General features: G+C 35.8%; 7 protein-coding genes and 1 long non-coding RNA gene across 11 annotated transcripts; 3 read left to right on the forward strand and 5 right to left on the reverse strand.

Moving 5' to 3' along the window:
* Positions 1 to 911: 911 nt before the first annotated feature.
* LOC117326137 (putative fatty acid elongation protein 3) lies at positions 912 to 1923 on the reverse strand. The gene has a single exon (XM_033882774.1). It carries the CDS (start codon positions 1871 to 1873, stop codon positions 1058 to 1060), a length of 816 nt encoding a protein of 271 aa, XP_033738665.1. The 5' UTR covers positions 1874 to 1923; the 3' UTR covers positions 912 to 1057.
* Positions 1924 to 20567: 18644 nt separating this feature from the next.
* LOC117326157 (elongation of very long chain fatty acids protein 6-like) lies at positions 20568 to 29997 on the reverse strand. Its single transcript, XM_033882796.1, has one exon. The coding sequence runs from the start codon at positions 29883 to 29885 to the stop codon at positions 29067 to 29069; it is 819 nt and encodes a 272-aa protein (XP_033738687.1). The 5' UTR covers positions 29886 to 29997; the 3' UTR covers positions 20568 to 29066.
* A 68-nt stretch (positions 29998 to 30065) lies between these two features.
* LOC117326148 lies at positions 30066 to 37881 on the forward strand. The gene is made up of 4 exons (XM_033882783.1): positions 30066 to 30145; positions 31705 to 32611; positions 33072 to 33202; positions 34286 to 37881. Exons 1-4 carry the CDS (start codon positions 30103 to 30105, stop codon positions 34495 to 34497), a joined length of 1293 nt encoding a protein of 430 aa, XP_033738674.1. The 5' UTR covers positions 30066 to 30102; the 3' UTR covers positions 34498 to 37881.
* Positions 37882 to 39855: 1974 nt separating this feature from the next.
* On the reverse strand, positions 39856 to 41889 carry LOC117326166. Of its 2 annotated transcripts, none has more exons than XR_004532437.1 (2): positions 40740 to 41889; positions 39856 to 40597 (listed from the first exon to the last, which is right to left on the reverse strand). It is a non-coding gene; the product is annotated as an uncharacterized LOC117326166 (long non-coding RNA). The 2 variants fall into 2 exon arrangements; XR_004532434.1 differs by having other exon boundaries at positions 39856 to 40669.
* Positions 41890 to 42756: 867 nt separating this feature from the next.
* Positions 42757 to 49622, reverse strand: LOC117326174 (elongation of very long chain fatty acids protein 5-like). The gene is made up of 3 exons (XM_033882817.1): positions 49416 to 49622; positions 47029 to 47184; positions 42757 to 45830 (listed from the first exon to the last, which is right to left on the reverse strand). The coding sequence occupies exons 2-3, from the start codon at positions 47170 to 47172 to the stop codon at positions 45258 to 45260; spliced, it is 717 nt and encodes a 238-aa protein (XP_033738708.1). The 5' UTR covers positions 47173 to 47184; positions 49416 to 49622; the 3' UTR covers positions 42757 to 45257.
* A 245-nt stretch (positions 49623 to 49867) lies between these two features.
* Positions 49868 to 77820, forward strand: LOC117326183 (general vesicular transport factor p115-like). Of its 2 annotated transcripts, XM_033882829.1 has the most exons (24): positions 49868 to 49991; positions 55761 to 55847; positions 56527 to 56591; positions 57166 to 57239; positions 61661 to 61767; positions 62223 to 62381; positions 62868 to 62988; positions 63282 to 63472; positions 65103 to 65178; positions 65532 to 65596; positions 66013 to 66101; positions 66747 to 66901; positions 67127 to 67332; positions 68075 to 68095; positions 69509 to 69619; positions 69958 to 70079; positions 70325 to 70506; positions 70999 to 71117; positions 71433 to 71571; positions 72124 to 72239; positions 72498 to 72719; positions 73101 to 73259; positions 73604 to 73765; positions 74749 to 77820. In XM_033882829.1, the coding sequence occupies exons 1-24, from the start codon at positions 49890 to 49892 to the stop codon at positions 74809 to 74811; spliced, it is 2913 nt and encodes a 970-aa protein (XP_033738720.1). In that variant the 5' UTR covers positions 49868 to 49889; the 3' UTR covers positions 74812 to 77820. The 2 variants fall into 2 exon arrangements, with proteins under 2 accessions (XP_033738720.1, XP_033738729.1); XM_033882838.1 differs by lacking the exon at positions 68075 to 68095 and having other exon boundaries at positions 49869 to 49991.
* A 3261-nt stretch (positions 77821 to 81081) lies between these two features.
* On the reverse strand, positions 81082 to 94069 carry LOC117326197 (double-strand break repair protein MRE11-like). The gene is made up of 8 exons (XM_033882847.1): positions 94007 to 94069; positions 89652 to 90685; positions 88072 to 88168; positions 86664 to 86761; positions 84285 to 84376; positions 84025 to 84144; positions 83241 to 83662; positions 81082 to 82742 (listed from the first exon to the last, which is right to left on the reverse strand). The coding sequence occupies exons 2-8, from the start codon at positions 90679 to 90681 to the stop codon at positions 82538 to 82540; spliced, it is 2064 nt and encodes a 687-aa protein (XP_033738738.1). The 5' UTR covers positions 90682 to 90685; positions 94007 to 94069; the 3' UTR covers positions 81082 to 82537.
* Positions 94070 to 94130: 61 nt separating this feature from the next.
* On the forward strand, positions 94131 to 106726 carry LOC117326206 (UPF0602 protein C4orf47 homolog). Of its 2 annotated transcripts, none has more exons than XM_033882869.1 (7): positions 94131 to 94495; positions 94906 to 95125; positions 95756 to 95893; positions 96178 to 96253; positions 99966 to 100151; positions 100467 to 100642; positions 105493 to 106726. In XM_033882869.1, the coding sequence occupies exons 1-7, from the start codon at positions 94399 to 94401 to the stop codon at positions 105536 to 105538; spliced, it is 939 nt and encodes a 312-aa protein (XP_033738760.1). In that variant the 5' UTR covers positions 94131 to 94398; the 3' UTR covers positions 105539 to 106726. The 2 variants fall into 2 exon arrangements, with proteins under 2 accessions (XP_033738760.1, XP_033738751.1); XM_033882860.1 differs by lacking the exon at positions 96178 to 96253 and adding an exon at positions 97748 to 97823.
* Positions 106727 to 116691: the final 9965 nt, after the last annotated feature.

Below are 116691 nucleotides of genomic sequence, written 5' to 3' on the forward strand. Positions count from 1 at the left end.
GCCCGGATGTCGTCTACTGCCTGGATGTCGTCTACTGCCTGGATTTCGTCTACTGTCTTGATGTCGTCTACTGCCCGGATGTCGTCTACTGCCTTGATGTCGTCTACCGCCTGGATGTCATCTACTGTCTGGATGTCGTCTACCGCCTAGATGTCATCTACTGTCTGGATGTCGTCTACTGCCTGGATGTTGTCTACTGTCTGGATGTCTTCTGCCTTCTGAATGTATTCTACTGTCTTAATGTCCTCTACTGTCTTGATGTGCCTGTTGTCCTATTCCTATAATATCTTGATGCCCTCTACTGTCTTGATGCCCTCTACTGTCTTGATGCCCTCTGCTGTCTTGATGCCCTCTGCTGTCTTGTGTCCCTGTTGTCCTATTCCTATAATATCTTGATGCCCTCTACTGTCTTGATGCCCTCTGCTGTCTTGATGCCCTCTGCTGTCTTGTGTCCCTGTTGTCCTATTCCTATTATGATTAACCCAAATTGGATACATTCCCAACAAATCATGCAACATACAAGAAGTAGTCTAAACAACTGATGACATAGTGGAATCCAGACAAGCAGTGTTTCGATTCATACATTTATCCAACTACAACGGTTTTGTGTCTAGGTACGTCTTTTGTTACCTATCGTTTGATAGAAACAATTACTTAAGAACACATGACATTAAAGTGTCTCTTTGTTACTAATGGTATATCAGAGGATTCCCGATATGATTTCTAACAATACAGTAACAATACAGTAACAATACAGTAACAAGGCCGTACAATACATTGTTAGTGAAAAATGTAAGTAACAGTAATACCTATGTTCACAATCACTCCTCCTACTGATTCCACTCAGTGCTGAGATTAGAAGTCTCTGATGCTTCACTATAAATAACATCGAATAAAGTAGTACAGAGACATTTCTGATTTGACTTTTATTTGTTAAAACTTCCCCTAGTCATATATATTTCTGCCATTGAGTTGAAAATGTTAATATTCCACTGTGTGATATTAAAAGTCAATATTTGTTGATCGAAGCGGAACACATGTAATACTGATAATGCTATCAATTCCTCTTCTTTCCGTTTGTTTCATTGGTACTGCTAAATCTGGGCTTTTCGGAAAGATAGTTTATATAAAAGACACGAGCGAAGAGAACGAAATATGAGGCATACATAATAAGTCCATAGATGATTGGTCCTGTAGACACCACACACACACTCCTCTGACTTAGATGGTAGGCGATACAAGTGACGGAGAACCCAACTATCATCTGGGTTAGTTGTAGAGATGTTACCATCATACTGATGTACCTGGGTATATTAATTTTCATCGCACGTAATGCATAGTAAGTATACATAAATGAATGTACAGTGTAGTTCATTCCAATAAACCATCTTCCCATTCCTTCATCTGCTCGGGACATATACCACACGTAAATTAAAACTGTGGTATGGTGATACCAGTGTAAGAACAAGAGCTGTTGCTTTCGTAGAACGATGAAAATAGTGTCTCCAAGTTCAATTACCTTGGATATTGCAAACATGCTACTCCAGAACCCAGTCGCGCCTATATGATACGAAGGTACGCATATCGAATACTCCATTCCATAATCTCTCACGGAGGTAATCAGTTCTGGAACAGTCCTTATAGCACCAATTATACTAAATATACCCAAAATCGCACTCCAGGTAGCGAGATAGGGTCTCAGGTCGTACCGGGGACGATTCTCCATCCATTTCTTGCCACAGAACACGACAAGGACATAGACAGTGGAATAAATAAAGCTGTCTTGCCAATGCCGGTGCATGTAGTCTCGAAACCAAGAACCATCATATTGCTGTTCAAATGGTAAAGCATAAGAGTGGTTGTACACAGCCATTTCCTCCGACGTGTCGAATGCGATAATGATAGTTCGCAAATGTATGAAGGATCTGAAACCCACGCATTCTTAAAAGCCCGTGTGAAAATATTTGATTGGTTAGAAATATGAAATGAGCCCCCACCAGTAACCAATCAGAGAAGTTCACACAAACATCGAAGATATGTCTACATTAAATGGAAGTCCGGTAGTGTAAATGGCTTGAACAAGGCTAATGTAATATATGCCTGCAGATTTTGTTTAATGCTATTTTCTGTGCGTGCCATCTTTTGAAAATGTTCGTCTTGGCGACCGGATATATGCCTGAAGGCGATATACTTACATATAAATTGAAATGTTAATTGTCCTTTAGTTTATCTTATGTTATATTGTTTTGTGATTAAATTGAAGTGTAATTGTCCTTTAGTTTATCTTATATAATATTATTTTGTGATTAGCGACACAAAGTCAAACTGCTCTTTCATACGGTTCCATAAAATGTGATTAATTTGTAATTTTCATAACGATGTAGTTAGCCTTAAAATGACAAATTCCTAATTTATTTCATCTGAATTGAAATTATATAATCATATGAATTGTTACTCTGCAGTTTTGTCATTCATCTGAGATTTTTCGATTCATTGGTTTATATCTGCAAGCTGTGTGATGTCCCTAGTATCACTGAAGAGTCCTAGAAGGACAAAACAGCTGTATGATGTCCCTATCATCACTGACGAGTCCTAGAAGGACAAAACAGCTGTATGATGTCCCTAACATCACTGACGAGTCCTAGAAGGACAAAACAGCTGTATGATGTCCCTAACATCACTGACGAGTCCTAGAAGGACAAAACAGCTGTATGATGTCCCTAACATCACTGACGAGTCCTAGAAGGACAAAACAGCTGTTCAATGTTCCTGACATCACTGAGGAGTTCTAGAAGGACAAAACAGCTGTATGATGTCCCTAATTTTAGTGATGAAACCTAAAAGGAGGATACAGCTGAATGGTGTTCCTGACATCACTGACGTGTCCTAGAAGACCGTAACAGCTATATGATACCGTTTTGTATTCGTTAACAATGTATCAGATTCTTAATTTCATATCTTTATGAACACTGTATGTACCCGTAATGTATATTGTATGTACCCGTTATGTATATTGTATGTACCCGTTATGTATACTGTACATTGATGGTATGGGGTAGTTTGTATGTACCCGTTATGTACACTGTACATTGATGGTATGGGGTAGTTTGTATGTACCCGTTATGTATACTGTACATGATGGTATGGGGTAGTTTGTATGTACCCCGGTTATGTATACTGTACATTGATGGTATGGGGTAGTTTGTATGTACCCGTATGTATACTGTACATTGATGGTATGGGGTAGTTTTGTATGTAACCCGTTATGTATACTGTACATTGATGGTATGGGGTAGTTTGTATGTACCCGTTATGTCTACTGTACATGTGGTATAGGGTAAGTTTTGTATATACCGTTACGTGTTTGATACCCGTTATTGTTATACTGTAATTGATGGTATAGGGTAGTTTGTATGTACCCGTATATGTATATTGTACATTGATGGTATGGTGTAGTTTGTATGTACCCGTTATGTATACTGTACATTGATGGTATAGGGTAGTTTGTATGTACCCGTTATGTATACTGTACATTGATGGTATGGGGTAGTTTGTATGTACCCGTTATGTATACTGTACATTGATGGTATCGGGTAGTTTGTATTACCCGTTATGTATACTGTACATTGATGGTATAGGGTAGTTTGTATGTACCCGTTATGTATACTGTACATTGATGGTATAGGGGTAGTTTGTATGTACCCGTTATGTATACTGTACATTGATGGTATAGGGGTAGTTTGTATGTACCCGTTATGTATACTGTACATTGATGGTATACGGTAGTTTGTATGTACCCGTTATGTATACTGTACATTGATGGTATACAGTAGTTTGTATGTACCCGTTATGTATACTGTACATTGATGGTATAGGGGTAGTTTGTATGTACCCGTTATGTATACTGTACATTGATGGTATAGGGTAGTTTGTATGTACCCGTTATGTATACTGTACATTGATGGTATAGGGTAGTTTGTATGTACCCGTTATGTATACTGTACATTGATGGTATAGGGTAGTTTGTATGTACCCGTTATGTATACTGTACATTGATGGTATAGGGTAGTTTGTATATACCCGTTATGTATACTGTACATTGATGGTATAGGGTAGTTTGTATGTACCCGTTATGTATACTGTACATTGATGGTATAGGGGTAGTTTGTATAGTACCCGTTATGTATACTGTACATTGATGGTATAGGGTAGTTTGTATGTACCCGTTATGTATACTGTACATTGATGGTATACGGGTAGTTTGTATGTACCCGTTATGTATACTGTACATTGATGGTATACGGTAGTTTGTATGTACCCGTTATGTATACTGTACATTGATGGTATACGGGTAGTTTGTATGTACCCGTTATGTATACTGTACATTGATGGTATAGGGGTAGTTTGTATGTACCCGTTATGTATACTGTACATTGATGGTATACGGTAGTTTGTATATACCCGTTATGTATACTGTACATTGATGGTATACGGTAGTTTGTATGTACCCGTTATGTATACTGTACATTGATGGTATACGGTAGTTTGTATGTACCCGTTATGTATACTGTACATTGATGGTATACGGTAGTTTGTATGTACCCGTTATGTATACTGTACATTGATGGTATACGGGTAGTTTGTATGTACCCGTTATGTATACTGTACATTGATGGTATGGGGTAGTTTGTATGTACCCGTTATGTATACTGTACATTGATGGTATAGGGTAGTTTGTATATACCCGTTATGTATACTGTACATTGATGGTATACGGTAGTTTGTATGTACCCGTTATGTATACTGTACATTGATGGTATAGGGTAGTTTGTATGTACCCGTTATGTATACTGTACATTGATGGTATACGGGTAGTTTGTATGTACCCGTTATGTATACTGTACATTGATGGTATAGGGTAGTTTGTATATACCCGTTATGTATACTGTACATTGATGGTATAGGGTAGTTTGTATGTACCCGTTATGTATACTGTACATTGATGGTATAGGGTAGTTTGTATATACCCGTTATGTATACTGTACATTGATGGTATACGGTAGTTTGTATGTACCCGTTATGTATACTGTACATTGATGGTATAGGGTAGTTTGTATGTACCCGTTATGTATACTGTACATAGATGGTATACGGTAGTTTGTATGTACCCGTTATGTATACTGTACATTGATGGTATACGGTAGTTTGTATGTACCCGTTATGTATACTGTACATTGATGGTATAGGGTAGTTTGTATGTACCCGTTATGTATACTGTACATTAGATGGTATACGGTAGTTTGTATGTACCCGTTATGTATACTGTACATTGATGGTATGGGGTAGTTTGTATGTACCCGTTATGTATACTGTACATTGATGGTATGGGGTAGTTTGTATGTACCCGTTATGTATACTGTACATTGATGGTATACGGTAGTTTGTATGTACCCGTTATGTATACTGTACATTGATGGTATAAGGTAGTTTGTATGTACCCGTTATGTATACTGTACATTGATGGTATACGGTAGTTTGTATGTACCCGTTATGTATACTGTACATTGATGGTATAGGGTAGTTTGTATGTACCCGTTATGTATACTGTACATTGATGGTATAGGGTAGTTTGTATGTACCCGTTATGTATACTGTACATTGATGGTATACGGTAGTTTGTATGTACCCGTTATGTATACTGTACATTGATGGTATATAGTAGTTTGTATATACCCGTTATGTATACTGTACATTGATGGTATACGGTAGTTTGTATGTACCCGTTATGTATACTGTACATTGATGGTATAGGGTAGTTTGTATGTACCCGTTATGTATACTGTACATTGATGGTATACGGTAGTTTGTATGTACCCGTTATGTATACTGTACATTGATGGTATGGGGTAGTTTGTATATACCCGTTATGTATACTGTACATTGATGGTATGGGGTAGTTTGTATGTACCCGTTATGTATACTGTACATTGATGGTATGGGGTAGTTTGTATGTACCCGTTATGTATACTGTACATTGATGGTATGGGGTAGTTTGTATGTACCCGTTATGTATACTGTACATTGATGGTATATAGTAGTTTGTATGTACCCGTTATATTTACTGTACATTGATGGTATGGGGTAGTTTGTATGTACCCGTTATGTATACTGTACATTGATGGTATGGGGTAGTTTGTATGTACCCGTTATGTATACTGTACATTGATGGTATATAGTAGTTTGTATATACCCGTTATATATACTGTACATTGATGGTATACGGTAGTTTGTATGTACCCGTTATGTATACTGTACATTGATGGTATAGGGTAGTTTGTATGTACCCGTTATGTATACTGTACATTGATGGTATACGGTAGTTTGTATATACCCGTTATGTATACTGTACATTGATGGTATAGGGTAGTTTGTATGTACCCGTTATGTATACTGTACATTGATGGTATACGGTAGTTTGTATGTACCCGTTATGTATACTGTACATTGATGGTATAGGGTAGTTTGTATGTACCCGTTATGTATACTGTACATTGATGGTATGGGGTAGTTTGTATGTACCCGTTATGTATACTGTACATTGATGGTATATAGTAGTTTGTATGTACCCGTTATATATACTGTACATTGATGGTATGGGGTAGTTTGTATGTACCCGTTATGTATACTGTACATTGATGGTATACGGTAGTTTGTATGTACCCGTTATGTATACTGTACATTGATGGTATAGGGTAGTTTGTATGTACCCGTTATGTATACTGTACATTGATGGTATACGGTAGTTTGTATGTACCCGTTATGTATACTGTACATTGATGGTATGGGGTAGTTTGTATGTACCCGTTATGTATACTGTACATTGATGGTATACGGTAGTTTGTATGTACCCGTTATGTATACTGTACATTGATGGTATAAGGTAGTTTGTATGTACCCGTTATGTATACTGTACATTGATGGTATACGGTAGTTTGTATGTACCCGTTATGTATACTGTACATTGATGGTATACGGTAGTTTGTATGTACCCGTTATGTATACTGTACATTGATGGTATACAGTAGTTTGTATGTACCCGTTATGTATACTGTACATTGATGGTATAGGGTAGTTTGTATGTACCCGTTATGTATACTGTACATTGATGGTATATAGTAGTTTGTATGTACCCGTTATGTATACTGTACATTGATGGTATGGGGTAGTTTGTATGTACCCGTTATGTATACTGTACATTGATGGTATGGGGTGGTTTGTATGTACCCGTTATGTACACTGTACATTGATGGTATAAGGTAGTTTGTATGTACCCGTTATGTATACTGTACATTGATGGTATACGGTAGTTTGTATGTACCCGTTATGTATACTGTACATTGGTGGTATAGGGTAGTTTGTATGTACCCGTTATGTACACTGTATGTACCCGTTATGTATACTGTACATTGGTGGTATAGGGTAGTTTGTATGTACCCGTTATGTACACTGTATGTACCCGTTATGTATACTGTACATTGATGGTATACGGTAGTTTGTATGTACCCGTTATGTACACTGCACATTGATGGTATACGGTAGTTTGTATATACCCGTTATGTATACTGTACATTGATGGTATATAGTAGTTTGTATATACCCGTTATGTATACTGTACATTGATGGTATAGGGTAGTTTGTATGTACCCGTTATGTACACTGTACATTGATGGTATATAGTAGTTTGTATATACCCGTTATGTATACTGTACATTGATGGTATATAGTAGTTTGTATGTAACCGTTATGTATACTGTACATTGATGGTATAGGGTAGTTTGTATATACCCGTAATGTATACTGTACATTGATGGTATACGTTAGTTTGTATGTACCCGTTATGTATACTGTACATTGATGGTATAGGGTAGTTTGTATGTACCCGTTATGTATACTGTACATTGATGGTATAGGGTAGTTTGTATGTACCCGTTATGTATACTGTACATTGATGGTATATAGTAGTTTGTATGTACCCGTTATGTATACTGTACATTGATGGTATAGGGTAGTTTGTATATACCCGTAATGTATACTGTACATTGATGGTATACGTTAGTTTGTATGTACCCGTTATGTATACTGTACATTGATGGTATAGGGTAGTTTGTATGTACCCGTTATGTATACTGTACATTGATGGTATACGGTAGTTTGTATGTACCCGTTATGTATACTGTACATTGATGGTATGGGGTAGTTTGTATGTACCCGTTATGTACACTGTACATTGATTGTATAGGGTAGTTTGTATATACCCGTTATGTATACTGTACATTGATGGTATACGGTAATTTGTATGTACCCGTTATGTATACTGTACATTGATGGTATGGGGTAGTTTGTATATACCCGTTATGTATACTGTACATTGATGGTATACGGTAGTTTGTATGTACCCGTTATGTTTATTGTACATTGATGGTATAGGGTAGTTTGTATGTACCCGTTATGTATACTGTACATTGATGGTATAGGGTAGTTTGTATGTACCCGTTATGTATACTGTACATTGATGGTATAGGGTAGTTTGTATGTACCCGTTATGTACACTGTACATTGATGGTATAGGGTAGTTTGTATGTACCCGTTATGTATACTGTACATTGATGGTATGGGGTAGTTTGTATGTACCCGTTATGTATACTGTACATTGATGGTATGGGGTAGTTTGTATATACCCGTAATGTATACTGTACATTGATGGTATAAGGTAGTTTGTATGTACCCGTTATGTATACTGTACATTGGTGGTATAGGGTAGTTTGTATGTACCCGTTTTGTACACTGTATGTACCCGTTATGCATACTGTACATTGGTGGTATAGGGTAGTTTGTATGTACCCGTTATGTACACTGTATGTACCCGTTATGTATACTGTACATTGATGGTATACGGTAGTTTGTATATCCCGTTATGTATTTTGTACATTGATGGTATAGGGTAGTTTGTATGTACCCGTTATGTATACTGTACATTGATGGTATAGGGTAGTTTGTATGTACCCGTTATGTATACTGTACATTGATGGTATACGGTAGTTTGTATGTACCCGTTATGTATATTGTACATTGATGGTATGGAGTAGTTTGTATATACCCGTTATGTATACTGTACATTGATGGTATACGGTAGTTTGTATGTACCCGTTATGTATATTGTACATTGATGGTATGGAGTAGTTTGTATATACCCGTTATGTATACTGTATATTGATGGTATATAGTAGTTTGTATATACCCGTTATGTATACTGTACATTGATGGTATACGGTAGTTTGTATGTACCCGTTATGTATACTGTACATTGATGGTATGGGGTAGTTTGTATGTACCCGTTATGTATACTGTACATTGATGGTATACGGTAGTTTGTATATACCCGTTATGTATACTGTACATTGATGGTATGGGGTAGTTTGTATGTACCCGTTATGTACACTGTACATTGATGGTATGGGGTAGTTTGTATGTACCCGTTATGTATACTGTACATTGATGGTATGGGGTAGTTTGTATGTACCCGTTATGTATACTGTACATTGATGGTATAGGGTAGTTTGTATATACCCGTTATGTATACTGTACATTGATGGTATACGGTAGTTTGTATGTACCCGTTATGTATACTGTACATTGATGGTATACGGTAGTTTGTATGTACCCGTTATGTACACTGTACATTGATGGTATGGGGTAGTTTGTATGTACCCGTTATGTATACTGTACATTGATGGTATGGGGTAGTTTGTATGTGCCCGTTATGTATACTGTACATTGATGGTATACGGTAGTTTGTATATACCCGTTATGTACACTGTACATTGATGGTATATAGTAGTTTGTATGTACCCGTTATGTACACTGTACATTGATGGTATGGGGTAGTTTGTATGTACCCGTTATGTATACTGTACATTGATGGTATAGGGTAGTTTGTATATACCCGTTATGTATACTGTACATTGATGGTATACGGTAGTTTGTATGTACCCGTTATGTATACTGTACATTGATGGTATACGGTAGTTTGTATGTACCCGTTATGTACACTGTACATTGATGGTATGGGGTAGTTTGTATGTACCCGTTATGTATACTGTACATTGATGGTATAGGGTAGTTTGTATATACCCGTTATGTATACTGTACATTGATGGTATGGGGTAGTTTGTATGTACCCGTTATGTACACTGTACATTGATGGTATGGGGTAGTTTGTATGTACCCGTTATGTATACTGTACATTGATGGTATGGGGTAGTTTGTATGTACCCGTTATGTATACTGTACATTGATGGTATGGGGTAGTTTGTATATACCCGTAATGTATAATGTACATTGATGGTATAAGGTAGTTTGTATGTACCCGTTATGTATACTGTACATTGATGGTATAAGGTAGTTTGTATGTACCCGTTATGTATACTGTACATTGATGGTATGGGGTAGTTTGTATGTACCCGTTATGTATACTGTACATTGATGGTATGGGGTAGTTTGTATATACCCGTTATGTATACTGTACATTGATGGTATGGGGTAGTTTGTATGTACCCGTTATGTATACTGTACATTGATGGTATACGGTAGTTTGTATATCCCGTTATGTATACTGTACATTGATGGTATAGGGTAGTTTGTATGTACCCGTTATGTATACTGTACATTGATGGTATAGGGTAGTTTGTATGTACCCGTTATGTATACTGTACATTGATGGTATACGGTAGTTTGTATGTACCCGTTATGTACACTGTACATTGATGGTATGGAGTAGTTTGTATATACCCGTTATGTATACTGTACATTGGTGGTATAGGGTAGTTTGTATGTACCCGTTATGTATATTGTACATTGATGGTATGGAGTAGTTTGTATATACCCGTTATGAATACTGTATATTGATGGTATATAGTAGTTTGTATATACCCGTTATGTATACTGTACATTGATGGTATACGGTAGTTTGTATGTACCCGTTATGTACACTGTACATTGATGGTATGGGGTAGTTTGTATGTACCCGTTATGTATACTGTACATTGATGGTATAGGGTAGTTTGTATGTACCCGTTATGTATACTGTACATTGATGGTATAGGGTAGTTTGTATATACCCGTTATGTATACTGTACATTGATGGTATACGGTAGTTTGTATGTACCCGTTATGTATACTGTACATTGATGGTATACGGTAGTTTGTATGTACCCGTTATGTACACTGTACATTGATGGTATGGCGTAGTTTGTATGTACCCGTTATGTATACTGTACATTGATGGTATGGGGTAGTTTGTATGTACCCGTTATGTATACTGTACATTGATGGTATACGGTAGTTTGTATGTACCCGTTATGTACACTGTACATTGATGGTATACGGTAGTTTGTATGTACCCGTTATGTACACTGTACATTGATGGTATGGGGTAGTTTGTATGTACCCGTTATGTATACTGTACATTGATGGTATAGGGTAGTTTGTATATACCCGTTATGTATACTGTACATTGATGGTATACGGTAGTTTGTATGTACCCGTTATGTATACTGTACATTGATGGTATACGGTAGTTTGTATGTACCCGTTATGTACACTGTACATTGATGGTATGGGGTAGTTTGTATGTACCCGTTATGTACACTGTACATTGATGGTATACGGTAGTTTGTATGTACCCGTTATGTACACTGTACATTGATGGTATACGGTAGTTTGTATGTACCCGTTATGTACACTGTACATTGATGGTATGGGGTAGTTTGTATGTACCCGTTATGTATACTGTACATTGATGGTATAGGGTAGTTTGTATATACCCGTTATGTATACTGTACATTGATGGTATACGGTAGTTTGTATGTACCCGTTATGTATACTGTACATTGATGGTATGGGGTAGTTTGTATATACCCGTTATGTATACAGTACATTGATGGTATGGGGTAGTTTGTATGTACCCGTTATGTATACTGTACATTGATGGTATAGGGTAGTTTGTATATACCCGTTATGTATACTGTACATTGATGGTATACGGTAGTTTGTATGTACCCGTTATGTATACTGTACATTGATGGTATACGGTAGTTTGTATATACCCGTTATGTATACTGTACATTGATGGTATAGGGTAGTTTGTATATACCCGTTATGTATACTGTACATTGATGGTATAGGGTAGTTTGTATGTACCCGTTATGTATACTGTACATTGATGGTATAGGGTAGTTTGTATATACCCGTTATGTATACTGTACATTGATGGTATACGGTAGTTTGTATGTACCCGTTATGTATACTGTACATTGATGGTATACGGTAGTTTGTATATACCCGTTATGTATACTGTACATTGATGGTATAGGGTAGTTTGTATATACCCGTTATGTATACTGTACATTGATGGTATAGGGTAGTTTGTATGTACCCGTTATGTACACTGTACATTGATGGTATAGGGTAGTTTGTATATACATGTACCCGTTATGTATACTGTACATTGATGGTATACGGTAGTTTGTATGTATCCGTAATTTACACTGTAAATAAAAAAAAATCATAAATTTATTGCTACAATTGATTCTTTTATGAATTTAGTCTATTTTTATACCGATATACGAGTCCATTTCTCGCTTGACCTACTTCCATATTGATTAAACCATAGAAGCTACATTGGCTACATTACAAGACAGCACATTATCGTTATGCTGCAAAGCTATCTTCTTCATGCAATGTTCTGTAACAGTCAATTAGGAAATAATACAAAGCGCTTGAGATACTTATGTCACAGGTCTTGAGTATAATATATAATTCAAATGCACTTTTGGTAGAGCAATTCAAAATCAGATAATGTACGTTAAGAAAATCAATCTTTCCCGGGGTGGATTAAGGTCCCCTCCATAACACACTACACTTCCCTACTACAAAATCAATCTTTCTCGGGTTGGATAAAGGCCCCGGACCAAAGCCATCGCCCCGGGTGCGATTTGAATTAATTGGATAAAATAAATAATAGTAAGCGTTTATAGTTGTACCTTTTATACCTACATTGTTACACAACACCTTATGAATGTTCCACATGTGCCCTTCCTAGATCTGTTTATATTACAATTAAACCCGGAGGGAAGTGTTCGTTTTAAGGTGTCCCGACACTTTATCACTAGCCCTCCACCTCTGGGTTGCGAGTTAGAAACCTAAGTGGGGCAGTTGCCAGGTACTGACCGTAGGCCGGTGGTTTTTCTCCGGGTACTCCGGCTTTCCTCCACCTCTAAAACCTGGCACGTCCTTAAATGACCCTGGCTGTTAATAGGACGTTAAACAAAAACAAACAAACAAAGCCCTTCCTAGATCTGTTTATATTACAATTAAATCCGGAGGGAAGTGTTCGTTCTCTCACGTAAAATTTAAGAACAGAACGTCACGAATTTTGATTGATAATAAATTATTTTAATTTACTTGTGTTGAGTTGATTAAATGGGGTCGAAAGTTCGTGAGAGATTAATAAGCATTCATGGCAGAAATAGATCCACAAGAGACTTCCCGAAATAAAGTCAGAACAAGCTTTGATGAATGCCAATACCCGAAAAATGAAAATGCGAAAGAAAACAATTTGATTTATAAAGTGATAATTATAAATTGTTTTTAAAGAAAAGTAATTAATTATTTTCCATATAATCGAGTGTACACAGATAAGATACATAGCTTGACAGCGATATAGTAATATCCAGTCTGGGGTTTACAATAATAGGTACTACTTGAGTTCAAGAACGCACTTGTTGATTTTCTTATTCAGAATTCTTCTCGACTTTGAGTTGAAATCGTTAAGCATTGTGACGGAAACATTTTTATCTTCCTCTACCTATTTCCTCATCAGGGTATTCCCCCATCTCGGGGCCCTTGAGAAGTACGGATCGCCAAATTAACATATATTCAAATAATTAAAGATAGGTTCAATTCAATTAGAGATAGGTTCAATTCAATTAAAGATAGGTTCAATTCAATTAAAGATAGGTTCAATTCAATTAAAGATAGGTTCAATTCAATTAGAGATAGGTACAATTCAATTAAAGATAGGCTCAATTCAATTGAAGATAGGTACAATTCTATTAAAGATAGGTTTAAATAAGACTAATTGAACCTATCTTCAGTTGATTTGAACCTATCTCTAATTGAATTGAACCTATTTTCAATTACGAACAAATAGGGGAAAGGGACGAACTAAAGATAGGTTCAATTGAATTAAAGATAGGTGCAATTGATTTAAAGATAGGTCCAATTGAATTGAAGATAGGTTTAATCTGACTAAGGATATGTTGTATTTGAAGAAATCTCGCCCGCGTAAAGCAGTTTATAATTGTAGTTGACATAATTGAATTTGAGTAAAGCTTTTTAATCAACAAGACCGAATATTGCATGTGAAGGAATTATGTGTTTGACTGACCGTGTCTACCATGCATGGCCAATTGATCATTTAACAACCAGTCCACCAAGAGCCCTCAAAGAAACGGTATTTTGAAATGGAGCCAGAAGAAAGAAAATTTCAGGATCAATTTATTCGACCTGTTTGACAAAGATCCGGATTGGATAGCGTCCGGTGTAGACAGAGTCCGGAAAAGTAATGTCATAGTCTTCCTTTTGTGACATTTCGATTTCGTTGCAGACAAGAAAACAAATCTCGCAGTTATACCGTATACCGTGTAGTAACGACAACATAGTAACATCACCCACACACGCACCATTTAACGACTTTTAAGGTAATAGAAACTAATATTTAATTAAAAGTTTTTGTTTCTTTGTAAATAATTAATTGGATTATCGCACTTTTTTTCTCTTATTTCTATTGGTTTTTTTTAATTATTATTATTAGTTATATTGAGGGCAAAAAAAATTAATCTTGCAACTCCGAGTACGGTAATATGGTCCGGGACAATCGTCCCGTCGACGTATCATACAATACAAATGAAACACCGTATTGAATATCCATACAAAAAGGATACAATAGTAATGTAAGATTATAAAGTATAAATAACTTTGTTACAATACAAAGGAATCAGTTATAGAATACAAATCTGATATATAGAATGTAAATGTGATATATAGAATATAAATGTGATATATAGAATGTAAATGTGATATATAGAATATAAATGTGATATATAGAATGTAAATGTGATATACAGGATATAAATGTGATATATAGAATATAAATGTGATATATAGAATGTAAATGTGATATACAGGATATAAATGTGATATATAGAATGTAAATGTGATATATAGAATGTAAATGTGATATATAGAATGTAAATGTGATATATAGAATGTAAATGTGATATACAGGATATAAATGTGATATTTATATAGAATATAAATCTGATATCTGATATATAGAGTATAAATAGAGTAGTTTATATAGAATATAAATGTGATATCTGATATATAGAGTATAAATAGAGTAGTTTATATAGAATATAAATGTGATATCTGATATATAGAATATATATGTGATATATAGAATTTAAAATGTATACAGAACGCAAATCTACTGTTTCACCATGTTGAATGTTTAACATAAACATGGAAATTCAACACAAAGCATACCTCGTCTGACCAATATATAATAAATATAGATATAAATAATATATTTAACATTTATAACTGGGGGAAAATCCACATCCGATCTCCTTTTCAAATATAGTGTTAAATTGAAATAACTGGTCTAGGCAGGGCTGTCTTACAATAGAAATCGTTAAGAAACACAATCAGACACTCTATAACAGGAAAGGCATGTGATTCTAATCACAAACTTATACCCGTGCTCCTCCATACTTTTCTAGAATGCTTATCAATTAATTTATAATACATTTCAGTATTATTTATTCACAACAGTTACTTCCCTTTTTCTACGAATAGCTAGAATTGATTCTTCTATAAGAAATTTGGTTTTAATCTGAAGTTTTGAATTAAGCTTTAAACAATATTTCCTGTAATCAGCACTGATAAAGTATGTAATTGTGATCAAATATTCTCTAATTATAAATAAATTCAATTCTTTCTTTTGCAAATTCTGAATATATACGTCTTTTGTGGAACTGATTGAATGAAAGGGACAAAATGTTCATTAACGAATACTCAAGTAAGATCTGTCATCTCATACAAGTTTGTGTGTCCAAGAACAACAGAAAGTGAGTAGCGAGCAAGAGTGGTATGAAGGAGTAAGTGGGCAATAATTATTTATGGTAAGTGGGTTTGATCAACCAAGCCAATATCTGAACTTCAAATATTTGTGCAAAGACAGCATAGTAATAGCTGCATACAACATATGCCGGGAAAGCGTTACTAATATGCCCCAAAATATCGTTGAAAGTAAAGGTGCAGATTTGGTTCCAACACATAATGTGAGACTGTGCCAATGCCAAAGGTCATCAAACGACAATTGAACCATGGCCGGTGGGTAAAGAAGGCGAACATTGCCTCTTAGCCTATTTGTAACTAATTGCCTACCGATGTCGTTGACGTCGATAAGGTGAGCATTACCTCCTATCCGACCCCAAAAATGGATTCAGGAAAAGATGTACATGTCATTCTTACTATGTGACTTACCCCGGATTTAACCTAGACCTGAAAGGCGGGTATCTTCACGGTGGAAGGAGCAGAGTACGCTTACTCCTCCGGAACCCCTGGTCGTATTATAATTGTTTTAAAGTTCTCCGTGCATATCTATTATATGTTGCTCTTGTTTCATCGATTTTGTGTTAGAATTACGGCTTATGTTCTTGTGTTGATATTCTTTATTGTTTTTGTAATTTAAACTTGATCTTATTTCTCTTCACAAACTTAGATGTACAGAGAAAAACATATGTTTTACAACAATGTACAAAGAAAATTCGATGAATATGGAGGACAAATTATGAGACTTTTTGACATTTGCTGTATTCATTATTTCTGATAATTTAATAACATTTGGCAATTCATATACATACCTATCTAAATATAATTTTCTTTCTGTATTAAGAAAAAAGACATGTTCGTGCAGAAAGATGTTCAGGGCTGGCTACTGCTTCAGTACGCCCAACAATAGAATACGTTGGTAGGCACAGCCAATGCTCTACAATCCATGACTTGATTGACTTTGGTCTAAAGCCAAAAAAAGTCTAAAACCAAAGCCTAAACTAATTGCAACGAAATCTGTTTTTCGGCATAGCCGTATAATAATCTTTCGGTCCCCGGATATGACGCGACAGGTGGCGTTACTGGTCCAGATGAAGTATGTGATTGGTCAACGTAGCGGTAAATGCAAAATACAGATATGCAGTTAAAAACCAAACAAAGTTAAGATTGAATGCAAGCTGAATATAAGTGGATGTATCTTTTCAAATGAGAGTAATAAAATATATTCCTGATTCAAATGCAGTCTTATTATCACCAAAAAAATGTTTCAAACTGATATAATGTTGTTATCCGTGCTGAAACGCATTAGTTCGTCACTAGCCCTCCACCTCTGGGTTGCGAGTTCGAAACCTACATGGGGCAGTTGCCAGGTACTGACCGTAGGCCGGTGGTTTTTCTCCAGGTACTCTGGCTTTCCTCCACCTCAAAAACCTGGGACGTCCTTAAATGACACTGGCTGTTAATAGGACGTTAAATAAAGCAAACCAAACCAAACCAAAGCATTAGTTCGTTAATTCATTTCACCAGCAGTTTTGCATTATAACCACCAGCATTAAAACTATGCCGTTTATCTTCTTTTAAAGACATTTCTTGTTTAAAATTTAATTTGACCACTTTTTTGTATTATGATTTAAATGGTATTTATCAGTATTATAACAATAAGTAAGTCGGTTAGAACACTGGCCACGTACTTCAAGGTAAAGATCCGAGGTTCGTTGCTCGATGCTCCCTACACGTGTAGGTGCGATTTTCTCGGGAAGCTGAGAAACGGGCCAGTCTCTGTTGTCGTTGTCGTGTCCCTTGGCAGAATACTTTACCCCGATTGCTCTGGACGGAGCGACGGGCCGCCCGTATATTGTGGTACTCGCCAACTATTCAAGGTGACCCCGCCTCAAAATGGCCCTCACGGAGCGTTAACACAGAAAACAATATCAGAGGGATCTTGGTGTCCATGAAAGACTGAACTTTTCTCTTCTTTCACTCTTCCTTCAAAACATTTAATAGATTTATATAACACTATATAGCAGGAGCAACGTAATTGTCAAAATCCAAGATGGCCATACTCTTTGTCATCAATTTAGTTCTTTCAATCAGATTTGCATGGAGAACTAGTTTCCAAGGGCAACCTCTACATTCAAATTTGAGAAAGATCCATAATAGCCATTTGGTACTTAAATTTGAGAACTAGCAGTAACAAACTTCATTTGTCAAAAACACAAGATGGCCGCCTGTCGGCCATGTTGTTTTCCGATCGGTCCCAAAATGCATTATGCATAACGAGGGACCAAGGGGAACTTACACATGAATTTAGAATGAGAATGATCCTTTCAGTACTTTCTGTGAAATAGTGATAACAAGAATTGTTCACAGTGGGACAGATTTGAATAGTACATGGGCTAAACACTTCTGGAATCAAACTTTGGGGAAATATTTTTGCCTTTTAGAGGATAAAAAAAAAATAAGGAAAATGACATATCTTACCACTTCTGAAATGTATAACATCTACTACATCAGTTTAGAAATCCACATTCAACCACTAACATCAGCAAAGTCCAGAGGGCATGACCATGTATACATTCAGCCATGCATACACCATCCAATAGCTGAGCAGACTACCAGACAACTTTACTTGTTCAAACTGTATGCAAGCTATCACGTGTGGTTTTGTAGGAATGTGCACTAGAAGGGATACGCATATGTCGCGTACATCATCTTCATCTCATGTGCCTGTTGTTCGCACTTGCGCAGCATCCTTCACTAATGTTGTTTTGCATTCCCCGGAAATTGAAACGAGATCCCAGAGGGATCTTGGCGCCCACTATTGAATGATCTTTATAGGTTCCATGTCAGACTGATCATCTCTCTAATTTTCCCTTCCTTTTATTAATCTGTGTAAATTGAGAAACATCCCTCCAGTACTTTTCAAACAAGGGGAACCTATATATGAAATTTGAGATTTAGTAATAATGGCTGCCTGTCGACAATGTTTTCAGATTGGTCCAAAAATGCAATACAACAGACCAAGAGGAACCTACATATGAGATTTGAGAAAGATCCCTTCAGTATACGTACCTTCTGTAAAATAGCGATAACAAACTTCAGTTGTCAAAATCCAAGATGGCTGTCTGTTGGCCATGTTGTTATCCGACTGGTCCCAAAATGAAATATGCATAACTAGGGACCAAGGGCAACCAATATATCAAATTTGAGAAAGATCCCTTCAGTTCTTCAGTTGTCAAAATCCAAGATGGCTGTCTGTAGGCCATGTTGTTATCTGACTGGTCCCGAAATGAAATATGCATAACTAGGGACCAAGGGCAATCTATATATCAAATTTCAGAAAGATCCCTTCAGTTCTTTCTGAGAAATAGCGATAACAATCTTCAGTTGTCAAAATCCAAGATGGCTGCCTGTCGGTCATGTTGTTTTCCGATTGGTCTCAAAATGCAATATGCATAACTAAGAACCAAGGGGAACCTACATATGAAATTTGAGAAAAATCCCTTCAGTACTTTCTCAGAAATAGCGATAACAAACTTCAATTGTCAAAATCCAAGATGGCTGCCTGTCGGCCATGTTGTTTTCCGATTGGTCTCAAAATGCAATATGCATAACTAAGAACCAAGGGGAACCTATATATGAAATTTGAGAAAGATCTCTTCAGTGCTTTCTAAGAAATAGCGATAACAAACTTCAATTGTCAAAATCCAAGATGGCTACCTGACGGCCATGTTGTTTTTTGATTGGTCTCAAAATGCAATATGCATAACTAGGCGCCAAGAGAAACCTGCATATGAAATTTGAGAAAGATCCCTTCATTACTTTCTCAGAAATAGCGATAACAAACTTCAATTGTCAAAATCCAAGATGGCTGCCTGTCGGCCATGTTGTTTTCCGATTGGTCTCAAAATGCAATATGCATAACTAGGAACCAAGGGGAACCTGCATATGAAATTTGAGAAAGATCCCTCTAGTGCTTTCTGAGAAATAGCGATAACAAACTTCAATTGTCAAAATCCAAGATGGCTGCCTGTCAGCCATGTTGTTTTCTGATTAGTCTCAAAATGCAATATGCATAACTAGGAACCAAGGGGAACCTATATATGAAATTTGAGAAAGATCCCTTCAGTGCTTTCTAAGAAATAGCGATAACAAACTTCAATGGTCAAAATCCAAGATGGCTGCCTGTCGGCCATGTTGTTTTCCGATTGGTCTCAAAATGCAATATGCATAACAAGGAACCAAGCGGACGGACGACGGACCACAGATGCAGGGCGATTTGAATAGCCCACCATCTGATGATGGTGGGCTAAAAACCAACAGAGATTTGGTGGTGTTGATATTACTTTATTGTGTGAGCGAGTTTGTGGTAAATACAAAACAAGCATCACTATAAGTGTACATTATATGCATACAACAAAGATGTCACATCAACTTGGGAACACCATAACCACATAGTTGTGAACAATAACATCCTCAAATCACAGAATGGTTCTCTTTTGATTATGTTAATAAAGATTTCCGGATCTTTAGGTTTAAAGGATTTCGATTATTACATTAATTACATTCAAATTTTGCAATGTAGAGTTGTAGGTATCCATTACATAACAAATCATTATTCCTTTTCTCCATCAAATGCTTCCCTTGGGTCTAATTTCGAAAAAAAAGTTTGAATAACATGTACAAGTCTATTCCATGTTTAATCTACTCATAACTGATACACTTACGTGGTAATGATTCAATAATGAATGAAGGATGATTAAATTTGCGTTGAACCCTAACAAAAACATGTTTCAACATTGGTGATGATATATTTTGACTGAAATGACCAGGACCTGTATACACTAAACAACAAGATACTCTATACCTTTATACATATATATATACAATTCTAGGTTATACGAGGATGCTATCTAAGCAGTCACACTAAACAACATATTGTAGCCGTTAAGGAATGTTCCAGACACACAGCACACCATCACTTCTTGTATGTAAATTATTGGGATTAAATATCTCAATTTAATCAACTCTCTGTTCTTAAGCAGATTAAATTGTAAAAGTGGCAGTAAATCAATCAGCTCATAATCCCTTTCCCTCAGGCTTAAAAAAGGTATGATCACATAAGGTAAAATCATTATTATTTTTTCATCTTCACAGGAGACATAATTAGCAATAATTTCATATTGATAAATTGTATCACATGACTGACTCGCTGATTTAGTACATAATATTAGGGATATTTTAGGACACACAAATAAGATAGTCCTATAATAAGCTAAAATCACCGACTCCTATTATTTCTCATGAATAAGATTCAATGTGATGTCATTCGTTATGAACTGTACATAATTCACTACATAAAAGCTCCAGATATTCAATAAGAAAAGTATTAGTTATCATAATGAACTAATTTTTGTGATAAGCTAATTTCTTTTTTTATTTTTCAACAGTATGCATGCATTAATTTTGTAACATTGAATGTTTCTCTTTGTATGGTCATTTTATCTTGTTAAATAAATCTTACATTCATTGCATTATTATTTTTAACATCCATTACTTATTTTAATTTTCCAAGAAAGAAGATAACATTTGCAATGCTTACATATATAGATTTTTAATTAAACTAAAATGGAAATATTTCTATTTAATCTCAAAATGTCATTTTAATTTTTTGTTTTTATCATCTTATTAACATATTTTAACCATTTATCTTTTCTTTAAAATTCATTATCGCTAATTTACATATATACAAATGTATGTAGCCAGAATACTAGATTACTGTGTTTGTTATTGTGCATCTCTTACTTTAAAACAGAAATAGGCTTGGACACAAAGGATGGCAAGTAAATGAAGCAGACAAATAGGTCACAGTGACTTACATATCCTGGAAAAGTTGGGATTAATATGTAAGCATAACCGATATCAGTAAAGCAAAATGATGTATCTACACAAATGGGAATTGTGCTATTGGAGAAATAGAGTTAATGGCAATGTTTTACCAATAGGTTGTAAACAGATGATAGAGACCATCATTAACATTGTAGGCAATGTAAAGCTAATGATGAACACAAGGGAAATGATAAAATAAAACATGGGCCCAGATGTAATTACTTATAACACCATTGTAACACTAACATACATAATACAATTTTTAAAATCCAACTTCAGGAAGTTTTTGTAGCAAAATTATTAAAGCACAATATTGATTTGCAAAGAAAACATACTGAAATTATTGTAATGAAAAAATGTGCCACAAAAACCATGGCTTAAAAGGATGCTTGTACCAAGAAAAAGAGCACTCCAAAAAATTAACACTTTTAAGTAAAATAAGTTGAACTTTAATACAAAAACGTTGAGATAAGTTTGAATTACTACGTCCCCACATTAGCATTAAGTCAAGTATTTGCTATAGATCTTAATTGGTTAACAGAAGATTAACGAGAACACTGGAAGGGGCTTTAGTCTCATTCTGGGAAGAACATTGATGGAATTAAGAGAATTTTAATTTAAATAATTTCAATTAGGAATCCACTTATGTTTCATATTACATAAAAATTTAATTTTAGATGTCGGTAACAAATATTTCACATGCAAATCACCGGATTCAGCTAATGCATTATGAAATGGAAAAAATGTTGAGAGAATTTTACATGTCTGGAAACTGTGTTTGATATGATATTGAAAGGAATAAGCAAGTCTCATGCGCACTTAAAGAATTGATAAATGTTAATTATAGATTATTGTATACTAGTGGGTTCTGTTGCTATGTCTCGCTTTATCAAAGACAGATTATTTAACGGCAAATGGTCCTCGGGAAGACAAACATATCTCTAGTATTCATTTCACAACTACATTAATTATTAGTAAGAAGACATAATGCTGACTTTACATAAATCCTTTCACTTCAGGTACATTTGGCAAAGATTGGTCTAATTCACAAACACTTCAGATATTCATATCAATTACTGTAAAATTTAAGTCCTGATCAATACACCAAATCACTGCTTTCATTCCCGATATATTGCATTACAAACTTGCTGTAAATTTAGGACATACAGTAATAATTTGAAAGTGTGTAGGCTAACGATCCAATAACAAATATTGCCATATTTTCCTTTAATATATTTTAATATAATGATAATGTTCTTCGTTCACACAAAGTAAATAATTATCTGACTAGTTTCACAACAGAAGTGGAAGCTTCAGGATTAAAAGAATCAAATTTAACATGACAAATTTTTTCAACAATCAATGCAGATTGTGATTACTGAATAGTAATGTTGTTAATAAGATTATAGTTCCATTTTATCTTATGTCTACCTGGATGGATGCTGTAGCAATATATCACTTACAACCCCATAAATGAAATTTTTGGAGTTCAATAACAGCTAAAACTTTTCACTACCAACACCTCTGAATTTTGTAGATCTTTGTTATACATTGCATTAATGAAATGAAATTATGAAAGAAAAATATTCCTGCATTAAAAAACAATAGGCTTACATTCATAAGAATATGTACACTCATTATAGTACAGACTCAGTGATGGACACAGGACCCAGTGATGGACACATGACCTAGTGATGGACACATGACCTAGTAATGGACACAGGACCCATTGATGGACACAGGACCCAGTGATGGACAAATGACCCAGTGATGGACACATGAACCAGTGATGGACACAGGACCCAGTGATGGACACATGACCTAGTGATGGACACAGGACCCAGTGATGGACACAGGACCTAGTGATGGACACATGACCTAGTGATGGACACAGGACCCATTGATGGACACAGGACCCAGTGATGGACACAGGACCCAGTGATGGACACATGAACCAGTGATAGTGATGGACATACGACAAAGTCATCGACATATATATACGGTACCTAAAAATATAACCTATACAGCAACAGTTAAAACAAAAGAAAATGTTACCCTGTATCCAGTATCCCCTGTTAGGTAATCGTAACAGGTACTAGAGTGTGAATGCTGGTGAATATTAAAATTGTAAATAAATTATCTGAATTCAAGTTGAGGTAATCGATAACAGCACAACAAAGATTACTAATACGACACACAGATATGAACTGATAGCTAGCAAGTTAGTGACCAGCATCTATAGTGCTCAACAGGAACGAACTTGTAAAAGTTGTTAGCTAAATATAACTAAGGTCTACTTATTCTTGACGACACAGGATTCGGTTTAGTAAGGCTACATTAAGAACATGTGCATCATACCTGTTAAATTTTCAGTTTTGAACTAGAGCCTCCAATTTCAGTAAACTTTACAAAATCCTGTGCAATTTTTTGTCTCTAACTGGACTTTTTTGAAAATGAAATATTATTAACCCTTATTTAATGTTTTATCCTTCAAACTGTGTTGGTTACAGCATATTAAGTTTTAACAAGACTTCTGATATTAAAGCAACAAACAATAGAATTATTGATTAAAAAAACAAAAATCTCCAAGTTTCTTGAAAGTTTTCAGTTGAGACCCATGACAGGTAGACTTTTCCATCTGGTTGAAAAAAATAAAGTGCAGGAGATTTACATTTAATATAATATGTAAATAAATCAAACATATCAACCTCATTATCATGTGCATTTATTGAAATATTCTAAACTCCTTTCCACCTTTTAACATCACTAATGTATTTGTTTAATATCTAGTTTATTATCACTTTAATTAGATGATTATTAAATCAATTAACTTATTTTGTACTGTATAAATGGTTATCCATACAAAATAATGAGCATATACACTAGGTACATAAACACATAACATGCACAAAGAGGTTCAAATTTTGTATATATTTGAGCAGCCACTTAAAATTTGGCATGTACACATTAGCAACACTTTCTGTAAAACAAGTAAATATTGTACCGGTATATTATTCAATAACTAATCTGATTGGTGATGCTGAGGATGGAGACACAATTTCACAACAACATTACAAGGTGGTCAGTACAGTGATGGCGGTTATTTGCTAGATATCAAATAGTGGTGATAAAGCTTAAGGTATAGATGCATATGGCAGTCCAAACTCTCTGAGGAGAGATCAGTACGAACTTATTACAAAGGGGTGGTGAACCAAACTCTGCGGAGAGGTCAGTACTTATTACAAAAGGGTAGATGGTGAACCAAACTCTCTGTGGAGAGGTCTGTACTTATTACAAAGGGGTAGATGGTAGTCCAAACTCTCTGTGGGGAGGTCAGTTCTTATTACAAAGGGGTAGATGGTAGTCCAAACTCTCTGTGGGGAGGTCAGTTCTTATTACAAAGGGGTAGATGGTGAACCAAACTCTTTGTGGAGAGGTCAGTACGTACCCAACTCTCTGTGGAGAGGTCTGTACTTATTACAAAGGGGTAGATGGTAGTCCAAACTCTCTGTGGAGAGGTCTGTACTTATTACAAAGGGGTAGATGGTAGTCCAAACTCTCTGTGGAGAGGTCTGTACTTATTACAAAGGGGTAGATGGTAGTCCAAACTCTCTGTGGAGAGGTCTGTACTTATTACAAAGGGGAAGATGGTGAACCAAACTCTCTGCGGGGAGATCAGTTCTTATTACAAAGGGGTAGATGGTAGTCCAAACTCTCTGCGGGGAGGTCAGTTCTTATTACAAAGGGGTAGATGGTGAACCAAACTCTCAGTACTGCTTTGGTAAGTTCCTATCTTAGGGGCTTCGGCTCGACACTTACCCATGACTCAAAATAAAAAATTAACCTCAAGGTCTGACTCCTTGATCAATGTTTACCATTTTCATTGTTGGTCATAAGAACGTGTCAAGCCCCCATGCTCCTCTGCTGTAATCAGTGACAATCACAAGGATGGAGACCTGTAATGTCCTTGGCAGGTTTTATCAACTTGTTCTATTAAATGATATTGGACTGATAAAATTACATCTATATTGCAGCTATAACCGGTACATACACATATCATTGTTTCGAATTGTCAATCTTTTATATCGTAAATATAATTAAATGATGATCACAATAATTGTCATTTACTTTACACAGTATTTAAATATAGCACTTTTCTGCTATCCTTGCAAGTTCACAACACGAATATATATTATACACATCACTTAAAACAACAAAAATTAAATAAAAATATGATTGACATAACAGTATGGGAAAAAGATCAAACTTAACAATCATTAGAATTTTTTAAAACAAATATGAAATAAGTACATATCAATACAAAATACACACTCTGAAAATTAGTTGATTGGAATCCTTTAGACACCTTCCAAACTTGGTATCATAAAAAAGAAAACAGTACCAACTTCATCATTAATATCCAAGGAGTTTCCAAACTACCAAATCTTCTTAATAGGACAGACAAGTCATTAGCAAATATCCACACAACCTCTAGACATATACATTTTTCACAAGACTACATATATATCTAAGTATATACCGATATTCATACAAAGAGAATTTTAGCAATTTGTTATTGGTTTTTAAAATGTTTTAATAACTTACAACTGAAATCAATCTAAAGCTAGACTGATTACTTGTTTCCTTGTTTATACACTGCATGACAGCAGTTCCTAACAACAGGTGTGTAAAAAAAGGTCAAAATTGTTATGGGTCCCTTTATAAATAGGAAAAGATCCTCATTAAATTCAGTCACCCACAATACAGTCAATTTAACCCAATAGCTTTACACCATCTGATCAATACCTGGAGTTTGTGTGGGTCAGAGTAGTGTTAAGGAAACAGAAACACAAACAGTGCTAATAATAGATCGGTCAACAAAAAGGACTCCGGTTCAGGGTATTTCATAATACCTTACCAGTAAAGCATGTACAGGCACATGGGACGAGTCCAGACAACTTTTACTTTCATTATGATTTCAATCCACTCAACCCAATATAACTGGCCATAAGACATGTAAACTGTAGTCACATAAAGTGACAGATGGAATCACATATAAGCTTTATTTAACATACGACACCAGCATATCAAGGATATGGACAATCATCATACGACACCAGCATATCAAGGATATGGACAATCATATTACTGATATTAGGTACACTTACTCTTAATTAGGTACACCAACTCTTTGTAGAATTAAGATAAATCACAATTTTAAAATATATAATCCTTGTAGTGCTTTATATCAGATGAAATAACCAATGAGTTAATTTTATGTCAAACTGTGCTCACTCTATCTACCTGTCCTGGCCTCCTGATAGTAATATAGGTCAGTTATAATGGTCATATTTCAAGGTTTCACCACATGATCCCTGATAACATGTACTACAGCTATCTGATAAACCTACTGGTACACATGTTGGGAGGTCTGTCCTAATACAGATATTTCAGACTACTCCCATTAACACATCAATTTTGATGAGGTATTACAAAATGTTACATGCCTTCAACTTCAAATCATATTGAAACCTGTGCTAACAATTAAATGATAGTGCTCCAGTGGTATTTAACCAAAAACATGAGTTTCCATATAAGGAAATATTAAATGAAACTGATGTATGTAAAAGCAGAAAATTTCACTTTTGAGGTTTTTCAGGATTTACTGTAGAACAGAATGAGTCAGAATGAATGCAAAAACAAACCAATGTAATATTTGAATCTGAAGGCAAGTAATAGCAGCTGAGTATCAAAAGAATATAATGAATGAAAAAAAAAGGTAGAGAAATATCACATATTAACTTCAATACCTCATGATCATTGTACACCATCACACAAGATCAAATATGTTTATATGGCTCAAACAAGACCATGAATGCCAGCAGTATACAGTGTTGCAGTATATTGTCTCAAAGCTAGAGCATCAGTATTGATTGCTCTCACTAGTTGCCGGTCTGTATGTGTGATGTACCTTTCAGATACATCGGTAACTCTGTACTGTCCTCCTATAATGGTGAACACAAATTGGATAGTTTCCAATCTTTCATGAAAAATGCATGCAATATACAAAGGAGTCATGTTTGACTTAACTGTATTAGAATCCATATCTTTTATCCTTTTTTACATTCGATACTGCTTACAGTGAACTTTTTAAAGAGCAGATGCCAGATGGTGACCAATAAATTATTTTTCCTTAAAGAAAGATCTCCTTGATTGATGTTAAATAGGTAAATTTACAGACAGACCTTCATTTGTTTTCCATGTCAATATATGGTATTGGTATTTAGGTATTTACACAGCATGACCTGTCATAGTATACCGGGACAGTAAACACTGTAAAAATATATGGCGATGTTACCACAATTAATTCCTGTAGAACATAGTTTAGCTGTAAAATACAGTGTACATTGAATTAAAAAAAATCACAAATGAAAGAATTTAACAATATCAGTCTACCGAATGCAAAATTCAATGAAACACGGATCGTTAACAATAACTAAAATCAGGTAAATATCAAAATAAAAATTAGCTACAATCTATGTATAATAACCACAAAATAATCAACAAATACACTAGTGTTTTCATCTCAACATGGTAGTTTTTGGATTTCACAATAATTGAATTAAGCAGATTTCACTTTGCTTTATAGGATCCAAAATGTAATTTCTTGCATGATGCTTTTGAAATCACAATAGCCAGGACAAATACTTTAAAACACATATTCACTTATAAGCAATGCTGCAAACCATGGCATGTTCTTCTTCAGTCACAGATATATATATATGATACTTGCTGCTCCAATAAAGGGTAATGTTACATTTTTCTTCAGACAAATAATTTAATTGCAAATGTTTTAAGTACTGCAAGTCTGCAATGTGATAGTAACTTAGTCTTACTGAACGCAAAAAGGAATTGGGATATGCTAAAAGTTTGCTGGACTATCAACTCTTTTTCTTTCCATCAGTTATATCAGCAGTTCTCACTTTCGGCTTTTCGAGGATATAGTTTGTATAGAAGAAGTGAGCGAAGAGAATGAAATATGTTCCATACATAATCATTCCATATTTAATTGGCTGTTCAGTCTGACTGCATTTAATACCCCTCTGATTCAGCTGGTAGGTTAAGTAGGTTACAGTGAACCCAGTTATCATTTGGGACAACTGGAGTAATGTAATGACTATGCTGATAAACTTCGGTACCTGGAATTTCATCGCTCGCAGTGCATAGTAGGTGTACATAATTGAATGTACAGCATAGTTCATTCCCATAAACCATCTTCCAAATCCTAGATTTGCTGGGTACATGTACCAGACGTAGATTAAAACAGTGATGTGATGATACCAGTGTAAGAATATGAGCTGTTGCTTTCGAAGAACAATAAAAATCGTGTCTCCAAGTTCATATACCTTCGAAACTGCGAACATGAAACACCAGAATCCGGTCACGCCCTCAAAATATGATGGGACGCATAGCGAATACTCCATTCCGTAATCTCTCACGGAGGTAATCAGTTCTGGAACAGTCCTTATAGCACCAAATATACTAAATATACCCAGAATCGCACTCCACGTAGCGAGATAGGGTCTCAGGTCGTACCGGGGACGATTCTCCATCCATTTCTTGCCACAGAACACGACAAGGACATAGACAGTGGAATAAATAAAGCTGTCTTGCCAATGCCGGTGCATGTAGTCTTGAAACCATGATTGATCATATTTCTTTTCAAATTGGAACACAAACGAGTGGTTGTACACAGCCATTTCCTCCGACTTTTCGAATAAACTGCCAACTCAGTCGCTCCGGGTGTGACCACGAGGCCTTATAGCCTAGTTGCTATGATTATGACCACGAGGGTTCGTAATGTAGGGTGCCGGTGCGCTGTCAAAAGCATGTATGAAAGCATTTGGTTGGCTAGAAATATGAACCGAACCATCACCACTAACCAATCAGAGGAGCCTGCACAGACAGGCTTAGTGAATGCGGGGGAAAATGGCCGCTCCACTGTGGATAACACTATCAGGTTGTCTTTTGTACTATTTTTACTTTGACAACATAATGTAGATGTTAACTTGAAGTTTAATGGTATATGGTATGAAGAGGGCCATTTTGTTGATATAATGAGATTATTTCTACCACATACCACGACAGAAGCTATTACTGCTAACGATATGGGTATTGAGATGAGTTGTACTATGAGTTACCTCCCTTCCACTAAGATGTATCAGTGGGGTCCGTATAATATACCGTCCGATAACGGTGTCGCTTATTCACGTATACATTGTGTGCTATTGCTTTTCGATAACTGTCTGTATAAATAGGATGAGGCCCTGGAAAGGATTCGAAAGCTATTGACAAATGTCCTTTAAGCCAGAGCATTCCAGTTCAACTCTGCTGACAAAGTTCTTTTCCAAATTTTTCATGTTTTACATTACAATTTACAGTACAGCTTTGGTTAGCCATTTTTTGCCCATTTAATTAAGATACCTTTATCTTAATTAGATATATATCTATTTATTGACAAAATACAAATATAGGTATTTAAATACAGCTGTATAAATACACAAATTAATTTAAATTAGAGATATATGTATTCAGATTGAGTTATCCTTATTTAGAATAGAAAAACATATAGAAATCTAGGCCTATCTGAATTAAATTTGTATAAAAAACCAAAATGGCTTGCCATATGCAGCACAATATACGAAGAAATTTGTTTTAATTTGCATAGTTACCACTTGGAAATATAAAAAATAGAAGAGAAACAGAAAATATCCTGAATGAGCTTGGGTTGTTAGCAAACACGAATCTGAAAAATGTGTCAAAAATTTAGACATATGATGTTTATAGAACTTTTTCACTAGAATTTTAATAAATTACCTGTTTGACAACCATTTTGAAAATTTGAATTTCTTGTCATTCATGAAAAAGCCCAAATTTTACCAAGTCAAATAGTTATGCTATTCCGCCTATTTGGCAACTTGGATGACTGGGACGAAGAGGGAGACCGTCTCTCCCAATGTTATCTGCAATATCATCCCCCTCATCTTTCCATAAAGTAGTGCCCTATAAATTTTCTTTTGATCTTGGTTACCTTATTCCTGTGTTTTTTCATTAAGATGCTAGTTTGCGTCAGTTTTATATTGTTAGAATTTCTCCACATAATTTTTTTGTGGTTAATGGCTTACCTAAGTTCTGAATTCATGAATGGAGCTTTTGTCAATCTTTTCTGTTAGCTGTTATGCCATTGTTTTTCATCAAATCATTGTCTCCATGTCTTTACTTAGATTTTTTTTCTAAATATTGCTTCATGAATGACAACAGATTTTGCTAAAATTTAAATTTCGTCCAAATTTCAGAACCCAAAAATAGCTAGGACATATAGGAAAGGGTTTGAAATCCTACTTTTGTCTAGATGAAGGTATTTTGACCAAAATTTGTTCGTAGCATCCTTTATATAGGGTAAGGGAAGAGGAACCAATTATTTATAAAAAAAATATGGGTGTGGGCTTCCTCCCCCTGTAATAGATTCCTCACATGTATTTCATTTATAAAAATGTAATTTTTGTCTTTAATCTCTAGGAATCTTGTTATACCTATTGACACATGTCGTGGTCAATGGAGATGTGGATAACAAAGACATGAAGAAATCTGAGGAGTATATCAAATACCAGAATACATTGACTGAATCTCAGATAACGCATGAAATCCCTAGTACAGCTTCAATAGATGACACAAGCATTGGCTCAGATACCAATAAAGATGGAAAAATAGACTCTACCTACCCAGAGGATGGTCATATTGTTGTTAATATTAACAAAGTATCAGATTCTGAAGATATAGAGAAGGCTTTTCCATCAGAACATAATGCTGAAAAGAAAGAATCCATCCAAGATCAAGAGGAATCAGATGCAGATAGGAGAGAAGATGAACAGAACAAGATTATTCAGGATCAAAAGGAGGTTCCAAATGATAGAACAGAGAATGGAGAAGAGATTAAAGAAGTGGATATAAATGCTGACACTACAAACCAAAGTTATCATTATTTGTCCTTTGGAAACATTCTAAAAAGTATTGTAGACCCTGTGTTGGAAAGTAGTACTGAAGTCTTGGCTGATATGCCACCCTTTGATAATAATGACTCCTCTCTGAATTTCACTAAAATTGTGGAAAATGGCACGTTAGACAAATCTTTAGGGGAAGATGATGAACTTACAAACAAAACAGACAAGAAAGTAAGGTTTCAGTGTAATGGTAAGAACTTCACAGATGCAAATGTAACAGCTCACACTGTAAAAATTGTTAACAACACAGGACTTTTAAATGCACTGAACTTTGACAAGAATGAAAGTGTGTCAGACTGTGTCCTTGTATTATTTTTTGCCCCTTGGTGTCCATTTTGTGCTAAAATGGCACCAAATTACAATGCTTTGGCCAGGGCGTTCCCTCAGCTGGAGGTGCTGGCAGTGGATGCTGCACAATTCAGCAAGTAAGTATATACGTGTATATATAAACTCTGGTTTCTAATTGTATGATGGCAAATGATGCCAAGGTGTACTACATTGTGTATATTGAAGATGACTTGGGTATATTTTGTATTTCATTCATTGTAATTGGGTTTATAATGTGAGGACAGTTTGATGGTATACAAATAAGTTTGATTTGATTTCAAATTGTTGTTAATGTCAAGGCAAATCTGCTAAAATTAATACATATGTACTATTTGTAAATAGAAAATTAGGGTCCAAATTCAAATGTGCAGCTCTTTAACTTTGATATTTTGCAATAGTTTATATTTATACTGCACATTATTTTGTCTGTTTTTCTGAATTTGGGTCAAAGTTTGGGGTCAAACTTATATCTTTGTTTATAAACCACACAAATTAATTGATTTATTATGTGCTTGATTTCATTCAGTCCATATTTATTAGTTGCTTGTTTACTTTCAGTCTCAATGCCAGATTTGGAACTGTATTGGTACCAAACATCCTACTTTTTCATCAGTCCAGAGCGTTGGTCAGGTTTAACCAGACTGATAAAAGTTTTGACAACTTGGCATCTTTTCTCAGAAATATTACAGGTTTGTAAAATTCTTTCATGTTTTCATCATCATCAGTACATGTGTCACAATTATGAGTGACAGATTTGATTTGATTTACCATATATATAGCATTGGTTAGCATCCTATCAACAGCTATGGTCATTGAAGGATGGCGTCATGATCACCTGTGTCAGTGTGAGATGCATGTGTGTGTTGTACATGTGTATGTGTGTGTGTTTTCAGAGACTGTGTTATTATCTGGTGTCAACTTCGTCAAAATAACTTCTCATAAACGAAAATGTTCCTCGAAAGATTCCCAACAAAATTTGCAAAAAGAAATTACCTTGATCCGATATTTAAGGTAACAGTGGTCAAATTTGTTAAAAACATTCAAACAACTGATGATGATTAACTGAAAGCCTAGAATCAAGATATTTGTCTGGAAGGTTCCTTGGATTACACCAACAAAGTTTATGAAAAGAAATGACCTTGACACTTATTCAACATATTAAAGTCATAATTCTTAAATGTATGTGTTTATATTGTTTTATTGCCTTATGCACATCAGAAACATTCCATTATAATGCCACTAGCTGAAATTGATAGGAAACAGCATGATGAAGTAAGAGAAAATATGTTTTTCTGCAGACATGTACAGAACATCAAGCAATTTTCAAGATTGTGTCAATGTATTTATAAAAAAAACTAAGGTTTAGGAACAAAATGTCTTATGGTGCTGAAAGCTAAAGCCCATATGTTGTTACGGTCATGCACTTGTTAAATGTTTTCTAACACTAGTATTTGTATACATCAATTATTTATGTACTATTTTTTTCACGACTAGGTCGTCATAATAGCTGGTATACCACATGACAGCACCTACTGCTGGCATGAATTTGAATTAAACGTACAAAAAAGGAAAGGAAGACAAATATCAAACAGAAGAAATTAAGATTATTACCACTGTAGATGCCAGGACTCATTTAGGATTACTAGTTAATATTTCAGTTGTGTATGTTTGTGTATGTGTGCAAGGTTTAAAACAATTTCTTTCCAAAGGACAAATTAAGCGATATATACTGAAATAAACAATGCAGACTAATACTCTTCTTTTGTTGGCAGGTTTGGAGCCGAACAGCTCTGTGAATGTGACACAGGAGGACTATGAAGGGCCCCTGTCAAGTATACCAACAGAGGAGTCAGACTATCTGTTATGGGTGGCATGGATTTTTGTCCTTATTTTCACCAGTATTGTCTTTGTTCAGTCTGCATATGGTCAGCAGTGTATCACTAAGGTACGCATACTCTGGCAGGAACACCAGCATATAGACTGACCATGCCAGTGGTCAAGGGATTCAACTATGGTAGAAACACAGTACATCATTCTATATACTGTGTCAGGAAGTGAAGTCCATACACTGACCATGCCAGTGGTCAAGAGATTCAAATGGCAGAAACACAGTACTCACTAGTATGGTGGTAGGAACTACAGCACACAGACTGACCATGCCAGTGATCAAGGAATTTTAAATATGACAGAACAAGGTACTAGGAACTGCAGCACACAAATTAAACTGACCAGTGGTCAATATGCAAAAATGGTTTATGGTTTAAACGCTATCAATTAGCCAGTGGTCAAAGAATATCAGAGACAGCTATACAATAAACAGTACATCAATTAACCATGCATCACAAAAAAAGACCAGTGACCAGACTAGTACCAGGGTACGATGGTCAATGAACTTTATTGAAGACAGAAACACTAATGGAAAGTATTGGAAAAGTAATGAAGAAAGAATTTTATAGTAATGTCTTTCAACAACAGTCAATAGCATTAATTGAAGATGCATGTTGTACTATCAACCTTAGATTCATCATTGGAAACCTACGAGACTTTGCACTTTTGATTGAGTCAATTGAAGTGTAGAGTCTCGTGGGTTTTGATGATGTCTTTGAATGTAATGCTTAGTATTCCAACACAGTATTATTGTTCGCCCATCTGATAACACAGTACTTTATGAGATGATGTGGTATAGTTACAGCTTTCTGACTGTTCTCATAGTCTTAGGCTTGAGTATTTGCCATTCCCATGGCTCTTCCTAACACCACAATATCAGCCAGCTTCTTGTCCAGCTCCTGTAACACTCGATGGTGATTCAACTGCACAAAATCTCTTTGTCACAGTCAGAAGATTTTACTCAATTTACTCAATTGTTTGAGATGTACATTGTTTTACTGACTCCCCTCCTGCCTCCCCTTAATGCTGCAGAGATGTTTAAAAAAATCAGATTTGATTAAAAGAAGCATTTGATTATCAAAGCTATAACGCTGTGATTGTTGTATGGTCGTTATTGGCCCTTCACCCACGTACACATTACGATGTATGGAAGGGTTTTATTGAGTAAAAAGGGAGGGTGTTGGGGGACAATATTTATGTAGTGCCGGTCTCCATATACCCAATACAATTTGTATGTCCCCTAGTGCCGATCCTCATATACCCAATATGTCCCCTAAATGCCATCCCCAATGTACCTAGTATGTCCCAAGTACCCTCCCCATATACCCAATGTCACCAAGCACCCTCCCCCAAATACCCATTATGTCCCCTAACACTCTCTCCCATATACCCAATTTTCCCAAGCACCCTCCCACATATACCCAATATGTCACCTAACACCATCGCTATATACCCAATATACCCTCTAACATCCTCCCCTAAATACCCCCATATACCCAATATGTCCCTTAGCACCATCCCCCATATATATACCCAATATTCTCCGAGCACCATCTCCACATCTGCACAATATGTCCTGTTGCATCCCTCCCCATATACACAATAGGATCCTTCCTAACATCCTCCCCTAAATACCCAATATGTCCCCCAACACCATCCCTAAATACCCAATATACCCTCTAACATCCTCCCCTAAATACCCAATATGTCCCCCAACACCATCCCTAAATACCCAATATACCCTCTAACATCCTCCCCTAAATACCCAATATGTCCCCCCAACACCATCCCTAAATACCCAATATACCCTCTAACATCCTCCCCTAAATACCCAATATGTCCCCCCAACACCATCCCTAAATACCCAATATACCCTCTAACATCCTCCCCTAAATACCCAATATGTCCCCCCAACACCATCCCTAAATACCCAATATACCCTCTAACATCCTCCCCTAAATACCCAATATTTCCCCCAACACCATCCCCGTATACCCAATATGTCCCTTAGCACCATCCCCCATATATATACCCAATATTCTCCGAGCACCATCTCCACATCTGCACAATATGTCCTGTTGCATCCCTCCCCATATACCCAATAGGATCCTTCCATACATCATAGCATGTCTGTGCTTCACCATTCCAGTCCAGTGGTGATATATAAGTTTTTAAGAGGAAAAATGTTTTCTTTTTTTTATCATATGCATGTAAATTATCACTAATTGGCACCCCTGAGTGATGTCCTACCCGTGCTGTAAAATATTGATAATTTTCTTTGCAATAATGAACATTTTTTGGTTAATCATTGGTTCATTAGCTACTGTTGTAACAGAAAACATTTGGCACTTTTGACTGACTCTTTCAAAAGTGTAAAATGTTTTCTGCTACATGTGCAACAGTACATGTAGCTATGCGGATGGCCTATATGGCACCCCTAGTGTCAAAGAAAACAGCATATACCTATATGTAACGATATGTGTATAAATATGAATATATGTGTGCTTTTCTTTAGCTGTATTATATATTCATCTGGATATAAATGATGTTTAAAATAAATTTTATTTTATCTATGTGGGTAGGCCTGCATTTAGAAAGTGAGAGATGTCAATACCAGTATGTTTCAGTGATGGACATTAATACAAATTTGCATATTGATCCTGAAAAACATTGGATGCAAGGACAGTATAAATGGAAATACTGAAGAGTTAAATGCGCTTCATGTGCTGGGAAGAAGTGAATCAGGGTACATATATGTATATCTTTATTGAACAGAAAATGGAGGAGTACAGTAATTCAATGTAAGGAAGCTTACATGGCCATATTGTGTTCAATATATAATGTACAGTAGATCTGTACATGTCATACTAGTCCTGAAATCATCAGTGAATCTGGTTCTCAGTTTTAGATATGCAGACAATGGAATTATTCTTTATATGCACATGTTTAAGTGAGCATTTGTGTGTGTGTGTGAATGTTTTGCATAAATCAAAGATTTTCATCTCAATATTTTCCTGTAAATGTTTCACTTTAAATTATTGCTGAGTAACTAATGCTTGTGGATAAATGATACATAAATTAGTTATCTTTGGCTTCAACACCAGTCATGAGACATTTTGATGAGAAACAAGACATCTGGTGTTGGGGGCGGAGGAAACCCAGGATAAGAATATGTGTATTATGCATAAATGATGTGATTCTTATATTGTGCAAATGATAACATTATGATGCTGTATGTTTGTTATAAGTGTGATTTGTACTAAATTATTTGATTGTTATCGTCTAATATCATAGGTATGAATTTAATTTGAATGTCATACTTTTAAGGTTATTGGTTTTCTTTATAGGTCACTCATTTGTGACTTTCATTCGGACTAGTATCTTGGGGATACATATATCCTGCAATAGTGTGAGAAGATACATTGTCTGTACTAATTAAGTATGCAAATTTATGTTAATAATAAACACAATGTTACATAGATATGTTGAGGTTTGGTTTATTTTGCCATTTTTAGCTCACCTGCTAAAAAAGCAAGTAAGCTTATGATGTGGTATGGTGTCTGTTGTCAACTTCTTCCTTAATGTTCTTCTCAATAACCCAAAATCCTAGAACCAAGATATTTTAGCTCTGAAATGAACTCCAATAAAGTTTGCGAAAAGAAATGACCTATACCCATATTCAAGGTCAAAGAGGTCGAAATTGTTGAAACACTTTCTTCCCAATTAAACCAAAAAGACCTTGAATCATGTTTAACTAATTGGGATAATTAATGGAAAGAAATTACCTTGACCCACACTCAATGTTACAGGAGTAAGCTTTGCTACATTTGAAAGAAACTTTACAGGAGTAAGCTTTGCTACACTTGAAAGAAACTTTACAGGAGTAAGCTTTGCTACATTTGAAAGAAACTTTAACTGAAAGACTTTGAAAACTAGAAAATGCCTGTAAGACATAAAAGCTCCTGCTGCCACTTACAACACACATCAGAAGTATACTCAAAATCGACCTTAGTATACAGTTTGATGGAAATCTTTGATAGAATGTAGTTATGTGTAAATACTGAAATGGTTGATAATTTTCTATATTTAGCAACAGTGACCTTGGAACACTTAAACACAACAATGTCACAGAAGTATGTTCATATTTGACTTATGTTTAAAGTTTGATGGAAATATATGAATGTTGTTACTATGTGTTAAAATTTAAACAGTTGATGATATTTAACAACAGTGAATTTAGCCTTGACCTTTGAATCCTAAAAGACAATAATGTCAGAAGTGTACTCATACTTGCTAGATGTTAAAATTGAATTGTGATGGGACAGGACAATTTTATTTTGGCAACTTTATATGGCAATATGCTGATTGGAGGCTGTGGAGGCCCCCTTGGAGGCTTGCTTGGTGAAAAAAAGAGTGAGGTGAAAAATAAGACATCATACTTATTATGTATACAAAGATTGGTGAGGATCACATAGGCTGTTCCTGAGATTAGCTAGTTACATTGCATCGGGATGGAACAGGATGGAACGGACATGGGCAACACTATATGTCCCCAATTTCATGGCAGGTGCGTTATAAATGCAGTGAATAACGGGTCAGCGATGCAAGCCCATTGGCCTTTGTTAGATTATATCATTGTACATCACCATTGCTCGGATCACCTGAATATTTTAGTTTCAAATGGAAAACATTAGTAGCAATTTAAAGGAATTTTCTCCATTTCACCTCTTGGGCCCTGCCCCAGCTGGATCAGAGTCACCACTTATACAAAAATTGTTTCCCTTCTCCCAGCCTACTTCAGATCAAATGGGGTCAAAATCCATTCGCTCTTTCATGACTAGTAGTGACTTAAAGGATTAACCTTTATTTCCTCTATTGAGCCCTGCCCTTAATGCCCTTGGAGGATCAGAATAATTGTTTATACAATTTTTAGCTCCCCTGCCTAAAGGGCTAGTTGTGTATGCTGTGGTGCCACTACCGTCCATCTGTGTCTATCTTGTTCATTCATCCAGCACCAACTTCAACTTCTCTATAGCCAAGAGGATCTGCAGGCTACCAAATTTTTATCAAATGAATGACCTTGACCTACTTTCTAGGTTACAGGGGTCATATGTGCTCTAAATCTTTAAAACAACTTCTTTTCAATAACCGTGAGGTAGATACATGATACTGGGCCAATACCAGTAGTAAGCTGGGATGAAGGGATACACAATTTGTCTAAATGAATAAACCTAGCCTACTCTTATAGTTGAATAAAGTGGTAATAAATCTATCATCCACTCAAATGACTGATCAACTGCAAAATTGGATTAAAATCAGCTGAGTGATGCAGGTCCTTTGGCCTCTTGTTTATTTTGACAAATACATGGTACACATTATGCATCTTTTAGCACTTTCTGAATTAAACGACTATAAGCAAGCTGTTACTAATGACAATAAATAACAAATTAAAATCAAACTAACATCTTTTATTTTGACACATACATAGACATATACATAGAAATATACATATTACCTAATTAAATACTTGCGTCTTTCAGTGCTTTGTAAATCACTTTAAATCTAGAAGTATTTCATTTCATCATATTTTATTGTATAACATTTATACAAATGGGTTAGACAGCAGACTTGGCCTATAAATCTAGAAGTATCCTGGTATATGGAAATGTAACCTCAGACTGATAGTATTGATACTATTACTGTACCAATGTAGATGTAGATGTACATTAGTAGATGGACAATTCAGTTACACGTACAATATTTAAGTCACAGTAATCGTTCAGTTGAATATAGTTTGACTTAGTTGTCTAATGTTTTGTAAATTCTATAAATCTTTTGTCATATACATACATTGTGTAGTAAGCAGGTAACCTTACAGGTCTGGGTAAAATTTCTGTTATATCTCGAAGCCTCTTTTTTCCAGAAAAGTCAAATGCTGAACATTCTGTAACAATAATAAGTATCGCCAGCAACATATTCCATTATGAAAATTGATATAAATGAATCAGAATGTAACATTTCTAATTTTAACCTAGCAAAATGATTCAGTAACTGAAACTGATGTAATTGCACAATGTTGCCAAATCAACTGTTCAGCCTGTTACAGATTCAAGGCACTGTTTTATATAAAATCAATTAAGGGGCAAGAGTGGCTGTCTCATCTGGATATTCACAAGGGACAAGAGTGACTGTCTCACCTGGATAATCACAAGGGACAAGAGTGTCCGTCTCACCTGGACTATCACAAGGGACAAGAGTGGCTGTCTCACCTGGACTATCACAAGGGACAAGAGTGGCTGTCTCACTTGGATATTCACAAGTGCTGAGTGTCTGTCTCACCTGGATAATCACAAGGGACAAGAGTGTCTGTCTCACCTGGATAATCACAAGGGACAAGAGTGTCTGTCTCACCTGGATATTCACAAGGGACAAGAGTGGCTGTCTCACCTGGATAATCACAAGGGACAAGAGTGGCTGTCTCACCTGGATAATCACAAGGGACAAGAGTGTCTGTCTCACCTGGATATTCACAAGGGACAAGAGTGACTGTCTCACCTGGATAATCACAAGGGACAAGAGTGTCCGTCTCACCTGGACTATCACAAGGGACAAGAGTGGCTGTCTCACCTGGATAATCACAAGGGACAAGAGTGGCTGTCTCACCTGGATAATCACAAGGGACAAGAGTGTCTGTCTCACCTGGATAATCACAAGGGACAAGAGTGTCTGTCTCACCTGGACTATCACAAGGGACTAAGCCTAACTAGTTCAACTAGTCCTGTAAGCCTAACTGGCTCAACTAGTCATGTAAGCATAAAAAAGAACCTAAACCCAATCTTGTTAGAGTCTCCTTACTACATAATAAGGAATCAGACTCCAAAGATTAACAATATTTACCTCCAAACAGGGCCCCATCCTTCTTTCCCCATGGTTACTACACCCTCTGTTGATGCCTTTATGAGCCCCCTACAGCCTGGTGAGCTTCAGTAGTAACTTAAGACTAATAAGAATGTCATCAATGGTGAGATAAAAGGTTGAGCTCCATGTTTATTATAATAAGGAGTTGTTTTAAAACAACAATTTTTTACACTATAAATTGCATATTTCGTTATACATTGTATTTTGAAATAAAGGCACATGGAACAGAACATTCAGATTGCAGATAGCATGACCACAAAAAGTCAATGCAATTTTGCCTCACATTGAATATTTTTGAAGTCCCTTATCTATATAGTAACCTAAAGTTCTAAAACTGACACAAAATGGAGCAAAACATATGAGTTGCAAAAGTTTTGATTACAGGCCACCTTACCTGCTCTGTCTTGTCAGAATTTACATTTAGCTTAATGCTAGTATGAGCCCTGGCATAACTCCTTCCTATTAGTACATGTATAATCCAGAGCTCATAACTCCTCCCTGTTAGTACATGTATAATCCAGAGCTAATAACTCCTCCCTGTTAGTACATGTATAATCCAGAGCTCATAACTCCTCCCTGTTAGTACATGTATAATCCAGGGTTCATAACTCCTCCCTGTTAGTACATGTATAATCCAGGGTTCATAACTCCTCCCTATTAGTACATGTATAATCCAGGGTTCATAACTCCTCCCTGTTAGTACATGTATAATCCAGGGTTCATAACTCCTCCCTGTTAGTACATGTATAATCCAGGGTTCATAACTCCTCCCTATTAGTACATGTATAATCCAGGGTTCATAACTCCTCCCTGTTAGTACATGTATAATCCGGGGCTCATAACTTCTCCCTGTTAGTACATGTATAATCCAGGGTTCATAACTCCTCCCTATTAGTACATGTATAATCCGGGGCTCATAACTCCTCCCTATTAGTACATGTATAATCCAGGGCTCATAAATTCTCCCTATTACTACATGTATAATCCAGAGTTCATAATTCCTATTAGTACATGTATAATCCATGACTCATAACTCCTCCCTGTTAGTACATGTATAGCTATCAATGATTTCCAGTGAAAATAGGAAATTGAAGAACAATTGATTAACTGTATGGTCACAACTAACACATTTCATATCATCATGTTAGGTTTCAATTGAAAGGCAAGTTTGCATATCAACATACATTGTAGTTATCATTACTAAAATATCATATGATTTTGATGATTGTTTTAGGTTTATTAAATAATGTGGAATTCTAACGATCATAAAACATAGAATATGTCATCAATGTGGATTTTGAACATAACCACAAGCTACCTCTGTCGAGTGGGTCACACCAAACTTTAAAAGAAAATATGGACAAAACTCATTATCTCCTACATAACACATCATAAAATCTATCATTAAAATCAAAATTTTTGTAGATCTGTTTTTTTAAGTTTTTATTTCAACAGAAATGGTTTGATTGATATCCCCTTTATATAATGCACTGCTGAATTTTAAGGAAAACTTCACCACAATTCAAGCATAACTCAAATGAACGATATCAGTTTACTACTTCAGCAAACCGTCCCAAAGCCATTGTGTGAAAAGTAAAACAAGAGATTAACAAAAAAAGCTACATGTCTGAAATGTTATTTTACAAAAAGGTAAGTATCTGGCTATCATAATATTCAAATTATAGGACTTGCTAAAAATTGCCCTGAGTATTAAGCAAAAAAACATAAAGAGTGGTTTCAAAGTTCATGGAAACATTATACATGGGTATTACTGTATGTACTTGGATACTGAGACACTTAAAATTTACTTACTTAATTAGTGTAACTAAAATAATAACAATTCAATTCATCACATAACAATAACAAATATTGGTACTGAATATCACACTCACAGTAATATCTATTTGAAGATTAAATCATTCAGTTTATCCCACTGCAAATCATTTATCTTTACATTTTCCTTCAAAAACTACTTGTCAAGTAGGGCTAAAGTGATAACAAGTGATATGAGACAAAAATGAATTTGTCTGTGAACTTTATTTGGAGTCATATCAATATGATTCCAATGAAATGAAGGTATTCAATAGCATGTTGTGTTGAACACATACAAATATAGAACATATCAATGGTCCAATCATAGCTTGTATTACAAAAAATATATTTCATGTGAAAAATTGGTACTAACAGTGTTTTATATGGATTAGGCCTCTTAAGATACATAAATAAAGCAGTTCTGAGAAAGTGAAAAATGTGAAAATACATAAATATTTTATTTATATCTTGAAACAACATAATCCTGAGGTATAATACTGGGAATGAGATAATTATGCCATCACATCAAATAGATATTGACTGCTTGTAAAAGCTATGGACCTAAATAACTGACATAGTATTTCCTTGCATCTTATGGCACATGTATATCAAAAAATTGAAAAGAACAGTAATAGAAAACAAGAGGGCCTGAATCGCTCACATGGCAATTAAGTTAGGAATTACAGCAAAATTACTATTTCCAATTTTCGTGTTCACCATAATAATTATGTTAGTGATGTTAAGGAAAGTGGTATATTTTGTTTCTAACAGAAGTGATATGATCCACTGATGCATTGGTGGATCATAATGTAGGGTTTGGCATAAATACATTGTCCAAGTCAGTTAATGGTATTGAATACCAAAAATTACCTCTGTTGGGTATTTTTGTTAAATTAAACATAAACAATGAGAAACCCATTACATAAAGCCATGTGAAGTGTGATGGGAAGCATGTTGTTGATTCCATATAGTACACATAGTGTACATGGTCACATATTTCATATTTCACAATGATGACCTTGAAAATAGGCCAAGGTCATTCGCATGCTGAATCTTCATAGCACTCGATCCTTGTTGCCTGCTGGCAAAGTATTACACATATAAGAAAATTCCATATCAGTCCATAGCAGCAACCTATTGCAAAAAGATGACTGCCCAGGGTAGAACTTGAGAAGAAGATTCACAAATGGATATATCTTTTTGGCCTTTGTAACCTTGAAAACAGATCAAGGTAATTTATATGATGAACCTTTATAACAGTGTTCCCTAGGTACCTGCTGGCAAATATCAGGCCTCTGGGCCTAATGGAACTTAAGAAGATTCTTGAAGTTTTAAACATATTTGACCCCTGCGACCTTAAAAACAGGTCAAAGCTATTCTTCCACATGTACCTCTTGGCCAAATATCAGTTCTCAGTTTCTTTTAGTTTTCTAGAAGAAGTCAAAAGCTGATGGACGGACGAAAGCTGGAAAACGGATGCCCACTCTTGCACCATACCATAAGCTCACCGGTACTTTTTGCCATGTGAGCTATTGAAGTTATCCTCTATGTATAGTTAGTGAAGTTAAATCTTAAATGTATAGCCTTTCCTACAATATGCCTCAAACCCTTTTGGGCTTTACTCTGTCCTATTTACATTACTTGGCCCTAAACCTTTATACATGTACTCTATCTTCTGCGCACTAATTCCCTCAACCAAGGATACACAACATCAAATCATTTTTGGTTAAAATCACTCCACTCAAAAAGCACTCAAAATGTTAATTGGAATATTGGATTACAGCCCTCTGATCCCAGTGGGCCATGCACTTTGTGCTCTCATGTAATTAACCATCAATGTTTAATTTTAAAAGAAATTAAATTGTCAAATCCTATTGATCTGGTCTAGACTACCTTGTAATAATATTGCTTTTATTATCAAATAAAAAGTTTACAAACAAGCAACAGAGGCCATGCTTTTGAATAACTTAGAATTGATAAAAACAAAGAAATAATCTCATCTCTGATTCATAAAAAATACATGTGTAATCTTTGCTACATGTATAGGGTTTATGAGTATCTAGTTATAAACTGTTAATTTTTTTACATGAGCAGAAAAATGCTGGTACCCCAGTCTCTATAATGTGCCTAAGACTTGTGTAATTTTGTAGGATTTTTTCCCTTTATGTATGCTATATAATAAAAGTTTGAAAATAGAACTGTCATAGACACTCCGTAAAATATACCATAGATACAGAAACCATAATACAGATACCCAATAGTTGCATGAATGAATCCTATAAAAAACTGTAGAAGCTGCAATTGTGTGATATGTTTCTTCCAAGGGAAAGACTTGTCTGGGAATGAGGCACTGAGACCGTAGTAAAGGTAGAGTATGATGTGCACAAAGCAGTTGATAGCGAAGTAGAATGCTATACAAGGCCAGGGATACATGTTGTATGTGACATCGCTCAGCAGCAACATGGAGCAGTGGTGGTACACATGCAGGAAGCTGATCTGTCGTCGACGGTGGCGTAGCATCATGAAGACAGTGTCTAGGAGCTCAACAAGTTTAGTTATCCAATAAATCCTGAAGAAAGGTATCATCAACTCAGAGGGGCCTTTCTGGAATGTTGAATCACTCTGAGACAGGCCATACAGTAACCCCAGCATGGAGTACAGACTGGCAGCACTACAGGCAAAATTGTGGATAATCAGGATCTTGAAAAATAAGACAAAGAATCATGTTAGGGCTATGCAATAAATAGCAGCAGGCATATCTGTCATTCTATGTATGGTTTTACTGTTTAAATTCCTGATATAGCTGACAAAATAGAAAAGGAGGACAAGTTTGTTGTTCTGTTTGCATTTAATTGTTTGTTGGATTAATCGACATCCAGGGTCATTTTGAGGTGGAGTATTCTTGTACTAGATGGTGGCCACCTCACTGAACAGCATACAAGAGGCCCATTGCATGCTATCCAGAGGAACTAGGGTAAAATGTCTTGTTGAAGGTCATTACCACATCAGCACCAGACAGTATGTGGTCTCAGCTTCCATGAGAAACACAAACCATCCTAAATAGGATGTTGAACAACAATTGTATCTATTAAGATAGGGTTATTTGATATTATCTTAAGAATTGATAACATAACCTTGATCTGAAGTGATTTTGAAAGGACAAAAAAATCAGTCTGGGTTTTGTTCCTCAGCCCTCATGAAAGATAAGCTGTTTGATACAAAATGGACAACTTGGCGAATTACATCCCCCCCCCCCCCCTCCCCCATCGGATGTGAAACTAAAAATTATGTCCCAAGAATTTACAGATGATGAATTCAAGTAGGAAATAATTCTACATACAGCCACTGAACGTTTGACAGACACACCACATTCAACAATTGCATTTTGGTGGTATTGGAATATCATTTATATCAGTGGGTAATATCAGAAGTGGAAGGTAAGTGAACTATGCCCCATGTATGTAGGAGATACAGCCCCACAAGTTTTTGTTTGATACATGTCAAAGGTCAAAATGTACGTCAAGCGTGACACACTGCCTCGCCTTGGTGAACCCAATTAACCCTTAAAGATGAAGTTCCAGTAACAGTAAATGTAGAAGATAGAGCCTGAACAAGATAAAGTGTGGAAGGATGGATGGACACAACACAAAACTAACCCTGGTTCTCTGTGGGGGACTTAATGAATTCAATTTTTACTGGGATGTTCCACACCATATCAAAGCCAAATCTCTTAATTCAGCTGTAAAATGATTTTTTGAACTTTTACCTAATTGTCAATTAATAGGGTAAAAGACATTGGGCGTTGGAACATGGCATAGGTTATATAACCTGGACTAAAGCACATGAGGTAAGGGCACATGTTTGTAGTGTTGTACTATCCTGTATGCACTGTACTTACTGGTCTCATTTGCAGAGGGGAAGTAACTCTTTGGTACATTGGTGACAGCATAATCATGATGAGGTATGCACAGAACAATGGAAAAGACCATAGTGAGGTGGTTGTCACCAGAAATTTATGAATACTTTCAATTGTGTATCCCATTTTCAGATGAATCTGAAAGTGAAAAAATAAAATATGTCAAATCCTAATCATATTAAGAAACTGAAGATATCCAGAGTGACTTACTTTTTAGATATGTTGATAAGAAGTAAACTTAATAAGCTCAGTAATCTACAAACTTTCTAGAAATATGGCATGCTTTGGGGTCTTTTTTTACCTAATCAATTTAGATGTCTTTATTTTAAATAGAGATTTTGTTTGTTTGTTTTTTGTTTAACGTCCTATTAACAGCCAGGGTCATTTAAGGACGTGCCAGGTTTTAAAGGTGGAGGAAAGCCGGAGTACCCGGAGAAAAACCACCGGCCTACGGTCAGTACCTGGCAACTGCCCCACGTAGGTTTCGAACTCGCAACCCAGAGGTGGAGGGCTAGTGTTAAAGTGTCGAGACACCTTAACCACTCGGCCACCGCGGCCCCTCAAAGCAGATAAATAGAGATATCTTTAATTCAATGTTAATAGCATTAGTGCACATTCATTTAAAATACAGATATCATTGTTTTAAACAAGAGCCCCATGGGCCTTAACAGTCATCGGACTATATAAAGACCCTATAGTACTAATGTAATAAATGAAGTGTACATTACTCAGTAACACTCATGGATAGTGGTACAGAGAACTATTGTGTAATCATGTATGTTGATTGTCCTGAGAAATAACAACACAATTGGTTAGGACTATCTTGGGATGATTCCTTAAAGTAGGTTTCATCTTTATATAATTGTGTGTTCTTAACAATTAAAGCTGTGATTGTGCAATCATGTTATAAAAAAACTGGCAGTCATATCAACCATGTTGGAAATTGGACCAGTTAAGGAAAGATAAAAAGACTTTATCAGGACCACCCTCTGAACCATTCCTGGCAAGTTTCAACTTAATTCCACAGGTGGAACTGGAGAAATTTATAAAATGTAATTTTCAAATTTTTCATTCACCCAGAAATTAACAACACTAAGTCAGGAATTTCTCCTGGATCCTTTCAGTGACATTTTAGCTGAATACCACTGATATAACTTAAGAGGAAATTATAGAATATATGTTGTTCTGGAAAACTATGATTGTGGCAGCTATGCTGAAGTTAACATGACCCTGGCTTCATAAAAGATATCTCTATTTTTATATTAAATATGAAATAAAGATTTATCTATTGCAAATATGGCAAGACATTTATGTAAAATGTTTATCCATTTGATTAGGATTCCTGTCTTTTTTACAGATATTCTTTTTTTTTCAAATAGATATCTGAATACAGATATCTCTTATTCATTATATTGTATAAATGTATGTCAGGAATATAGAGATATCTGAAATCATCTTTTTATTTGAAATACACATATCTGAATGAAATGGGTAAAAAAACCTAGCTAACTGCAGCCAAAGAATACAAGAGTATTTTTGTTTTTATTTATTTATATATTTTTTCACAAGTTAAGAAAATAATCATTTGGATAATCTAAAATGGGAAAATATGATTTCAGAGCAGATAATACATTAACTTTTAAAAGTGCTGTTTCAATGAACTTTTTAAATTAAAATAGTTACCAGAAGAGATTGTGTTTCAGTTTGGTGTCAGGATTTTGTAATCCTATGCCAGAAAGTTGTCATAGATAAATGTCTTTAAAAATGCCATGCCTGGGAAAGTCACTGTCACTGTCTTACATGGGAAGGGAATTAACTCGTGGCAACTATATGATCAAGTGTGCTGGCATATCTTTTCCCCCCAACAATTAATATTTCCATTTCATATCATCTAAATTCCTTTTATTCGCCATTTATTGTTTTTGACAGGCAGTTAGATAGTATTATGATAATATTCACAGGCGTCTGCATCAGGCTAGACGCCTGTGTAATTAATCAACAAGTATAAGGGCATACGATCATTAACCTTTTAGGGCCTGTCTTTGGTCCAGGTAAAATATGGACACTATTGCTATTTACAGTAATTAAGAGACAAAATCAGAAACTTATAAATACTTCAAACATCGACTTGTGAAGTATGTGTGCTGCCAGCGTGCATCTGTACGAATGCGCCACTGAGCGCGTGCGGAAAGTGTTTACAAATTGCCTTGCAAATTACATAACTCGTGCGTGATCTGAGTAATTTAATTAGGGCGGTCGATTGATTGATTTTGTATTTAGAACACGCAATCAATAACACAGCAAAAGCACAGAACGTTGTTGTTTTCAGTCTTTAACAAACAAAAACAAAGAGGCATAGAAATCCTTACCTATCGTCACGCCTTCAGGAAGTGCTGTCTGCTTTATGAACGCGCACCTGTTGTGGGGATAAGTCATTGAAAAGTTTGAAGTTTTTAATGGACGAATATCTTCAGTGTATTTGTTGGTTTCATTCATATCATATATTACACAACTTATTAAGTTGAATTAAACATCGCATAAACTGCGTCTATATTCGATACAAAGCTGTTTTATTAATGCCAGTGTAAAGCAAAATAATGATGCCTCTTATACACCCTTACTAGCCAGTAAAGTATACTTAAAAGTAATGAGGATTTTCTTCCAAATTTGATATTGATAAGTTATTTTTGTGATCTGTATCTTTTACATGTGCATCTTAGTCTATGATAGTCGAAGTTATAATGTTGCCTTATTTTAAACATTTCTATATCAGATCCGGACATTAGAAAATTGGGAAAGAAAATTAGTATTGGCCCGGAAATGCCACGTCTGTAAGTTTGCGCATGCGTACGAGCCGGAAGACACGACAGACGTCTGCGATGGAGTACTTCCGAAAATATCTAGGGGCACCACAAGAAGGTGGTCAACCCACTGGAGCTGAAACGGTTGGTATTATTGCCACACATACTTAACACCAAATTAGAACATGTAGTATTCATTTAGTCGGTACAATGCGTTATGACTGCGGAAACGCATCTTAAGACCGGCCGGTAAGCCCCCCCTCTCCAGACATCAGAATATGTATACATATTTAGCCCGAGTTTCCTCCGGCCCTGACACCATGTCTGGTGTAGGGTCAGAGCGCACTACTATATGATAACGTGGAAATCTCTGACAACGTTTGCTGTCGCTAAGAAGTTGGTGCAAATACATTAAAATCGAGTGTGACACAACACCTACAAATATACCTTATTAGCTGCGATAACGTAGCTCTGGACGACGGACGGACAATTTGACAGATGGTCGTCGTCAGAGCTACGATTCCTTTCCATTGACGATAGTGTTGCAAATGCAAAACAATGAACCTCGAAAATGCTATAAATAGCGGATGCTGTGTAACTTTGGAAGTAATATTAACTTCTTAAGTAAAAATATAAGTAAAAGAGTGATATAAGTACATGTATAAGTAAACATTGTGCAACTTGTCTCCGTAATGCGCCATGCTACTTCTCGGAGAACTCACGCGCGGATGCTAATCTGAATATGGTATGCATGACCAAATATGGATGAAGCTACTACGATTTAAAAAAATAATTATCAGAGATATTTAACGATTTTTTTTGTAAGGGTTGTAAAGAAAGTGCATCTTACTTTGTAATTATTCAATTTCAGAATGTTTGACCTAGCTCACCGAGGTATATAACTCCGAATCTGTTTATCTGTTGAAATCTCACAGAAAAATCTCATTAGCATCAATTATTTTTATTTCCTTATAATGAAATTAACCTTTACACTTGAATCAAAGATGGCGGTATGTTTGAACTGATATCTCTGTGTCTTGCTCATTTTGGATTTTACCATTTATTGTCAAGGAAATGAAATAATGTGCAGGTTTGTGGATTAAATACTATTAATAGATACCAGAATCATGAATTTACATGTGTTTTTTATCTGAGAAAATTATAATAATAGCTAATTACTGCCCGATGTGAATCACATCAGGACTTGCTACACTATCACCAATGGGAGGGACTTCATACCCTGCCGGAGAGCAGAGTAGGCAGGGTATGAATATTCATTCTACTACTTATATATATGGATAAATTAGATATTTATTTATCCCAGAACACCCATCTAGGTGCATTGTATTCATATAGTAATACAGAACCTGTTTTTAGTCATGGAAGACACTTCATTCAAAAAGTAAAAGAGTAATATATAGTACATGTATATAGATTCATCATTATCTAAGATAGACTAAATCCCTCCCTGTATGAAAACCAGTGTTGGAACCCACAACATACTTCTACAGATACAGACTGTTTACAGACAATGAAATGCTTGAGAAAGATATACATTTGTATATGAACATTGTCAGTGAAATTATGTAAAAGTACTCTGCAACAATTATATTGATAGTTTACATACCAGTAAATATTCCAATGAGATGTTTATGAATCAAGATGTCTTAACACGATACAGTGCACTAAAATACCGTTGATAGTAAACTAAAAAATCAAATGGTTGAAGTGTCCTATAACACATGAGCTCTCTTTAGACAGTATCCAGGAAGCACATACTTACATTTAATTGAATATAACTGTGTCTGTTTAAAATTCACACTGTGAAAATTGTTACATGTATTACATTTATAATTTCATCACCCATATGGAATAGTTCACCACAATCTGTTGTAGAGGCAGACAGCACACTTTATGAAGAGGTATAAAAGGAACTCGTGTGTATTTGTATATATATTGTAGCCATAGTCCACCTGCCATTGTCAATAAAATGCATTAATATTTTTAAATGTTTAATTCATGAATATATCATAGGTAATTATTAAAACCATAATTTTAGCTCCATTTTTTGATAGAGAATAAAAAAAAAGGCAGACAGTTTAGTCCATCATGACCGGTCTCACTAGTTACCGACAAGAGCCGACAAGAGCCGACAAGAAACTAGATTTACCGACAAGAGCCGACAAGAAGTTAGAATTACCGACAAGAAGCCGACAAGAAAGAAAATGAGAGATAAAATAGTTTTTATTTATTAAAACAATCTATGATTTGTTGATTTTTTTATTTAGGAATATTTTGTGGTCTGAAATAATGGTTGTGACAGGTAATATTGAGCCGACAAGAAGAATAGATCTACCGACAAGAGGCTTGAATTAACGACAAGAAAGAAAATAAAAGATAAAACACATTTTATTTATCAAAACTAAGGTTATTTCTTCGTACATACTAATTTAATTATATGTACTGGAATATATTGAACAATTAACAATTTAATAATATGTATATATTTAAAAGAAAATTTATTAAATGATATGATAATGGAATAACTTCAATGTTAATTTTGTATTGATTAGAAAACTACCCATGATATATTCCAAATTTCGTACTAATTTTAAAAAGGTAAATCACAATTTATTTTTATTTTATATAAGTTCGTGTAGATTGATTATTAGAAATTGTTGCAATGAATTAATTCTGACACCAACTACCAGATAATGAAAAATAGTAATTGGCGATGTGGGCGGGCCCATATTTAGAAATTATACTATCATACCTTCACCTATGAGCCACGTGCCGATTGACCTTAGGGGACACACGCGTCCACGGGTAACTTGTATACACAAATTTCTGCCAAGAGTAATAATGACCAGCGAAATCTTACACAATGACAACATACACTTAACTGGCTGGCTTCCTATGCAGTGAAAACACATAATACCAGCACCCGAACTGAATATCTTTGAAGAACCGCGACAAAATATTAGACATGACAAAATGTTTATATACATGTTTTTCGTCTGTATGTACAAGAAAGTTTAATACATGGTGCATTATACGGCCATGGGGACTTCGAGTTAAGTCCACCAGTAAGCAGCCTCCAATGTTCTAAATCACCCTGCAAAGATTCCTAAGTCAACGGATGCTAGTCTCACAATCCCACAAACTCAATCTTTGGCACGTAAACCTGGGCAAAGAAAACGCACAATAAATGCAAAAACTCTATCGCTTAAAAAAATAAAACTTCAGTGAGTCTGGTGGGACCGTCAGTGGTGGAATATTTAACTGTTGAGACCAAAAACATTCACCAACAGAATATGTTTAACTTCGAATGCAAAACAAATACATGAAAACAAAAACAACTAAGAAATAAAGAATAATATATACATACTTTGTCTCTTATCGTCATCTTGTCGGTAATTCCAGCCTCTTGTCGGTAGATCTATTTTTCTTGTTGGCTCAATATTACCTGTTGCCAACATTGCATTAGACAACAAAACAATCCAAAATAAAAATATAAACAAATAAAACATTGTGATAATAAATAAATTAAAAAGCAACTATTTTGTATTTCATTTTCTTTCCTATCGGCTTCTTGTCGGTAATTCCAACCTCTTGTCGGTAAATCAGTTTTTCTTTTCGGCTCAATTACCTGTCGCCAACATTAGATTACATTAGACCACAAAACAATCCAAATAGATAATAAATAACTAATAAATAACCAAATCAAACATAGAATTGGTAAATAAAATGCGTTTTATATCTTTTATTTTCTTTCTTGTCGGTAATTCCATCCTCTTGTCGGTAGATCTATTTTTCTTGTCGGCTCAATTTTCCCTGTCACCACCATTGTATCAGACACCACAAAACAATCAAAAATAGAAAAGAAAGAGAGAGAAAAAAAAAAAAAGCATATCAAACATTGTATTAATAAATAAATTAAAAAAGCAACTATTTTGTATTTCATTTTCTATCTTATCGGCTTCTTATCGTTAATTCAAGCCTCTTGTCGGTAGATCTATTCTTCTTGTCGGCTCAATATTACCTGTCACAACCATTATTTCAGACCACAAAATATTCCTAAATAAAAAAATCAACAAATCTTACATTGTATTAGTAAATAAAAACTATTTTATCTCTCATTTTCTTTCTTGTCGGCTTCTTGTCGGTAATTCTAACTTCTTGTCGGCTCTTGTCGGTAAATCTAGTTTCTTGTCGGCTCTTGTCGGCTCTTGTCGGTAACTAGTGAGACCCATCATGACTAATTATAATTACCGGTAATATTAAAAACTTATTTAACTTGCAATGATTAAAGTGTATGTGTTTTTTTGATAAATTTTCGTGAAATGATCGAGATCCCTGTGATTTTACTTTCCAGTCGTGTGTCACAAGTCATGTCTTTTCTCTTCAAACATCACTTTAAAAAAATATAACTGTTTGGTCAATTACCATATTTGACCTAATAATTTTTTTATTTTTTTTTAAATTTACCTTTTTTCAAGGAAATAAATCTTTGACTGAGTGTCAAAATGGTGTTCAAGAGTAATAATTCATGTGGAAAGTTTTGCTACTTTGTGTTCAATTTTCTTCAGCAAATCAAGTAACTGGAACACAAGTTTTCACCACATTTTGTCTATTCCTACAGATGACATGTCAGTGCAAAGAGCACCCAAAACTAAACACACATACAAATAATAACTTACCATCTTTATTTGAAGATAAAGTAAAAGACTTCATTCTTGTTGATAAATAACTTTTGTTCAGAACAGAAAGCTAGTAAAAGACATTGTAAATTAATTATAAGGTCAAAGAAAACGATGTCTAATATGATCTGGGAAATCACCTGTGTCTATAAATAGAACACAAAAGAGTTCCATTTGAACATAAATGGTGGAATACAGGTTCTCTGGTCTAAAGATCAGCTGGCATGGTTTAACAAGTTTACAGGAATATTCAAGTGATGTTTAAGCTTAATATATGATAATGAATAGATATCTTGATCTGCAATATTTTTATGAATGAATATTTTACCGTTTCACAGCCTTGGGTATTCTGCTATAAGGTATAGTCTGTTTCATAAAACTTCAGAATAACTAATCTTAATAAGGGCGCCCCCACTGTCAATTACCCACGCCCTGCGTCCTTATTAGGTGGAATATGGTATATTTACTCAACTTTGAGTAGGTTAGTATATCGTTAAACAATTACCTGGTGTGAAACTACAGTCCACACACTCGGGCGTTCTTATCAGCACGTGCCAATAATTGCTTGTGAGTTGATGTGTTTGGTTTTCATGCACATCAGAAATATTCCAAGATATGCTTTTAGAGGTTGTTGGTAAATTTAGCTTGAGTTTTATTAATTGTGTTTATGCTATAGGAAATTCATATTTTGTTGAAATCAAACACATTATTTACATTTGAATTCAGTGAGTTTTGTTTTCCCAACAAGCAATAAAAAATTGTATCGCAAAAGTTTGCCTTTAAAATAATTAACCTAAGTTAACTCATTCATGTACCCACAATGTTGAAAATTTACTCTATGAACCTTTTCTGGGAGTAACTAACATTTCATGGATTTCAAGTTTTATCAATTTTGGACAATTTTCCAAAAAATCACAAATAGCGGTATCTTCAACTAAACCTAATCACACCCAAAAATTGTTATTAGATTATTCTATTGTATTTACTTCATTGGTATCTATGTCTGAATAACTTGCACATTTGTTGTTGACATTTTACAGGAAGGGCTGGTAATTGAAATTGTCAGCATGATAAGGATTGGAAATAAATAACCGTGGAATATCTGAAGATGTTTTAACTAACATTTATAATAGATATGTTAGTTATACACTTTCTTCCATGTAATTATATGGTACAGTATATAATAAATATGCTACACTTCTATAACTTTCAGGTTGAGAGACTTGTAGACAGAGTTCAGTCTTCCACATTACTAGATGACCGCAGGGATGCTGTTCGAGCACTCAAAGCCATGTCTAAGGTAAAAATCATGGATATATGATTAGTTTTTTAGGTCACCTGAGACGAAGTCTCAGTTGACCTATTGCGATTGCCTTTTGTCCGGCGGTGTCCGTCGTGCGTCGTAAACAATTTATATTTTCAACTTCTTCTCAATTACCAAGAGGCCCAGAGACCTGATATTGGGTGTGTAGCATGCTGGGATGAAGGGCTACCAAGTTTGTTCAAATGGATGACCTTGACCTTCATTCAAGGTCACAGGGGTCAAATATGCTTAAAACTTTAAACAACTTCTTCTTGTTAACCAAAAGGCCCAGAGACCCAGTATTAGGTCTGTAGCATGCAGGGATGAAGGGCTACCAAGTTTGTTCAAATTGATGACCTTGACCTTTATTCAAGGTCACATGAGTCAAATGTGCTTAAATCTTAAAATAAACAACTTCTTCTCAATTACCAAGAGGCCCAGATACCTGATATTGGGTGTGTAGCATGCTGGGATGGTGGGATACCATTTTGTTCAAATGGATGACCTTGACCTTCACTCAAGGTCACAGGGCCCAACTATGCTAAAATATATATCAAAACTCAGGTGACTGTTAAGGCCCATGGGCCTCTTGTATATTAAATTGAATCAATCTTTTAGAATTAACTTATCATTTATCACTGATTACACTTAAATTACCTGGGTTTTTTTCTCTCAGAAATTCAGACTGGAGGTTGGTACACAAGGAATGGATATCCTGACAAAGACTTTAGAAACAGACAGGTACAATTTATATCATGTATATATATATGTGTAAAACAAAAACTGTTCTTTTTTTTATTATTTTTTTTTTTTTTTCATTTTAATTTCCTTGCTGTAAATGTCAGGTTATGGTTTCTATGAGGTTACAATTAAAAATATGTTTTTAATAAATTACAGGTGTGTACAATTTGTACGCATATATATATATATGTATACTATACAGAAGAGTTTTATGGAGATATCATTTTCAGGATTAAGGTTCATTCACATTGTAAAATAATGCAAAATGCATTTTCAATTAGATGGCCCCACTGCTTACCTGTTCATATGGCATTAATGATTTCATTTAGCACTTTTACTGTATTACCTGAATTCAAAGTCATTAAGAAATCATACACCAGCATTTATCAATATGGTGAGATTGTGGTCACTTACCTATACATGTGTATGTAACTGAATTTGTAGAATGTAGTACTATTCATATTGAAAAGTTCTTTTTTTAAAGTGGTTAAGATTTCCACAATTTTAGGAAAAGTTTTAAAGCAAAAATGTTATTTTAACTTCAAATTACTTATGTTGATGTGTTGTATTCCAGAGGTGATGCTGAAATCACAGGCTATGCACTTGATGCCCTTTGCAATATTTTGTCGAATGAACCACTGGATGATGGTAAGTGATAATTAGATAAAAAGACCAGGAAAAAGATATGAGTCCAATTTTGTGTCATGTAGAATATTTAAAAAAAAAATATGGATCTTTAAATCTTGGTGTGCTGAAATGTTTAACTCCCCAGTCTTGATGCCTGAGGCCATTGCGTCGGACTAGGCCTTTTTCTGACCATTTTTGGAAAAAACAAAGTCAAGAAATAGGGAACAAATAATGCAACAAAACACATTTTGGAAAAATCATTCCAATTACAGGTTTACTTCAATTTGGGACGGAAATATTCCGATATAGCTATACTATACCTAGCAATATTTTAGTAATAATGAACCTCATTTTTTTCGAAAAGATTTAAGATATAATTCCAAGGTAAGCGATATGATAAAGTATGCAAAGTAGTTGAAAGTTCTTCTCAAAAATAAAAAGCTTATAGATATGTATACAGACAATTCATATTTTATTTTGCATCCTTTATGGTATTTTTTTATTTTGATTGCGAACAATTCTCAAAAATATGATATATATTCTTAAAATACAACATTTTCTTGATCTCATTTAAAACATAAAGAAAGTATAGATTGAGATATTTCAACATGGCTATATATTTACATTTTGGTGGCAAAGCCACGATATAAACTAAGTGAAAAGATTTGCAGTCTATGTGAGCATAATTGACACCCAAAACGTGACATCAATCCATGCCACGCGATTCACCCACCGGAACTACTTGTAACTAATGCAATCATATGGCTCTATGAGAAAAAAGCCTAGGACTACGTCGTTATTTATGTTAATTAAAAAGTATCAAAAAGAAATTCTATACAATATTGATACACAAATAATATATAGAATTGAACAGACTGTTTTTATTTTGTATTATTTCACTGCACTGTTTGCCAATCTGCACTGACAAATAAACTTTGAAAAAATAGGCTGTTCCATTTGTCAAACCCCATCGACGAAGTCGCTGAATATTGGCATTTTTTATGCTAACTCAATTTTAATTTTCAAAAATAGCAAAAATATGTCGAGAATGTAAATATAAGCATTAAACAGTCTTTTTTGGTGTCTATGGTCGATATAGATGCCAGAGCTTTGCAAACAAACGTCATATTGTGCACTATATGGTTGATATAGATGCCAGAGCTTTACAAACAAACGTGTCATATTGTGCTATTTGTTTGCAAAGCTCTGGCATCTATATCAACTATAGACACCAAAAAAAGACAGTTTAATCCTTAAATATGTTACAATAATAATAATAATAATGTGCATTTGTCTTTTATGTAGTCTTGTACAGTGGAACTTCGTTAACTCGAAGTCGACGGGACCACGAAAAAACTTCGAGTTATCCGAGTGTTCGAATTAAGCGAGTTATCGTTTTTGGTGAAAAGTTTGGTCAATATTTGTCAACATTATATAATCATTATAACTTCGCTCTGTCGCTCATCAGTTTAGTGTGAAGACTGGTCAATACATGTAAATATATATGTAATGTTTCGTTATGTCACTTGTAATTTGGTGTAGTTTTGCCGATATACAGTCACGATAAAGTTTCTTTCACTTAGTCACTTCAATAAAGTCATGTTTGCAAAAGGTAAACGATAAAACGGAATTCGACAAAATAACAAGTTATTAATGTCAAAACAAATAACCGTTTAAGTTTAACACAGATTGCATACAAAATGTAACAGAACCATTACCTTTTATTGGACATATATAAAATACTGTTTGATCGGCCTACTTGCTTTTTATTGATAACCACGCCATTTCCATGTGTATCAGCACCGGAAGTTGGGCTGCGCATGTGCGTATAAAATGTTACTGCAACTGAGTTGGCGTTTTATCCGATTTAATAGACAGCACTGACCGTTACAGTTGTACTCTGAACACCTCGGCAGTAATTACGCTATTGTTTCAGCAGTTTAAAGATTTAATAGGCGCCGGTGACTGTGTCATTTCTACACCTGTAAAAACATCAGCCGGGTAGATCTAGATCTACCGGTGAGTCAGAGATTAGTTCCGCTTGAGCGAACGGGTAGATGAGTTGTTGACTATCGTGTGTACTGATATCGGCGACCGCCTTGGGAAATTACCTGATGTAAGTAAAGCAGTACTTTTTATCACCAAGACTTGTTGCTATAAGATTCAACCGACAATTTCTTTTATGAATTTATGAAACACTTATAATAGCATGTAGGTTAGTAGTGCCGATATGTTCAGTATTACAAACGGAATTTAGCTCTTAAAAAATGTCGGCGTTTGCCACCGATCGACGAAAATTATACTTCGAGTTATTCGAACATTTCAAGTAGGATTTTTATTGTTGGGACCAAATTTTTACTTCGTATTATCCGAGTTTTTCGAGTTATCCGAATTCGAATTTTCCGAGTTTTTTTTACTAAGATAAAGAGAGAATTCGGCCGAGACCGGCGAGGTACTTAGAGTTAAGCGGGGTATTCGAGTTATCCGAGTTCGAGTTAACGAAGTTCCACTGTATGTCAACTGGTAGATTGCACTGAATATTGGACCTACATTTAAAGTTGACAAGTAACAGAAGCATTCAAATTTTATGGAAGCCAAGTAAAAAAGACTACTATTTTGAACTCTTTTTTGAAAACTATCTATTTGCTGTACTGTTATTGAACGTCACTGCAGCATTCTCATAATATCTTGACTGTACAGATTGCATTGTTGTAGTAGTAATACTGTAGTGGTGTGAAACTGTCACTATATCCCATCTCAGTTCTGGCTGGCTGAAGTAGTGTTGTATATAATTGTATTTCCTTGTTGTGAGTGATATTTCTGATATCATTCATGAGTCCATGGTCCATCATCACCCATCCGTCCATCTGCAAACAATCATTCTTATTGCTATATTTTGAAAAGTACTGGAAGAATATTCCTCTAAACTTAATTTGTACGTCCCCATTGGTCCCTAGTTGTGCCAATGTAATTTAGGTTTTTGATCAGAAAAAGAAAATGGTCTACAGACGGCTATCTTAAATTTTGAGAATCAAAGTTTGTCATAGCTATTTCTTGAAAAGTGCTGGAGGGATATTTCTCAAACGTGACGAGTAAGTTCCCCTTGTGCTAATTCAATTTAGAATTTTCATGTGGAAAAGAAAATAGTCAACCGTTGGCCGTTGTTGATTTTGAGAATTGATGTTTTGTTATCTGTATTTCTTGAATAGTACCAGAGGGACATTTCTCAAACTTCATGTGTAGATACCCCTTGGTCACTAGTTGTGCCAGTTTAATTTAGATTTTTGATCTGCAAAACAAAATGGTAGACAGGTTGAATTTTGAGTTGAAATTTGTTATTGCTATTTCTTGAAAAAAACAAACTGGAGGGACATTTCTCAAACATGATGAGTAGATTCTATTTGGTCTGTAGTTTTGTCAATTCAATTTAGGTTTTTAATCAGAAAAAATAAATATCTGACAAGCGGCCAACTTGCATTTTGAGAATTGAAGTTTGTTATCACTTTATTCTTGAAAAGAACTGAATGGATTTTTCTCAAACTTCACATGTAGGTTCCACTTGTTATTGTTATCAGATTATTAAGAGGAAAAAAAGAAAGAAGGGAAAATTAGAGAGATGATCAGTCTGACATAGAACCAACAAAGATCATTCAATAGTGGGCGCCAAGATCCCCCTTGGATCTTTTGTTATGTTTGAAATCTTTCAAGGTTATTCAATTTTTACCAATACTTTCCCCTAATCAAATCATCTTGATGTAGGCCTAATGCTTTCTTTTAGACTGCTTCTATGTTGGTGTGTAAACACCTCAAATAAAGTCAGCTAAGTGTGTGAAAATGGGAACATAAACACTAAAACATCAGAAAGATTCCGACAACGCCAAAATATGAATTTAATAATCAAGTGAAAAATCAAAAATATTGAAATGTCAGCAAGTAATTTGGAGTGTTTTGTGTTAGAGTTGGGGAAAAAAATAAGGCAATTGGGACCAAATATGCTCGTTGGACCTATAGAAAAAGCCTGCAGACCCAAAGCTGTTAGCATTTTCAGCTGGCTTATGGCATGTTGCAACATTGCAAAATGCCTTTACTCATGATAATAGGCTATTAGCATGTTTGGATGAAGGACTATTAAGTCTGTTAGAATGAATGGCCATGACCTACTTCCAGCATTAATTTAATGTAACATAAATCTATCAAACAACTTCATTTGAGTAATCATTGAAGAGGCTTAAGGCAAAATATTAATTTGGTAAGCAGTATCCCACTTGTTGACATTATTACCTCTCCTTTATGGCATTTATAAACTTTCAGTTAAAATAAAAGGTAATACTTTTGTGTGTAAGTGTCATTACAAAAATAGGATTGTAACTTCGTGTAATTTATTTTGTGACATATTTTCGAGAAATGATTCCTTTGCTATATATCAAGTATTTCTCTTTCAGATGAAGAAGAGATGCAGGAAAATGTTCCGGATGACTTAGGAAACCAATTTACAGAAATATTTATTAAGAAAACAGACAATGTGCCTGCACTATTGTCACTATTGGAGGTACATTAATCTGTGAACAATTTATGTCACTGCCAATTTAGAATGAAGATTTTTCTTTTTTTCTTTTTTGACCTTAATGAGATATACAACACAGAAGGGCCTTAGGCCATCATTAGCCATGAAATGAATAAATGGATTTTCTTAAACTTAAGGCACATATTCAGTAAGCATCCTAGTTGTACATGGCCTTTCAATTTTCATTGGATCAAGATTTCTGCCAATCTCAGGTATGCTCAGTCAAACTCTGATTTATGTAACAAAATTACATTGTAAATCTAAAGAGTATAGATCAACATTCACTTTAGAATAGATTAAGTCATGTTGTAATAAATATGTACATATTTCTCATCCCCTTCTCAATTATAGTTAATAATGACTGTAATATCAACATGAATGATAGATTTTTGTGCCCCTGTTATTATGAAGTTTCAATACATTGTTGTTTTTTTTCAAAGGAGTATGATTTCCACATCCGTTGGCCAACTGTGCGACTACTCACAATTCTATTAACGAATAAAGGCAAAGACTTGCAGGAAATTATCCTAGTCAGTCCCATGGGCGTGTCCAAACTTATGGACCTGTTGTCCGACAGCAGAGAAATCATCCGCAATGATGTAAGTTTGGTGTTTGTATGAAGTGATTGAATGTTCATGCATCCCTTGTCGCTGTTGTCACATAATTTGTGTTGTTGTTAACTAGTAAACAAAGGTATGGTGTGGAATCACTTCAGTTTTAATTGAAGGGAAAGAAGATGTAGGTCCTCATGTGTAGGATCATCTTCCTGTTTTCTTCCATATCAAAACTCTCTGATTTGATGAAACTTTAGGAAATATGTAAAATGTTCAAAGAGTAAGATTAAGATTGAATTTTAGCAATATTCATGCATGATTAATAAATATACTATACTCTTGATTGCTCGATGGCTTGCATACTCTGTTAAATGAAAAAAGATATGACTATATTGTATTGAAAATAGAATGTCCTAATTTAATATATAAACCAATACACAAAGACAAAAAATTTGAATGTTTACAATTTAACATGACTTTGAATACAAAGTAATCAAACTGTTTAAAAAGAAATGTATTGGTTACTTTTAGGCACTTCTACTACTAATTCAGCTGACCAAGAACAATGCTAACTTGCAGAAGATTGTTGCTTTTGAAAATGCATTTGAGAGACTGTTTGATGTGATTGCTGAAGAAGGTGACAGTGATGGAGGTAGGCTCACAGTTAGACAGCTAAAATTGATTTCAATCCCTACAACATATTTTGCAGAGTATACAATATGTATTGCACTGCCATGCATGTGTGCATGCTTATAACTTTTTTGCCTCAGGACCAGTGTATGGAAACCTTTCTAGGCTTATTACGAACACCTCTTCATGATAAGGTGCTGGTGGGGTAGCTTGCTACGTCGCATGCAAAAATGTGAATATTGTGACCTCTGTTTGAACTTTGACCTTGACATTGACAACAAGGCTACATATTCCAGGTTATCTGTTTCGTTACAGGTATCGTAGTAGAGGACTGTCTTATTTTGCTGTTGAATCTACTGAAGAATAATGCATCAAACCAGAATTTCTTCCGTGAGAGCAGCTTCATACAGAGATTATCACCTTTCTTCAATCTGAAATCTGACCAACAAGCATCACAGCCTGGTTGGTCAGCACAAAAAGTCACCAACATACACAAAATGTTACAGGTCAGTACCAATGTCACCAACATACACAAAATGTTACAGGTCAGTGCTCACAAAATGTTACAGGTCAGTACTCACAAAATGTTACAGGTCAGTACTCACAAAATGTTACAGGTCAGTACCAATGTCACCAACATACACAAAATGTTACAGTCCAGTACTCACAAAATGTTACAGGTCAGTACTCACAAAATGTTTCAGGTCAGTATTCACAAAATGTTACAGGTCAGTACTCACAAAATGTAACAGGTCAGTACTCACAAAATGTTACAGGTCAGTACTCACAAAATGTTACAGGTCAGTACTCACAAAATGTTACAGGTCAGTACTCACAAAATGTTACAGGTCAGTACACACAAAATGTTACAGGTCAGTACTCACAAAATGTTACAGGTCAGTACCAATGTCACCAACATACACAAAATGCTACAGGTCAGTACTCACAAAATGTTACAGGTCAGTACTCACAAAATGTTACAGGTCAGTACCAATGTCACCAACATACACAAAATGTTACAGTCCAGTACTCACAAAATGTTACAGGTCAGTACTCACAAAATGTTACAGGTCAGTACTCACAAAATGTTACAGGTCACTACTCACAAAATGTTACAGGTCAGTACTCACAAAATGTTACAGGTCAGTACTCACAAAATGTTACAGGTCAGTACACACAAAATGTTACAGGTCAGTACCAATGTCACCAACATACAAAATGCTACAGGTCAGTACTCACAAAATGTTACAGGTCAGTACCCACAAAATGTTACAGGTCAGTACTCACAAAATGTTACAGGTCAGTACCCACAAAATGTTACAGGTCAGTACCAATGTCACCAACATAAGCAAAATGTTAAATGTCTGGACAAGTATAGTTGTTAACTTACATAGGTGTTTAACTCAAGACCACACATTGTTTCTAACATGTACACAAGGTTACCACAGGTTTGGACAAAATGTAGTTGTTTACAAGATATACATGGCATTATATAATTAAAGGCTGTGCAGACCACTATGAACTGGCTATACAAATGTACATGTAATTTGTCTGGACTTTGGACATTAATATTGACATCCACATCTACATAATATAGACCCCTGAAGGCTGAAAGTAGAGGGAATTGATGTAATATCTGGTGGTAGGGAGCTCCAGTTTATGGTCATTCTTGGAAAGAAGGAAAAGCTACATGCCTGAGTTCTACATGACAGAGTTTGATATGTATTGTGGTGTGCTTGTTTTGTGAGGTGGGTTGGAGGGACTAGGTCTTTTCTAATATTGCAGCATGTCACCAACACTGGAGATGTCTCTGTGCTTGTTAGTGACAAATCTGGCTGCCCTTCTTTGAATCATTTCTATCTTGTGTCTGAGAAGACTTATCTTATGTCTGACTTTGTATAAGGGTCCCAGGCAGAACAGACATACTCTAGAGATGGTCTTGCTAGGGTTTTTCAGGCCCACTCATTAACTGAAGTAGAACTGATCTGAAGGTTTTTATGAAAAATGCCCAGGGTGGAATTTGCTATTCCAAAAATGTTCAGTCTATATCTAACATGAACACATATATCTTTTTACTGTTAAAGTTGGAGTATTTTTATAAGGGAAACATTTAAACAAGTTTAATTTACATTGTAGTTGGTCCGTACACTGGTGTCTCCTAACAGTCCACAACAGCAGATGTCAGCATGCCAAAGATCAATGTTTCAATGTGGTAAGGATTTTTATGCTCAAGTGACAATAGGACTTTTAGATATCAATCTATTTAAATGGAGATTGAAAAAGTTTAGCAATAAGTAACATTTCTGTCATTGAAACTCTTTTACATCAAAATTAAAAGAAATGGTTTGTAAATGTTTCATTAAATCACTGATTGATTTTTTGTTGATGATGTAGTTTAGTTAAAATATACTTAATAAAAAGAGTATAAATGAAAAAACTAGGTTTGTCCAATATACATAGAAGAGTATTTCCAAAAGTATGATCTTGACCTAAACAAGTCAATTAACACAAGCAGAAATATTACTGAATAAAAGTCACTACATTAAACATGTATTATTATTACAGGTTTAGTACAGCAGCTGTGTACCATACTGATGGCTAGTGGAGTGCCTGCTGATGTCCTAACTGAGGTACGTACACCAGTTTTATACATCTCCTATATAAACAGGAATAATGCAAGTCTGAGTAAACTTCAACTCTAAATTTTATATCAAATTCTACATTGATATCTACAAAATTGTTGTATTGTTGTTAATGTTTTTATTATTAAAGTGATTTTTATGACTCTTGAGATCAGATTCCTGGACTCGTGCTTTTCCTTTGGGACTCACTCAAATTTTGGGTTCCCACTATGTTTCTAATTGGTAGAACTCAAATTAGTGTTCTAAACTTGTCTGAAAACCCCCACAAAAATTACTGTTTTATCTTACTTATTAACAGAATTTCAAATGAAAATTAAGATCAAGATTTTTTTTATATTTTGAGAATATATGATTTTATTATTATGTGTCATAAAATATGTAATTATACATTTGTTTTACCAAAGACGATTAACACTGTAGCAGAGGTGATCAGAGGCAATCCTCAAAATCAAGAGTACTTTGCCTCGGTGATGGCTCCATCAAATCCTCCCAGGTTAGTATATAAGTACAGTATATGTAGATATATGCTTAGTTTTATGATGTTTTGACAGTATGATCTTGATTGTTTTGATATGTACATATATATACATGTATAAATATATTTCCACACAATTCTCTATGGAAATTTGGATAAGATTTTACAGATAGAAACATATGAGAATGGTGACTTTCTTTTTATACTCTGCGTAATTTTTGTAGCAATATTGTACTACAGAAATATTGCTTAAAAATCTAATTGCAACTATAGGGTAACAATACAATATTAGATAACAATACAATGTCTTTCATTCTGCTTAAGGTTCTGAGATGAGAATCACATTTAGGCAGTAAACTAACTTGCCATTGGAATTGTGATAAAACTTCTGCCTGTAAATTTCAGGTGATTTGTAACAAAAAGAGTGTATGGATTTAATGTTACCAATGTGGACAGCTTTCAATTTGGTCAAATGAAAAGAAATGGAAATGCTAGAAAGCTACTGGATATTTGATCTCCATCATTCATGTTAATATAATTAAATTGATTTGATATGTTGTTTACACAATATTCGGTATTATTTAATTCCCAAAGGAGGATTATAAATGTCCATACTGAACAGTAATCATGTAGTTATTGATATCTAATGCATGTATATTACAGACCTGCTATTGTGGTTCTGTTGATGTCTATGGTGAATGAGAAGCAACCTTTTACACTGAGGTGTGCTGTGCTCTACTGTTTCCAGTCCTTCCTATACAGGAATGAGATCGGCCAATCACAGATAGTCCAGACACTCCTACCTACATCCTCTGATGGTAAAATCTCTCTATTTTGAAATCATTCATTTTACCTTTCTCATATTGTTTCAATTTTTTTTTATTGAAATTTTTCTTTAATTCTTTTGCCATTCACAAATAAAGGAATTGAACTTAAATGAAGAAGATAAAACTGTACAGTAAATTTTGATAATGAGTAGATAATGCTTTGTATAACCTAATCTGTTTGCTGTTTATCCAGAATCTTATCTATTTCTGTTACAGCCAACACGATATCTGCAGGTCAGCTACTCTGTGGGGGGCTGTTTAGTGCTGATTGTCTGTCTAACTGGTTCGCTGCAGTAGCCCTGTTACATGCAATCATGGAAAACCCCACTCAGAAGGAACAACTTCTGAGGGTTCAGCTGGCTACCAGTCTGGGGAGTCCGCCTGTGTCCCTGCTACAGCAGTGCTGCAACATACTGTCTCAGGTATTAAATAAAACATACACATCACAATTATGTATTCTTAACATTAGTATTTTTGTCTGTCTTACTTTCTACCTTTCCTAACCAAAGGTTTTCTGTTTTGATTCTCTTTGAGTAGTTATTTGGAGTAAATCAATACATAGAACCTTACACAAGGGATCATAGTTCATTTTTTATTTAATTCATAGTTGATTTATCAATGAAAAGAAGAAAATGATATTCATGAACAAAATTTATTTAAAATGGATAATTCCTGTCTTATTACTGAAGTGAAATTGTTTTTCTTTATTTTTTTTTTTTTAGTCTTAAATGTAGAAAATTAAAACATTGTGTGAGGATAATTTCCTCCTGATGATATTGCAGATGTCAATAAGGACAAAGTAAATTGAGACAATGAGAAAATAGGGATTAAAAAGAAAGCTTTCTGCATATGGGAGGAAATTAAATCAGACAAAAATAGCTTTGAATTGAGTGTTTTTTGTTCCAATCTCACTAACATGGATCCTTATTAACTTGTTTAGTTTACCACAGAACATTTTAATACACTTTTATGACTACCCCCTTTTGTTATTTTCTGTTTTATCCTATATCTGAATCAAGTAAATGTTCTTTCCTTGGAATGTTCTGTTTTGTTTTGTTTGGCTTGGCATCATTTCAAAAAAGATTCTATTTTTGTTCCATAATAAAATGTATGTTAGCTAGCTAGTGTTGATAGCTTGTGACCTTGTCTGTGTAATTAACACAGGAAGATGCTATGTATGCTGATGTAAGTATCCTACTATTGTATCCCCATCTCCCATGGCTTTGGACACAATGGCATCGTGCACTAACAATTGCTTGTTGTGTTGTTTGAATTGCGTCACATTAACATTAATTGCCAACAGTCATTCTTGTTCTTTCTCAAATTTTCTAAATTAACAATGTAAATGTAGCAAATGTATGGAAAATCTAAAATCTTATAAAGATGTGAAAAAAAATACTACAGGGAAAAATAGTTATTACAGTCATCAACACATCATTTAATGTCCCCCAATATTTTGTAGTTTCTGGTCATCCCAATTGAGACAAATCCGGTCTTACCTCTTTTATGAAAGCACAGGTCAGAGTAAACCAGTGTTTTCCTGACTTATAAAAAAGGAAGAGATAATTTATTCTTTTTGAAGCTCATGAATTACCCTTTGTTTATATTAAGAAGAACAAACACTTTTCTGCATCATGTCACAATTCTACACTTCCCTTGCATTTTACTCGGTGTTTCCTCTATTTCTGACTTGATTCACTGTCTTCCTTTCCTATGGTACCTAAGCATCTTTTTACCTCTGTATGTAATTTGTGAATGTTTTGTTATTTTATTTTCAAAACAGAAATACTGCATCAGAGAATATGATAAATACAGCAGATAAAATTGTATTGATGTTGTGAATTAGTGATATTCCGTGGTGTACAAAATATGGAACAGTAAAAAGTTGAAAGATAGATGTCCCCAGGGTGGATCCTGTAATCCCTGATTAAAGGCTAGGCCTGAAAGATGGGAACGGTGTAACAGTTAGTATTAATTGAAAGAGAAACAGTGTCAACAAATATTTGATTATTTTAGTTACGGTTTCTATTTGTTTTTGAATGTCTTCAAATTTGGTATCATTATACAGGATCATATTGTGTACTGTTATATGCTTAAAAATCTAGTTTCCAAATGTAAAACTTATATCTGTGGGTTTTATTTCTTGCATGATTAAAAACTTGATAAAGATAGTGTAAGTTTTGGTTATAGATTATTGGGTATTTGTGCCTGTATTTTGTGGATGATGACTGCATAATTTAGATTATTGATTAGCTTTGTTAGTAGTTTGTTGGTAGATATTATTGGTTATTTTTGCCTGTGGTTTATTGGCAGATGATGATTACGGTCAACCTGTTTACATTATTGGTTATTTTTGCTAGTAATTTGTTGGCAGATATTATTGGTTATTTTTGCCTTTGGTCTTACTGGCAGATGATGATTATAGCCAACCTGTATACATTATTGGTTATTTTTGCTAGTAATTTGTTGGCAGATATTATTGGTTATTTTTGCCTTTAGTTTTACTAGCAGATGATGATTATAGTCAACCTGTATACATTATTGACTATTTTTGCCTGTAGTTTGTTGGCAGATGCTGAACTTTTTGCATATTTGCAGGGTGGTAAGATCCAGACTCGGGTTGGACTGCTGATGCTGATGTGTGGATGGATGTCTAGCTGTCCAATTGTTGTGGCCCATTTCCTCACGAACACAGCAAACATACCATTTGTATCCTTAGATGTCACATGCTCTGGTTCCTGTATAGGTTGCTTGGAAAAACTGAAACACAAAATTGTTGCTTTAATTTTTTTGCCATCTGAATGAGAGTGCAACACTGAGGCAAAATTGACTATTATTTTTATATTTATGTACTCTACTGATTGATTACCATTGTATTACTGTATAATTCAACTATCAGAGATTAATGTTAAATGACGTAGTTATTGGTTGATACATGTGTAATCAGAACCAGTTTATGCATATTTATATTCTATAAAAAGATACCAAAATAACACCATTTACTTCTAAAGAAACAATATTTTATGTTTTCTTAACACTATGTACAGCTGATAACCCAGGTGTCTGCCTCAGAGAGTGACGAGAATGAGACGCTTGTCCAGGGGCTGTGCTCATTTTTACTTGGAATATGTGTCCTTGATAATGATGATCAAAATGAAACATTCAACAGGTTTGATTTCTCTATTATCAGATACATGTATTAAGATATTATTGATTTTGAATGTGCTGTAATAATGGCTTAAACAAATGATTTATGTATTTGAATTATAGAAAGACCTTTGCCTTCTAGATTCTCTTACAACATGTATCATAGCAGAATAAATTGTATAAGAATATTGATCCTCTAAAGAAAATGTCACTGTAGATTACTATAAACTACATTATTGGTAAAATAATTTATTTTTTGATCTTCAGGGCATCTTTAAGACAGATAATAGAGAAGAGAATTGGTTTAGAATCCTTTTCTGACAAGTTAACACAGATACCAAAGAATGAGAGTTACACTAAGGCAGCTAAAAAACCAAATTTCACTTACAAACATCCAAGTGAGGTGGTATTTGATTTTGAATTCACAAGAATATTTAAAAGTCTAGAAGGTAAGTTTGTTTATATTTCAACAAATTGCATTGACAAACTGTTTTTAAAAAACTGCTTATATTGGGAACATTCAATTTGGTAACTTTTGATAAGGATGGCAAGTGTTTAGCTTTATATGGATCATTTGAAAACAGACTTCATGGGATGATTTTCATTATACATCGACCTATAGATAGTACCTAAATACATTTCCTGTAGTATTTATATCTCCAGTATCGCATACCCAACAATTGACAGGATTAATAAGATACAGAGATGTTGATATACCGGTAAAAGAAGTATAAAAGATGGGTATGGAATGAACCCGATGACCTGATAATGTGATGTCACTATAAGCATTCATATAACTATTTGGCCCTGGTGCTCAGTAACATTTCAAATGACAAGGTTAAAGATCAGTATAGAAATGCTGTATATTATTCTTGGTTTTGAAACTGAAGACATTTTTTTACATTGTATAAATTCAACTCAATTCAATATTTTATTTACAGTTGATATTTTAAATACGGTCTCGCCTAATGCTAATGCTGCAGAACAAAAACAGAAAATTGCCAATTTACAGGAGCATGAAAAAGTTGTTAATCAATACAAGGAACTCATACAGGAGCAGGTAAACATGTCTTATATTTATTCAGAATTGATTTCATTGAAGTCCTGATATAATCACAATTAGAAACGAAAATGTTTTTTCATGGACAATGTATATACGTAACTATATATATCAATTATGTAAACACACCTCATTTGACAGCTGTTCATTTTAGTTTGTTTGAGGATATTCCTACTCTGACATTTGAATATATGCAAATATTTTAAATGCAACAAGTTCCTTTCTTTTATGAAAAAACAAAATCGTGAAATATAAAAGTGTTTCTTAAGTATAAATCCATCTTATATTCAAAACCTTCCTGATTTCCTGCTGCAGGACACCCAATTAAAAAGTGTAACTCTGGAGTTGGAACAGATGCGTTATCAAAATACCACATCCACGGGGCAGTTGAGCGAAATACGGGAACAGGTTCAGCAACTCAAGGATCAAAATGCACTTCTTAAGGCTCAGAAAGGTACCTAACATGATCAAACTTAATGTACTTGAAATATCAATACATTATTAATCATATTTAATGGTCAACCATAGATTTAATGGTCAACCATAGTGCTGTAACGGTAAATGGCACAGTTCGGTTCACAGTATTTATTTCTTGCATTACGGTTCACCCACGGTTTATTAATCAGGCTGTTTCCGGTTTTCTGCACGATCATTAGTATCACCGAAAACCAGCATGGCACCTGCTTCATTTAAATAAAATATTTGGAAACATTTTGGGTTCAGTGTAACAAAAACAGATGGTGTTTAATATATTTCATTGATTATTTGAGAAATAAATGTACGGTGATAGGTACCGTATCGTGAGACAAGTATTGCGGTAGGTATCGTATCGTGAGGGATGCGTATGACTGCAGCACTAGTCAACCAATACAAAAATATACATTTCAAGACTAGTTTGTGTTTCTAGTTAACACAAGAAATATATAAAAAAAACATTTTTTGTATGCTTGTGTTCTGTTGTTATCAGTTATGTTTATTAATTGTAAACCTATTTGTTTTTTCAAAGGTTCTCAAGGGGCAATGTTAGATACAAAGAAAGACGATGACCTCAAAAATCTTCAGGAAGAATTAGAAAGGCTAAAGTTAAATGTAACTGAGAAAGAAACAGCAATAGAAAAATTGGTAAGGAAAGGGATTAACTTAATCATCAACACACCCCACATCAACACCACCCATATCTCCTTTTACTTGATATTGATAAAGTCAAGTTTCACTTGCTTATTTGATAGTACAAAGAGAAATACATGTAAATGCCTGTGTACCTCTGTATATTAAAACCTGATCCGAAAATGTACACCAGTTGTTTAAATGTACGGTTATCATGACTAGTCACAAATCTTTCCAATGTATTAGTGCTGAATGATTGATGTTTGTGTGTAGAAGGGAGATCTGACAGTGTCCGATGCTAAGGTGCTGGCATATCAGACAGCCGGGGAGGAGGACAAGGAGAACAACCCAAGTGAGGTGGCTGTGTTACAGGCAACAGTTAACAGAATCAAGTGTGATCTCCAGGAGGCCCAACACATGGTGACAGAGAGAGATGCAGAAGTGTCCCGACTCACAACTCTACACAGCGAAGCACAGAAACAGATAGAATGTCTGGTAAGTACTAATGACAACATAATGTACTGGTATTTGTCATAACAACATAATGTACTGGTATTTGTCATAACAACATAATGTACTGGTATTTGTCAAATGTTTTTATTCACTTGAGAGAAAGTTCCTGAAAATTATTGTCATGAAAGGTCTATGTTAACCATGTAATTAAAATGTTGTTGATTTTGTCTAATTTTGTACAATACATTCTTCCTAATTTCCCAAGACCTGTAACTAGTATTCCTACTAGCATAGTAGTCCATAGATACTATTACATAACTTACAAAAGTTAGTGATTAGTAGCTTAAATAAGTGTGAGACATGTTATATGTTAAAGGTTCATTGTGATGAGTAAAATCATTCAAAGATTTTTTTTCATTATAGAATCAAACGAAAAATGAAACTTCAAGTCAAGTAACTGGAGGAGGAGATACAGTTTTACTGAAAGAAGAAGTTCAAAAACTTTCCAATGAAAAATCAGCATTACAGGAGAGATTAACAAAGGCCAATGAGGAAAGTCTTAATCTTATAGACAAAGCTAATGTGAGTGATAGACTTTGTTTCTTACTTACTGTTAGACCAATGTTAGAGGTAATATATATGTTTCTGGTTAATAACACATGTATGTAGAATGTTACAATTTGTGTAATGGAAGTAGAGGAAAGAATACATGCCTTTCTTGGGGATTTAACATGGACCTCAAGTATTTATATAGTCAGACTGAAGTTAAGTTAAATTTCCTGTGAGTTAAGATAGAAAAAGATAGTTTGTGCTATGTTTATCCTTTACATACATGAAGAAATGTTTGGTGATAATCAAAAAGTTATCAGACCAAAGGTCAAGACAGGTCAAAGTTGAAATTATAACAATTTTAACATTTTTTTCAGAAAGCTCATGAGGAGACCAAAAAAGTTGCAAAGGAAAAGAGTGAGGTCGAAGAAGAATTGGATAACCTTAAAAAAGAACAAGAAGATTTGTTAGTTTTATTAGCAGACCAGGACACTAAAATAGATGCATACAAGACCAGGTTAAAAGAGCTAGGAGAACAGGTGAGATCTAAAGTCACACCTACTGTGGCTGTTGGTTGTTGTAGAAATGTTTTAAGTTAAGATTTAATATCTGAAAATGATTATAGATAACAGTGTGTAGAAACGTGATTTATATGCCTTAACGATTATTGCTGCATATCAGATTCTGAACCTTGTCGATAGACATGAAATAAACCTGAGGTCTGTTTTGTCTGTCAGTTAAATAGATGTAACGGCCACAAAGATTTGAAAGGTTTTTGCCAATGCTCACCAAAATGGCAAAATAGGATCACTAGATCTGTCATTTTTTCATAAACAACTTCAGTTCAACCTGTCAGTTGTTTTGACCACTAGAAATAGCCAACCTCTTAACTCTTTCCGTAATTTGTGTTCTTTCTGGATTCCATAACGGAAGTAGTTATTAGGCTCGCCCTCAGAAATTTAAACAGGGCAGACTACTGTGCATTTTTGATGTGCTGTTTTTTTTATATAGAAACATAAAGGTTATCTAGATGTTGCATTGAACACTATGAAAGTCCTAGATACAGATATCTAAATTGAAAATGTAGCAAGCAGCCATATTGTTTACATTAACAACCCATTGAGAAAATATCAGCTATTGCTCTAGTGGAAAAAATTAACCTGAACGAAATTAACATGAATTCATCAACTAAAATGTTTGTTTCAAAAGACTTATTATAATAAGCACCTTTTATATGTCATTACATTGGATATTTGTATGTGTCAGGTGCTATTTATAAAAAATCACCATTTAAATAACATCAGCTTAGCCTGTCGACTAAATTATGTTGACAACGGTACTGAAAGAGTTAAAAGATGTTTTACATAAATCACTTCTGCCACCTTTACAATACTTATCCTTAAATAATTTGGTACTCATTTTGAAAATTTAGCTCTTCTATTCACTTTGAATATTGAGGATGTCCATTTCATCTGAGATGTTTTCATGTAATGATACAGAACTAATCTTATTTCCTTTTCAGGTGGAGGAAGATGATGATGATGATGATTTAGGAGATGAAGATTTAGATGAAGATGACGACTGAAAAAAGTACATGTATATAAAATTTGAAGTTGTATTACTCAGTGCCTTGAGTACTGCAATAAAACCTGTGATACAAATGATGGAACTCTATGGATCCCCTGACATCAGGAGTAAACCTACAAATTCCCAGACTTCAGGGATAAAACCCTGTGGTACAGTTGATTGAACTCTAGATCCCCCAACATCAGGGGTAAACCTACAAATCCCTGGACATCAGGTCTAAAACCCTGTGATACAGTTGACGGAACTCTTGGATCATCAGACATCAGAAGTAATAGCAGTTGATTGAACTCTACAGATTTCCAGACATTTGGGATAACACTCTGTGATACAGTCGACAAAACTCTGGATCCCCAGACATCAGGGGTAACACCCTGTGATACAGTTAATGGAACTTTTATGGATGACCCAGTTGGTTCAGTCCTGGAAATGGAGTCTGCTTCCTTGTGTGATTTGCTTGAATGTAGACAATTCTTAGGACATGAACAATGGAGCTGATCATTTGGCAATAATCATAAACACCAATTTGTCTATTTTTTTTAAAATATGTGTTGCAGATCATAACTTGTACATGTAAATTTGAATTGCCACATTATTCTATTATAGAGAGGAACGCTCAGTATCTGTCACACTGAATAATCATGATCTAATCATGTGGTTTGTCAAGGATCAAGTTTTGGGAATAGAAGGTATAAATATAATGAGTGATTTTTGTAACGGATATTTTGTCATTCTGTACTTGGAAAGCAATGAATTCATTTAATAGTACTAGAAAATATTTAATATTTGTGCAATCTGTTGTTTTTTGTTTGAATATTGTGAATTTCTTCTTTTTTTTCTCAATTAAATCCATGAAATTTCTGCAGAAAAAGTACTCTTTCATTTAAAAATTAGTAAGTTGTTTTTGCATCAACTGAAATTGAAGTTTTGTTTTAATAGTAATTAAAATTATACTTTATAAATCATTTTTTGGTACATTGAAAAAATAGCAATCCTTGTGAAACAGACACAACTTTCATAAGAATGTGTTTACATGTGACTTTGTTTCCCAATATATGTACACCATGTACACAATAGAAAGGAGAACCCGAGGAAAAACAGACATACTGAGATTGAGATTTCAATATTATTTTTTGACATAATGTCAACTGCCACCCGGCCATATTTTTACATTTGTATTGGACCAGTGTGACCTGTGACCTTATATACTATTGCCCTACACAACGACAGGCAGCATCTTGGAGAATTGTCTCGGAGAATCATGTTGTTTATTTATTATTTACTGTATGATATATGCAGTGTTGTTGAGTTTCCGTGAGGATTGGAATAGTGAAGCTGTTTTGATATGAAGTATACTAATTGTGTGAAGATCTAGATTGGACATAGATGAGTTGTGAAACAGAAGATTATGAATACTAGCTTCAGGTGTCTTTAAATAATGTCTACTGCGTTTCCTATTTGGCAGTTTTATCTGCAAAAGATTTCTGACAATGACATTGTATTGCAAGTAGATTGATCTATAAATCAGTCAGATTATATGGTCCTGCAGGGATGTTGGATTAGACAGCATGCCCTGTGTATATTTATTTATACAAATGAGAAATTAATTTTGCATCTAGTTCGAAACTCCTTCCAAGGAATAAATCGATACCAGTATTATGAATTAAAAGGAAAATGATTGGAAACATTAAGAAAATCAAAGAAGTCTATTTAAGATATATATCTTTTTCAGATATGGTGTCATGTTTATTTTCTCTGAAGTGTGATTTTTCTTGCTTGCCTCCGAGGCAAGATTTCCCTGTTCCAAAATATGGTTAGAAAAGAACTACAAACACTGAAGAAAAACAAGTGTCCACCCCAGATGGACGAGATGTTTGTTGTAATGGTTCAATATCTAGCTTTCCAATACAGTGCATAATTGTGAATATGAAATGTGTGATGCTTACCAGTGCTATGTTATGTGTAGTTTGTTTGGCTGTGAGTAGATTGTAGTGTGCTTTAGAATCGGGGGGAAAATTGCCCTGTTGTTCTATGTAATATGTTAAATTAAATGTAGGAAACATGTCTTATATACAAGATTTCATATTCAGGCTTTATCCTTCATTGATGTAGGTAATGAATGCTATTGCCAAGAAAAAACCAATGTGTGAGCAGTATTAAGAAGCACAATATTATTAATCTGTTGCATAAAAAAATACTGGTTATGAAAAAAGATGGACATGAGGCACTTTATTATTCTAATGTCTTTAGAAGTATACTTTTAAAAAGCTTGTGTATAGGACAGTGATGGACCTCTAAACATATCAAAAGGTAATACTTAAACTTCTTTTGAATTTTAATCAATAATTAATAAATATGTTGATTAGAAACCTTAAATCAATAACTTCCACATTAAAGTGGAATACGTAAAATTTATTTCTATTACAAGACAGATGCACCTGTATGTATTTGCATCAAAATTAAAAAATATCAGAAACCTACATGATAAATTACCAGTTCTGTTCACAGATTTAGTGATTACTAGTAAAAACAGAATAGACAAAAGCAGACATAAAAAATAATTCAAAACCACTTTGTCGTCTACATAATTGACTCGACTAATGTGTAGATTTTGGTTATACAAAATGTATACCAGAAAGTGCATGGGTGTCATGAAAGATTTTATATGCAGTAACTTGGTGTTCAACCTCTGAATAGTGAAGGCAACTAGCCAACTGGAAGTTATTTTACATTATTTTTTATCCACCATGTCACCAGTGTAATCATTATAGGCATAATTGTGGGAAGATATATACATGGGAGATAATTCTAATTATGGGTATGAATGGTTGAGAGTTGTATGTGTAAGTCAGTTTGAATAGTGGTGAATTTGAGGGTTTCTTGTAAAGTTTTAATGCACAGATCATGTTGATTTTAAAATAATGCCTTGTATATATCATTAACCTATACAATGGTTGTTTAAAACTTGATATAGATAATAAAATTTATTACCTAAGGTATGTTAAACATACTACTGAGTTTTGTTGTTGATGCAGTTATATATAAAGACAAGTCTGAAATTCATGTCTAGTTCCATGGTTTGTAGGTTTAAGTTTAGTACCAAGAGTGATCAGGTCTATAGTTTGAAGACAAGAGATTGATTTTATTGTTTGTAGGCGAGAGTTTAGATCTATGGTTTGTAGGCGGGTCTGGTTCTATGGTTTGTTGGTAATAGCTTAGTTCTAAGATTTGTAGATGAGAGTTTAATTCTTTGGTTTGTTGGTATTTAGTTCTGTGATTTGTAGGTGAGAGTTTAGTTCTATGGTTTGTTGGTATTGAATAGCTTAGTTCTATGATTTGTAGGTGAGAGTTTAGCTCTATGGTTTGTTGGTATTAAATAGCTTAGTTCTAAGATTTGTAGGTGAGAGTTTAGTTCTATATTTTGTAGGCGAGTCTGGTTCTATGGTTTGTTGGTAATAGCTTAGTTCTAAGATTTGTAGATGAGAGTATAATTCTTTGGTTTGTTGGTATTTAGTTCTGTGATTTGTAGGTGAGAGTTTAGTTCTATGGTTTGTTGGTATTAAATAGCTTAGTTCTATGATTTGTAGGTGAGAGTTTAGCTCTATGGTTTGTTGGTATTAAATAGCTTAGTTCTAAGATTTGTAGGTGAGAGTTTAGTTCTATGGTTTGAAGGTAATAGCTAAGTTCTGTAATTTGTAGGCGAGGGTTTAGTTCTATGGTTTGTTGGTAATAGCTTAGTTCTAAGATTTGTAGGTGAGAGTTTAGTTCTATGGTTTGTAGGTATTTAGCTCTGTGATTTGTAGGTGAGAGTTTAGTTCTATGGTTTGTTGGTAATAGCTCAGTTCTAAGATTTGTAGGTGAAAGTTTAGTTCTATGGTTTGTAGGTGAGAGTTTAGTTCTATGGTTTGTAGGTGAGAGTTTAGTTCTATGGTTTGTAGGTGAGAGTTTAGTTCTATGGTTTGCAGGTATTTAGCTCTGGTTTGTAGGTGAGAGTTTAGTTCTATGGTTTGTTGGTAATAGCTCAGTTCTAAGATTTGTAGGTGAAAGTTTAGTTCTATGGTTTGTAGGTGAGAGTTTAGTTCTATGGTTTGTAGGTATTTAGTTCTGTGATTTGTAGGTGAGAGTTTAGTTCTATGGTTTGTTGGTAATAGCTCAGTTCTAAGATTTGTAGGTGAGAGTTTAGTTCTATGGTTTGTAGGTATTTAGTTCTGTGATTTGTAGGCGAGAGTTTAGTTCTATGGTTTGTTGGTAATAGCTCAGTTCTAAGATTTGTAGGTGAAAGTTTCGTTCTATGGTTTGTAGGTAATAGCTAAGTTCTGTAATTTGTAGGCGAGGGTTTAGTTCTATGGTTTGTTGGTAATAGCTTAGTTCTAAGATTTGTAGGTGAGAGTTTAGTTCTATGGTTTGTAGGTGAGAGTTTAGTTCTATGGTTTGTAGGTATTTAGCTCTGTGATTTGTAGGTGAGAGTTTAGTTCTATGGTTTGTTGGTAATAGCTCAGTTCTAAGATTTGTAGGTGAAAGTTTAGTTCTATGGTTTGTAGGTGAGAGTTTAGTTCTATGGTTTGTAGGTGAGAGTTTAGTTCTATGGTTTGTAGGTATTTAGTTCTGTGATTTGTAGGTGAGTTTAGTTCTATGGTTTGTAGGTGAGAGTTTAGTTCTATGGTTTGTAGGTATTTAGTTCTGTGATTTGTAGGTGAGAGTTTAGTTCTATGGTTTGTTGGTAATAGCTCAGTTCTAAGATTTGTAGGTGAGAGTTTAGTTCTATGGTTTGTAGGTATTTAGTTCTGTGATTTGTAGGCGAGAGTTTAGTTCTATGGTTTGTTGGTAATAGCTCAGTTCTAAGATTTGTAGGTGAAAGTTTAGTTCTATGGTTTGTAGGTGAGAGTTTAGTTCTATGGTTTGTAGGTATTTAGTTCTGTGATTTGTAGGTGAGAGTTTAGTTCTATGGTTTGTTGGTAATAGCTCAGTTCTAAGATTTGTAGGTGAGAGTTTAGTTCTATGGTTTGTAGGTATTTAGTTCTGTGATTTGTAGGCGAGAGTTTAGTTCTATGGTTTGTTGGTAATAGCTCAGTTCTAAGATTTGTAGGTGAAAGTTTCGTTCTATGGTTTGTAGGTAATAGCTAAGTTCTGTAATTTGTAGGCGAGGGTTTAGTTCTATGGTTTGTTGGTAATAGCTTAGTTCTAAGATTTGTAGGTGAGAGTTTAGTTCTATGGTTTGTAGGTGAGAGTTTAGTTCTATGGTTTGTAGGTATTTAGCTCTGTGATTTGTAGGTGAGAGTTTAGTTCTATGGTTTGTTGGTAATAGCTCAGTTCTAAGATTTGTAGGTGAAAGTTTAGTTCTATGGTTTGTAGGTGAGAGTTTAGTTCTATGGTTTGTAGGTGAGAGTTTAGTTCTATGGTTTGTAGGTATTTAGTTCTGTGATTTGTAGGTGAGAGTTTATTTCTTTGGTTTGTTGGTAATAGCTCAGTTCTAAGATTTGTAGGTGAGAGTTTAGTTCTATGGTTTGTAGGTATTTAGTTCTGTGATTTGTAGGCGAGAGTTTAGTTCTATGGTTTGTTGGTAATAGCTTAGTTCTAAGATTTGTAGGTGAAAGTTTAGTTCTATGGTTTGTAGGTGAGAGTTTAGTTCTATGGTTTGTAGGTATTTAGTTCTGTGATTTGTAGGTGAGAGTTTAGTTCTATGGTTTGTAGGTATTTAGTTCTGTGATTTGTAGGCGAGAGTTTAGTTCTATTGTTTGTTGGTAATAGCTCAGTTCTAAGATTTGTAGGTGAAAGTTTCGTTCTATGGTTTGTAGGTATTTAGTTCTGTGATTTGTAGGTGAGAGTTTAGTTCTATGGTTTGTTGGTAATAGCTCAGTTCTAAGATTTGTAGGTGAAAGTTTAGTTCTATGGTTTGTAGGTGAGAGTTTAGTTCTATGGTTTGTAGGTATTTAGTTCTGTGATTTGTAGGTGAGAGTTTAGTTCTATGGTTTGTAGGTATTTAGTTCTGTGATTTGTAGGCGAGAGTTTAGTTCTATTGTTTGTTGGTAATAGCTCAGTTCTAAGATTTGTAGGTGAAAGTTTCGTTCTATGGTTTGTAGGTATTTAGTACTGTGATTTGTAGGCGAGAGTTTAGTTCTATGGTTTGTTGGTAATAGCTTAGTTCTAAGATTTGTAGGTGAAAGTTTAGTTCTATGGTTTGTAGGTGAGAGTTTAGTTCTAATCATACATGGTCATTATGTAGAAAGTTATATTATAACTGAGCCACAGATATACAACCACAGCATTTTCAGTGTTATCTAGAAATTTATTCATTAATTTTCATATGAATAACAAAAATAAAATTATTCGACAATAACAGGAAAATAGTCATCACTAACAACCATCTTAAGTAATCGAGAACATTTTTCAGTTTGATAATGATTCATGAAACCAACTACATTATGTATTCTGTACAAAAAAAGGGCATCTTGTTACATAATCATATATATTGAATACAAGTACATGATGAACCTGCTAGGTGGTGTTATAATAATGTACTAGACACAAGACAAATATTAAAGGTACAGTACCAATGATGCCACCGGGAATCTGACGGTGTGGTAAATTACTCGCTGTCCAGTCATGTGTGACTAGAACCACAAGGAATCCGACAGTGTGGTTAATTACACACTGTCCAATCATGTGTGACCAGAACCCTGACTGGCATTGACCTAAAGGTTTGGTAAATTACAAACTACAGTCATGTGTGACCAGAACCCTGACCATAGCATTGACCTAAAAGTTTGGTAAATTACACACTGTCCAGTCATGTTTGACCAGAACCCTGACTATGGCACAGACCTAAAAGTTTGGTAAATGACAAACTACAGTCATGTGTGACCAGAACCCTGACCATAGCATTGACCTAAAAGTTTGGTAAATTACACACTGTCCAGTCATGTTTGACCAGAACCCTGACCATAGCATTGACCTAAAAGTTTGGTAAATTACAAACTACAGTCATGTGTGACCAGAACCCTGACCATAGCATTGACCTAAAAGTTTGGTAAATTACACACTGTCCAGTCATGTGTGACCAGAACCCTGACTATGGCACAGACCGAAGAGGTTGATAATTCACGCACTGTGTACAGTCATGTTTTGCCAAAACCATTTAGTGATTTGATCTCAATTTCCATCAAATCAAGTTACAAAGAAGTATATATTATATTGTAAGATATATCCAAACAATTTTATTAAGTAATAGACAGAATACCGCCATGAAGATATCTGTTGTAATTCTGGCATTGGTAGATTTTTTTTTATAGAAATAGCCCTTTGAATTTCATCCCAAGAATCTCAATCCTGACCCTAGACCCCCAGGATATTTCTACACTGATGATTTACACAAGAAGTATGAAATCCTGGACAGTCCAGTGTTATCAGGACTAGACAATTACTGAATTTTACTCTAGCACTAATGAATGCCACATGTATTAGATAATCCTAAGATACCCAAGACTTTTAGATACCAAACATATCACAGTAATATAACTTCTCTGTATCTGGTGATGTAAACATCTTGCATGCAACCATTTCACAATTTTTCAAAACCTGACTCCATTACCATACAATAAGAAGAATTTTCTTAATCACTGTCAATATGTTGTGTATGATGGACCACAGTTTCATTCCTGTATGTCACTAGTGTATATATGTACATACACGTTTCATCACCAGACATAATCCCTATCACACACTTAATCTCATCTTCTACGTTTACTAGTTGGAAATGGATCATCATCATCATCATCCGAGTCAAAGGCCACACCTCTTTTTTTGTTTGAACTTGTGTTATTTCTCCTGGAGGAAGTGTTGACTACGGGCTGTTTCTTCCTACTTGAGGAGGAGGGGATATTACTGAATTCGTCCTCATCGGATATATTCATAATATCATCTTCAGAGTCGGACCTGACAACAAGAACAGTAGCCATTTTAGCAGCAATTCTTAACTTCATGCCTTAAATCTTCACGGAAAAGCAGATCCATTCATTACAAAAACTTCTGAATCTATACATTTGAGTAAAGTTTAGAATGTAATTAAACGGTTATGGTTTTTTATTTAGCATGTACACAAAGCTTTTGAAAACTAATATCCCCTTAATTGAACAGTGATTTTTTTTAGAATATTTGTTCTCCTTAATTTATTGCCACATTACTTTAGTGTGAAGACCAAACCACTGCTCATTTGTATTCTCCACGCACAAAGTACAACACTTTGAAATCTTAAGAATTAGTTTTCAGACAATGTACAAAAACAAACTTACAATGCATTTGCATCAATAATAGGTAATAACACAATGTCATGATTATGAAAAGAACTTTTATGGTGACAAACTAAAACTTGTCTATCACACACTAACACAGACATTTTTTTTTATCTTGTAATACATATCAAATTTGACTTACATGTTGTACTTCCTGGAACTTGATGTTTTCTTAGACCTTTGTGACGTTGCTCCAAAGGCATCCATGATGCTTCTGTTCTGACTTTCTGCTACAACTGTTTCCTTCTTTTTTCCTCTTCCTCCTCTGGTAGATGTTCCTTCTCCTCTGCCTCTGCCACCTCTAGATCCCCTGCCCCGGCTCCTGGTACTGCCACGCCCCCGTCCCCTCCCACGAACCGTTGGAGCCTCATTGTCATCAGAGTCTAGTGGACTAACCTCCCCTTCTTCATCGCCATCTTCCTGCTGGGAGCGGTTTGCCTGAGCCCTCTTTATAGCCTCCTTCACTTCCTCATCATCCTCTTTTTTCTTCTTCCTCTCCTCCTTGTACCGAGTCACCTCAGCATCTATGATTTCTTCATTTGCATTTCTCTGTTTCAGGTAAGTCTACAAATAATACCAAAAACCCTTCCTTTAACAAGTTTTCCTATTGTGTTATCCAAGATACATAATTACTAGATTCATAAGACAAAATAATTTACATGGAATAATCAGAAGTGCTGTATACCATATCTTAAGTTTTAATAACACATACAGAAACCTGTGAAACTCCTGTGATTTAAGTGAATGCTCATACATTTAATACATCAGACTTATTGGGTCCATGAAATTTAAAAACCTGAAACTCATTTTTCAGCAAAGAACATAGTCCAAAAATTGATTCTCTTGCATGAAACAGAATCCATCACAACAGAAATTGCTTTTATTTTATAAAGATAAATTAATGATCTCAATATCAATTATCTCACCTGTGTTTTCTGTAGCTGGTACTTGACAAGCTCCGAGATGGCCTCACGCTCCTCCTTGTCTACAAATTCCTGTACGGCCTGACCCATACCCTTCTCCGTAAGTAGCTTCAGCTGCATCTTCTAATAACAAGTACATTAAATCAATAACTTACATATCTAAACATTGTATCCGTGCACTGGTTTTATGTCCTATTACATAGCATACAGATATTTGTTGTCGGTCACCCAGAGAATAAAACAATTTCCATTGTATGACTTACACAATCAGAACTGCTGAAATAGTCCTTCACCATATCTTCTACCCTAGAGGTATCCAAGGTGTCAGCTTTAATGGCTTCTAGAGCATCCTTGTCTGTAACAAATTCAGAATATTAATTAGAAAGATAATCATTCTAACATATTTGCAGTAATATACAAGGAGCCACAAAGCATGGCTGTTGGTATGAAAACTCAAATATGATACATATATAACAACCTTATAGCAAGAGTTTATGTCTTGATGTAGATCCTATGTGTGTTTCACTTAAAAGGCACAACTAGGGCACTAACCTAATATATACAGAAAGTTTTGAGGAGTCCAGTAGAATGGTCTTGAAGTTGTAGCCCAGAAAGGAAAGTAAACAGTAATTTTGTGTTTTTTACTATGGCTATATTTTAGCCTATTTGTCTCCTTTCACTCTCACAAATATCAACTCCGGGACTCTTGGTTATCGAGAAGAAGTTGTTAAAAGATTTTAGCCTATTTGACTCATGTGACCTTGAATGAAGGTCAATGTCATTCATTTGAACAAACTTGATAGCCCTTCACCCCAGCATGCTACAGACCCAATATCAACTCCCTGGGACTCTTGGTTATTGAGAAGTTGTTTAAAGATTTTTATCCTATTTGACCCATGTGACCTTGAATGTAGGTCAAGGTCATTCATATAAAGAAACTTGGTAGCCCTTTACCCCAGCATGCTACAGTCCCAATATTAGGTCTCTGTGCCTCTTGGTTATTGAGAAGAAGCTGTTTAAATGGAAAAGTTGATTGCAGACAGACGACTGGAGGACGGCTGTCGCGCCCCGTATAAGCTAACTTGGGCAGGTGAGCTAAAAACTGAAATGTCGTCAATAGCAAAAGGCACAACAAGGGCACTCACTAGTCAATAACTACCACACCCACAGGTTTCTTACTCTCGAATCCATAACTACAACACCCACAGGGTTCTTACTCTCGAGTCAATAACTACCACACCCACAGGTTTCTTACTCTCGAGCCAATAACTACCACACCCACAGGTTTCTTACTCTCAAGTCAATAACTACCACACCCACAGGGTTCTTACTCTCAAGTCAATAACTACCACACCCACAGGGTTCTTACTCTCGAATCCATAACTACCACACCCACAGGTTTCTTACTCTCGAGTCAATACCTACAACACCCACAGGGTTCTTACTCTCGAGTCAATAACTACCACACTCACAGATTTCTTACTCTCGAGTCAATAACTACCACACCCACAGGGTTCTTACTCTCGAGTCAATACCTACAACACCCACAGGTTTCTTACTCTCAAGTCAATAACTACCACACCAACAGGTTTCTTACTCTCGAGTCAAAACTACCACACCCACAGGTTTCTTACTCTCAAGTCAATAACTACCACACCCACAGGTTTCTTACTCTCGAGTCAATACCTACAACACCCACAGGTTTCTTACTCTCAAGTCAATAACTACCACACCCACAGGTTTCTTACTCTCAAGTCAATACCTACAACACCCACAGGTTTCTTACTCTCGAGTCAAAACTACCACACCCACAGGTTTCTTACTCTCGAGTCAATAACTACCACACCCACAGGTTTCTTACTCTCGAATCCATAACTACCACACCCACAGGTTTCTTACTCTCGAGTCAATAACTACCACACCCACAGGTTTCTTACTCTCGAATCCATAACTACAACACCCACAGGTTTCTTACTCTCAAGTCAATACCTACAACACCCACAGGTTTCTTACTCTCGAGTCAATAACTACCACACCCACAGGGTTCTTACTCTCGAGTCAATACCTACAACACCCACAGGTTTCTTACTCTCAAGTCAATAACTACCACACCCACAGGGTTCTTACTCTCGAGTCAATACCTACAACACCCACAGGGTTCTTACTCTCAAGTCAATAACTACCACACCCACAGGTTTCTTACTCTCGAGCCAATAACTACCACACCCACAGGGTTCTTACTCTCAAGTCAATAACTACCACACCCACAGGTTTCTTACTCTCGAGTCAATACCTACAACACCCACAGGGTTCTTACTCTCAAGTCAATAACTACCACACCCACAGGGTTCTTACTCTCAAGTCAATATCTACCACACCCACAGGGTTCTTACTCTCAAGTCAATAACTACCACACCCACAGGTTTCTTACTCTCGAGTCAATACCTACAACACCCACAGGGTTCTTACTCTCGAGTCAATACCTACAACACCCACAGGTTTCTTACTCTCAAGTCAATAACTACCACACCCACAGGGTTCTTACTCTCAAGTCAATAACTACAACACCCACAGGTTTCTTACTCTCGAGTCAATAACTACCACTCATTTTATAAGATATCACAATTTAAATAATTGTTTACCATCTTTAGAATCACTTTTTGTAGATATGACTTTCTTTCTTTGAAACTGTACCATATCTTTAGGGTTAGCAACTTTGTCGATGAATTTTTGTCCAAACCTACAACAGAACAAAATTCAATATTTAAAAACATGACTGTTTGTGCGAGCTAGCTAGCATTTCCAAAAGATGAATTAACTGCATGAGTGGCAACTGGCAAGCAAGTATAACTGGTATCCTGTGGGATCATCTTATAAGTCATGTACCTTCAATTTGACATGTATATCATTTGTTTCAACATGAACACTTTATAATACACTTAAAAAGACTTTAAACTTCTTGTGTGTAATTTACATTTTTATATTGTGTAAATATTACTAACAAGACAAGTGAGTCCAAAGCAGTGTGAGGCTATTCCAAGTACATGTACTTTAATCATTCTTGTGTATAAAACAAGAGATCCCAGATTGGCGCCCACTACTGAAAGTTCTTCACTGGTTCTTTGTAACATTGATTTTTTGCTCATATTTTTGACATATTGTATAGAAGTTACTGTGCTTTAAGCTCTTCAGTCTCAATATTGAACATGTACAACTTGAGACATAAAAGGAACCGAAAATGACATTTGAAATATTTATTGATTAATTTCTCTGAAATTGTGATGACACATTTTGTCTGTCAAATTATTTGATGGTGGTCAGGTGTTGGCCATTCAGTTTTCAAATTAGTCTGAAATTAAACATGCACAACCAGGGACAAAGGGAAGCCTACATATGAAATTTGAAAAATAGAGGTAACAAAACTACAACTGTCAAAATTCAAATTGGCTGCCTGCTGGCCGTTTTGTTTTCCAATCAGTCACAAAGTATAATGTACACAACTAGGGACCAAGGAGAACCTATATATGAAGTATTAGAAACTCGACGAAACGTCGCAATTGTCCACGTTTTCGACTTGGTGAGGCAGATGACCATAATATTATCCTTGTGTATGTGAGCTTACTCGTAAACACACAAATAGATCCCCTTTGGGAGCCCCGGCGAGCTGGCTGTGACCTTCGATGGCTGTGTAAACAAACCTTGTACAGGTAAGTCACGGGTGATTGGCGATTCGTCATGTGAGTGCTTATTTACTAAGACTAAGAGATGAAGGGACCCAAGAATTAGTTTGTTATGAACAAAAATTCTTTATATAAATTTCGCTGTACAAGTGGTTACATTACTAATATCATATAGTGCTACAGTTGGGGATTCATTTCTATTTCGTTATATGTGAAAATTTGTCCTAACCGAGTTCGTTATATTCGAGTTTTACTGTAGTGCTAACAAGGATTGTTTATAAACTAACCACAGATGAAGGGCAATTTGAACAGCTGAAAATATTAACTGATTTCCTTCCCAAAGTTCATATAATGTACACTTGCAATTTACCTATGGGCACTAAAAGGCTCGAATCCCCCACTATAGTCGATTCGTAGTCTTATCAATGGCTTGTCTGGCTGCTTGCCATTTCCTGAGTGCTCAGATTCTGAAATAATTATTAAAAAAAAAAACACATAGGTAAAATTATGTCATAAGCATAATATATAAATCTTAATTGACCACCAAAGGTAACAAATTTTTACATATACTGTGTCTGTCCTAGGGAATTATCAGGTACAATATGCCAATGACATTTTCGCTATCTGTCTTTTGTTTTGATGCGAGCTTCTTCAATATTATCAAATCCTCTGTGGTTCTTTTAATTTCAGCTAAATGTGAAAGGTACCCGCTCATCTTCCTTTTTGGCAATTTTTTCAATTTGAATAAATTAGGTCTAATATATCACCGTAGTGTAGGTCAGACTCATGGTCACTTTCGTTTTCCGTTTCAGATTCATTGTCCGAGTCTGAACGATCAACCAATCTGACACTGTCTACAAGTGCAGATTCCCAATCTGAGGAGTTATCCTAAATTTCTAATTTAATTTGTCCTCAATGTTGACGGCGATCACGAGATCTATGTTTGTGAGCCGCAGTAATCGATAATTTACCTGTGTGGCAATTACAGCTATAAGAACACCCGTCAGGAGTCCCAGAAGCCACCGCTAATATGAAACATGAAGGGGACTGACCCCGGCTTATACAGAGTAGATTTACTAGTATACAGAAGGAATGGGACCAGAATATGTATACGGCCGGATTACAGAATAGACAGAGTCCAGATGACGCAGTTTATTTACTATAATTAAAGAAGGGATTTTTGGGACCAAGATATTTGGTCGGTTTTGGTAAATATCCGGATCAAACAGATTACGGTCTGAACAGAGTGCACTGTATGTTAATTTTCTTAAAAGGTGAGCAAATGAGTAATTTTGAAAGTATTTCCATCCATCCAAGTAAGTCCAATAGCAATAATTAACAAGAGGTCAAAAGGACCTGCATTGCTCATCTGGTATTCACTTCTTGGATGATTTTCAGCTTCCTTTCAACAAATTTAAACAAATTTGACCACTTTGAATAAGGTTCAAGGTCATTGCTTTATGCAAACTTTCATGGGCTTCAACCATGGTACCTGCCAGCCAAATGTAATTTTTCTATGCCTTTTGATTTACTAATATTTAAGGTCAAAGGGGTCATATTTGTTAAAAACTTTACACGACTTCTCACAAAGAAAAGGTCTATAATCATGATAGCTGCCTGGTTGGTTTCTAGGATTGAGCCCCACATATATATAGTATATGAAAAGAAATCACATTGATCCATATTCAAGGTCACAGGGGTCATACTTTAAAATCATCCAATCAACTTCTCACGAAGCATTTGGCCTATAAACTTGATATTTTGATGGGAGTTTCCTGGGATGGATCCCCTTAAAATTGATGAAATGTGCTGACTTATATTAAAGGTCACAGGGGTCAAATTTCTTCTCACAGATGAGAAGTCATTTAAATGGAAATGTTAAAGCTGGATGTATGAACAACAGACAGACTGATGATGGGCCAGGTGAGCTAAAAATCATATGGTACCTACCTGCTTTCTCCAATAAACCTTCAACTTTTTCAGAACAGAAAGCTTCAACCTTCTTAGCAATGTTGTGGTCTTGAGGATTCAGACTAGTATCACTTAGCATGACATCCTCCATGTAAAATGGACGAACTGTCTCCAGTGGAATTTCCGTCATTTTGAAATTTTTACCTTTGATTTGCAGTAAGCCAATGTGCTTCTTAACAGTCTCCCCCTCACTAAGAGAGGTAGCAACACTGCTGCCAGGCTGACTGACATAAAAATTCTGAACACTGTTCCATTCTGGTTTAATTCTACATTCATGTTCATGACCCCAAATCACAAGGTCTAGAAAATCATCAAGAAATTGTTCTGGAATATAGTTTGTTGTGGTATGTTTTGATCGGTTTTGGTGAATCACAAACATGTTGAACCATTCATCTGGATTTTCTCTAGGCCTCAACATTGTAACCGTCTTTTTTAAAAACATCCTGTGCAATCTCTCATCTCTGATAGAACCAAGTCCATACATGGCTAATTTTGTTGAACCCTTCTGTAGAAGCAGTGGACTCATTTCAATTTTTTCTAACGAAGTGTGCTTTCCAAAGTAATTGACAAAACCTGAGGTATGCAAAACATCCAGTGTGCAAAGGTTCCCTTGGCCTGTTGGGTCATCATGGTTACCATGAATGGAGAACACAGGGATAGAAATGTTTAAATTTGGGTCTTCATAATTCAAATATGGAAACTGACAATGGTTGAAATCCTTTGATTGATCACTAAGGTATTCAAACTGAACAGGTTTATCCCCCATACAGTACTTGCGTAAGAGGGAGATACATCCATGCATTATTCTACGAGGAGGTTTGTTTTCATGAAACAGATCTCCTCCAAGAAGGATAAAGTCGACATCATGTTTTTTGGCATTTTCTAGGATTTCTTCAAAAGCTACTAAAGAATCGTTTCCTCTAATTCCATCTTTTTCTGCATAACCAAGGTGAATATCAGTGGCAACTATTATCTTTAAAACATCCTCTGAATCTTGTGTCGGTGGCATGATTCTGAAACAGAAAATGCAAAACATCTGTAAGTTTATTTCAAAATTGAATACCGTAAATATTCTTTACTGCAACTAGTGCTGTCATTTTTGGAATACACCTACCATATATTTTTACTGTATTAGACAGTGACAGAAAACAACTCATTCATGAATTCTGAGATTTACCAATGGAAATAATGTTTTTATCTCTGACTTAAATGCGTTTTACTTCAATGATTGTTGCAAGATAAATAGAATACACTGTTAGTGTCCTAAAATATAAACTGCAGTTTTAACATTTTTTCTTTTTAACTCAACTTTGACACATTTGACAATTTTTTGTACATTTTCCCTCTGGTCCAGACACTATACCTTAAATATCTGTCAAATGTCTTGTATACTCATGCATTGGCCAGAGGAAAAGTGGGCAAACTACTTAGTAAGTGTGTCAATACAAATGTAAATAATTCTTGTAGTAAATACACTGTCTGATTTACACAAAAGTTACATTCTTTCTCTTAATACATTGATCAAAACTGCTCTGAAGGATGACCGAATACAATATATATACATGTATTGTATTTGTAGTCACACACAGCCAACCATCACCTTCGGGACAAGCTGACACAAACATCTTGCTTACTGAAGTCAGCTCATCACATACAATCACAACACTTCTCTCTGTTTTAATATAAGAATGTGCTCTTATGCAAAAAGTTACAACTGAACCTGAGCTTGAAATGTAACTCAACCCCCGACCTCACGACAACATGACAAACAAAGATCCATCTTTTGCAGAAAAAACAGACTTGGCCCAGAGTCTTTGGGTAGGACTCTGCTCGCCAAAGGTCGACCCAAGCTAGTGATGTATGGGCCAATGCAGCTACCATTGTTACCAATCAAAAGTTGCCAAGACTGGTTGAGCCAAACCATCCCCAAAAGCACTATCACATCTCCCAGTGCTAGACGAGCGACCACGAACCCATGGCAGATATCACCCCCGAGCTGCTGGTACAAACCAAGATGTGGGCATATCTGTCATGCCCAAGAGCATGCAGCAAAGGCGACGCTACCCAAGGGACCATTCCAAATTGCCCACTGCATGGACGAGAAAATTTGGACAAGGATTACTCCCCAACTTCATCAAGGAACCCATCATAGATATATGAGCCATATTTAGCATGTTAAATGTTACAGGGCTGCCTCTGGTGGATGACTGACCATGGCCAACTGCCAAGAACCCTCGTTCAGCACACTCCCAACTACTTTGATGAAATGGCCACCACTCCAACAGATCAAGCAAGCCATCACCAATGCCACCGGCTCTGTACCTCAATTCTTTCATGTCTGGCACAGAAACCCTAAGGAGGACATCACCTCCAGGCAGTCAGACAACCCGGGGACATAAGGGAAGTGCAGCAGATAACCTTTCATCTTCAGTATATCGGGCATAATGTCAGCAAACCCTCCATTATAGTGAACAACACTACCATACAGATGACCCCCAACAGGTAACTAGCGGCGACATACCAAGTCCTAACCACACCCATCGACACACCAAAAGACCAACCTCCACATGCACCAGGAACAACAGATGCCCATCAGAAACAGACAACAACATTTGCAGGTCCACCTTTCATTTCCCATTAGCATTAAACAAATCTTGTTTCCCAAAGGTGGAATTGCAATAGCTTCAAACAGTATGTCCTATATCATATCCAATACGGGATCCAGACTTTCTCTCATCATCTGACCAGGTGTGAAACCACTCCTTATCCAGGACACTGTAAAAACATCTTCAGCCATGATTGAAGGCTGTCCTGCGGAATCTGTTGCCAACCACTTTAATCCTACTACGACATGAAATCCCACATCGGTTTCCATCCTGAGCAAAACTCCCAAAGTAAACAGCAACCCCAGCAACAGCATCTCCAGATGGCAACAATGGGTTGTGTAATGCTAAATGATTGGGTGCAACAAGGTCCCCAATGCTAACACATGTCTTCAATGAGCTGCTTTCAGAAGGTTAGAACCATCAGTCAGCTCATTGCCAGCGAACTCAGGGGGCATTGGATTCTCCCTACATAAGTTTGCCAGTGGATGAGACTCATAAGCCTGTAACCATCATTCAACCAATCAGCATCAGCCAACCCACAAACAACAGCATGTGTCCAAAACTCCAGACCATTGAGTTGCCCGACGAAGCACATCACCAACAATTACAGGAACTCTCTCACAAAAGGAGCCCTCTTACATATGGGTGGTAACTAAACCTCGGCAATCAAGGACAAAGGTTTACTCCCATTCCCCAGTGCCTTAGTGTATTAGGAAGGGAACCTCAGCCCAATTTCTGTATGCCAAATCACAACAAGGTGCAAAGGAATAGGGCATTTGCTGCAGAGACAGCCAATTATATAACCACATGATCTTTTAGATTTGTATGACAGTATATGTAAATGAGGAATCTGGACAAACTGGGGGAGCATTTTGCAAAATGGTGTTCTATTGAAGGATTTCAATATTTTCACAGATTAATGTGTTTTGGATGTGAAAATTTGCTGCTAGTGACACAGTAGGTTATAAGACGAATGTTTCTGGATGTCGTATATAATATAGTATGCACCCCATCAGTTTAAATAAACATGTTTTGAGTCGATTGAAGTGAGGTGGCACATCATTTCGCACAAGGCAGAGTGGCCAACCTTAAATTTCTAAAATGAACATTTTATAGGTAAATTTGGTTACTTTGGTAGCCGTGATTTCTAATGTGCTGACAGTCACCAGAGCAGTCATGCGTGAAATTCAGACCACTCTCTTCTGTAAGATGGGTTCAGTGGCAATGACGTCTGTTGGGTTTGTTGTTTCCCCATTGATGGCCCGTTAGTTTTCCCCCACGGGTTTTCCTCCAACACCCAAAACAATATTTGTTCCCTCAGCAGCGTCGTAATCAAAGCTTTTCAGAGCTTCGTTGCATGTTAACAACGATAAATAAAGGTTATTTTCCTTTTATTCTCTTCAGTACAGTCGTTGTATTAAATACGATCACTTTGTTATACAGTAATGTGTGCGACTTCTTCTCGTTACATTTATGTTCAAACATTTGATAGTCGTTTTCGCAGAAATAGCACTATGGCATAAATGTCACAGTGTAATATATATAGTGATTCCCCCACAGGTAACTTGCGATTCCATCAGTATCTACTTTCACTTCAGAAATAATTCAGTGTTCATTATATAACAAATTATCTTTTTTCGTTGTTAAACTATTGTCCAATAATCTTTGGCAAATGAAACAACTGTTTCTCTAAGATAATGTGATATTATAAATTTAAATAATGCTTACCTAAACGTAAATATCGTCTTGGTCAAGAAACTCGCATGGCGGGATATTATTTTTTTTTACCGTGGGTTACTGCCCTTGGGCAACTTCCGTTTTCCGTTTAGCGCCATCTGGTAGCAATTTCCATAGCAATTGTTCCAACAAAGTCCCATCCGGCAGGATATTGTTTACACGATTTTATCTAAACACAGAGTTTCCGACACTTTAAGATTCGATGACAGCGCGGATAATCCAGGACAAAAGTGAAATATGTTAAATATGATATTTGCATGATGTAAATGTCATTTTTTGGGGATGATTAGATGAATTGGGTAAAGTTTAGCCATAGCTTATCGAGAAAAGTGGTTTAGTGAGATTTGATTTATTTTGTTTGATCGTGAAAAAAGACAATCATCATGGCAGATAAAGGCGGAAAAAATGATATGGACAGGATTGGAGTGTTCCAGGAAATGGGATATGTCACAATCGGTGACAGATATAAGCCTCCTGGAAGTAAGTTAATATTTATATTACTAAAATTTGCGGTCATCTTGATATTAAAACACGACTTTATAATGTTTATTGAAGATAGCACTTTCAATAATACCACACAACTGCATACCTATACGATTGGGTGTGTGCTGCGTTTGTAAACAATTTATGTACGTTACTGTATCATATGAATAAGAAATTAATTTACATTAAGGAATTATTTAAATGTAGCTTTATTAAATCCCATAACTTGAATAGATGGTTGATACCTCACTTGCATTTCACCTGGGCAACATATGCTATATGAGTATAATGACATACCCCAGTGGAATTGGAAAAGTATGAGGTAACCACTTGGCCGGTTAAGTCCAGGTAGGCCTATTCCATTTTCGCAGTTTTTGTAGAGTAAATTTTGAATTCCTTAATTTCAGTCCAATTCAACGCTGCTGCCAGTAAAGGAAAACAGATGCTTCCTGGGGGCAGCAAGACCAGGTCGGCTCTACAAAGTGGTTATTTTATGGATAAATATGGGAGAGTGATGGAAGGAGAGGCATACAGTGATCCAATCAAAGTGAGACGACAGCATAGATTAAAAGAATCACAAAGAAATATTGGAAAGGCATTTTTACCTAGCAGTGGTGAAAAGAAACCGTAAGTCAGTTTTTTAATTGGCATAGCTTGCAATTATTTGAATATATTATTACTAATATTAGTAGTTATCTGTATTCCCAAATCATTATATGTCTGTCACACTGGAAAGATACATTGTGTACTAGCTGCCTCCTACCAATTCAGTTGCTTCAGGAGACTTTCATGAGCTCTGTCAGTATAAACAGGTTGTTCAGCCTTTCAGAGGACAAGTCAATCAAATTAAGAGAGTCACAGGTTCGATCTTTAGTTGGGCATAAAAATAAATACATGTACATTTATTTTTATAATTAAATTGTTTAAAAATATCTCTAAAATGAAAGTTGATCAGAAATCTCCAAAACAAGTTTATTATAAAGAGATATTCTGTTGAGAAATGAAGACAACTTAAGTGTTGACTAATTGTCTATCCTGGTGTCTGAGTAATATGACTATGATTGAAATCGGTCTATAATCAAAATATAAAGAATTAACCATGAAAATAAAACTTACCAGGGCAATGTCTAGGAATTGAAACCAACTTTTAAAAAGTCCTACATTGGTGAGGAATGATCAGGCAGTACCTATTCAATCTATCTCCTGAATTCAAGTTTTGCATTCATTATAGATTATGTGTATCTAATATTTGTACAGGTCTGGACTAGGAAGTCATTATGGTACACTGGGTGGCACTATCACAGCCTTTAGTCCAAACATGAGACCAGGAAAAGGCTACAAATCACCCGGAAAGAACTTCCTAACAAATCCTGGAAAGAAAGGAACAGGTTTTGGGTAAATGTATAAAATCATTGAACAACATCGGATGACAAGATAAAATTTTTGATATAGGTTGTAAACAGACACAAAAAACAATAATAAATTTATGCTTTATATATTTGGTTGATTGTTTCCAACATCATTTTAATTTTGATATTTGGTGTAGAATTTTAGTGTTCTGTGATTTTTGATTATTTTGAAAACTCATTTCTATTCTTTAACTATTGATTTGTTATTCGTAACAGTTTTAAGTGATAAAGCTTAATTGTATAAGGCTAACAGAAGGATGGTATTTTCAGATATGTAGCTGTTACACTTGGAAAATACCCCAATTATTTAGGGGATACTTATGATGTACATAAAGACATTGCAAAGGTTTGTCTGGCCACTGTGATGTGTCTGTGGTTACTGGCACAGAGTGATGCTCTGTATTAATAAATTAATACTGATGTCTGCACATCAGCCACAGCTGTGATTGTATCTGATGTATTCACCACTTCATTACTGTACCAACATTGTGTGATGTTTAGGGTTGTTGTGCCCAATCATTCTGTTCCAGTAAATATATTTCTTTATAGATTTTGACGAAACTTCACAGATATATTTTTTCTTGGAAATACCATGGAGAAGTTTGAATATGAACCTCACCTAGGAATGATTAAATTGACTTTCTAAGTGTATAATTTCACCTCAACATAAAATGGGTTTTATCTCTCCAGCATTCATTTTTCAAGATTCATTTTTCAAGATGGATTTTATTAAAGGTTTAAGCTGCCTTAGACAAACATTGGTCCAGTGTGGATAGGCATGATCAGTATTGTGTGCCTCAGACATAATACCTGGGACAAATTTGAGGGATATTGGTGTTGTCAGTTAAAGATACAGAGCATTCACTAAAAATAGAATTTTATCAGCTTAATTACAAATCTTGACAGATTTTGGTGAAATTTCACGTTCGTTTTTTTTTTTTGTAATTTCACTATCATTCTCCACTTGATAAGTATATTTGCCTTAGACATTACATTGAAAAAAAAATGAAATTGAGGACAGCTGGCTAAATGTCGTTATCTCTGAACTTAACCTAACATGGTTTGCCATTATAGAATTCTTGTCAACATACTAGTGGCAGTATTTCTAGAAAGCTTTTGATGAGCCTCACAATTATGTTTGTCTTGGACAAGTTGGAATATAAATATGATTGGTAAAAGGTCAAAGTCACTGAGTGATATCAAAAATAGATTTAACTGTGTATTCACTTTATAAATTTTGTGAGGTGTCACCTGGGGTGTTGTAAATGTGTCCGGTGGGCCAATGTTACTATTGGTAATGATTTTGTGTAATAATGCTGGCTTTCAGTGTCTGTGTGTGAACATTGTCAACATTTTCACTTCTACCTTCAGTCCTATCATAACTTATCATGCCACTGCTTGGCTTTCCATTTCATGCAGCATTTTTTGTGAGAAAAACAAAGATATGTTACTTATATGTGATTGGTGAAAGACCTTGCTTTGTAACTTCTGTAATTCCATGTATTCATCTACATATTCTTTCAGTTATCAATCAGTATTTGTTTTCCTATGAGCAATTTATTCTATACCATATCCTTTATATATATAACATGTTATGTAAGATCTGTTTTTATTCTATTTATCAAAAGTGGTACCTCATTCTCCAGATCTTCACATTATCACTGATTTAAGGTCGTTTTTATGAACCTTAGAATCTTTGAAACAAAATGTAATGAATAAAAAGTTATATATTGGCTACAAATAAATTGAAGACTGGTTTAATGGGGTACTCTGTATCTGTGTGTATATTGCTGTGTACTAACTTTTAACAGTTCTGTGTGGCATTGTGTGTTTTTTCTAGCTTTGTTGAGATCACGCTAGGAAGCTATCCAAAATACCAAGCGGATGCCTATGACCGAGCAAGAGAACTAACAAAGGTTTGAGTTATTTACATACCGGTAATACAATAGGTTGTCTGGGTTTTCACATTGGATTTGATCAATGTAAATACTAACTAGTTTAATACACATGCTCATTATTCTGTAAAACCATCATGTGTATATTGATAAAGGTGATAAGAACTGGTAACATGTCCTAAGATAAATATATATTTTCATATAACTCAACAAACTTTTCATCAAGATAATGCAATTACAATCTTACTGTTTTATTTCAATATATGTTCCAAATGAGACTACTGATGATACATGTCATACAATTTTCAGTCAAATTTTACTTGAAATTGGAATTCATTTTGGATGTATTAGGGAATAACTGTCACTCTCACTTATGGGTTTTAGTTATGTTTTACAGTTTATCTATAACGTGACTTGTAATAAGTTCAAATAAACTGATTGATATGCTACATGACACTTAGATTTTTAGGTCATCTGATTCGAAAGGTCAGGATTACCGATAGCCATTCTCCTCCATTCGTTGTCTGCCGTGCACCGTTTTAAATTTTTACTTTCAAAATTGCTACTCCTTCTTAATCCTAAAGCAGATTACTACCAAATTTGGTGTGAAACATTCTTGAGTGAAGGAAATCATATTTAATAGAAATGAGGCTGGTTTGACCTTTTGGGTCAGAGGGGAGGGGCGACAAGTAGGGGAACTTTGGTGAATTTTTAGGTCACCTGAGAGGAAGTCTCAGTTGACCTATTGCGATGGCCTTTTGTCCATCATCGTGCGTCATGCGTCGTAAACAATTTACATTTTCAACTTCTTCTCAATTACCAACAGGCTCAGAGACCTGATATTGGGTCTGTAGCATGCTGGGATGAAGGGCTACCAAGTTTGTTCTAATGGATGACCTCTACCAAGTTTGTTCAATTAGATGACCTTGACCTTCATTCAAGGTCACAGGGTTCAAATATGCTAAATCTTTTAAACAACTTCTTCTTGATAATCAATAGGGCCAGAGACCCAATATTAGGCCTGTAGTATGCTGGGTTGGAGGTCTACCAAGTTTGCATAAATGGATGACCTTGAAGGTCACAGGGGTCAAATATGCTAAAATCTTTAAACAACTTCTTCTTGATAACCAAAAGGCCCTGAGACCCAATATTAGGTTTGTAGCATGCTGGGATGAAGGGCTACCAAGTTTGTTCAAATGTATGACCTTGACCTTCATTCAAGATCACAGGGGCCAAATGTGCAAAGATATATCAAAACTCGGGTGACCGCTAAGGCCCATGGGCCTCTTGTTGCTTTAAAACCTTACTTCTTCTTAACCCTTGGGTGGATTCCATGCAAATTTGGTGTGAAACATCAATGGGTGAGGCGAATCATATTTTATATAAATAAGGCTGGCATGACCTCTGGGGCCAGTGGGCTGAGGTTCCAAAAGGGGAACTTCTGTGAATTTTTGCTTTAAAATCTACCCCTCATTAACCCTTGGGTGCATTACAACCAAATTTAATGTGAAATATTGGAGAAGGGCAGTCATATTTTACATAAATGAGGCTGGTGTGACCCATGGGTTCATAGTGGCAGGGCCACAAAAGAGGAACTTTGCTGTAATTATGATTTGAAACACTTCCTCCTAAACCTTTCAGTGGATTTCTACCAAATTTGGTGTGAGACATCATTGGGAAAGGGCAGTCATATTTTATATAAATGAGGCAGGTCTGACCCCTCAGAACAGAGGGACAGGGTCCCAAAAAGGGAATTTGCTGTAATTTATAGTGAGGCATCACCAACCTGGCTTTGAATTTCAAAAACAAACAAAAAGGTCTATACAAGATTGCTTATTAGACAAGCAGTATAGTTAGATAATTTCAATATCTTAATGTGTCAATATTTTACATATTGTTCAAATTTCTTGTTTACCATATTTTATATATAAAGCAAAATTGCAAACTTCGATGAAATTCAGATGACCGTTGAGGCCCTTGGGCCTCTTGTTTATCAAGTAATGAATCAGTAGAAATAATTCTGTAACTACATTTGGGTACAAACGTACTCAAACTGTACAGTCATGTTTAAGTGTTTTTAACGAAATACCAATCTAAAAGATCAATTCAATTTGTGAAAATTAATGAGTTTTCATGAATTATCTTAATTTCTTCTGTTTACAGAAAGAGTTAGCTAATCATAAAAATGCTGTAAAAGGTTCTGCATTTAGACTGAACATGCATCCAAAAGCCTACTTTGACCAGAATCCTTATGCATCAGATAAGTTAATGGGACGACGAAGTGTGTCGGCAGGTGTCTCAAAGAAAGAGGATGTTAAGCCATTCAAGCCAAGCTCACCTGGCAAAAAGGTAAGATTGTCAAAAGATTTAATCTGGAAGGAATAAGTCATTCATAAGTCTGAGTTTGACCATTTTCAAGTATAGAAAAGTAGAAATATCACAACCTATTGATTTCCGATGGATCTGCATTATTTCTGTCCAATGAGAAAAGTATCAAACCTGCATGTGCTCATCACATTCCAAGTGGTATTGGGGAAAATATACCCGTGTCTTGTTGGAAATATATATCTTTACAAACCTGTGCATTATTTGTCATTGATTTGACATGTTGATTGGTATGCATTTAAATCTTACATTAATAGTTTATATCTTTTCTCACTATAGCCTGCTGGAATGAAGGCCGGAACATTTGATCCTTATCCTTCCCACTCTGCTGACCCATACAAGATCAAAGTGTCACGTTCTGTCAATGTTGTCAACAAAACTGGAAAAATCTTTATGCCATCTCAGGGACCCAAATCTGTGCCTACTAACTCTATAGTCAACCAGAATATAATGAAGTAAGTATGAATTATTACTATAAATTACTCTGGTGACAGTTCTGGTCACCTCTCCATATTGTAAGATAGTGTAGAATGTGTCTTTAGAGGCAATCTACTGTGGTAGTATAGAACCTGTCTATAGGGGCCATTTATTTTGGAAGAATAGAATCTAACTTTGGAGGCCATCTATTTTGGTAGTGTAGATCTGTCTTTAGAGGCCATCTATAGTGATAGTGTAGAACCTGTCTTTAGAGACCATCTACTGTGGTAGTGTAGAACCTGTCTTTAGAGGCCATATACTGTGGTAGTGTAGAACCTGTCTTTAGAGACCACCTATTGTGGCAGTGTAGAACCTGTCTTTAGTGGCCTACTACTGTGGTAGTGTAGAGCCTGTCTTTAGAGACCACCTATTGTGGCAGTGTAGAACCTGTCTTTAGTGGCCATCTATTTTGGTAGTGTAGAACCTGTCTTTAATGTCCATCTACTGTGGTAGTGTAGAACCTGTCTTTAGAGACCATCTATTGTGGTAGTGTAGAACCTGTCTTTAGAGACCATCTATTGTGATAGTGTAGAACCTGTCTTTAGTGTCCATCTACTGTGGTAGTGTAGAACCTGTCTTTAGTGTCCATCTACTGTGGTAGTGTAGAACCTGTCTTTAGAGATCATCTATAGTGGTAGTGTAGAACCTGTCTTAAGAGGCCATCTACTGTGGTAGTGTAGAACCTGTCTTTGGAGACCACATATTGTGGCAGTGTAGAACCTGTCTTTAGTGGCCTACTACTGTGGCAGTGTAGAACCTGTCTTTAGTGGCCTACTACTGTGGCAGTGTAGAACCTGTCTTTAGTTGCCTACTACTGTGGTAGTGGAGAACCTGTCTTTAGAGACCACCTATTGTGGTAGTGTAGAACCTGTCTTTAGAGACCACCTATTGTGGTAGTGTAGAACCTGTCTTTAGAGACCACCTATTTTGGTAGTGTATAACCTGTCTTTAATGTCCATCTACTGTGGTAGTGTAGAACCTGTCTTTAGAGACCATCTATTGTGGTAATGTAGAACCTGTCTTTAGAGACCATCTATAGTGGTAGTGAAGAACCTGTCTTTAGTGGTCATCTATTGTGGTAGTGTAGAACCTGTCTTTAGTGTCCATCTACTGTGGTAGTGTAGAACCTGTCTTTAGAGACCACCTATTTTGGTAGTGTAGAACCTGTCTTTAGAGACCACCTATTTTGGTAGTGTAGAACCTGTCTTTAGTGTCCATCTATTGTGGTAGTGTAGAACCTGTCTTTAGAGACCATCTATTGTGGTAGTGTAGAACCTGTCTTTAGAGACCATCTATAGTGGTAGTGTAGAACCTGTCTTTAGAGACCATCTATAGTGGTAGTGTAGAACCTGTCTTTAGAGGCCATATACTGTGGTAGTGTAGAACCTGTCTTTAGAGACCACCTATTGTGGCAGTGTAGAACCTGTCTTTAGTGGCCTACTACTGTGGTAGTGTAGAGCCTGTCTTTAGAGACCACCTATTGTGGCAGTGTAGAACCTGTCTTTAGTGGCCATCTATTTTGGTAGTGTAGAACCTGTCTTTAATGTCCATCTACTGTGGTAGTGTAGAACCTGTCTTTAGTGTCCATCTACTGTGGTAGTGTAGAACCTGTCTTTAGTGTTCATCTACTGTGGTAGTGTAGAACCTGTCTTTAGAGACCATCTATAGTGGTAGTGTAGAACCTGTCTTAAGAGGCCATCTACTGTGGTAGTGTAGAACCTGTCTTTAGAGACCATCTACTGTGGAAGTGTAGAACCTGTCTTTAGTGTCCATCTACTGTGGCAGTGTAGAACCTGTCTTTAGTGGCCTACTACTGTGGCAGTGTAGAACCTGTCTTTAGTTGCCTACTACTGTGGTAGTGGAGAACCTGTCTTTAGAGACCACCTATTTTGATAGTGTATAACCTGTCTTTAATGTCCATCTACTGTGGTAGTGTAGAACCTGTCTTTAGAGACCATCTATTGTGGTAATGTATAACCTGTCTTTAGAGACCATCTATAGTGGTAGTGAAGAACCTGTCTTTAGTGGTCATCTATTGTGGTAGTGTAGAACCTGTCTTTAGTGTCCATCTACTGTGGTAGTGTAGAACCTGTCTTTAGAGACCATCTATTGTGGTAGTGTAGAACCTGTCTTTAGAGACCATCTATTGTGGTAGTGTAGAACCTGTCTTTAGAGACCATCTACTGTGGTAGTGTAGAACCTGTCTTTAGTGTCCATCTACTGTGGTAGTGTAGAACCTGTCTTTAGTGTCCATCTACTGTGGTAGTGTAGAACCTGTCTTTAGAGACCATCTACTGTGGTAGTGTAGAACCTGTCTTTAGTGTCCATCTATTGTGGTAGTGTAGAACCTGTCTTGAGAGGCCATATATTATGGTATGCAGTGTTGAACTAGTCCGTATTTACTATCTGGTAGTGGGGAACCTGTTTTGATAATTCTTTTAATTAAGTCTTGAAAACAAATAGAAGAGCAATAATTAAATGTACATAAAACAGGCCTTGAAAGACATTATGTAGTGAGTTGTGTCAGTTATAATACCCCCGCCCCCTATATCCATTACAGTTATATTTACTTCAAATTTAAGGGCTTTAGTAGTCATTTTGTCTGTGTGCGTGTATATCCATGTCTTTGTTTGTTTGTTTGTGTTTTACGGCCCATCGACAACTAGGGGCATTTAGGGTCAAACAATATACTATCGTTTTGATTTTTTACGTTAAAATCAGATAAAATTGGTCATTTTTAAAAGCATTCGTATTGTATATTTAGATCATTATGATAAAAAATGTTGGTTGAAAATGGTAAAACATATATATATATATATGTATACGAATAGATTATGTGAACTTTGTGATATGTATAGAACATCAAAGAGAGTAAAGTAACAGGTATCAAAGTCTATAGAATAGATCAATTTCTTTCAAGTAGCTAAATATTGTTTTCGAATCCACGGAACTGAAAAGGGTTTTCATATCCAGGACTTGAAAGTATTTATCACGAATGTGCTTGAAATCAGAACATTCTATTAAACAAGAGGCCCATGGGCCTTAACGGTCACCTGAGATTTGAAATATTTCAGTTAATTTAATTTACCCTTTTTGGCCCCGCCCATCAGCCCTCAGGGGTCAGTCAGGGCCAACATATGCATATTATCAAACTTTCATCCCATACTGAAAATGTTAACCAAGTTAGACTGAATTCCAATAGAAATCAAACAAATCAGTCAAAAATGTAATTTCCCTATATAAACTATAGTAAAATTTAACCCCTCCCCAGGGGCAAACTTATGACCCCCGGGTCATTAAATTAATAAATTTTAGTAGAGCACCTTAAGACCCTTCCAACTATAAAGAGTATTTGATTCCAACTTATTTCGGTCTTGAGAAGAAGATTTTTGAAATTTCAGTCAATTTGGCCCTTTTTAGCCCCGCCCATCAGCCCCTGGGGGTCAGTCAGGGCAAACATGTGCATGCCATCAAACTGTCATCCCATGCTGACAATGTTTACCAAATTAGAATGAATTCCAATAGAAATAAAACAAATAAAAGTCAAAAATGTGATTTCCCTATATAAACTATAGTAAAGTTTACCCCCTCCCCAGGGGCAAACTTGAGACCCGGGGTCATGAAATTCACAATTTTAGTAAAGCATCTTAAGACCCTTCCAACTTTAAAGAGTATTTGATTCCAACTTATTTCGCTCTTGAGAAGAAGTTTTTTGAAATTTTAGTCAATTCGGCCCTTTCTAGCCCCGCCCATCAGCCCCTTGGGGGTCAGTCAGGGCCAACATGTGCATGCCATCAAACTGTCATCCCATGCTGACAATGTTTACCAAATTAGAATGAATTCCAATAGAAATAAAATAAATAAAAGTCAAAAATGTTATATCCTATATAAACTATAGTAAAGTTTACCACCTCCCCAGGGGCAAACTTGAGACCCCGGGGTCATGAAATTCACAATTTTGGTAAAGCACCTTCAGACCCTGCCACCTATGGAGTGTATTTGATTCCATATTATCCGAGAGTAGAGGAGAAGATTTTTGAAATTTCAGTCAATTTGGCCCTTTTTAGCCCCGCCCATCAGCCCCTGGGGGTCAGTCAGGGCCAACATGTGCATGCCATCAAACTGTCATCCCATGCTGATAATGTTAACCAAATTAGAATGAATTCCAATAGAAATAAAACAAATAAAAGTCAATTATGTGATTTCCCTATATAAACTATAGTAAAGTTTACCCCCTCCCCAGGGGCAAATGTGAGACCCCTGGGTCATGAAATTTACAATTTTGGTAAAGCAGCTTAAGACCCTTCCATCTATGAAGAGTGTTTGGTTCCACCATATCTGAGAGTAGAGAAGAAGATTTTTGAAGTTTTAGTCAATTTGACCCTTTTTAGCCCCGCCACTCAGGCCCCTGGAGGGTGGGGACCATATCACTTACAATTTTGGTTGACCTTTAGCCATAGAAGCTTCCTGCCAAATTTCATTGAATTTGGTTTAGGGGTTTTGGAGAAGAAGTCGAAAATGTAAATTGTTTACGGACGCACGACGCACGACGACGGACAAAAGGGGATTAGAATAGGTCACTTGAGACTTTGTCTCAGGTGACCTAAAATTGCTCCACTGTGAATTGAGCATCACATGCACGACATATTGGTGGATCTTCTCGTTTTAAAAGGAACGAATGAGTAGGATATGTGTGCTCGGTACAGATCCATGTCTGCATAATTATATAAATATGAATCATAAATACATAAGTATGATTTTTATTGTGTATTTTCCTTTACCTATCTTTTCAACATTCATGTATTGTAATGTTATTTACTTTTTACAGAACAATCAACGTACAGAACTACAGATCGATGACCTCCATCATTTAAAGAAGCTCAGCCAGGATAACAGATTATAACCAGATAAACTTGCAAACCTACATCTCAACTTATAGTATTGTCATCACAATGGTAATAACTCTAGGAGAATTTGACTGCCCCAATATTCCATGCCTTGTCGGTCGTGTGACATGGCAAGGTACATTTCTCTATAGATATTACAATGTTCTAAAAGAATATTGTTCTATAATGAAGCCTTTCTGTGTGGACATATACAGGTGTACCCTTTACTGAGCAAGTGTGTTTAATAGTTAATGTTTTGAAAACACTTGTACATAGCCTATTGTTATACATAAATGATTAATTTTGTACTGACCAAGGTACCTTATAACTATATTGAAGTTATATATATATTCAATACATTGCATTGTGATGTTCATTTAAGTTTATGTAAATTATCTTTATTTGTTCTTTCATTCCATTTTTTTATAAAAACTTTAATAATATCATGTGGAAGCAGAAGGCTGTGATTGTAATTATACAATGTTAATGTCAATTTACTGTTTTACATAATTGTGATCCAAATTCTACATTTCAATTCACAAATTACTTTTAGAGTATTTATCTATCAAACATTTAAAAAACTTCAATTACCATTTATTTAATAATATTTTACCCAATGAATAAATCTTTTGGTTTATTAATTGATATAACAATAGTAGCTGTTAATGACAGATTTGTATGATTGTAAGGTAAAAAGGTAGATTTTTGTCTGCCTTTTTTGTTCCATTGTCTACACGCGTAAAAACCAAGTTTGTGCCAAAGTTTATCTAAAATACAGTGCACAAAAAACTAAAAAGAATGAAATTCTGTAGGCAAGATATATATTGAAAGAAAATATTTATCACTGATATCATTGATTTTTATGCAAATTTATTTTAATTTTTAAATTGAGATAAATATGGCTGTCTTCTGTTCTGATTCTAAATGCACCTACTAGCCTAAGGCACTTTACCAGCATTCTCTATCTTCCATTACAATGTACCTTGAAACGCCTTATCAGTTTAAAGTAAATCTGAGGTGAATCTTTCCTTCATTATTGTATTACAATGTATGAAACTGACATTTCCCAAAAGATTTATTTTGTGGCTGAAAAAATCTGTTAAGTGTTCTTAGTATTTTCCTCCACACAAACACTGGTTTATTGAAGACTACTTGTATAAAATGTGAAAAAATTGATGTTGTCTTTGTCTCTTCTTTTAACAAGACATGGTTTATATAGATCTATTAAAGTATTGTTCACGCACTCAAATTTGTAATTGCACTGCAAGCAAAATAAGATATTCCTAGTCATTGGTGTACTGATGACAGTAAAATTCCTGTACACATGGCCCAGATAACTATCAGTGAACTACTAATTCTTGTGTGGTTTTGCTTGATGAAATTAAACACTTTCAGTAAAATTCAATGACAAAGTGTCAATATTCAAGGATTTTTTCCTGGCCTTTTTGGAAAAATAAAAAAATTCCAGGACTTTTAAAATTCTAGTACTTTTCAAGGTCTGTATACTATGTGCCATCAGGAGACTTAGTGTGCCAAGAGACTTAGTGTACCAAGAGACTTAGTGTACCAAGAGACTTAGTGTACCAAGAGACTTAGTGTACCAAGAGACCTAGTGTACCAAGAGACTTAGTGTACCAAGAGACCTAGTGTACCAAGAGACTTAGTGTACCAAGAGACCTAGTGTACCAAGAGACTTAGTGTACCAAGAGACTTAGTGTACCAAGAGACTTACATTAGTGTACCAAGAGACTTACATTAGTGTACCAAGAGACTTACATTAGTGTACCAAGAGACTTACATTAGTGTGCCAAGAGACTTAGTGTACCAAGAGACTTAGTGTGCCAAGAGACTTAGTGTACCAAGATACTTAGTGTACCAAGAGACTTAGTGTACCAAGAGACTTACATTAGTGTACCAAGAGACTTAGTGTACCAAGAGACTTACATTAGTGTACCAAGAGACTTAAATTAGTGTACCAAGATACTTAGTGTACCAAGAGACCTAGTGTACCAAGAGACTTAGTGTACCAAGAGACTTACATTAGTGTGCCAAGAGACTTAGTGTACCAAGAGACTTAAATTAGTGTACCAAGAGACTTAAATTAGTGTACCAAGAGACTTAGTGTACCAAGAGACCTAGTGTGCCAAGAGTCTTAGTGTACTAAGAGACTTAGTGTACCAAGAGTCTTAGTGTACCAAGAGACTTAGTGTACCAAGAGACTTAGTGTACCAAGAGACCTAGTGTGCCAAGAGTCTTAGTGTACTAAGAGACTTAGTGTACCAAGAGTCTTAGTGTACCAAGAGACTTAGTGTACCAAGAGACTTAGTGTACCAAGAGACTTAGTGTACCAAGAGACTTAGTGTACCAAGAGACTTAGTGAACCAAGAGACTTAGTGTACCAAGAGACCTAGTGTACCAAGAGACTTAGTGTACCAAGAGACTTAGTGTACCAAGAGACTTAGTGTACCAAGAGACTTAGTGTACCAAGAGACCTAGTGTACCAAGAGACCTAGTGTACCAAGAGACTTAGTGTACCAAGAGACTTAGTGTACCAAGAGACTTAGTGAACCAAGAAACTTAGTGTACCAAGAGACTTAGTGTACCAAGAGACCTAGTGTACCAAGATACTTAAATTAGTGTACCAAGAGACCTAGTGTACCAAGAGACTTAGTGTACCAAGAGACTTAGTGTACCAAGAGACCTAGTGTACCAAGAGACTTAGTGTACCAAGAGACTTAGTGTACCAAGAGACTTAGTGTACCAAGAGACCTAGTGTACCAAGAGACTTAGTGTACCAAGAGACTTAGTGTACCAAGAGTCTTAGTGTACCAAGAGACCTAGTGTACCAAGAGACTTAGTGTACCAAGAGACCTAGTGTACCAAGAGACCTAGTGTACCAAGAGACCTAGTGTACCAAGAGACCTAGTGTACCAAGAGACTTAGTGTACTAAGAGACTTAGTGTACCAAGAGACCTAGTGTACCAAGAGACCTAGTGTACTAAGAGACTTAGTGTACCAAGAGACTTAGTGTACCAAGAGACTTAGTGTACCAAGAGACTTAGTGTACCAAGAGACTTAGTGTACTAAGAGACTTAGTGTACCAAGAGACTTAGTGTACCAAGAGACTTAATGTACCAAGAGACTTAGTGAACCAAGAGACTTAGTGTACCAAGAGACCTAGTGTACCAAGAGACTTAGTGTACCAAGAGACTTAGTGTACCAAGAGACTTAGTGTACCAAGATACTTAAATTAGTGTACCAAGAGACCTAGTGTACCAAGAGACTTAGTGTACCAAGAGACTTAGTGTACCAAGAGACTTACATTAGTGTGCCAAGAGACTTAGTGTACCAAGAGACTTAAATTAGTGTACCAAGAGACTTAAATTAGTGTACCAAGAGACTTAGTGTACCAAGAGACCTAGTGTGCCAAGAGTCTTAGTGTACTAAGAGACTTAGTGTACCAAGAGTCTTAGTGTACCAAGAGACTTAGTGTACCAAGAGACTTAGTGTACCAAGAGACCTAGTGTGCCAAGAGTCTTAGTGTACTAAGAGACTTAAATTAGTGTACCAAGAGACTTAAATTAGTGTACCAAGAGACTTAGTGTACCAAGAGACCTAGTGTGCCAAGAGTCTTAGTGTACTAAGAGACTTAGTGTACCAAGAGTCTTAGTGTACCAAGAGACTTAGTGTACCAAGAGACTTAGTGTACCAAGAGACCTAGTGTGCCAAGAGTCTTAGTGTACTAAGAGACTTAGTGTACCAAGAGTCTTAGTGTACCAAGAGACTTAGTGTACCAAGAGACTTAGTGTACCAAGAGACTTAGTGTACCAAGAGACTTAGTGAACCAAGAGACTTAGTGTACCAAGAGACCTAGTGTACCAAGAGACTTAGTGTACCAAGAGACTTAGTGTACCAAGAGACTTAGTGTACCAAGAGACTTAGTGTACCAAGAGACCTAGTGTACCAAGAGACCTAGTGTACCAAGAGACTTAGTGTACCAAGAGACTTAGTGAACCAAGAGACTTAGTGTACCAAGAGACTTAGTGTACCAAGAGACCTAGTGTACCAAGATACTTAAATTAGTGTACCAAGAGACCTAGTGTACCAAGAGACTTAGTGTACCAAGAGACTTAGTGTACCAAGAGACCTAGTGTACCAAGAGACTTAGTGTACCAAGAGACTTAGTGTACCAAGAGACTTAGTGTACCAAGAGACTTAGTGTACCAAGAGACCTAGTGTACCAAGAGACTTAGTGTACCAAGAGACTTAGTGTACCAAGAGTCTTAGTGTACCAAGAGACCTAGTGTACCAAGAGACTTAGTGTACCAAGAGACCTAGTGTACCAAGAGACCTAGTGTACCAAGAGACCTAGTGTACCAAGAGACCTAGTGTACTAAGAGACTTAGTGTACCAAGAGACTTAGTGTACCAAGAGACTTAGTGTACCAAGAGACTTAGTGTACCAAGAGACTTAGTGTACCAAGAGACTTAGTGTACTAAGAGACTTAGTGTACCAAGAGACTTAGTGTACCAAGAGACTTAATGTACCAAGAGACTTAGTGAACCAAGAGACTTAGTGTACCAAGAGACCTAGTGTACCAAGAGACTTAGTGTACCAAGAGACTTAGTGTACCAAGAGACTTAGTGTACCAAGATACTTAAATTAGTGTACCAAGAGACCTAGTGTACCAAGAGACTTAGTGTACCAAGAGACTTAGTGTACCAAGAGACTTAGTGTACCAAGAGACTTAGTGTACCAAGAGACTTAGTGTACCAAGAGACCTAGTGTACCAAGAGACTTAGTGTACCAAGAGACTTAGTGTACCAAGAGACTTAAATTAGTGTACCAAGATACTTAGTGTACCAAGAGACTTAGTGTGCCAAGATACTTAGTGTACCAGGAGACTTAGTGTACCAAGAGACTTAGTGTACCAAGAGACTTACATTAATGTGCCAAGAGACTTAGTGTGCCAAGATACTTAGTGTACCAAGAGACCTAGTGTACCAAGAGACTTAAATTAGTGTGCCAAGAGACTTCAATTAGTGTACCAAGATACTTAGTGTACCAAGAGACTTACATTAGTGTGCCAAGAGACTTAGTGTACCAAGAGACTTAGTGTACCAAGAGACTTAAATTAGTGTGCCAAGAGACTTAGTGTACCAAGAGACTTACATTAGTGTACCAAGATACTTAGTGTACCAAGAGACTTAAATTAGTGTGCCAAGAGACTTAGTGTACCAAGAGACTTAGTGTACCAAGAGACTTAGTGTACTAAGAGACTTAGTGTACCAAGAGACTTAGTGTACCAAGAGACTTAATGTACCAAGAGACTTAGTGAACCAAGAGACTTAGTGTACCAAGAGACCTAGTGTACCAAGAGACTTAGTGTACCAAGAGACTTAGTGTACCAAGAGACTTAGTGTACCAAGATACTTAAATTAGTGTACCAAGAGACCTAGTGTACCAAGAGACTTAGTGTACCAAGAGAGACTTAGTGTACCAAGAGACTTAGTGTACCAAGAGACCTAGTGTACCAAGAGACTTAGTGTACCAAGAGACTTAGTGTACCAAGAGACTTAAATTAGTGTACCAAGATACTTAGTGTACCAAGAGACTTAGTGTGCCAAGAGACTTAGTGTACCAGGAGACTTAGTGTACCAAGAGACTTAGTGTACCAAGAGACTTACATTATTGTGCCAAGAGACTTAGTGTACCAAGAGACTTAGTGTACCAAGAGACTTAGTGTACCAAGAGACTTAGTGTACCAAGAGACTTAGTGTACCAAGAGACCTAGTGTACCAAGAGACTTAGTGTACCAAGAGACCTAGTGTACCAAGAGACCTAGTGTACCAAGAGACCTAGTGTACCAAGAGACTTAGTGTACTTAGAGACTTAGTGTACCAAGAGACCTAGTGTACCAAGAGACCTAGTGTACTAAGAGACTTAGTGTACCAAGAGACTTAGTGTACCAAGAGACTTAGTGTACCAAGAGACTTAGTGTACCAAGAGACTTAGTGTACTAAGAGACTTAGTGTACCAAGAGACTTAGTGTACCAAGAGACTTAATGTACCAAGAGACTTAGTGAACCAAGAGACTTAGTGTACCAAGAGACCTAGTGTACCAAGAGACTTAGTGTACCAAGAGACTTAGTGTACCAAGAGACTTAGTGTACCAAGATACTTAAATTAGTGTACCAAGAGACCTAGTGTACCAAGAGACTTAGTGTACCAAGAGACTTAGTGTACCAAGAGACTTAGTGTACCAAGAGACTTAGTGTACCAAGAGACTTAGTGTACCAAGAGACCTAGTGTACCAAGAGACTTAGTGTACCAAGAGGCTTAGTGTACCAAGAGACTTAGTGTACCAAGAGACTTAAATTAGTGTACCAAGATACTTAGTGTACCAAGAGACTTAGTGTGCCAAGATACTTAGTGTACCAGGAGACTTAGTGTACCAAGAGACTTAGTGTACCAAGAGACTTACATTAATGTGCCAAGAGACTTAGTGTGCCAAGATACTTAGTGTACCAAGAGACCTAGTGTACCAAGAGACTTAAATTAGTGTGCCAAGAGACTTCAATTAGTGTACCAAGATACTTAGTGTACCAAGAGACTTACATTAGTGTGCCAAGAGACTTAGTGTACCAAGAGACTTAGTGTACCAAGAGACTTAAATTAGTGTGCCAAGAGACTTAGTGTACCAAGAGACTTACATTAGTGTACCAAGATACTTAGTGTACCAAGAGACTTAAATTAGTGTGCCAAGAGACTTAGTGTACCAAGAGACTTAAATTAGTGTACCAAGAGACTTAGTGTACCAAGAGACTTACATTAGTGTGCCAAGAGACTTAGTGTACCAAGAGACTTAGTGTACCAAGAGACTTACATTAGTGTGCCAAGAGACTTAGTGAACCAAGAGACCTAGTGTACCAAGAGACTTAGTGTACCAAGAGACTTAGTGTACCAAGAGACCTAGTGTACCAAGAGACTTAGTGTACCAAGAGACTTACATTAATGTGCCGAGAGACTTAGTGTACCAAGAGACTTAGTGTACCAAGAGACTTAGTGTACCAAGAGACTTACATTAGTGTGCCAAGAGACTTAGTGTACCAAGAGACCTAGTGTACCAAGAGACTTAAATTAGTGTACCAAGAGACTTAGTGTGCCAAGAGACTTAGTGTACCAAGAGACTTAATGTACCAAGAGACTTACATTAGTGTGCCAAGAGACTTAGTGTACCAAGAGACTTAGTGTACCAAGAGACCTAGTGTACCAAGAGACTTAAATTAGTGTACCAAGAGACTTAGTGTACCAAGAGACTTAGTGTACCAAGAGACCTAGTGTACCAAGAGACTTAAATTAGTGTACCAAGAGACTTAGTGTACCAAGAGACCTAGTGTACCAAGAGACTTAGTGTACCAAGAGACTTACATTAGTGTACTAAGAGACTTAGTGTACCAAGAGACTTAGTGTACTAAGAGACTTAGTGTACCAAGAGACTTAGTGTACCAAGAGACTTAGTGTACCAAGAGACTTAAATTAGTGTACCAAGAGACTTAGTGTACCAAGAGACCTAGTGTACCAAGAGACTTAGTGTACCAAGAGACTTAGTGTACCAAGAGACTTAAACTTTTAAATGTTGTTTCACTTGGAAGTAGGTCAGTCGAATTGACACACATGCTAAGATTCTACAATACAGCTTTTCCGTCACTGCTGTATACAGCAAAAATATATATGGTGGGTGTATTCCTATAATGCCGTGCCAGTTGCAGGATAAAAACCAGAGTCTATCCATGCCCCTTGTGATATACCACCATAGCCATTAGCGATTCCTATTACCTGGTAGTGCAAATTTGACTGGTCCCAGATATAACTTTTGAGATTCCTGACATATAGCCAAATGCCTTGTAATGCTGTAAATACTAGCACCAGTGTCTTGTCTCCATCTTTGGGGCCTTACCTGGTAGCAGGCTTCTCTGATCCCTTTTAACCAAAATTTATACCTTAAAACAAGAGCCCATTTGGGCCTGCACCACTCACCTGGTATTTACTTCTTTGATAATTCTAGGCCTTTCAGTTAATCAGGCCATTCGGTGTTTAAAAAAAAAAAAATTCAGGTGTCGCTCAGCGAACCTACCAGCCAAATATCTTGATTTTGGGCAATTAAGCTAATCAGAAAGTCATTTACCTGGTAGTGTTTTAAAAAATTTGACCTCTGACCGTAAATATGACTCGAGGTAATTTCTTGTAAACTTTGTCGGACATCATCCTAGGAGCCAACCCGCCAAACATCTTGATTATAGGCCTTTCAGTTAGAATTGTACCTGCTGCCCCCATTGCATGATCGTAAGAGGCGACTAAATTTGGGATCTTATCTTTCTTCTTCCTAATGTCTCCCTTGACAATGCCTCACTTTTGGCCTTAAGTTGAGCGTTCGCCGCTGTGAGGAAGGCTTTGGGTTCTGTCCCCTAGCCGAGACATACCAGAGTCTTTAAAAATGGTAGTTGCTATTCCTGCTTAGCGCTCAGCATATTTGGAGTGGGACGACTGGTTCGCCCGTTGTCAGTATAATGTGACCGGGTGGGGTGTGCTGCTGGGTGTCTTCGGCAGTATGCTTCAGTGAGGTAGCACTTTAAATCGGCAAAAGTTCCGGCCTATCACAAGGAGACTTAACACGAACATACCGCAGCCTCCCAAAACACACATACGCACTCACCACACGCATGCATGTTGCACGCACGGGAGGCCGTCCTTAAATGACCTTAGCTGTTAATAGGACGTTAAACAAAATAAACCAAACCAAACCAAACCTTTCAGTTAATTGTGAGTTTTAACAAAGTTGACCCCAGGCCCTTTAATATGGGCCAAGGTCGGTCATTCCTTGTGGGATTTTGATGGAAGTTCACACAATTATAAAGAACCATTACATCTCGGAGACAAGTTCGAGTTTCAGGGTTGCTGGGTCAAGGTTACTTACTATTTTTTAGAAAATCCTTTGTCAGTGCTCTGTCTTAGTTCCTTGAAGGATTTGGATCAAAGTTCAGACACTTGTAAAGGACCAAAATAGCTAAGACCAGAGGAGCTGGTAGGGGACATGTTACTTTAGCAATACCCAATATGCTTGTTCTTTGTTGCATGTCATTCAAGGAACCCACCAGTTATATATTTCATGATTCTAGTCATTTTGAATAATCAGAAGAAGTCATTTGAATTTTTCAATAAATTTTACCCATTGGCAATGACCTTTTCTTTCTCTTTTTGCAACATTTTGGGGGTTCATTTCAGTAACTTACCAGCCTAATATCATAATTGGTTCCAGGCAATACTAGAGCGCTAACAAAGATTTTCTGAATAATACTGTGACCTTGTCCTTGACATCCTGCATGAGGTACAGTCAAACCAGCTCTAACAACACCTGTTTATAACAGTCCCAAGTATTTTTACCATATAATGACACCATATATAAACCATTATATGAAGTTGGGCAAAGTCCCTTTAAAAATGAAGTTGCTAGAGCACTTACAAATATCAAGATGAACATACGAACATACACACTTACCCATGTCCAAACAAAACACAATATCCCCTCCCCGACTTCTTTGCGAGGAGATAACAATTTCAAATAAAGCAATAAATACTTACTAATGTTTGCCATTTGGGACTAATAGCCTTAATATATCATAAAAGGAAGCCATTAAGAATCCCACAGTGTAAGAGAATCCGAAAATGTAAAGAGAATACAACAATGTAAGAGAACCCCACAATTTAATTGAATCCCATATTGTAAGAGAATTCCATAATGTACATGTATGCAAATCTCACAATTTAAGTGAATCCCATATTGTAAGAGAATTCCATAATGTACATGTATGTGAATCTCACAATTTAAGTGAATCCCATATTGTAAGAGAATCCCATAATGTATGTGAATCCCACAATTTAAGCGAATCTCGCATTGCAAGAGAATCACATAATGTAGAGAATACTACAATGTAAGTGAATCCCACAGTGTTAAAGAATCACAATATATAAGAGAATCCCACAATGTCAGAGAATCCCATAATGTAACACTATTCACATAACCTTTCAATACAATTATTTTACATCAATCTGATAAAAATACAGATCATTATACACTTCCTTACTTAATATGCTGTATGCATTGTACAATTTGTTGAAACAATCTATAATGTTGATCTGCCTTTTAATCGGATTGGAATACATTTAACGAGAATATTTTCCTATGATCGATTTCATATCCAATACAATTCCCATTATGCCTGGTGTTTTCATTGTCTTGCCTTATTTGATGGAATTTTAAAATCAAGATGTTGACAGTGTCATGGTTTGAGTGAAAGACACTTTTGTGCCAAAACGAACAGTTACAAAGTTGTGATACTTTTTGCTTATGACAATGTGATATACAGGGGTGGTGTGGTAAAGCCTTGGAGGGGTGGGGGGTGTCAAGGCCTAACCTTTATACAAAATGTTTTTTTTCTTCACGCAAGGATCGATACTTCACCCAAACTTTGGTTCAAATCTGCTCAGTGGTCCATGGCTAATAGTGTAAAGTTGACGGACGACAGACACAGCACCACTGCATGAGCTCACTGGTCCTTTTGTCCAGACTCACCTGGTTAGCTAAAAATTAACGAGGGCCATGGCCCTTAACAGTCATCTGACAATTGAATCATTGTAGAAAGCAAAATTACAGCAAAAATTCCCCTTTCTTGGGCCCTGCTCCTCTGTCCCCACGGATGGCACCTGCCTCATTTATATAAAATATGAGCGCCCTTCTCATATGACGATTCACCAAATCTGGATGTAATCCACTCAAGGGTTAAAGTATATATTCATCAAAGTTCCCATTTCAGGGCCCGCCACTTGGGTCCCATGAGTCACACCAGCCTCATTTATATAAAATATGATTGCCCTCCCCCAATGATGTTTCACACCAAATTTCGTTGTAATCTGCTTTGGGGTTAATGAGAAGCGTTTTGAATGTAGCAGTCTAACGGCGCACGACGGACTGAGCACAATGGCTATAGATCATCCTGACCCTTCGGGTCAGATGACCCAATAACGTCCTAGATGTGATCACACAAAAAGTATGTAACTTTTGGTATTGTAGAAACAGCAAA

The sequence above is a fragment of the Pecten maximus genome, chromosome 1, assembly GCF_902652985.1.
Source record: "Pecten maximus chromosome 1, xPecMax1.1, whole genome shotgun sequence".
NCBI lineage: Eukaryota > Metazoa > Mollusca > Bivalvia > Pectinida > Pectinidae > Pecten > Pecten maximus.

Excerpts from the sequence above, each read along its gene's own strand:
- LOC117326137 (XM_033882774.1), bottom strand. The coding sequence starts at position 1,873 with ATGGCTGTGTACAACCACTCTTATGCTTTACCATTTGAACAGCAATAT.
- LOC117326157 (XM_033882796.1), bottom strand. The coding sequence starts at position 29,885 with ATGGCTGTGTACAACCACTCGTTTGTGTTCCAATTTGAAAAGAAATAT.
- LOC117326148 (XM_033882783.1), top strand. The coding sequence starts at position 30,103 with ATGCGGGGGAAAATGGCCGCTCCACTGTGGATAACACTATCAG. Across the intron at positions 32,612-33,071 it reads GATGCTGCACAATTCAGCAA|TCTCAATGCCAGATTTGGAA; the intron begins GTAAGTATATAC and ends GTTTACTTTCAG. Across the intron at positions 33,203-34,285 it reads TTTTCTCAGAAATATTACAG|GTTTGGAGCCGAACAGCTCT; the intron begins GTTTGTAAAATT and ends TTTTGTTGGCAG.
- LOC117326174 (XM_033882817.1), bottom strand. The coding sequence starts at position 47,172 with ATGGGATACACAATTGAAAGTATTCATAAATTTCTGGTGACAACCACC. Across the intron at positions 45,831-47,028 it reads CCCCTCTGCAAATGAGACCA|ATCCTGATTATCCACAATTT; the intron begins GTAAGTACAGTG and ends TTATTTTTCAAG.
- LOC117326183 (XM_033882829.1), top strand. The coding sequence starts at position 49,890 with ATGCGTACGAGCCGGAAGACACGACAGACGTCTGCGATGGAGTACTTC. Across the intron at positions 49,992-55,760 it reads AACCCACTGGAGCTGAAACG|GTTGAGAGACTTGTAGACAG; the intron begins GTTGGTATTATT and ends TATAACTTTCAG. Across the intron at positions 56,592-57,165 it reads AAGACTTTAGAAACAGACAG|AGGTGATGCTGAAATCACAG; the intron begins GTACAATTTATA and ends GTTGTATTCCAG.
- LOC117326197 (XM_033882847.1), bottom strand. The coding sequence starts at position 90,681 with ATGCCACCGACACAAGATTCAGAGGATGTTTTAAAGATAATAGTTGCC. Across the intron at positions 84,377-86,663 it reads AAAAAGTGATTCTAAAGATG|ACAAGGATGCTCTAGAAGCC; the intron begins GTAAACAATTAT and ends AATTTGTTACAG. Across the intron at positions 82,743-83,240 it reads AGTTCCAGGAAGTACAACAT|GTCCGACTCTGAAGATGATA; the intron begins GTAAGTCAAATT and ends TCTTGTTGTCAG.
- LOC117326206 (XM_033882869.1), top strand. The coding sequence starts at position 94,399 with ATGGCAGATAAAGGCGGAAAAAATGATATGGACAGGATTGGAGTGTTC. Across the intron at positions 95,894-96,177 it reads AAGAAAGGAACAGGTTTTGG|ATATGTAGCTGTTACACTTG; the intron begins GTAAATGTATAA and ends TGGTATTTTCAG. Across the intron at positions 100,152-100,466 it reads CAAGCTCACCTGGCAAAAAG|CCTGCTGGAATGAAGGCCGG; the intron begins GTAAGATTGTCA and ends TTCTCACTATAG.